We start from the raw sequence: 136,231 nt of genomic DNA, 5'->3' as shown, positions 1-136,231 counted from the left end.
CAGCATTAGCTGATCGTAAAACAACCGCACAGGTTTACTGTACTCAGACGTGTTGGAAGAGGTTTTTTTTTTACTTTATTTTTTTGAACATCTTTGCCTCTCCTCCCTCTGCCCCTTCCTGCTGTCCTCCCTCCCTCCCTCCGTCCTGTCTCACTCCAGAGTAAATGTAGGAATGTAGGAGAATCTTCTCCTTTTAACAAAAAAGAACTATGCATATCCGTCTCAAAAATGGGTGCTGGACTACCAAATGTGGAGTTGCTTAGGTACAACAAATGGTGCTGAACAAAAATGTAACGTTTGTAGAAAAAAAGTTCTCACACTCCTTTGGATTTTTTCTTCTTCTTTTCTCGCTTTTATTCATTCACTGGCTTGATATGACGTTTCGACCCCTCGGTCTTAATCAGCCGGACTAGCAGAGTCACATGACAACACACAAAAAAAAAAAGTCAGCAACACTAAGCCCCTTCTTCTATTGCAATGTGACATTTCGGGCGGCATGCCCTTTATCAGACAGATCTGCCTGATGAACTGCATGCTGCCCGAAACGTCACCTTAAAATAGGAGAAGCAGGAGCTCGGTGTTGTGGTTAATCTTCTCCCTCCACTCCAACCTCCACTTCACTACACTCTTGGACCACTCCAGCATAAAGGGGGCAGGTACTAGGGCTGGGCGGTTCTGGAGAAAATGTGCATCACGGTTTTCTTAATGAAAATTAATATCACGGTTTTCTGCACGGTTTTTTTGATAAGCAGCGATTTTCCCCCACATCTCATTGTTCCTGAAGAAAAGACTGAAATTAAATTTAAAAATGAAATCAAATCCTGAATTTTAATTAATCTCCATTTCTATTTTAATCACTTTTTGGGAATAAAAACTAAAAAAAAACCTTCTCTCATCAAAAAGTGAACCTTGTGTGGAGAAAACCGTTATCACGTTATTTTAACGGTATACCGCCCAGCCCTAGCAGGTACTGTGGGTAGCTGGATATCCTCCTCCCTCCACCCCTGTTGTTGCTATCCTCTCCCTGCAACCCCACAACTCTACTCAGAACACTTCAGCGTAAAGGCAGGTAAAGGTACATACCTTACTCCTTCCTCTCCTGCTTTTCCTAATCATCCCTCCCTCCCTCCCATTCGCAGACTCCCCACTCCTGGTCCACTTTAGTGTGAAGCCAGGAAGGTAGGTATTCTCTTCTCCGCTGCTCCTTCCTCCCTTCCTCCCTTCCTCCAGGACCCCTCCAGTTCCGGACACTTGCGGCCCACTTAGTATCGAGGCAGGTGGGGTAGGTGAATCTCCTCTCCTTCTCTCCTCCGGGCCCCACTCCTCTCCACTCCACTCCAAGCCCACTCCAACACAATTACGGAGCACTTAACATGCTCAAGAGCACACTCCTAACCTAACCTGCCGCCACCCTTCTCTGCCCTGCCCTGCCTGAGTGTGTCTCACTGTGTGCCTCCCTGTGTGTGGCGCCTCCTACCTTGTACATCTTTTTCCAAAACTTTGTCCTGTCACGCCGGAGTGGAGTGCTTTAGACCTCCCCACATAGGGGAAGACAAAACATCCCCCTTTGGAGTTGATTATCTTGTCATACTTGTCTTGTCATTTCACACTGAGCCTGACTAAGGCACTGGGGTGCCTTTTTATGGTCCACTTCACCAGATGAATAAGCTCTGACATTTTTTTTTATTCGTTTCTGTTCTGTATAATACTATGAAAAGGAAAAGTGGAAAGTGTATGAAAAGTGAATACTGTAAAATAAAGTGTTACCAAACTTTTGTATCTATTGTTTGTGTATTATATACCAGTTCATGATCTCTGTCTGTCTTGATTTAAAAAAAAATACCTACAGACATTCTTAAAACAAAATAATAGCAGACAGAAATTTCTCTTTGACCTAAAATACAGCCTAAGTCAAATTACACATAATGGTATTAGTAAATGCAGCTAATTTTCAGGTGTAAGAATTTGAGGAACATACGAAACAGACAATTAAAAATATAAATGTGCAATAAATAAATAAAAAGACATAACGTGAATGAGTAATGAAGAACAAAATTACCTATTATAATTTCAGGTGTGAAGTAATGTCTCTCTGTTCATACGGCATGCTTCCATTTCCTTCCATGTCTGTGTGTGTGTCTTCTCACCTTACCTGAGATGCACAACAGAACTAACACGATACAGCTTTTGAGACAATTAAGGAAGTCTGTCTTTCTTCCGCTAATTTGCTTTTAGTCCCTCGTGCTAATGCAATGTAGGCCTTTACTCAACACAGGCAAAGGTATAGACTTGCAAAAGTGTGTATGTGTATGTCTGCATGCATGTCTTTGTCTCTGTGTGTGTATGTCTGTGCGCATGTCATGGTGTGTGTGCTTGTGCATGTCTGTGAGCATGTCCTCATTGTGTGTGTGTGTGTGTGTGTGTGTGTGTGTGTGTCTGTGTGTGTGTGTGTGTGTGTGTGTGTGTGTGTGTGCGTGTGTGTGTGTGTGTGTGTGTGTGTGTGTGTGTGTGTGTGTGTGTGTGTTTGTGTATCTGCGTAAATGTCTTTGTGTGTATGAGTGTATGTGTGTGCGCTCACGCTCGCTCGAGTGTGTGTCTGTGGCAATGTGTTAGTGGCTTTCCATTACGTCTGAAGACAAGATATCTTTACATGCTGCAAGGCAGCCGCCTGGAACGGAACCTCATGGCCTCAGGGCCTAGGGCCCTTGTCTAAGCCTTTGTGTCTGCCTCTCCCTCTAAGTGGACAAGTGCTCTCCACAAACGCCCGCCCGCCCGCCTGCTCGCCGGGGCCCGGGCCCGGGCCCCCACCTCGCTCCCCCTTTAGTGGTGACATATGCCTAATCTGTACCACCGGAGAGGACCATCTGTGCCCATGTTTCAGGTCTCCCCTCTCAGGTAGAGGTGGAGGTGGAGGTGGAGGCTCAGATGACACCATGAATCAACACCACAACACAGCATCAACTTCATTTAATCAGAATTAACTTTGATTTACGTCTGTTTTGCTGGACTTTTGGCAGAAGCATCTGAAGCAAATGAAACACACATCCCCATCCAAGCATCTATTTTGGCAATGTCAGCCATTTTAAATGAACACTAAGCAAATTTAAAAAAGCCCAAGTTGTTTCAGTTTATTAATGTCTAAACAGGGAAGAGACGCTAGAGAATATGCCTAATCTATACCCCCCAAAGAGGAACATCTGTGCCCATATTTCATGTCCCATTTCAGGTGGAAGTGGAGGTAAGGCTCAGATGACACCATGGCATGGCAGTGGCGATGCATGAACACAGCATCAACTTGGGGAAGAAAAAAAATTACTCCATTGATTCAGAATTAAGTTTGATGAATAAATTGAGTTTCAACTCGTCTCCTCCGAATCTTAGCAAAAGCACAAGAGGTGGCACATAACATGAGCTTCATTGAAATAAACATCCCTCCTTTGAAGAGCCAGCCCCATGCAAACATATATTTTGTTGCTATTATGTTGCGTTTTGTTAATGACAGTGATTGCACCAAACATATATTTTGTTAGATGCTATTATGTTGCGTTTTGTTAATGACAGTGATTTTTAAGGGACACTTTTATTTCAGAATTCGTGTAGTGGTTTTTGAAGTCTAAGACAATGAGAGGTACTTCAGCATTTGCTTAATCTAATAGCTGACAGGACCATCTGGGCCCATCACAGGTCTCTCCCTGTGGGGTGGAAGTGGAGGTAAGGCTCAGGTGACTGGACAGATGATGATGCACATCATTCATTGACACTGACTTTAATTGAACCAATACATTAAAATTCACCTCACCTCACCTTACTTTTCTTATTAGCCTATTTTATAGAAAATAGATGGAAAATACCACATGCTTCTTGCAACGAACGTGTATCCATTCAAGCATCTATTTTGTTCTACCCAATCAACTTTTGTAATTGAGCACTATATAATGTTATTACGTCCGCAAAGGAGGTTATGCTTTTTACCTCCGCCAAGGAGGTTAGGGTTAGGGTCACGCTGCATTGTCCGTCTGTTTGTTTGTCTGTCTGTCTGTTTGTCTGTCTGTCAACAGGATAACTCAAAAGGTTATGCACAGATTTTGATAACATTTTCTGGAGTTGTTCGAAATGACAGAAGGAACAAGTGATTAAATTTTGGTGGTGATTCAGATCCTGATACGAATCCAGGAATTTTTCAAAAGATTGTTCACCATTGCGGCATAGGACGAATATTCACATTCCAGTTTCTAACTCCACAAAAACATGACAGAAAGACTTGAAAAACAATTAGGGTGTAACATAGTCAAATGTTCTATTAAACAGTGTCCTTGGCCGAGGTCTGCACTCTCTGAGTGCATTTCTAGTTTAACCCCTTAGCACAGAGCCTACCTTACTGTCACCAAAATTGGAATCGTTATGTCTTATTCTGTTACTTAAGGCTCTCTGTAATGTCATAGCAATATTGTTATGATGTAGTGGCGTATTTTCAGCAAATAGTGAATAGGCCCGCCGGCAACTCCATCTGCAGTAAGAGGCTACGATTTAAAGTCGTTTGAGTGGTTCTCTGTCTGCACTTCAACATGTGGCTAATCTGTACCAGAGAGGACCATCTGTGCCATGTCCTCTGCAGTCTCAGGTCTCTCTGTCTGCCTCTCAGGTGCAGGTGGAGGTGAGGCTCAGATGACTGGACAGATGACGCAGTGACAGTAGCGATGGATCACCACACTGCCAACTTGGGGGGAAGTGATTCAAAGCCATTTATTTGGCATTAACACATTTATTCAAATTCAATTAAATTAATTTCAATTATGCTTTATTGGCATGCCTATTGGTAATAGTGTTGCCACAGCTTACAGATAAAAATAGGTGCACATGAAAGCGGGTAACAGAATATTACTGTCAATTAAAAACATTAAGCATACATGGTAAGAATATTAAACACACACACACACACACACACACACACACACACACACACACACACACACACACACACACACACACACACACACACACACACACACACACACACACACACACACACACACACACAAACACAAACCCAAAACAATTTCACTTCAACTCTATTCTTTTATTCATAACATTCGCTTGAAAGTCCCGCCCCTTAGTTCCGCATTTCACGGGAACTAAGCTGACCATCTATCAACATGGTAGTGAGTAAATACCTTCTGATTTCAGTCATTATATGCGCTGGGCTACAAATATGCTGTTTAAGAGGCTAGATAAAGATTATTCATGCAGAAGTATCACTATTTTGTTCCGAGGCCGTCTGCATGAAAAATGTGAAGAAACACACCCTTCTAAAACGTTTGGTGTTTAGTACGAAAAATGAAATAAAAATATCAGAAACAACATATGCGGAGCTCATGGCACAATTCGAAGGGGATCGAAATATGATTTTAATACCGCCATTGAATTAGGCCTACATGCTAAAATTTTCTGCTAAAACGCCATAGAGGTCCCATGAAATCTGGGGAAGTGACATCACTTTCAAGCTCTATTGTCCAGTCAAGGGTAACATGAGCAGTAAAACTGCATGTTGAAATTGGCAGGAGTTTTGCAAATGACATTCGTTTTAACATTTAGCCCAACAGTATACATGGGTGGGTGTCTTTAGGTGTGATCTAAGGTCAGTTTAGCTCCACATAAGTTTTCATTTGAAAGGGGGGCTCTGGGTGGTTGTTTAGTTGTTTTCAAAGCATTTGCAAATCAAAGTTACAGGGTTCCCATCATTACCATCCAAAATGACTCTTGTTGATTTGGGCAATTGACGTTCCCTGCTTTTGTGGCCTAAAGATGCTCCATCAAACAACTCTATTCCATTCCATCAGCTCTTTTCAACCTACTAACCCACAATCCAACAATGATCAAAATGGAACAATGATGAAATTGAACGTCAATCTGGAATAACAATCATGTTTGTCTGACAAAACCTCTGACAACTTTGTCCCAGGTTTTCTGTTAATTCCTACTAAATAATAAACCCTACATTTGATACTAGAGGTCACGGAGTCTCTAGAAAGGATGAATGCACACTGCAATATATTTTTATTTTCCACACCTTGAAAGGGTAATGTATGTATATAGAATCTTAGTGTGATGAAGCGGTCTGCACACTGTGTATTAACTCCAAAAATACTTTATTTCATTTAAACATATGGCAACGTTTCGATCCATCAGAGGGATCTTCCTCAGGCAATCTATACCGAATCTATATGAGGCAAGTATACAGAATCTTGTCAGAAGAACATGATTATAAGTTTACTTTCTAACTGGCCCTTGGGCCAAGGATGAGATGATGCCCTTATTTCCTACCAATAAACAGGACCGAATCCACAAACAGGCCAACTGGGCCTGGGCCCAGAGGGCAAAGGGGGACCCCTTGCAGAGGCCCTAAAAACAAACCAGGTAGGCCTACAACTTAGTATTACATGAAATGATGGCAGAACAAATTCAGAGGTGCTTTGCACTGTATTACAAGTTCACCACTAAATGTTGGAAACAGTATTTGAAGATTGAACACAATACAAAGCACTTCATTCTGCTTTAGAAGCTGTTCACATGTATGGATATTTTTGAAAACGCATGGGTTTAGGCCAGTTTACAGGTAAACTGAGTTTCACAAACCACATTTAAAAACTCTGGATTAAAAATATCCCTTTTATGCAGCTATTTTATTTGTATCCACATATTGTGTTGATAAGTTAACGGCTAAAAAAATCCATACTTTAAACTGTGCATACGTATAACAAGCACCTTAAACTGGAAGCAGGCCCAAAGAGCGGTCAGCAGACTGTCTTCTGACAGACTACATCTAAGGGTAGTCCTCAACGCACATTCTTTGACGGCCAGAGGCTTAGCTCGAATTAATAACCCGTCCCAGCTCATAAACACTGCATGGGTTAAGCAAAGACAGTAGTAGTTATTACTAGTGGGCTACTATGGACCACTATCTCGCATGAATACAGCGACGAATACAGGGCACGGGGGGCTTAGGGACGGTTTCCAGGCATGACACAGGTGGGCCAGGGAAGGAAGTCACTTTGGATGCCACAGCAGGGGGAAAGGAGAAAAGGGCAAAAAAAGATCCTCATTGACCCCAGAGACATTCCTGCCTCACGGTGGGTGCTCTCTTCTCCAGCGGGCCTGGACAAAAAGCTAAAGGGCCCAGGCGGCGTCATAAAAGTTCTCCCTGCTTGCAGGAGGGCTCTGGCTGGAGAAAGGCTCTGTGATGTATGGAGAGCCTTTATCTCCACTAACAAAACACATACAGTAGGTTTTACAAATTGAGGACAATGTTGAGGAATTTACAATGGGGATCGCTCCTAGATATATTGTAATGACTAAACTGGGAGTAATGATTAATCCCTGAGGCATTGAGGAGAGCGGCTACTTTTGTGGATGTGTGTTGGGTGTTAGATTTTGGCTACTATTTGAGGTTAATAGGTTAGATGGATATTATTATATATTATGATATGATATGATATGATATGATATGATATGATATGATATGATATGATATGATATGATTATATTATATTATATTATATTATATTATATTATATTATATTACATTATATTGTTCAGGTCCAGTCAAACAACTTAGTAACTAATTTGACTCTTCACAATTATTGCAAAGGTTGTGTAGAACCCATTGACACAATAACACTGAATATATTCAAGTCAATGGTGGAACCGTAATCACTCTGAAAATACAACAAAACATAAAAAAAATTCACATCAAAATTCCATTCCAAGTCATTAGGAGATGTTTTCCTCTTACTTGCTTGATTAATCAATTAAGAGGAAAAGCATCTACTACATTTTTTAAATATATTATATTTTCCTCTCTTGTCCAAAGTGTTGATTGTCATGTCAAGCCTTTGTGTGCCCCGCTATCCCAATTAGAGTGAAAATAAGCCTCTGTTTTACCAACAAACCATTAGCCCCTCTTAATCGCCCCTGCATTGCCGTGAGGTACTCTCCTCACCTCTCCTCTCCTCCAGCACGTCCCCATCAAGGTGTGAAGACGCCTGCCTTCTGTGCCAAGTGCTGAAGGGGAGGAGAGGATTGGGCCAGGGCTGATCTTAAGTAGCGTTGCTCCAGTCCACACAGTTGTCAGCACTCACTCCCTAATCTCTTGCCAGAGGTTGGAAGGAGTCTGCCTGCTAAACACGGATTTAGTCCCCCACAGCTATGTGGTTCAAGGCGAAACATCCGACAACCCAAAACAAGAAATCAGGCCAACGGCTCCTCACTTACTCACTCACTCACTCTCAGCTGCCAGGAGCGGGGGGGGAGAGAGAGAGAGAGAGAGAGAGAGAGAGAGAGAGAGAGAGAGAGAGAGAGAGAGAGAGAGAGAGAGAGAGAGAGAGAGAGAGAGAGAGAGAGAGAGAGAGAGAGAATCCACACAACATGCGCACTACAAGCTGCTGTTTCAAATTGGATGTGTCACTGGTTGGCCTATAACCTAAGAGTATATCATCCTATTATAAATAATTGCAGTCATTTCCTACTTTCCCTTGAGTAAAATTAAATTAAGCTTTACCTTTATCTTCTGTTTGTCCAGCCGTAGCACAACTTGTAGGCTACCTCCCAGCTAGCATGTGTCATTGCACCGAATGGGTCCAGCAGCAGTTCAATAGCTGGAGAGCCCTATCTCTGTCATTTCGTGAAGTATTCACGAAAAAAATAACTTAAATGTTCGTGGTGCATTCACGTTATTGGCAGCGTTTCGTTGCTCAACCACGAAAAACGGGCAATAACGTGAATGCACCACGAAAATTAAAGTTATTTTTTTCGTGAATACTTCACGAAATGAAAGAGATACGGTTGAGCTGGAACCATTTGGAACAGTGATAACACTCTCGCTCAGAACTAAGAGCAATAGAACCGGACTCTGAGAACGACTGGAAGAGCTGTAGAAAGGTAAAACTGGATTTAACTCGAGGGGGAAGTGGAAAATTAGCACAATGGTGGACTGTTGCTTTACCGTAATTAGTGTCATAGAGGTGCTGGTCACAAAAGCAAAGGCTCATTGAAATCAGTCTCTTTTCCTTCTCATTTCTCCTGCTATTATGAACATTTTGAAAAAATCCTAGGCCTACATGTAGTATGCCAACATGACATGTTTACAAGCGTGCTGAATTGAAGTTAAAGTCATCAGGTGATGTAGACATATCATATATGGACAATCTCATGAAATAAAAAGCACCACTTCAAACACTGCACAGTTACCTAACTACATCAGGGATTCTTAACCTTTTTGACATTGGGGTTAATTTTATTTGGTGCAGAGTGGTCCGGGGCCCATCTAATATTGCCCTTGCCCACATATACAGTATACAGGGGTTATACAAAATAATGGAAACACCTGTGATTTTAGAGTAGGAAGTTTCATGGCTCTAGACTCGAGGACCAGCCTGTTGGCCAACCCTCATTAATTGCATATTGCACCAGTAAGGTGAAGTATGAAGATTCTATTAGCAGGGTAAGAGCACAGTTTTGCTCAAAATTTTGTAATGCACACACCATTATAGGTGACATATCAGAGTTCAAAAAGGAGAAATTCTTGTTGCACCTGTAACTGTTGCATCTTTGACCGAGACAGCAAGTCTTTGGGATGTATCAAGAGCCACGGTATCCAAAGTAATGTCTGCATATGAAGGATGAACCGCATCCAACATGATTAACTGTGTAGTTAACTAACCCTGATACAATATCTGAAGGGGTTGGGGGGTGCTGAGGAGGAGGTCTGGGTAGTGGGTACATCCCTCCAAATAAGAACTATATTCACTGAAGAGGCCCTCTTTCATCTGCAGCCCCCTCCCTCTCTCTCCCTCCCTCCCAACCCACCTTCTTTTGTCATCACAGAGCTTCATGGTGATATTAGACGTTAAGGGGATACATTATTTTATGTAACATTTAGACCCAGTTCAATCAAATACTTCACTAACCCTGATACAGGATCTGTGGGAGATGCAGGAGGGGGGTCTTCATCGGGGGCGTACAGTACCCCCCCTGCAACCCTCCAAATCAGAACTACGCCACAGAAGAGGCCCCTCTCTCTTCTTCTAACCCCCCTACTCCCTCCCTCCCTCCCTGTCAACCCACCTTCTGTTTGTCATTAACTTGCAGTTATTGTTTAATTGGGCCTCTTATTGTCCTCCCCAGTCACGCCTGAGGACTCTCTAGGTGTCCACTGGAAGCCTCTGTGGAACAGACTCATTCATCTTGCCTGCATCTTGTGCTCGCAGTGCACAATGTGTGTGTGTGTGTGTGTGTGTGTGTGTGTGTGTGTGTGTGTGTGTGTGTGTGTGTGTGTGTGTGTGTGTGTGTGTGTGTGTGTGTGTGTGTGTGTGTTTTTCTGTGTTGGTGTGTGTGTGTGTGTATATGTGTCCGCGTGCATGTGTTGGTGTGTGTGGGTGAATGTGTGTGTGTGCATGTGTGTGTGTGTGGTTGGGGGGGGCGGTGTCTTCCATCACCTCCTCCACAGCTGAGTCCTGTGTGTATCGAGTACCCTAATTTCAGCATCCTCACAGCTGCCAGTGTTGTCAGTGTACACGGTAAAAATGCAGTGTTAATTCAACACTTAGAGAGTACTCTGGGACTAAACACTACATTTTACATAATTTAAGATCTTTTCAAATCTCACTTATGTCAGCTATATATAGTATATATATAGTAATAGTAGCATTTGAAGAAATAAATAATTAAAAAAGGTTTTTTTTTTTAATAAAAACCTTTTTTAATTATTTATTTCTTCAAATGCTACTATTACTATGTCAGAACGCTATAAAGGACTTTTAGAAAAAGAACAACAAAATACCTCCTCTTAATGTATGTTCTCTACAAGTCTTCTGTTGTCCAGTCTTGCACTTTAAATGTCTGTATGAGCAATGTCTACGTCCATACTGTCTATGTCCATGTATGAGTACTGTCTATGTCTATACTGTCTATGTCCTTACCTAGATTAGTCTATGTCTGCATGGGAGAGCAAGAAACGCAATTTCAAATTCTTTGTATGACCAGTGCATGTAAAGAAATTGACAATAAACTTGACTTGACTTGACTTGACTTGACTTGACTTGACTATATTGTGTTGTCCCTGAGGAATTAAAAGTATTGCATATGAAAGATTTTAAAAAACTGTCTAGAGATTTTTTTTATACAATTAGAAGTGCAATCTTTTGAAATCGTATTGATAGGTTAGCATGTTTTGTTCTCATTTAGGATTTTGCCTTTAGTGCAGAGCATCTGTAATAACCTTATTCCAATGTTGTGATGATGTAGTTGACGGTTTTCGCAAGGAGTGAATAGGCCCATCGACGATCCCATCTGCAGTAAGAAGAGGCTACAAGTTGAAGTCTGCTGCCTCCACCGCCGAACAGCAATCAATATTTAATGCCCCTCGCCCTCCCCGGACTCCAACAAATCTGTGGGGAAGTTCTAAAGTACACAGACAAATGGGCTCTGTCCGTCTGTCTGGCTTTTTATGAGGTCTAGCCCCTCAACACACAAGTGCACCACCGTTGGAGAATAATACATCTCATTGTTTTGTTCACACTGTTGTGCACCCATATTGTTTCATTTCAGACATACATTTGTCGGCATAGGCAAGACTTAATTATAGATCACAATCTAAAAAAAAAACTATAATGAAAGAATATGAGAAAAAAAGTAATCATTTTAATTCTAAAAAGTATTTCGCTATGCACAATAAGAGTTCATTACACGACTGGTGACTGCTTTGGTCAGGGGGCAATATGTGTGATTTGCTTTGCCGAAGGTTTGGACCAGAGAATATCCATGTCTCCTTTAGTTCTTTCATAAAACATATTTATACACATAAAAATAAGTGTTCCATTATGCATGAGGGCTTGTACCACCGCGTAATAATGTCTTAAAATAGTCATAGGAGTTGTAAAACACAACATGAGGACAGTCGGCAGTCACAGTCACAACATGAACTTTCATGAGCATGAACGTGAGAATTTGTAAGAACCAGTAATATAAAAAAAAATAATAATTATACATTCTAAGGGTTAGTCAAAATGCGCATCATGGGTGGTTGGTTGAGAGTGGGAAGCAATATGTTTGATTTGTGGCTGGTGTTTTGCCAAGGGCTTGCCTTGCCTTGGAGTCGGACCACAGCGTGTGCGGCGTAACCATGTCTGCAAATCAATATGGCCGTCTATGGAGTATTGAGCATGACTCATCTGAGAGCGGCGAGATCAGAGGAGAGGTCAAGGATGCGACATCTCCTGAGGCCCAATGGGTCCTCTGTTGTTGCATGTGTTACATCCGAGCAGAGCGGAGCGGTGTGTGTGTGTGTGTGTGTGTGTGTGTGTGTGTGTGTGTGTGTGTGTGTGTGTGTGTGTGTGTGTGTGTGTTTGTGTGTGTCTGTGTGTGTCTGTGTGTGTGTGTGTAAGAGAGAGGCGCACAAGAGAGAGAAGCGAGAGAGAGAGAGAGAGAGAGAGAGAGAGAGAGAGAGAGAGAGACCATCGTGGTGTGTGTTACTGTGGTTGCACTGTGTGATTGTGTGTGTGTGTGTGTGTGTGTGTGTGTGTGTGTGTGTGTGTGTGTGTGTGTGTGTGTGTGTGTGTGTGTGTGTGTGTGTGTGTGTGTGTGTGTGTGTGTGTGTGTGGGTGTGTGTATGTGTGCGCGCGAGGGGGGCGGGCAGTGCTAATGGCACACATACTCAAGCGTGCACATGGCTATACACACACACACACACACACACACACACACACACACACACACACACACACACACACACACACACACACACACACACACACGCATGCACACACACAGACAGGGCGAGTGTTTTGATGTGTTTGTGCCCAGTGACGGGGGGTGGGTGGCCATCTCCCTGGGAGGTGAGGGGTCCGCTACAGCCCTCCCCTGACCCCTGACCCCTCTGGACAGGCCCTGCAGTGGCTATAGCTTTCAGGACCCCACGGCCGTGGCCAAGAGGGGGAGGGATGGGCATCGACATGCACCACGCCACTGTTGTCTTATTTTTACGTGTTTTTTTCCCCCTTCTTTCTTCTTTTTTTTCCGTCGAGGATTTCTATATCTTGTCCTGTCAAGTGAAGTTGTGGTGTGCACATCCAAGACGCAGATGCAGGATAAAAAAGTCAAAACTATGAGCTAACATAAAGATGAATGTCCGCACATTGCTCCCGTGTTGCTGCTTTTTATTTCAGATAAAAAGCAACACGGGAGCAATGTGCAGCCATTCATCCTTATATGTCCTGTCTTCTCTCACAGACAGCAATCTTCAATTTAGTTGTAGGCTATATAGCATATTTCCCAAGTTCATGTGTCTCTGCATAAGAGCGCATAAAACTGTTAGTAGGCCTAGATAAATATGCAAAATGCCATCCTTGTTTGAAGGAATGTAAACTGATGGTTGTCATCGCTAAACGTTCAGTGCTAACTCAGTTCAAGACAAGATATGATTATTTTCTTTTAACTTTATTTCTGAACACTGAAATAGCCTACATTTTCAAACAGTGGTAGCCTAGTGGCTTAAATAAGGGGAATGTGATATCATGACAAAAGCCTCTGAGCCACAGTAAGGCGAGGGGGTACCAACACCAACACCAACACCCAAACATTGCACAACGGCTGATGGATCCCCCTCCTCTAACCGAAAGTATTGGAGTGGACATAATTGGTTTGCAGGTGCGGGCGCAACACGTAGCCCGGCCTGGGCGTTCATCATGTGGGGAATTGCTTATGCTCCCGTGCCCTCGAACAAAGGCATAGATTCATACAGCATACTCATATTGTGTTCCCCTGCAATTAATCAGCATCCATTATCTCCGGAGACACAGCCAAAACAGGTGGTTATTAACGCGGATAACGTAACGTGCCAGGCTATGGAGTTTTGTCGTTTGTCGTGGTTACGTCATGCTAACTTCGAGGGCATCACTTAAATGACTCGTATCAAATAGTATCGTATGGCTAAGGCTAATTCATAACTGTTCGTTCCTGCAGATATACTTACTTTGTGAAACTCTTTACGCGCAGCAGATGTGGTGTCCGCTTTTTTTTCTTCCCTGTGGACTATTGGTTGGCATGCGCTCTCTCCCCAGGGTTGGCACCCCCGTTATGTCTGGTATAGCCTCGACACGTGCAGATACAAGAGGCTTGGCTTGGGCCCCGTGCCCACTTCAATGGAGGATTTAACCTGGGCTTCTATAGAAATGAAATGACCATGGCGCACAAAGGCTCAGGATGGAATTGGGATGGGGAATAAATTACGATAGCCTACTGCGTAATAACGCATGACTGGTCACTCCAGGCATTGTTCTGTTTTTGAACACCATGAAGAAATACTAGAGTTAAGTCTGTGTACAATCTGTGTTGTATTAGCCAACAGGTTATTCTATGCGACAGTTTTTTTTTGTATTATTATTATTGAAGATTCAATAAATCCTCCCGAGATAAACACGTTTTCGTGGGGTCTATTTATTCACAACGTGCCCAGCGTGAATAGGGAGTGCGTTTTCGGGTCGAATAGGCCAATATATTGACATAGACGCTGAGCAGAGTCTCTGAATTAATTCATCTTCCACCTGCCCCCATAACCGTTAGGCTATACTCCCAGAGAGCGTCATGTCTGCTTTGTTTTCGTCATGCATGGATGAATGACGCCTCTAATGGGCGACTGCATTTTAAGTCAACCTCCCTGAAAGAAACCAGTGTGCAGAGAGAATATGGATGATAGTGAAATTCTTGTTCATTAATGTGACAGACACCACATGTTCTTATAAACATTATAGTTTTATTTTTACAAAAAGTGTTTGCACCAAATGTATACTTTGTAGGTAAATACATAATAGAATAGATCTCTTTATATACAATAAAAAACATATCATATGAAAGCCACATGTTGAATAAATAAAAAAGATTAAAAAAAGGGGAAAAGCGTTTGAAAAAAGGGAAAAAGTAAAGAAAAACATCTCTATAGGACTGTCTAAAAGGTTAAGCAGGACGCTACAGCGTTCTTGGGGTCAACATACATAATGCATCAGGCCAGATCCTTGTCTATTGATAGCCTTTCAGTCCTTTGTCATGGCGTTGAAACCGAATTTCCACGCTAGTTTCTCAGCATTATCAGTCTACAAATTGTAAAATTGACTTTTCACCTCCGTCTGCCAACCGAAAAATCCGTCGTCCTCTTTTAAATTATAATAATTAACATTTAATAGTTGGCGGAGACAAAGATCTATGGAGGGGACCTTGTTTACGCGCGGCAAAAAAGTGCAAAGGTACTGAAGTCAACAGCACCCAAAACATAACATTGAATCACATGGAATGGTTGAGGAAAATAATAATAAAATAATGAAAAGACAGTTAAGGCCAGCTGTGAGCACATTTCTCGTCTGAAAAATCTGGGCACTTTGCGCTAAACTGCATCTCAGACCTTCTTCCTCCCCACGCTACATAGACACCAGATATTCTGCTACCGAACTTTAAGAATACAGTTGAAGAGTTTTTAGTAGATGCTGGGCATGAAGTTGTGGTAGCTGTAAGCCACATCAGTCTGCAAGTATCCGCAATCATCCGGGGATGCCGGACTGCCGGGGTTGGAAGTGCAATAAGACGGAGAGGACGAGGAGGAGGCACCGGACGACCAGGAGCAAGCATCGCTCCCTGGGCTGGGCGCATCGGCCATGCAAGAAGCCAGAGACGACAGCAGGAGCGCGGAAGGATCCATGGACTTGTTGGGTCGCTGGTCTGCAATCCTTATGGTCTCGGACAGAGCCCAGATGTAGTTGTGGGCAAAGCGCAGAGTCTCGATCTTCGTGAGCTTGGTGTCGTCGGGGAAGGCGGGCAGCACGCCGCGGAGAGTGTCCAGGGCGTCGTTCAGGTTGTGCATTCTGTTCCTCTCGCGGTCGTTCGCCTTCACGCGCCGGTTCTTCTTGACCACATGCACTGTGGCTTCGTTCCTCGCACGCCCCCTTCGCCTCTTCTTCTGCTGCTGCTGGGGCTCCGGACACGCCTCCTGCACGCAGCCGGATGGCGAGCCCACGGAGCAGGCGGGGGATGCGGCTTGGATGCTGCTGCGGGAGTCCTCATCATCCGTGTGCGAGTAGGAGTAGTCGCAGCTAGAGCTGTCGATGTCAGAGTAGATGCTCTCCATTGCTGTTGTTGGTTCTTAGGAAGAATCTGGAAAAAAAAGAGAGAAACAAGGTTGCCGTTAGATGGGTATCCAAAAGGCACTGGGAAGACACTACAAGTCACTGCAAGTTGCGTAAGATGCGGAGATGAGATCTCCAAACGTGGAAGCGAGCTGATACATACCTCAAAGATGTTTGAGGAGAGAGAGGAGTTGGGTTGAGGAGTCAAAGTCCGCAAAGAAGTTGTCGAGAAGTGTGAGGCACGCGTCAGACTTGCTTTTGCGCTTCAGTCAGCTCGTGTGAGCTCGTGAGCTTGGCACACGACTGGCCTCACTCACCTTATATACCCTGGCGGAACAATACTCGTGCCCCCCTCGCTCGGGCATTTTTTTTGGAAGGATGAATGAATAGGCTGCATCAGGTCTGCCCCGTGCCGCACGGCCATGCCATTTGCATAATTTATGCTCGTTGTTTGTCCTCCCTTCGAAGCGTGCCTGTAATCACGGCCGACCAATCAGAGCGCGCGGCTGCTGACCAGCCACGCGAGCAACTTTTGCTGTTGCTATCTTCTGCCGCGAAAGACCATGCCCACTTAAAAGTTAAACCTCTGGAGCGAAATGAAAAGGGAGGGTGGCCACATGACTTGCGCGTTTAGCCCCAAGGCTCAGGCACACTCCAAAAGTTCGGCAGGACTTACTTTCTTTCACAGCCAGGGTCTGGAAAATCCACATTGGCAAAAGACTACCTTAGCTGCAGCCAGACTGTCTCGAAGAAACACACTGTGGCTGCGGCGTAACACCCTAAATCCAAATGCACCTGTCCTCGCGCTGGAAGAAACAACTATTACGCATGGTGTAGTTGCAGCCTAAATATGTAGAATGATAATAAAAACATAGGTCCTAAAATTTACAAATATATATTTATCAATTCCTTACTCTGCAGGTAAACAAATATGATGCCATTACATTTTGTGTGTTTTTTTTACAAGGACACCGCGTAGACTTTCCAAAAATACGCACGGTATAGAAATGGCATTTCTTAAGAACTATTTTATTGGACTTTACAAAACACCTCTAGTTCATTGAGATTCATATCACGGGGTGCTGTGTTTAAATTTATACAGCGCCGCTAGACGCATTTCTTTAGGTTTATTTAAAAGCAACTTTATTAGACAACCATACAATTGTCCATTAATTATTCCATTTATTCTATTTCTAGCATCTCGCCTCTCCTTTCAGGGCTCTGGACGGGGGCACTATTTAGAAATAGTTTGGAGAGAAACCTGCAGTGCTTTTCTCGTGGCTGAATTATGTGTGCAGGGGGACAGTCATTTATAAATAATTACACAATGTTTAGAGTCTTGAGGCATGTATAATATATCAAAGCGATTATAAGGTGAATTGTTCCATTGTACGCGTCTCCCCTCACTTCTTTTCAGCCCTATAAGCCTTGTCCCCCTTCCAAATTCTGCACCTCGGAGCTTTTGTCACTCATTTTTTTCGGCCTGCGACACTCCAATGGCATTATTCTTATTCAAATAACCACAGCGTGAACAAAAACACGCCTGGACGGCTCACTGGGTGTTTATATTTTGTTCAGGCCACTAAAGTTAAATTAAAAACTCACTTGCTCCTTGGGCTGTTGTATTTAAACGCAAGCAAGTTTCACCACTTTCTTGTTTCGTTTATTTTTAATGTTTTATTCGATTTTGTAAATCTGTTGTGTTTTGTACAGATAAAAATATGAAAATAACAATGGAAAAGAATGTACATAGAGTAGGCCTAGCCAATTTAGAGAGCTGCATACCCGGAAATGTCCTTAGGGAAAATGAATTTTGTGGCCCTTTTAGCAAGTGTGTTTTCGGAAACACGGACCTGACGGATAGGAGGAGATCAATTTTATTATTACAACACCAACCTGTCAGTAATAACATCAAAGACACGAAGCAGCTTGGCTGCCCATTTTGTTTTTTACTGGCGGCATTAGTATCCCGTCTCCCGGGCACACTTATTGCTCTTATAAAGTGATAAAACTTAACGGTTTTACAAGTTACAGCGTATTTCCTTATTTCTGGAAGAAACATGCAAATAGTTGGACTTGATTTTTTTTGTGGCGAAAGTGTGAAAAGGGGGGGGGGGTCTGAAGAAAGGGGGTGGGATGAAGCTTTTCCTGCGCACACTCCATGGAGGTTTCCAAGGAGATTCTCTGACAGGATTAGAGACAAGTGCAGGCGATGGGATTGCATTTCAATAGCACAAACACGTGAGAAAACACAACAACACAATCGGCTCTTGAGGATCCAGGCTCATCCACGAGACCAAATTCAAAATGAGTTGACCGGCGGCTGCATAATATTATTTCAGAATGAAAGCGTGCGTATTTGGGACTTGTTGAACAGCGTCGCTTGGATGCTGCGTTGTGCGCAACGCAGTTCATGCAGTTTAACATATTTGATTTGTAGGCTATTTTCGCTACGCACATTTGCATGTCAGGTGGTTGCACAGTTGTTCAAAAAGTCTTAGACTGTATTTAATAAGTCTCTTAAAAGAGCTGCGCCCTATGTCTTTGAGACGAAACGGAGAGGGGTGTGGGCGTGCAGTGCATGAGAAGCTCCATTCTATTGGTGGTGGCACATGCACGCTGCACCACATTTATTTCATATCTGTTTATACAATTTGAATTAAATTCAATTTTAGCGAGTTTGCGCAGCATTAATCCTCGGGTATTAACGCGATTACTGTGCGCAAAAGATCTTTGAGTCAGAAAGTCTGATAGGAGTTTTCAGATGGTAATCTCCGGGTAATCCCTTCCCCTGGCGCAGAGGCAGCACCCGGAGCCGGTGGACCTTTTCTGCCCGGTCAAAAAGAGCAGAATAGGGCCCATTACTTTTGAATGATAATTAATTCCCTGCTCCAGTGCCCCAATTGTGCCCGGTTTACTTCTCTCCATATCCCCCCGCCCGCCCCCAAGCTCCCGTTATTCTTCTTCACGCAAGCTTTTAAAAACCTATAGAAAATGGACTATAAAAACTTGAACTAAAACTATAATTTCTCTTTGTTTGCAATTGCCTAAATGAAATATTTGGATGTATCATAATAGTATGGTCCACTCATAATAGTACCATACCATGCTCTTCAATAAGTAACTCTCTCTCTCTCTCTCTCTCTCTCTCTCTCTCTCTCTCTCTCTCTCTCTCTCTCTCTCTCTCTCTCTCTCTCTCTGTGTGTGTGTGTGTGTGTGTGTGTGTGTGTGTGTGTGTGTGTGTGTGTGTGTGTGTGTGTGTGTGTGTGTGTGTGTGTGAAGGACTCCTCTGGTGTGGTAAATGCTGTGTGGTCTATGTGCTTGTGTGTTGGTATATTCACTCTGCCTCTGTGCACTGTGCACACATGCGTAAGGGACTCTTCTATTTTGTGTGTGTGAGAGCATGTGTGCGTGCACGCGTGTGTGTGCGTGTGTGTTTGTGTGTCAGTCAATTTGTGCATGTGTGAATTGGTAAGAAACTCCCCTGTGTGCATTTCTCTCTCTCTCTCTCTCTCTCTCTCTCTCTCTCTCTCTCTCTCTCTCTCTCTCTCTCTCTCTGTCTTTCACTCACTCACTCACTCACTCACTCACTCACTCACTGACACACTCAATCTCTCTCTCTCTCTCTCTCTCTCTCTCTCTCTCTCTCTCTCGCTCTCTCTCTCTCTCTCTCTCTCTCTCTCTCTCTCACACACACACACACACACACACACACACACACACACACACACACACACACACACACACACACACACACACACACAAAAACACGTCACACCGCACCACACACACACACACACACACACACACACACACACACACACACACACACACATACACACACATACACACACACACACACACACACACACACACAGACACACACAAACACACACGCACGCGCGCACGCGCACACACACACACACACACACACACACACACACACACACACACACACACACACAAAGAAAGACAGAAAGACAGAGAGGCAGAGAGGCATGAGACAAAGCCATGAAGGAATGTTCAACCCTAAACTATATGAATGCATACAGTAGTACTCTAATTCATCTTGAGATAAAAAAACGCAATATATATACTGTATATATATTTACATTTCTATGCCCCTCCTATCTCAGTGTCACCTGATTTATGTTTTCAAATTCATCCTTGGTCTGTGTTTGTGCCTGCGGTGTCAAGGAATCCCATTAAATCCTTGCAGAATGCTAATTTTATGTCCTCATTGTTGGTCGTGCTCACAGAAATCTACCAGTTCGTGAACCTGGCCCTATCAATCAATTGTCCGGGGGCCTTAAAGCGAAGCGCCCAGCGTCGGCCATTCACTTGTCTTCATGTATTTGAACAAAGTGCATAATTTACCTCTCGTTTACCCTGCATTACTGCTCACAATGAAACTTGTGTCTCTAAAAGACACTTTATAATTCAAAGTAACCCGGGCAACTATTGGGTAAAAAAAAAAAAAAAAAAAAAGAACGTGGTGAAAAAAGGAAGCCTCACCAAAGTTATCGTTAAAAGAAAAAGAGAGAGAAAAAAACCAAATGCTCGACGATCCCTCCAGGCTGACGGATGGTTACTACACACATTGACCTCACCAGTGTCTTTCAGGGAAACATCCGGACTGTGCACTGCAAATCTCCCCTGCACTAGAACTTCTTTTATTATCACTGACTGTAGTTTTGTTCTATTGCCCAATTAGATGTCCTTGGTCAACACCATTTATTCTCCAGTTTTTCGCCTCTTTTAGTGTGTCTTCCTTAGTGTCCTTTAGTGTCTTTTTTAAAATCCAGACCTTCATTCATCCTCTTCCTCTTTTTTTTTCTTGTCCTGACTATCACTGTGGCTCTTGATACTGATACTTCGAACTAACTGTTCTAACACTTATGACTTCGACTTCTAACTAACTTTTAGCTGAACTTCTAAACACTTGCAACACAACTGAATTGACTCTCCTCACTGAATGGCATTGGGTAGATCTAGTTAGTTGTCATTCTTCAGTAACACCATCATGTTTTGGGGGTTGGAGAATCTGAAATATCAGTTGCCATTCTGCTGTCTTTTTTTGTCCCTACGATGGACACCTGAAGAAAGAATAAGGAGAGGACAACCTAAAAACAACTTGAGGCGCACAGTAAAATAAGAAATTAAATCTATGAGCCTCACATGGAGGGACAATGTCCAGAAGGGAAAAAAAGCACAGAACAGACCAGAGTGGAGAACCTTTTTGTTACTGCTCTACTTGCCAGGAGGCAAAATGGGCAGTAAGTAAGTAAGTAAGTAATAATTCTGATCTCAGCTCCTATGCCACTCCATCCATCCATCCCTCCATCCATCCGTGCCCATCACGTCTTATCTGAGATAGGCTGGGCACAGGCAGGGCACAGGCAGGGCTGGGCATCAGCACCGGCTGGCCGGCTGTGGTGGTGGTGGCCAGTGGCACCTCTCTTGGTGCTGGAGCTCGCCAGCGAATGAGCCATATGGTTTGGAGTGCAATAACTTGAAGCCGGTGCCAACAATGGAGTAATTGAGAAAAGGAAAGAGAAGGGAAGGGAGGAGAAGGGAGGAGAAGGGAGGAGAAGGGAAGGGGGGGGGGGGGGGTGTACCCGGCTCGGCTTGACTCGACAAAGCTGCCGAAGCAACTCCCCTCTTTCACCCTAATGAAGCTGTTGTCTGAGAGGGGCTGGCAGTGTGTGTGTGTGTGTGTGTGTGTGTGTGTGTGTGTGTGTGTGTGTGTGTGTGTGTGTGTGTGTGTGTGTGTGTGTGTGTGTGTGTGTGTGTGTGTGTGTGTGTGTGTGTGTGTGTTGGGGGTGCTGCTGGCGGAGAACGTGATTTGTCATACAATCTGAATCTTTAGGAGGGCAGGGGAAAGACCACCTCCCCATATGTCTGCTTGTTTTGCATCTGAAAGCTGTGAAGAGAGGACTGGGCAGGGCTGCACTGAGCTAGGCTGAGCTGGGCTGGGATGTGTGTGTGTGTGTGTCTGTGTGTGTGTGTGTGTGTGTGTGTGTGTGTGTGTGTGTGTGTGTGTGTGTGTGTGTGTGTGTGTGTGTGTGTGTGTGTGTGTGTGTGTGTGTGTGTTGGGGACGGTGTCAGAGAAGGAGGTAGGTAGCAACCAAGAGACTATACACACGCACACCCACACCAACACACACACACACACACACACACACACACACACACACACACACACACACACACACACACACACACACACACACACACACACACACACACACACACACACACACACACACACACACACACACACACACACACACACCAGTGCAAAGCCTTGTCTTTTTGTCTTGAATTCTTCTGGAACTGACTGTGTTCTAGAAGGAAGTCCAGATGTTTAGAAGTAGAACTTTTTAGGGTCATGTAGTTAATTGAATTTGTGAATATTCAAACCAGGTAAGAATCTCTCCCTACCTGTCGAATGTGCTGACACAAAGGCAGTAAAACATGAAGAAAAGTCTAAGGAAGGGCTGTGGTGGCCCGAAACATCACAAGAATAAAAATGGAGTTAATGGGAGCTCACCGGTGTGCGATTCTTCAATTGCCTTACAAGAAAATGTGAAGAAAAAATGTGTCTTTTGCTGTGACTTCAATTTAAAGGACGCGCTAGAACACCTCACTTGTTTGTTGTTCCAATTATGCAAAAATTGCACACGAGTGCCTTTACAAATTGTCTCTGTCATACTATCTCCCCCTCTTCCTCAAGTGCTTATTATTCTGTAAACAAAAGCCAAGACCCCCATGTTAGTCTGGAACAATCCAGCATCTCAAAGCAAGTCCCGTTTGACGGAATGCCGTGAAACAAAGGGAAGTAGAGAAGTCGGACAAAAGCCCTTACTTCACTCCTTCTTTTGCATCCTTTGGTTTCTTCAGAGGTTAGAGAGAGAGAGAGAGAGAGAGAGAGAGAAAGAGAGAGTACAAGGACTTCTGACTATTATAGCCAGGCAAATGCAATTACGGCCCGACAATGGCTGCAATAGTTTCAGAAGTGAAGAGCCCACTCCACTGCAGTGTGGCTCCAATAACATCCAGCACAGGGAGCAGGGAGCAGGTGTGAAAGAGGCCGGTCGAGAGGCCTCTCCGTCCTGGAGAGGGGCTGTGGGATCTGGCCTCCTCAGTAAGTTGATCCGCATTGAGCCGAGATACACTATTCTTTCTCATAGGGACTTCTGATGGATGAACTCACGTACAAGTGAGGTCTTTTTCATGATAGGCTTACGTACGTAGGCTACTTCAGGCAGTATAGTTAAGTTCTTCTCATGGTGTTAATATGGCGTCGAATTAGATTAGGTTATGTTAGGCCAGAGTGGCTTAGTGGGGGGCAGCCGTGGCGAGGTGGTCTAAAGATCAGAGGGTTGCCGGTTCGAATCCCACTCTCTCCATACATGACTGATGGGGCCTTGAGCAACGGCACCTGAACTCATATTGTTCCAGGGACTGTAACCAATACCCTGTAAATAAATGTAGGTAATTTTGGATAAAGCGTCAGGCTAACTGTAGATCACATTGTTGTTGTTCTGTGTGCTGTCCAACTTGCTGCTATGCCTTCTAACATGTATTGCTGACCTGCCACTGTGCCTTTTAGTGTCCATTGCTTTTATTCGATGCTTTGCTTTTTTACATGTATTGCTAAGCTTTGATTTATGATTTCTGCCTTATATAATATATAATATAATATAATATAACATAATATAATATAATATAATATAATATAATATAATATAATATATATATATATGAAGAGTTCAGATGCAAAACCCCCTAAAGTGCCTTTTCAGAAAATAATCTTAATTCATTTTTATTTAATACAAAGCTATCAAAATGTCAGATTGTTTTATTTTATTTATGTAATATAACTATTTATATGTATTATCAAGTATATGAATGTAAACCAAACCAACAACGGTGTTCTCTAAACATATAGAAGTGCAGGTCTTCAGAAATGGAGTTAGGGGGTTTTGCATCTGAACTCTTCATATATATACTGTTTCAACACACTATGCTACATTCTGCCCTCTAAAGTGTCCTTGGGTATATTGAAAGGGGCTCCAAATGGAATGCATTATTATATTATCATTATTATTACTTCTGGCACTATAGCTGAGATTTTAAGTCTTAATATGGAATAGCATCGAATTACATCGACTGCATTGTGTATAGAATGATGCACACCATGCAATTTAAACATCTGAAAGCGCATGTCCTTAGATTAAGTTTCCTCGTATATTCAGCATATATCTACTGTATGGGTGTTCTGAGCAATTTCAGCTGTCTACACACTAATTTCCATTTACGTTTATTAATGCATTCATTATGAGTTGCATAATTAGCATCTTTTAGCACACATTTATTTCTATTTCATTTCTCACCATAAACATTTCAGGTAAAGAGCAACACTGTCAGAGTTGTATAAAGTAGAGGTACTCTAACAGATTCAATTACGACACCAGTAGTATGATATCACAAAGTTGAATACATATCATACCACTAATGTTATAATTAAATCTGTAAGAGTACTTCTACTTTCACTTTATACAACTCTGTATATTTGTAATTTCAGCGTGATGTTGCAAACCCAGTATCCTGCAAATGAATGGTGACGTCATGCCGTGACAACAAGTGCTTACAGACCCCTGAGGTCATGCGGAGACATGCTAGACTCCTGTTGCCATAATGTATGAGCATTCCGATGAGCACATATACCCCATCCTTATAATGCTAAGTGTGTGTGTATGTGTGCGTGAGTGTGTGTGTGTGTCTCGGATTGAAGACGCGGGGGTTACCGGGGGCCAGGGTTACATCTAGGCCCTCTTGTCTGCAACAACACAAGGGGCCATGAACTTGCGGTGCTGCGGGGACATCTGCATGCATTCTCCCATTGTTCCCTTCCTCTTTTTGATATCAAGGTTAATGGTATGAGCGAGAGCGAACGAGGGATCGAGCGAGGGATAGAGTGAGGGAGTGAGCGAACAGCCCCTGCAGAAGAATGTGATGACACGCACACGCACACGCACACGCACACACACACACACACACACACACACACACACACACACACACACACACACACACACACACACACACACACACAGAGCAAAGCACAGGGGAGCAAAGCTAAATGAGTGTAGTCCCCAGAGGATGACTCCCCTCTTGGTGGATTCTCTCTGTGTTTTTTGTTGTGTGTGTGTGTGTGTTGGGAACACCCCTCCTTGGCCAACACCACCGAGATATTTCGTGGACATCTGCCCCTGGGCTCATCAATATGCATAGACTCAGTCTGGGGGTATCTGACCTGCCTTGGGGCAACAATGGTGCGTGGCAGTCTGATCTATGGCGGACCACTGCTCCTGCCTTTATATCTCTCCCCCTATAGTCAAAGAACGGCCCCAGAAAAACTGTCCTTCTTTTCAGCACGGGCGTGTACGAGCTTCTTTTCACAAGCAAACGTGTTTGGACCCACAGACCGTTCACTCTTGTGCCCCCTCTCCGCAACACCACACCACACCACACCACACAACACCATAACGTCCAGTCCAGTCATTTGCCATTGTGCTTTTGCCTTTCACAAGTCGTGGATTTAGTGCAGAGGAACCCTACGGGGGTGAAAGCCATGACATGCAACAAATGATAGATAGATGGGATGCAAATTGACTGCATCTGTCAATAATGGATATGCAGAATTACACAGAATTACATCGTATTTTTGGGGTGGACGTAGAGTGAAGGATTTTTGTTAAATTTTATAAAATTTCTTTGTAATTCTTTATTATTATTATTTTGACACAAAAGTGATAGTAAGTTAAGGAAATACTGGTGGTGTCCTGTCTGAACTCAATGGAAGGAGCAGAGCTGAAAGGAGCAGAAAGATCAGAGCCGTTTATAGAGAGAAAGATGAGTCAATATCGCCATCTAGTGGGAAAAGGGAATAAAACCACCCCAGGTTGCAAGAATGGTCTTCATGCCATACATGTGAGTGCATGGGCCTATTCCAAGGTGGAGGTTGGGTTTCTAGGATATTCCAAAAAGCTGGTTCAGTTGTAAACCAGGATAAGTTAACATTGAGGAAGGGAAATGCTCTAATGGAAGAGCCTGGAGTGATATTACATAGCTGTTACATGATATTACATAGCTGTTACACCAGTTAGTTCATAGAACCCAATGGGTACCGCAAATTTGATCCAACCGTCAGAATTAGCTGATCGTAAGACAGGTACACAGGTCTACTGGTTATTCAGATAAGTTACCTGTGTTGGAAGGAAACCGTTTCTTTCTTTTCTTTTTATTTTTTTATTTTTTAACTTTTGACATCTCTGACCTTAATACCTCCCCTGCTGAGTTAACCCATTGTGTCCTGGAGACATATATACATGTTTTTTAGGATTTTGAGATTTTAGCTGCTTTATTAACTATATGGGTATGTTAGAGCTGAACACATTGCAATGCAAGGGGAGGGTCTTGGCTTTTAAATGTAACTCATTTCATGTTTGTATGTGCTTCGGAGGCTGAGATATTTAGGATTTAATAGGAACACCCCAGTAGGTGCGACTTAGATAAACTCAGTTACCCAAAATGCCACCGCAGGTGTCTCCACCTTCTTTATTCAATCACTTTTTAGATTCACTATGTTCCCAGTAAACAAAAAAAGAGACACAGCAGCAAGTAGCTCAAAAGAACTTCAGATATTTATTTGTAGATGTATTAAAAATATACATATTTTACATAATTTTACGTTTTTTTTGTAGCATTTTAAACATCTCCTAAATGGCAGTGTCAAACACTCAAGTTGTTACATAAAGAACAGAAACAAACGTAACAAACATAAAATGTCATAAAACCACAGAAGAAATATGTAAACTATGAAGTAATAACCAAAGAAGAAAATATTAGATTACCCAACGGGAAACAGTGTCGCCTACAAGGCAAAAAAAATGCTTAACAGTAGCCTTGCTTGCCAATTCTATCTTATCTTGCCGCCATGTTATAAACATCCCAGTCATGTCCAAGGTTATTATGATCAGCAGTAGTCTCGTGCTTCCACATCTCACTTAAAGAAAACGTAAGGGTTTAAAAAAAAAAAGACAAAAAAAACGAAACATGGGGTTCGTCTTATCATCTCACCTCCCGTCCTTGCCTTGTGCTTGTTACCACGTGATGCAAGGCAAGACTTCATTGACGATAGAAGTTTCATTCAATAATACAAGTTCGCTAAAACTTGTTGCGACTAGGCTGACAGTGGGGAAACTTCACGGTCATCTCCACAGAAGCATGGGCGTCAACGAAGCACGAGACATCAAGCACAAGGTGAGGACAGGAGGTTAGATTAAGCGATGGACCCATGGAGTGCAAGGCATGATGGGAGTCAGACTAGTTAATTAAAAGGGATAGAAACAATAATAATAATAAAAAACGGTCATGTGACGAAATTCAAAACTAAATGTACCTCCTATTCACACACAGACAATCTTTCACAGATACGGTATATCAGCAAATTCAGGAATACACAAATGCCAACCTTCAGGATTGCTTTTTTTTGTTTTGGGTTATTATTGTTCGGAATATCTGTTTTATAACGGAAGAAAAAAAAACAACTAAAATTATCTGGCCTTGACCTGGTAGGACATCAACAGCTGATTCCTTTAAGAAAAATAAAATAAAATGAAATAGCATGCAGACAATTTAGAAACTTTGGCAAAGCTATAAGTGCAAAAAGTGACAGACACAAACATGTGTTCTCTTCGTCTAAGCACTGATTCTGAGTGTTAAGACAGGTTACATTCATCACTACAGATTTCAGATCAGTATTTTACTCCCGGTATGAATTCTTTTGCGTTGGGGTTCAAATTGCTGTTGACCTGAAAGAGACAAATTAAAAAAACAGTATAAATCAGTGTTTTTCGGCATTTCAATAGCAATAGGCAGCAAGACTCCGCATGTAATTTTGCCACTGACTCACGGTCTGAATAGAACCTGAACCTAGATCTTTGGCCTCATCTTCACTGTGAGAAAGATGCAACAACATTGAAATGTCTCACTGCTCCAAAAAAAGCAGAAAAATACTTTCCAAATGTGACGATGCTCTGGTGACTTTCTTCCCAACTTGAACTTAGCCCTCTTCTGTGATGCAGTCAAAGAATCGTCTAGTAGTTAAAGCTAATTCAAACTCTGCACACCCACGGCAAAGGAGTGTGCTCAAGTTTGGTCTTCTAAGGGGGGCGTTGCCCCCTCCTCCTTCTTCACTTTCTGGGTTTGGTGGCGCCTTGCATGAGATGTGCACTACCGCCATCTACAGCGCTAAGGGAACTCCATTCATTCTCAACCGTAGACTCCAAAAGGTCTCCTAACCGAAGGTCTCCTAAAGGGGCATTCACCTGACATCACATGGAGTGCGTTTTAATATGCAACCTTGCCTCCTCCACTTGCCTCCTCCACTTGCTTCTCGTCATGATGACATCACTGACAACAGCATTATATTTCAATATCTTGCAAAAGCTCAATTGTAAAGTCTTTTTCTCATTTGCAATTGGGATGGTGAATGAAAAACAGTCCCTCAAAAGTTGTTGTGGCGAGGCTGACAGCTGGGAAACTTTATCGTTTTCTCCACGGAGGAGGGGCCAGGAGGCGGGATGAGGAGACAAGCACAAGTGGAGGAGGCAAGGTCACATATTGGGATGCACCCATGGATCCCAGAAAAGTCAGAGCCTGAAGTATCTTACTCTAGTAGACAATTCTTTGACGCAGTGGTGCAGGAACGTGGAGGACACCTTTCCCTCCTAGATGTTTGGCCTTTACCAACAGGGCCTTCATCAATTAAGTTACTCAACTCTATTCTACGGCCTTCATCAGGGTAAAAGTAGTGCATTAAACTGTGACTTACCACAGCATTGTTGAACCTGAGCCCGTCCACGACGACAGTGGAGCTGAGCTGGTTCTGCATCGGCAGCAGGTTGCTGTGGTGGGTCTGACCCTGGGGGAGGTCCCGCGCCGGAATGAACCACTCGTGCTCCTCCTCCTCTTCTAGCATCTCCTGGAAGCACCTCTCGATGAACTCCTCCTCCCACAGCTCCTCTTCGATCTGCCAGAGAGACCAACAACGCACATGGGTCAATAACGCTTTAGTCGAGGGCGGCACACGTCAGGGATGGTGCAACCACAGCTATTGCCACTTGTGTATGGATTCAATTATTTTTGCTTTCGGTGGTGTTGTGAGTGAAAGATACTTGAATACCGGGTCCAGGATTCTGTATATAACATTAACACTTTACTTAAGATATAAATCAGGAGCATACATACAGGCAGTATCACTGTAGCATCACTGTTGCTAACTGACAACTAGTGAAACCGTCATGAAATATAGAATATAACTTCTTATGTGCGTGCGCACTCTAGATACGTCACTCACAAGTGTTGTACAGGTGGATTAACTTATCTGAGAGGCATATTCAATGCCGTAGAGATTCATTGCCAATTACTAATGAAAGTACGGTCATTCGCTGTGGTTGTACTACCTGATGTCAGAGCCCCCCCAAAATCGCCATTGACCCACATACATGTGCCACTTAGAAAAGTTATGGTATGCTACCCCTCTCTGAGGACGTACTACTAACGCTGAAATGTTAGTGTTACTGGCACTTGTGTAAATAAAAGTATATATTCTATTCATCTTTCACATCGGAGATGCTCTGCCGCCTTTTCCTTCTCACTTTTAGTAGAAAAGCCGCACCTGTAAGACGCTGTATAAGGCTTAGGCCGAAACGTCTGTCTGTCATGCTAACCCACTAGAATAAAATACAAGAATTACACCCAAGAGTGCGGCTTTTTGCTATTTGTTCGCACCCGAAGACCTTGTAAAAACAGTTGGGAATTGAGCACACTTTTGAAAAAAAGACTTTCTTTCTCACAACACACATGATGTGCCATCTCAGAGTGGCAACATCTCATGAAAACACCTCTACATCAATTCTTCCACACACAGCAGCCACTTCAATCGTGTAGAGAGCTCACAACAGCACATGTGCAGCTTGGTTAGGAGTGATGGGCCAAATGGATTGATAAGTTACAATCTAGTGCCACATATTTCAAATGAATATGCCGTGGCCTAATGGTTAAGGAGATGGGCTTTAGATAAGAGGGCTGCTGGTTCAAATCCCACCCTTCCACTCCCTGCTGTACTCCACGGCTGAGGTGCCCTGAGTCACCTATCCCCACACTTCTACAGGGACTGTAATCGGTACCCTGTAAATTACTAAGTTGCTTTGGACAATTGTGTCAGCTAAGTGTATTGTAAATGTAATAATGCAATTACCTTGTTTTACCTTTTCAATTTAACCTAATAATCATTCAAAAAGCCAATCACCTGGCTGAATGGGACAGTCAAAAAGAAAGTAATTTGGAATTTGCGGCACTGGAATTGAGAGGTGGACAGGAAGTGAATTGGGAGAGACACGGGGAGGGGTCGACAAAGGACCCGAGCCAGGAATTGAACCCGGGTCAGCCACATTGCAGGCGAGTGCCTTGCGGGTTGGCCACGGCAGCGCCTACAACACTGGATTTTAACTAACACGAAGGGACTGACTATACACATCCTCCAGCCAACAGGTGCCCCACAGAAGGGCAGTGTTTGTCATATGGAGGATTGAGCACACTACAGCTTTAACATTCTCTTTTTTATTTGGTGAAAAACATTTGGTGACTGACATTTCAATGTTGCCACATCTTCTATAGAGTCCAATACATTCATGCCATCAGGGAGAGGGAGACAGTTAAAGAAAAATTTACATCATAAGTCATGAGTCATAAGCTCTTCCTGTTTTTGTTTCCCTTCAGCATTTAAGTTCCTATTTAGGTGATTTTGTGGCATGTTAAAGATATTTTTGGGGCTTTTTATGCCTTCAATGTGACAGGACAGTTACAGAAGGACAGGAAATGAGCGAGGAGAGGGAGACGGGGAAGGTTCGGCAAATGACCCGGTCCGGAATTAAACCCGGATCGCCGACGTAGTAACCCAATGCCCTACCGTTAGGCCACGGCAGGGCCATTCTGTAGCATTTTAAACGAAACAAATGTATTTTTGGAGTTTTAATGTGGTGTGCCTCACTTTGGATAAATGTTTTTGATAAATGCAATAACTATGTAACTGTAGCATGAATAGTCAAAACTTGAAACTGATTGAACTTTGATGTAGAGTTTTTAGCGTTGCATATCACTTTGGAGAGAAGCCTCCACTAAATATGATAATATGAGCAGTGGAAGAGTAATCCACCTGTCTGTTGAATTCCTCTTCGTTCTCCATCCACATGTACTCTGCAAAGGGATTCTCCTCGCTGTTCATCTGGTTGTTGAGGATCACGTCACTGCCCTTGAAGCCTGAACTGCTGCTGCTGCGGCCGGGGTCTTTCATGATTGATCACTCTGTGAAGAAAGAAGTCAGGGCATTAAATGGATGAGAGTGTTTAAATTACAAGTTGTTAAAAAACAGGGTTCTTGGTTTTAGAAGCCAACATTGGAAACTTAAGTAGCATAAAGACTCGCTTGTTCTATAATCAAACATTGAACACGGAGTAGGCCTACTGGCCACAATACTGGCTCCAGCGATAATGGAATAAACAAAGGGGAATAACCATTACCCAACAACAAACGTCATAACAAAGTCTACTATTATCTAAGCCTACTGTAGATGGCGCTCCATGTCTATAAATTCTTTGTTGACATTTTATGCTCGCAGGCGTTATGTGACCTAGCTGTCACTCTACCCATGTTATGCAAGTGCACAACTAGTTTGTATGCAACTGCAAGAGTGGGTGTACATTACTTTGAATGGCTTGCATCTATTAAAGTAACAACTCATCATCTGCCAGTCAGTGCTATTTTAAGCCATTCTGTGTAGGACCACAAATGGAGTCAAGGGGTGAATGGTCTACCAGTCAGGCTATAAGCTGGATGAAATGAATTAAAATAAACGCGTACTGTTAAATCAACCAATACATTACAGAGTTGTCGTAAGAAGCTGTTCGATGACATTTGAGTGGCGGTATTTTCACACAAGTAACACAACTTAGCCTACTTTGTCTACCTTTGTTAACAAGATGAGGTGACCACCGAACTAACTTACTCATACAAAACTGCAATGAAAAAATGCAGAATATTCACTGAATAGATAGCGTAGACTTGGACTGTACAGCCAAACGAAGGCATTTGACTAATTGCATGTTTGTTAACGACAGATAGGATGAACGGTTATCATGCAAGCTGGGAAATATGCTATGCAAACATGCTAACTCCTACGCCAAGAATCTTTGACACGTTTGGTTAAAAGTTATTCCGCATGGTTAACCATGAATGCTATCTCACTTAAACTAGCGATTACTTACTGTATTATTTGCAGATGTACGGTTTAATTATAAGCACCACGGCGGTGATCTCTTCTTCAAATACAGTCGAAGGAGCAAAGTGTCTCGGTGGATAGAACTATTCAACAATGGCGGCGGTAGGAGTCTGTTTACAATTTCGGGCAGCACCAAAGAGGCGGTCGGTACTCGACCCACTTGCAATTGATTGGTTACATATTATGCCACTCAATCACACCCCGCTCCCGAGGAAAATTGTTTGCAAAAGATGTCATCATGTCAGAAGCCTAGACAGTCAAGCGGCTTGGCCAGTCTCAGGAGGAGCATTGAAGCTACATCTAGCCTATTAGAACTTCCTAGAACTATAACTAGGCTCAGACCCAGAGATGTGGACTTGTGACTTGTGACTCGGACTGACTTGTGACTTGAGTCACAAATGACTCGACTTGAGACTTGACTTGCCAATATTAGGAGTGACTTGTGACTTGACTCGACTTGTATGCTATTGACTTGAGACTTGACTTGACTTGACAGTTTTAGCTTGCAATGACTTGCAATTGTGCTCCAAGTCAATGAATATATATATTTTTTTGCATTTTGTGTGTGAAAAAAATGCATAAAAGAAAGAAAAAAATAAATGATTTACCTTCAACCATAGTCAAAAACCATGCTAAAAAATATATATGATCAATTGTGGGTTGCATGGTCACCCAAACAAACATGAAAGCTTGTCTGCAGCCGTGCTGTAATGGTTAGGGAGTTGGGCTGGAGATCACAGAGTTGCAGGTTTGAATCCCACCCTTAAGCCCACCTCTTCCTACATCTCCATCCATGACTGAAGTGCCCTTGAGCAAGGCACCTAACCCCATATTGCTCAAAGGACTGTCACCAATATATGCGTTGGATAAAAGATAAAAGTAACTTAATGAATAATTATAAACCGTGGTAAAACCATGGTTAGTTTTCAGAGTAAAACCATGGTTCAATTTATAGTTAAACCTAGTAAAACCAAAAACCAATGCCGAACCATGCTCAAAAAACTGAAATCATAGTATACCATGGTCGATTTTCGGGACATGACTGGTGAAGGGGGACATGCAAAGCAGTGTGGAGAGGTAACAGGGCCGGTTCTGGCTTATTTGGTGCCCTAGGCGAGTTTGAGTTCTGCATCATGCTATGACTGGTTTAATGAGAACATAACAATTCTCCACCCAGCAGAGCAGCACTTCTCTGTCAGCGCTTCCCTCTGTCTCTCGAGTGTGAGTCTCCAAATTCAAAATACATTGCACGCTGTCACTCATCCCGCCCCCTTTCTCAGGACTGTCTGTTTATTGGTTCACAGACTTCCCAGAGACAGTTGAAAGCGATATTACTATTGGCTGAGGGGCGTTTTGCCGTGAGGAGCGCTTTCGCTGCGCTTTGTTGATTGCGACTTCATAAAAAAAACCTCCATATCGCAAAATTACGCATCGGAGAGCGCCATTTCGGCGCTCCTTCTTCACATGGCGCTCTAGGCGACCGCCTAGCCGGCCTATGCTTAAAACCGTCCCTGAGAGGTAATGAATTTATGACCAAAGGTAATTGTCAATATTGCACATAGAATACAAGGTGACTTGTTAATGACTTGGAAAAAATAAGACTTGGACTTGGACTTGACTTGGCTTTGGCACGACTTGGACTTGGACTTGACTTGACTTGGCTTTGGCACGACTTGGACTTGGACTTGACTTGGTCAAATGTGTCGTAACTTGTGACTTGACTCGGACTTGATTGGAAGGACTTGAGACTTACTTGCGACTTGCAAATTAGTGACTTGGTCCCATCTCTGCTCAGACCAGAACGGCTGTGGCCCAGACCAGGAGTGTTCAATTAATCAACCAATCAGAACAATCAACCTACCAATCAATCAATCAACAATCAGTCAATCTATCAATCAATCAATCTATCTATATATCTAGGCTAGCCTATCCACAGAGAGAGAGAGAGAGAGAGAGAGAGAGAGAGAGAGAGAGAGAGAGAGAGAGAGAGAGAGAGAGAGAGAGAGAGAGAGAGAGAGAGAGAGAGAGAGAGAGAGAGAGAGAGAGAGAGAGAGAGAGAGAGAGAGAGAGAGAGAGAGAGAGAGAGAACTCTCTTTAGCTGTAAAGTAGGCCTAGGTATTCCCTGTAACCTTATTATTAAGCAGCATTTCTCAGGCTTTCAAATATGTGGTCTTCAAACAGAAATGCCCCCACTTAAGCCTACTTTTACTGGAATTTTAATTTTACTTCCACTTTTACTTCTCTTCATATTTTATTGCAATACATTTGATATGTAGCCTACTGAAGTAGGCCTAGTTATGAAAGGTAAAGCCGGAGTGGGTTAAGACAGTGGTTAACCTGTTTATGTCAGAGCCCTATGCCTTTATGAGAATGATGCTGTTCTATTATAAAGTTTATCATTAGGCTTAACTTACACAGCAAGGGCTGTACTCATACTTTTATTTTCAGAAATGTTTAAGTCGCCTACTACTTTCAGTACTTGAGTAGCAGTTTCTTAATCACGTCATGTGGGCTTACTTGTACTTTTACTCTCAGGACTAGAGAAGTAATTTTACAGTAAGACACGTCTATGTGACGGAGGACTTGCAGTGTCCCGTTGCACTGCTCCCTAGGGGCACCATTGAGGGCTGCCCCCTTGCATGGGTGAGGCATAAATGCAATTCTGTTGTGTGCAGTGTGTTGTGTGGAGTGCTGTGTCACAATGACAATGGGAGCTGGAGTTTCCTAGCCTGACAAGCCAGTCTAAATGTGAGATTAAATGTGAATACTTGCTGTGTTGTGATTGGCCAGCCAGTTTCAGGGCCTGGGACATTGTCCGAGGCTAGACTCTACACTCGCAGGCAAAAATAATTTTGGCCGATGATGGGTGGGGCTAGTTTACTAGGCTAGGAGTTTCCCAATGGTCTTTTACTTTCAGGCTTTCACTTACATTACTGCCTGTACTAGGTTACCTGTGTATCGTCTTGCTGCACTGCTCCCTTCGGAGCACCTGTATGACTGCCTGGCCCCTTGCACAGGTGAGGCACAAATGCAAAATGTTTGTTTTGTGCAGTAGGCCTATGTGGTTTTTGCTCTGCCTCACACTGACAATGATGCTTTCCTAGAGCGACTTTCTTTCACTTTCTATGCCCTTTCTTTATTTGAAATTAAAACAAGTCTTTACAAAAAGTTTTTCTTTCGGCTCAAAGCATCTATGTATACGGTAGTAAGTTTTGTGTTTATTATTTTTTTTTGTATGTATAAAATATGAATAGAGACCTTCACAACAAAGTGCTGCCTAAATTGGGTCAAGAGTAACATGATCTGTTAGTATTAATGACCTTTGCAGTGTAGAGCTGTAGATAGATCCACCCTGGTCTTGTCGACCCAGCAGAGATTCTCACATTATGGGCCAGGGCCAAGTGTATTGAAAGTGGGTTCTGTGTGTGTTGCTGTTAAGTATCTATTTGAGTTGTATTGTTTATTGGGTAGGAAGTGGGCTTGTGAAAATTCTAACTGGGCCCCACGTTGAAAAAGGTTGGGAACCCTTGCACCACTAAAGAAATTCACTCCAATACGACAGGGGGTGCAATTCCATTCAAAAGTTAGTTCTCGTTCAAGGGGGTGTGCGTGTGTGGTTTGGGACGCCAGGCTAACGCTAGCACCGAAGGGGACAACACGGCGCTAACGCTGTCTACAATTTATTCCCACTTCATTTTGATACAACTTCAGTAAGTTTTCATTTGCATGCATGTGACGTCAACTTCAATGCACGACTTTTGTGATGTTGTGTTTAACTTTTAATAAGACTCGTGTGCCCTCAGTTGATATGATTTCATAATCCTGAAGCCGAAGGTTCTTGGCCTTCCCCCATGTAATGGCCTTTTATCGGCCTTTGGCTTTCCTCATCTCATAAGGTATCTTGCTGCACACGAAGTATATAACTACATTATCAACAGTCTGGTAAATAATGTGCATTGTATGGCCATACACACGTTTTCTTATCGTTAGCTGTTCTTTTATAGTGCATTAGAGCTAGCGTATTACCATGATACCCCGTAACAACAGTGTGGAGCTCGTTGTTAGCCCGACGTTAGCTAGTATGCGTTGACAAGGCTGGCAATATGTGAGTGGTAAAATTAATGTTTTGCACTTTTTAGCAAGTATTTCAGTGGCTTTACTTGGTTCTGTCTTGGTCTAACTCTTTCGGACATACCATTTAGAAATGATGTCCTTGAAGATAACTTGTGGCCTTCGTTTTATCAGGCAACGCTATGGCTAATGTCAACAGTAACGTTCAGGCCAATGTTGGCGAACCAAGTATTTCTTTTGGTTCTTACCTTTGAACCCATTTGATCAAGTTCGCCATTAGAGTACTATTATCGCTGCAAATGGACGTCTGGCCTTTTGAATCGTCTTGCCATTTAGGTCTAACATATATGCACTAACCAGTCATAAACAGACAAACAATTCATTGAGTAATAGGCATTTAGGTAATTGTTCGCTACTCTTTTTGACAATTTAGTTGGCTGTATTTGCTGAGTGATTCGTGTTGACTTTTTAGAGGGCCCTGCCTGTTCCTGTTCGCATGCACATTTGATGGTTGGAAGATTGCCTAGCAGTAGATCTTTATCTCAATATATCCCAAAAAAGGTTTTCCTTGTTTCAATTTCGTATCTGTGTAGGACTTCCATGAAATGTCAAACGTTCATTCTCAGTGGCTTAATAATTTGTTGATATCGATTTCTAGTGACTGTGTTCACGATTTGCCCCGATTGGTCTTCAAGCCCTTCTTTTGACCGTATATACTGTACGAAGCAAATATTTTACCAATCATTTGGCTTGTCCTGTCTTTCACCCCACCAAAGCACGGGGGAAATAAGGTGGAGGAAACCTGTAAATATCGTTTGAAGTTGTGCATTTCCCCCCATAATGGGCCTATTCTTTACAGAGCCTTTCATGTTGTTCTTTCAAATCTGATCTGATGATGGCAGAGCTGTCAATTTCAGGTTCAGAAAGTTAAAACCTTGCCGCACTTTCCTGTCAATACTTTACTTCCCTGGTCTACCGGTCTTGAGAATTTATTAAAATCAGTTGATCCAGAGCTGGTTTGGAATGTATTTGTGGCAGGGTTATGTTCTCTCTGAACCTGGGATGGACACCACTGTCTTAACAGTTCCATGTCATTTTCTGTACTCTGGCTTTGAGAGTGATTTTTCTTCAAGCTGCATTTTCTGCCGGAAAATTCTTGAGGGAAACCTCTTAATTGTTGTTGTTTTTTTTTCCCCGATTGCCCTCTCATATCTGCTTATTATTCTCATATCTGCTGAATTGTTAATTGCTGACTTGTGCCTCTGTTGTCTAAAGTGAAGGCATGCTAGAGTTTTATTGCCTCATTGTGTTTCTGCAGAGTAAATTCATTTCGCCCTTTGAAGAGGATTCATCCTTTGCCACCATCGGTTTGGTCTTTCTGGTCTTTGAGCTGAGTCTTACATCCTTGGACTCTCCCTTTTCTCTTGGAGGCCGGGCGGACTTTTTTCATTAGCAGCAGTCTTACACTGCACTGTCTGTCTCTCACTGTCTTTGGAGCGCCACCATATACACACCCATCCACACACACACATACACAAACGCAAGCACGCACACAACACTCTTGCACCTGTTTCCTTGGCGATGTCCCAGAAGATTCCGGGCGACAGCGGTCAAAAGGGCTTTGCGGTGGGGCGCGGGCTGCTTGCCGCGGCTGAAACCCTGAACTTCAGCATGGGCGATCCCGGCTCTGGAGGTATGTACGGCTCCGCTTCCCGGCCCGTGGGCGGCATGCCCAGAGGTGGTCCTGGCGGCGGCGGCCTCGGTGCCGGTGGTGGTGGCGGCATTGGACAAGGCCCCAAAGATCCGCAGCACGACCCCCAGCTGTCTCGACGAGTGGGTAGCCACCTTGGCAGCACCATGAAGCTGTTCGCCAGCCTGGGCCTGTCGCCCGCAGACCTGGACGAGCTGGCTCAGATCCCTGAGGACAGCATCAGCGTGGAAACGTTGCCCACTCTTATCATGCAGCTTAAGAACCGCAAGATGGACACTGGCGCCGGCCGCCGCATGTCCGACCCCCACCGGGACATGTCCTCCGCCCTCTCCCAGGAAACGTCCTACCGGCCCGGCCGGGACAACTGGGCCGACATGCAAGACTCCCACCACCACCACCACCACCACCACCTGGAGTCTTCTCCCATGGGCCATGGCTCGGGCCGCGGCAACGTGGCCCAGAGCGACTTCGGTTACGGTTCCATGCAAGACATGCCGCCTCCTCTAGGGGGCGTCGGTGGTGGTGGCGGCGTCGGCGGCGGCTACGACAGCATCGATTACGGTCACAGCTCAGGCGGCGGCGCCAGCATTGGCGGCCGGGAGCGTCAGTATTCCGAGCTTTCCCACGACTCTTACCGTGGGCTGGGCATGGGCACGTCCATGTCCATGTCCACCCCCGACAGCATGCTTATGCAGCGCCGGATGGGCTCCCCATCCCATGGTAAAGTGCAGGACTTCATGGGAGCCATGCCCCACATGTTCCCACATGTCTGTTCCCTTTGTGACTTTGACGTGCATTCCACCATGGTGAGTAGTACCACACCACTTTTTTCCATGTGTTCCCCATGTATACTACATCAAGTACACGTGTTAAAAAACAAAACAAAACAATGGTCCTTTTGCATTGCATTGGCAAATAAGTGTGGGACTTCCGTTTCCTTTGTATTGCCATTGGCCTTTTAACTGTTCCAACAACACTGTTTCAACAAAGTTCAAAAATTTGTTCCTTCTCTTCATTCAACTTGACTCTTTTTGAGCAATCATGCCTCAGAAATGTAATCTTATTAATCACATGTCTGTTACGATCGTCTAGGTTGTCGTTGATGACCTCAAGTGATTTGAATTAATATTGTGATTTGGTTCAATCACAATCCTCAAAGTGTCACAAGTTTTGGGTTTGAGCAGATATTTTTGCTCGATGGATCTCAGAGCCATTTTCACGGGCTATATTTTGTAATGCTCAGAGCTAAGCCATAAAGTACAAACCCTGCGGGCAGACACACAGACATACACACAAACTGGGTCATTTCAGGTAGCAAGAGCCAGCAGAAATGGTCATTGCTAGACACAAGTTGTTCTGTGTTTTGCGCCACAAAGAGGCAACCAAAAACCCAGCTGGTGGGCACACAAACAAACGCACACACGGTCATTATAATATGTAGCCCAACTCCCTCATAGATGTACAGAGGTACAGAGATGCCCTTGATCAAAATGAGCCATTTGTTTCAATAGACAGGGTTAGGATTTTATTGTTTTTGTTTATTAAGTATTTGACCTTTATTTTTGACTAGTAAGGTCCCTTTCAGATATAATCTTTCAGATTTTTCCACTCTGTATGAATAAGATGCAACTGGATATGAATGCGGCCAACTATTACTGACATGTCATTATCAGAGGATAGAAGTGAAATTTGATGTTAGTTTCAGTACACCACCCCCCTAAAAGTCTTAATGCTGTGTACAGACCAAGAGGGAATGGCGCGACTGAAGCCATTATTTCTCTATGGAGGGCACGTGACCAGCGCTACCAAAGCGAATTCGCCAGGGTCCTGAGCGACCAGAGCGAATTTTAAAGATTAAACTAAATCTAATCGTAGTCGAATTCGCTATGACGTGGTTCGGCGAAAACCTATTGGAATGTTCATATGAACGAATGTCCCAGCCTGTCAAGCCAGAGCCGTTATGTGATTAGCTGAATCAAACATGTCAATGCTGCGTCTGGAGAAAATATAGCGAATTCAAGGCGAAACTTCTTCTGCTACCCACGCTACCATGCAGCGCAGTTCGCTCTTGGTCTGGACACGGCATTAACCGGCAAAAACAGGCTGTGTAATAATGGAAAAAAGGCTCGGCCTTTATTTTAGAAATCTATTGAAATTGTTTAAATGACCACCAATGACCATTGTTAGTTGATTTGATTGACCGTTAGAATTATTTTAGAATTCTTTTGATTGACAGCGAAACACAACCGTTGTCCTATTAGCACTTGATCTCAGCGTTGCTAAGGTGTGATTTCGGACATTTAGGACCCTTTAGGCAGAAGAATCCTTGCGGATGCTTCAAACCCGTTGAATGGAATACCATAGAAGCGCGCTGTCCATTTGGGCTTTGACTTGTGCCCCAAAATCATAGTCGAAGTTAGTTTCTAAATTAAAAACGATATTCGAATATATTCGAATATTTATCCATAGTTTTTACCATTAAAATTGCCCCAGTTAGACCTGATGTCAAGCTGAAGTTGTTCTTTCCCCCAGTCAGTGACTAGTAAAAGGCTATTCCAACCAGAGATATAGCCTAATGGCCCATTAACAACATGCATTCAACCAGCCATTATTGTTTAGCGATCGTTCAGCACTTATAAGAAGACGGTACTTAGAGGTGTGAATGCAGATTAAAACATGGCAAAGCTAGCAGCCATGTCAAACTTGTAGCCCAAGTTAAAATTTGAATTGGATCATATGGGAATCATGAGAATTGAGCACACAGCACCAATATCAACAAATATGTATTTCATTTCTATCACTAATGACGGACATTTAGGTAGTGTGTTTGTAGGTCCAGGTAAGATGACTGCTCTCGTCTAAAAACGAACATTACACAAACATACCAGTGCGCTAAAAACATGCTAAAAGCATGCTAACAAAATCATCACCTGGAGTCTGCCTGATCTGACACCCAGACCAACGAAGCTAATTTGGTCAAAATCCAAAAAACAAGAAGTTATTATCTTACTCTTGGCGTAATCAGGTACTTGTGGGTTGAATCACATAATTCCAGAAACTCGTCAACAACTCCAGAAAGTAATGTGATGATGCTTTGTTTATTAACTGTAGCCATTCACTTGAATGGAACTCTGCAGCACTCATCTGCTTGTTATGCGGACTCTGGGGGAGACTGCCTGCCGCAAGTGTCCTGCTACGGAACACAGAGAGAAGAGCCACGCACGCGACTCTCCTCAACACAGCTGTAGGCCTAGTGATTAACCAGCCATGGAAAAAATAAATTGAGACTGTGAATTGCGACGTTTACAAGGAAATGATTTTAATCAATAACAATGAAATACCCAAAAAAGCAATACCCATGTCAGATTCGAATATTAATGGTCAATTAATATTTGTTCGAATGTCTCGAATTTTCTTAACATTCGACTTATATTCGAATATCGAATATCGAAGTCAAAGGCTTACTGTCCATGTAGTATATGTCAGTGGACTTATGTATCCACCTTATTATCCACAGTTACAAGGGCGGCGCCATTCCTGTTCTGACAGCAGTTATCAGTACTAAATGATTCAGAAGGGCTATGGGCAGCCTAAAAGGAACTAGCAGACCAGAAATGCTGTGGGAGCACGAAATATGTTAAAGTCGGCGGGGTAATATAAATTTGATTGTGCGGCCGTGTATTGATGTTCAAATAGCTGGTCAGACCCAAAACCTTTGAGGCCTTGATTCCTTTTTTTTTTTTTTTTAATTTCATATTCATATTATTTTCCTAGAGTCCTTCTTGCCTCCAGTCATCTACTGGGGCCTATAATCCAAGAATTTGGCTAGTAATCCAGGTTAAATTAACCTTGATGTAGGGGTAAATCATCTAACAGAAGAGCCTGGAAGCCTTACTTTCTGAACTAAAATAACACCTGTGGGCTATCTTAGCAGGTTTACCACTTCCTCTAGGTTAACTAAGCCAGGTTCATTACTTAACCACGTTCTTGAAATAAGCTTACCCCCTCTGGCCAGTTCATAGGTTTTTTTGTTTTTTTTTGTAAAGTCGATTGCCACCGTGCCTGTCCCACACGGCTCACTAACCTCCTGTCATTGTTTTGTCTGTCAGGAGTGGAACCAGCACACCAATGGCTTACGGCACTCGGAGAACTGCAGACTCCTCCTGCAGATGTAAGCACTCCTCAGTCCTCTCTCATGAAATGCTGAAAATGTGTTTCTTTGAAAAGCCGTTTTTTTGTTGTCGTCTTTGTTATAAATGTACGTGTAACTGCAGCTAACTGACTACTGACTAATCTTTGCAGGTATCCGGAATGGGATCCTCATATGCCCTCCAACAGAGGGTATGTACTCCTAAGCTTCCTATTCATCAGTGATTAATTATTATAGTTGGAATAGATCATATATATCTATCTATGTAGCTGGTTTGGTAGTTTGTAGTAAGTGTCACTTATAGATACTATATACCGCGACTCAATTGGTCCATTTCCTATTGTGATGTGTTCTGTGGAATGTGAACAATTTTTTTGACATGACTAGTTGCACTACCACCTCGACCAAGCGTTATTTTTCTTGTATACAAATATGATATTGTGAATGATCCCTGACATGGTTTATGTATGCTAATAACGCACTTTAATGCTGAAAATGTCCACTTGTGATTTGCAGCGCTGGTCTGCATTCGATGGACCCGTCCGGCCGCTCCGATGGTCTACTGGGAGCGGCACCACAAGGAGGGGGAATGGGCTCCAACTGGGGTGAGTGTGTGTGTGCGTGCGATGGATATTTTTTGAGTTCTACTCTCTTAGTCCGTTTCTTCACTGTATTAGGGCGAGATTCCTGCAAATGCAGTTCTTGGGTTCTACCTTGCCACTTGAAAGGCACGCTAAGTTTTTTTTATTGAAGTTAGTCTGTGAGTGACAGTGAGTGTGTGTGTGTCGGCAAACTATACGGAATGTCAAGGGATCATCAGTTGACATCTTCACTGATAAAACTATGTTCCAGGTTCTGACACAGGAGGTTATGGAGGCTATTCCAACAAACAACAGGCACTTGCTCCACATGGAAAGGTAGGTCATCGTGAGGGATCATTTACATGCAAAAATAAGAAACCAAAGACGGCTCATAGATGGTACATGTGTTTCTCTGTTCTTTTCTGTGTAAATGCATATATGAACTGAAATAACTGTAACAAGGCGAGGGAATGATTTCTCAGTTCCTGAAACCAGACAGCTCATAGATAGTACATGTGTACATGTTTGTCTCTGTTTTTTCTGTGTAAATGAATATATGAACTGAAATAACTGTAAGGCGGCTAGGTAATGCTTTCTCAGTTCCTCAGGATTAAATAAAGCATATTATTTTACTGATATTTCTGTAAATATTAGTGCCATCATGTGACTGTTTTTTCTTCTGTTCTTTCCTCGTCCTCCTATAGGTCCGAAGAGGGCGCGTGATTGTGGTAAAATATGACAGAAAGCCACAGCCCACAAACAGCCTGTTCGCCCTGGCAAAGCCCTTTGGTACAGTCCGGGAGAATCTTGTGCTCAAAAAGAAGGTACATTCTTTCTTTCTTTTTCTTTTTTTTTGTTGGGGTGTCATCTTAATTGTTACAGGATGGTGTGAGAGGAGACAGGAAATGACCAGGAGAGAGACAGAAAGTAGGTTTGGGACCCTTGTCGGATGCTAAGTTTTGATAGAAAGTAGAGATGCTCCGATCACCATTTTTTGGCCCGATCACCGATACGGATCACCAAAAATCTTTATCTGCCGATCACTGATCATTGCCGATGACAGAAATTTCCTTTTTTTAATAGCCAATTAATTATCCTTATTGAATACCATTTCTGCCCATAAACCAATCAATCTATTTGCACATGTCGCTGTCAAGTAGGCCTATAGGCTATTATTATTATTATTATTAATAATAATAATAATAATAATAATAATAAAAATAACATTAATATTATTATTATTATTATTATTATTATTATTATTATTATTATTATCTTTCAGACTAGTGTTGGTAATATAGCCTAAGTCTACAGTATTAATCAATTTATAAGTCATTGCATGTAATTACTGAACTATATAAGATTTGAATTGAAACTGAAACATTACATCAAATAGTATTCTACATACGAGAAAAAAACCTTGTCGCTTTAAATGAGCAGCCTCGTGAGGAGAGCCCCTCCCCTCTCTGTCACCGTCCACAGCTGCAGTGCTCAGCTACCGCTCTGAGTCTCTCTCTCAAGCTTTAACCTCATCTGTCATCTGTTTCAGCGACTATCACATTAATCGACTGACTGTCAATTACAACTTTGGAAACAATGACGTTGACATGTTTGTGTTTACAACGTGAAGTTGTCGCGTGCTGACCGAGGCAACTACACAGGTTATAACGTAAAATGGATAACTGGCGAGGAGTAGTCAATCGCAAATTACATTGAAACTGAAACACTTGATAAGGAGGTTCTACATACACAAAACAAGAAAAACTTATCTTGAAAGAACATGCAACACGCACAACACAGCGTGTCTGTGAGGAAAGCCCCTCTTTCTCTGTAACACTGTCATAGATTGTAGAATTCCCTGCACACAGACTCATTGAGTTTCACCGTCCACTCTCCCTCTCCCCCTCTTGATGTTGCAGCGAACTGGCTGTCAACTTTAAAAACAATAGGGCCTACCGTTGATATGTTTAGTTGTTGCGTGCTGACTGGCAACTTCCATACAGACTGTAGCCTAACTCAAAATGGCGAACATGGCAAATTACAAGCGTCAGATTAAACGGCGCATGGATTAAATCAGATCATTGTTGATGCAGATATGATTATGAATGGTGAAAATGAAGGGGGGAGTGCCGAAAAGTTATAGACAAGCAAAGATGCCTTATTTTGGTGCAGTTGCAGCTGTGTAGAGCCAGCGCCTACAAGCAGCACCAGGTGTAGGCTAAAGGCAAAATGGTTGCGTGGGGAATTTAATATCTCTCGATCGTTTTTTTGATCGGCATGTTTTTCCGATCACCGATCAGGCTATTTTTGGCCATTATCGGCCGATCATGATCGGCAGCCGAGCAATCGGAGCACCTCTAATAGAAAGATTTAGACCTGCAAGTCTCTTGTACAAGGTTTGCAACTCACTTGAGTTAGAAGGGGCTGGGTTAGTTTCTAGCCTATCCACATATTTGGGAGTATGCAGAAAAGGAAAACAAAAACACAGCAGATTGCTATTCATACTGGGTTCTTTCTAATATCCTAACTCCCGTCCTCCCTTCCTCCCTTGCTGCCGTGGTGACAGCACTGATGACAAAAATGTATTTATCTCCCAAAAGAGAAAATGTAATGTCATTTTCTCATTTGCAATTGGGATGGTGAATGGAGAATAAGCTAGCCCCAAAAGCTGTCGTGGCTAGGCTGACAGCCGGGAAACTTAAAGGGGACACTGTGCAGGAAATGGTCAAAAAAGGTACTGCAACTATGCTGCTCATTGAAACTGGGATGCCTATTGCCAAATTTGATCTTTTCATGAAAGTTTACTAAGTAATAAACTAATATTTTCTAGCATGGCCCAAGTACAGTCATTTTTGAAGCTAAAATGGCTATTTCTGGAAATTCAAAATGGCGGACCATGGAGAAGATCCCCCTTTTCATGTAAGAAAAATGAAAAAAATAAGACTTTTTTTTTTTCAGTCATAATGAATACTTACAATGTTATGGTGGTGGTAAGTATTCATGAAAAAGGTAACATTAGTGTAAGGGTAGCATGAATTCTGGAAATAAACAACTAAAAATCTCACACAGTGTCCCTTTAATTGTTTTCTCCACGAAGGCGGGATGTTAACTAAACACGAGGCCACAAGCACAGGTCGGGGATGGGAGTCCGCAAGCTAGGAAGAATAGCAAGTGTGAATAGCAATGTTCTGTTTTCTGTTTATTGTTGTTTTATCTGCTTGTTTGTTTCTCATGTCTGGTACCAGCGATTGTGCTGCAAATACAATTGCCCCATGGGAACAGTAAAGTTCTAACTAAAGGTCTATATCTACCATATGCACCAGGCGTTTCTTGAGCTGGCGACCCACGAGGAGGCTAAGGCCATGGCTGATTTCTACCAGAGGAAGCCCGCCATGGTGAACGGGAAGGAAGTCCAGCTCTATCTATCCAGAGAAATCGCCGTCATCGATGTAAGTTCTTCCACTTCTTATTCCTCCTCTACTTTCTCTTCTTCTTCTTCCTCACCTTCCCTCTTCTCCTCCTCCTCTGGTTTTGATGTTTATTATCCTGGGGGTGTGGCTTATATTGGAAAGGTACTGTAAGTCTTTTTATTAATTTTATTTTTTATATTTTTGTCTGTCTTGTGCTACAGAAAACTCTGCAGTCGGACCCGCTGGAGCAGAAGGGGGACCGGCGGAGTCAGGTGGTGTTCTTCTCCAACCTCCGCAGAGACATGAACAAGTCACAGCTGTTGTCCGTTTGCCAGCAGTTTGGCACCGTGGAGAAGCACCTGTTCTTGGCCGGCGAGGTACAGTAACGCCACGCTGCCACACTTGGTGGGGCACACATGATGACAGTCATGACAAAGTAGCATTGTGTAGCAAAGTAACACCTGTTTTTGAACAGAGAGGTACAGTAGACTGCCATCGGAGTGCACGTGACGCCAGGGGCGGTCCTAGCGCAGACCGACCAATTGCCTGGGTTGGCACCACCGCTAATACCCTGGCAATTAGCACTATTGACATGTTATTATTAGGGCTGGGCAACGTTAACGCGTTAACGGTGCGTTAACTATTGAGGTCAATATCGCCCGACAATTTTGTTAACGTTATAACGCAGCAGGGTTTTTTTCGTGTTTTTTTTTTTTTTGCCTTTTATGACCGTCGTTCGTGGCTTTTATTTTGAAAGCGTCAGCACGCTTGTTGCTGCTTCCAGTGACTGCTGACAGAGAAGAAGAATGTCTAGAAAAGTAGTCAAAACAAAACAAACAAACAAAACAAAATAGCTTACAGAAGGACGTCAACTTCTGAATGAACATGTTCGGTACACAGTTCTGGTCCTCCTTGCACAACTCTCGAGCAGCATGTGGCTCGCCTTTGCAGCTCGCAAGGTTAGTCTATTCAATAGACTCTATTGTACGGTCGGTCAGCATGAAAAGGGTAGCCTACTGTTGTGCTGGCTGTCTATCAGCTGTCAATAACGCCACGCGGACTTACTAAAGCCCTGATCAAAAAGCGAACCGCGAGATATTACATTCCTCACGCAACGTTTTGGTATATATGGCGCTGCGCGTGCATAGTAGGCTGCATCAACATGGTAGGCTATGATTTCGCGACATCGGCAACTTCGTCAGCATTTAAGATAGTGTTAGTCATGTCAACGTTATTGTTTTGAAAGATGTAATTGCTGTCAATGCCAACAGACAGTCAATTAGTTTCTAGTCGCTGAGACACCTTAAAAATAGCGACAGATAAGAGAGAAGGTGGGAGTCTTTGACAGTGAGAGAAGGCGGGACATATCTCACAGACGCACGCCTATGGCAAGCCGTTTTAACATATAGTTTTTTTAAGTGACAAGTTTTTTTTCTTTTTTTTCTTGTAGGCCCATGTAGACCATCCTCATTTGAATTTATAATTTCTAATATGTCAGTTTCAGTAGCATACAATCTTAAATAGCCCTAGTGTAAACTTGTATGCAATAATGTGTTTCATTAGTAGGCCTACATTGGATAGGCATATAGCCTACTACATTTAGACTGATAGGTTGGCATATAGCCTACATTTCCATTGTGGAATATTATATTAGACCTACATAGGTTATCTACACAGTACATATGCAAATTATTATTAATTATTTTATTTTATTAATTTAAAAAATATTTTTATTTTATTTATTATTTATTTTATTTATTATTTATTATTATTATTTTTGGGTTTCGCGCGCTATGCGATTAATCGCGATTAATCACAGAAAGTCATTGAGTTAATGCGATTAAAGATTTTCATGTTTGCCCACCCCTAGTTATTTTACATTACTACACTATTGCTATAATAGCATATGAGTGTTTTTGTATTGGCAGTTAAACACGATTTTTCACAGATTTTGCAGGATTTTTTTTTCAACGGTGGGGGTAGAGCAGTGGTGGAGTTTCGTATTTAGAATTGATAGATTACGTATTTATATTTGCCCATGTGTTCTCACTCTCCACTGTCTCCTTTTGCCGTATTCAGATTAGAGACTCCTAACATTTTTATTTTGGTTAGGGTGCGCACATCCAAAGCCACTTGTTGCAGGTGCCAGACAAAAGTGTCAATTTAATGCTGTGCGATTCCCTCGTACAGTTTGAGCTGGAGCTGATTACCCACAAAAATATTGCCGTGTATGCCCGCCTAAAGAAGGTAGCTCTGCACACTGCGAAAAATTGAACTTTATTAAATTAAAACGACAACGTGTCCATCACCCTGGATCTTTATCAGGCACACATTGCTGTTTTAATTTCATTAAGTTTTTTTTTTTTTTATTTCATTAAGTTTTATATTTCACTGTCTGCAGACCTACCACCTTCAACTGACTCCTAACATGTTGCCAACATTTAGCATTCTAACACCTTTTTCCTCTTTCTTTATTGCTCCACAGGCCTTTGTTCAGATGAAGACTCCCAACGATGCGGAGATGCTAGTGAAATACTACACCCTGAACCCTCTCAGCATCAAGGGCAAAAACATCCGCTTGAACATCTGCACCAAATACAAGACTCTCACGTAAGCTAGCAGGACCTGAAACAGTGGTCCTCAACCTTTTTTATTTTATTTTTTTATTTTTATTTTTTATCATTAGCCTCTGACCTCATCATTAGCACAACATCTCTCTTGTCCCATATTAATCTAATAACAGCCTGGTGAATGATGAAACCTGTACACTGTAACCAGAGCCCTAAATTAACTTTTTTCATCCCCTGCCAAAATGACTTGTAGATGTTAATCTCACTGGCCAAACACACTCTCTAATGGGTCAAAGTGGCTAGGAAGTTACTGTTTTCTACCAGCCAAACTGAAATTTCACCAGCATTCGACCTGTTGCCTGGTGTTTATTTAGAGGCCTGATTGTAACCAATAAAGCCCTGTAAATGACTGTCAGTCGCTTTGGATAAAAACATCAGCGAAGTGTAATGTAAAATGTCATGTAAACTAGTAGCCGTTATTATTTTTTTTACATGCGTTCTGTTTGTTTGTTCTACCAGGGTACACCAGGGCCGGGCTGGCCAGGGCAAGCAGGACGGAAAGGGCAACAACTCGGGCTCTAAGGCCTCCTCCACCAAAGGCCAGAGGTCCTCCTCCTCCAGGGCCAAAGACGCCTCCTCCGACAAGGCAGACACGTCCCAAGACAAGAACAAGGAGATGGAGGAGGACGAGGAGGAGGGAGCCCAGGGCGAGGAGGGCTCAGGAGATGAGGTGGCCGGGGTGATGGAGGGAGACGAGCAGGAGGAGGAGGAAGGAGGAGACGAGGAGCAGGGTGATGATGATGAGGAGGACATGGAGCAGGATGGGGCTGAGGAGTCGGCAGAGCAGCAGGAGGCCAACAAGGCAGATCCGGAGGAAAACGCTGAGGTGGGGGGAGACGCCAACACCTGCTCTGCAGAGGTCCAGGGCGATGGAGATGAAAAGGGGCAGGTTAGTTAATTCATTAATTACTAGCTAATTACCAGAGCCATCTAATAACAGAGTTACGTCACTCCCATAGACCTTAATGGACCAATCTTTCCACAGCAATGGCGGCTCTCATGGAGCCTCACGGAGCGTTAACATGGAAATCCCCATTGACTTTAGTTCTATTAGAAGTAGTTACTTAGTTCTAGGAGGTGGTCGTAGAACACAGAAAATGTGGTAAAGGTAATGTAATTGGTTTGTACTTTATCTTTGTTTGGTATGTGATGGTTCTGTGTTAGTTTCCAACGAACAGAAGTTTACTGTTAAGAAACATTTTAATCTACGCGAATCTCATCACCAACCGACTTCCTGGTCCCCGGTTTGCGCAACTCTTATTAGACGGCTCTGCTAATTACTACTTAGTTACTTAATGAATTACCATAAGTTAGTTAAGTTCATTGAATGCCTCCTTTGCGGAGGTCCAGGGCGATTGAGATGCCCATGACATGGGGAGACTAGTTAGTTGGTTAACTACTAGTTAATTAGTAATTATTCATTAAATTACCATTAGTTAGTTAAGTTTGTTTTTTTTGTTAGCAATCCAGGCACACAAGGATAGGCAGGCAACACATGTTGTTGTCTGCCTATAACGTGACCAAGAAAGTATTCCTGGAATATCGACAACCCTCAAGTGGTAAAGCTGCTCCCTAATCATTAGGCCACGGTTGCCCTCCTTGTAAATCGCTTTGGAAAAAAACATCTGCTAAATGTTATGGAATGTAAGGGCTCTTAACGTTTTCATCACTAGCCAAAATGGCTACTACCATCACACTTATGGGTCACTCACTTGTGTGTCAAAGTGGCTACTAAAGTATTCTTTTCTACAGGCCAAACTGAATTTTCAGCTGCATTTGGCCGGTTGGCAGGTGTTAATTCAGAACCCTGAATGTGATGTAATTCCTCAGGAGCAGAGTCAAGAAGAGGAAAAGGGTGACGGTGAGGAGGATCAGAAGGAGAAGGAGGCTGCTTCTTCTCAGGATGAGGCTGCCATGGAGGAGACTGCTGGTGCTGATCAGGAGGCGTCCACAGAGGCAGCCAAAGACCCAGAGGCAGAGGAGGGGCCCCAGGATGACAGTCTGGCTGACGATCCTTCTGAAGATCAGGCAAGTGTTTACACATGAACGTATCGCATACTTGCTGCATATGAAGAATTATGTCGCAAAGTGGTGCATCCACCATTTTTGATTTTTGCATTTTATTGTTGGAAATGACTGTTCAGACGTCCTATCTAGAATGTGTGAATTCTTGCCATTCAAATATGATGAGAACATACTTTTTGAACCAATATGAAATGCATTTCGCAATGCATTGCAGTGGAATGTTCGGTGGTGTGATGGTGTTGTACTGTTGCAGTGTGGTGAACCTGATTTCCCTGAGAACATGGACGACTTTGTTACTCTGGACGAGCTGGCTGAGGAGGAGGATGGCGACAGGCACGACTCCAAGTCGAGGGGGAGGGACTCGTCAGGTGAGGGACCATCTGGTATATTCTTAATTTGTTGTTAATCAACTTTTTTTTTCTAGGTGGGCATTACAAGAACATGGTAAAGTGATAAACCTAAGTTAACCTATGTGAAATGGTAAGCCTGCTAATTTAGTTGTCACAGTTGTCATTTAGTTTAGATAATGAGCACTCCAGGCTCTTGATACTTGAAATTTTACCTGAAGGTTAACTGAACCTGGTTTACTCCTGAGACGGGTTCTTGGGATACTCTCCAGATTCAGATGGTCCAAATTCTAAAAACAAACACTCATACCTATGACTTTTAAATAAATAAACAAATAAATAAAACATCACAACACCCCACTGGGATTGTCAGTCATCGTTCGATGGCTAATGTCTTTTTTCCTCTTTTCTTTAACAGGAAGCTCAAGGAAAAGTGGGGTATGTAACACTTTAAACACTTCCTAACGGGGCGAATACACCGGCCGCGTCGAGATTCAAGCGACAGTCGCTGCTGTGTAGCGAGAGCGATACAAGCGATTGAAGCAACTAGAGTATGTCCGTTAAAAGCAGAATGCAAGTATTCCAACATTCCCATTGGCTGTCGCTGAACCGCGTCATAGCTAATTTGCATAAAATTCCCAGGAGTTCAACTACAAACTGTCGCTCTCGACGTGCAATCGCCTCTAGTTGCCCGAATCATTCTTTGTCGCGCGACTCAATACAAAGTCAATTACTTCCGTTGCTTGCCTCGCTCAGGTCGCGGCAGGTGTATTCGTGCGGTTACTATTTCAGTAGAAATTCTCTCTTATTCAGTGCATTACATCCCCTTTCCTTTGTTTATAGCTTTACTTTTTTGCTTCAATTAATATGACTGCATTATCTGGTAGGGACTTCGTGTGGTCAATGTGGTGGGATTCAGAAGAGGCATCAACTACCTGGATGAGATCCTGTCCTTGGCCAAGCCATTTGGGAAGGTGGTTCGACACCTGGTTCTGAACGTGCGGCCTGAGGTAAGCTCAATGACATTTGGAATCCAAAATTTTTTATTAGTTATGTTGAACTTGTTAGTTAACTTACCATCATGTGGAATAACATTAATGTACTACTTGTGCTGTGCCTTGGGGATTGCATTAAGTAGGGTAATTGCATAATATAACTTGTTGATGCATGCAAAAACACTTGAAAATAAAAAATAAAATTAAGTCTCTCTCTCGCGCTCTCTCTCTCTCTCTCTCTCTCTCTCTCTCTCTCTCTCTCTCTCTCTCTCTCTCTCTCTCTCTCTCTCCCTACCTCTCCCTCTACCAAAATGGTAGGCTTTCCTCGAGCTTTCAACTGAACAGGAAGCAAGGTCAATGGTCAGCTTCTACAACAGCAACGTCACTCCATCAGTGTGTGGGAAAGCAGTGAAGATTTATCACTCGCAGACATACGCGACTATTCAGGTAAGACTTTTGGCTCCAACCAATGGGACCACGTTTCTCGAAAGCATCGTTGCTAACCAGTTAGCAACTTAGTCAGTCGCCAATGGGAAACTGTGTTGCAAACCAGTCAGTTGGCAACATAACGTAGTTGCGTAGTTAGCAACTATAGCTTCGAGAAACGTTCCAGACTCAGCACTGCTAGCTGGCATCCTTTACACATTTAAAGTAGTTGTCCAAGAAGTTAAGTGTAAAATTCTCTCTCCGTCACAGAGTGGCAAAGTCATCTACGTCGGGCAGATTCCTTACTTCAAGACGTCTGATGCTACCCTGCTGAAAATTGCAGAGCCATTTGGAAAGATCCGACGCTACTACATGAACCGATCTCGGAATGAGGTAAATGTTGTCAGGCTGCCAGAAATCTCTTTTGATTTCTTTCTTTCCAGTGAAAAGGGATAGAAGTGGGGGTTGCTGTGGCGCAACGTGCTGAGCCCCCCACATTTGGGCTTGCATGTTCAATGGGACGCAGGTTCAAATCCGGCCTCGGTCGTTTTCCAACCCTGCCCCGTCTATCTCTCTCCAATCTCTCGCCTATCTCTCACCTCCTGTCGCTCTTCACTGTCTCGGTCAGAAACATAGGTTCAAAACCCCAATAAAAATGTCTTTTAAAAAAGAAAAGAGATGGAAGTTGTGTTAAGTGACTGTGTTTTTGTTTGTTGTTGGTGCCGGTTTTTTTTAGTGTTTCATTGAAATGGAAAACGGGGAAGATGCAGAGAGCATGGCAGACGCCTACAAGACGAATCCTCCTAAATTCCAAGGAAAACGTCTCACGGTGTACATGAGCAGGAAATACAAACAGCTCAAACATGGGTGAGTTTTGTCAAATTATTGATCCAACTCAATGTCTAACCTCCCATCCTCTCCTTTTGCTTGTGGACTCTCGCCTCTGTGGAGAAAACAATATAACATTTTCCCAATATAACCTTTTCCTCAACTTTCCCTGCTGTCAACATAGGCAAAAAAACTTTTGAAGGACTTTTCAACATTCAACATCCCGATTGCAAGAGAATCACCAGGCAACAAGTCAAAAGAGGGGAAAGGAGGTTAAATTCCCAAAGTGTTGTTGTTGAACAGTGCTTCCTCACAAGATGAGGCTGAGGTGCTTTGTTATGTATGGAATAATGGCCGACGAGGTGTCCCGATATCAAAGGAAATAATGGACGAGGCACAGCGTTCTAATAGCCCGACGACGCAGCCGAAGGGCTGTTCGCTTCGCCAAGTCCATTTTCCCTTGATATCGGGACACCTCGAAGGCCGTTATTCCGCTTTTCACCCGGTTACCAGCATTCAAGTATTAATTTATTAATATGGTGATCTAAGGCAGTGTTTCCCAACCAGGGATACGTGTACCACTAGGGGTACGCGAGCACACCTCAGGGGGTACGCGGAAAATAATCATATAAATAATAATAACAAATATGTTGAGTGTAGTCACATTGGGATAGAGGAGAAGAGCATGAATGAGGGTGAGGGGATACTCATCATATGACAAAATTGCTTAGGGGGTACGCAGGACCAAAAAGGTTGGGAAACACTGATCTAAGGCTTCGTGAGAAAGTAGATTCACCACTGCGCTTGGTACGTTGCTATGGGCACCACTTCCTATCTAGTGAGACACGCCTCTATCGGAGGCATGTAAGGACGCGCACAGAGCGTTGGGGTGACTTGACAACCAAATGCGATAGAATTGATGACTGGGTTTTTGACTTGACAACCAAATGCGATAGAATTAACGACGGGGTCTTGGCCATAGCAACCTGCAGTTTAGAATTAGTAACGGCACTTGGTTAGAAAGTTAGAAAAGAAACAACTTAGACGCCCGCATGACATGATAGGTGTCCTGGTCTCTGGGAATAAAGGACACCTGCTCAGCCAATCAGAAGACGTACTGTCTACTCACCGGGTGATAATATTGATTGATTGTCGATTTGGTGTCGTTTTCACGTGCAATGCTTCCTGTTTGGCCGTTTGCTGAATCGGTAACAAACAATCCAATGCAATCCCCAGGCATAGACCACCAAGCCCGGAGCCCGAGGAGAAGCGAGCGCCAAAGAGGGAGCGGACGACGGACGAGGGCAAGAGCTCCACCAGCGACTCTCCTTCCAAGCCCTCCTCCACCACCTCCTCCACCACCTCCTCCGCAGCCAAGAAGGACGAGCAGCAGCCGCCTCCTGCCAAGAAGGCCAAGGAGGACAAGAAGGAGGCTGAGCAGCCGCAGCAGCAGACGCCCGATGAGACCCCCACATCGGAAACCACACAACCACCAGCAACCGGCGAAGCGATGACCAACGGGGCTGATCTGAAAAAAGAAACTGCAGAGAGCGATGTGACGCCACTCGACAGCACCGCCGACCAGAAAACAAAAATTGAAGAGGTATTTTGTTGTGGTTGTGGTGGTTGTTGTTGAGCCTCACTGAGTCTCTATAGGTATGTTGTGCCGGTCATGAAGCAGAGAAGCTGCGTTTCCGTATGGGTTTTTCCTGTATGTCCTGCACATTTAATAAAATGTCTTCCATGTTGTTTGTTTGTTGGTAAAGGACGTCAAGCAGGAGGAGCTGGAACCCCCAGTGAAGTCTGCCAGTGTGGACGCCCCGAAGCCAGAGGAGGCGACGCCCAGCGAGGCAGCCGAAAAGAGGCCAGAGGTCACCCAGCTCCCTCTAGATCCGCACGACCCAAGCACACCCATCGGTAAGACGCAGATGTTGAGTGTGTTTTAATATGAGACCTTGCCTCCTCCACTTGCCTCCTCCACTTGCTTCTCGTCATGATGACATCACTGACAACAGCATTATATTTCAATATCTTGCAAAAGCTCAATTGTTAAGTCTTTTCCTCATTTGCAATTGGGATGGTGAATGAAAAACAGTCCCTCAAAAGTTGTTGTGGCGAGGCTGACAGCTGGGAAACTTTATCGTTTTCTCCACGGAGGAGGGGCCAGGAGGCGGGACGAGGAGACGAGCACAAGTGGAGGAGGCAAGGTCACATATTGGGATGCACCCCTGGTTTGCCATGTTGATATTGATATAGATATAGTAGATGTAGCAAAGGGGAGTAGAGTTGCCCCGCTGGGACAGTTTGAGGTACCAAACTTGGGGCTCTAACCGCTACAACAAAGAGCCACAATGGACCTTTTTTTTACAGTATTTTTTTTTTTCATTTACCGGGAATTAAAGAAAACGAATCACTTGGTTTAACTAGTGAGTTAACAGTGATTTAACATAATGAATTCAATACCCGTATGTTGCTTTGACCATCACACAGAATGTATATATTGATTGCTGATGATTCGAATATGATGTGCTTTGTGAAGTAAGGTAGTGGTGCGCCGCACATCCAAAAAGCAGGTGCAGAACAAAAGGGTTAGACAGCTATGACAAGATGAATGTCTGCACACTTGCTCCCGTTTTGCTTTTTTATTTGTTCTTTTCTCCAGCGAATGTTTTCAAGCTGCACACTTTTCTTCATCAATGTGTGGACATTCAAACTTTATTTACATGTGCTTTGGCCATTGCTTAGTGAGGATGGACTACTTCTACAGAGTAGTAACAAGTGATTTAACTTAATGAACGCAATGCATATATTTTGCTTTGACGATCCTACAGAATTTTTGGATTGATAACTGGTTATTTGAATACATGTGCTGTGAAAGTGAAGTTGAATGTCCACACACTTGCTCCCATTTGCTTTTTTTTTATTGTATTCACCAAGTGAACGTTTTTGAGCTACACGCTCTACATCAAACATACAGTAGATGTTATACATGTGCTCTGACCGTTCCAGGTGTGGAGTTTGTGAAGATGGGCTACTACTGCAGGGTCTGCTTCCTGTTCTACTCCAACGAGGAGACCGCCAAGAAGGTCCACTGCAGCAGCAAGGGCCACTATGAAAAACTCAAGGTACTATGGTGGCACATAATAGGCTTCGTTGTTGTTGTTATAGTTATACCAATAAGACAAATAAAGGAAGTGTGCTTCAATCCTGATTTAAGCAGACTTTTATCAGAGAATCATACAGTATATGAAAGAGAGATAAAATCAGGGTGGTTCTTTTCCAGTATCCATGTGATGTCGGGTGAATGCCCCTTTAGGAGACCTTCGGTTAGGAGACCTTTTAGAGTCTTGAGGTTGAGAATAAATGGAGTTCCCTTAGTGCTGTAGACAGCGGTAGCAAAGAGGTTGGATATGTAATAAGAGGAATCGAAATATGCCCACTCAATGCAAAAGCGTGTGCTCAAAATTCGGTCTCCTAAGGGGGCGTTGTCCCTCCTTCTTCTTCTCTTTTTGTGGTGTTTGCACAAGACGTGCGCTACCGCCATCTACAGCGCTAAGGGGACTCCATTTATTCTCAACCTCGAGACTCCGAAGGTCTCCTAATCGAAGGTCTCCTAAAGGGGCGTTCACCCCACGAAAAGTGGATACCGGAAAAGAACCCGCTGGCTTTATCTCCTTCTCATATACGATTCACTGGCGGTAGCGCACGTCTTGTGCAAACACCCCAAAAAGAGAAGGAGAGGCAACGCCCCCTTGTGAGATGGGCGGGGTTTGACATATCTTTCTCTCTTATACGATTTTTGCTTTTATCTTGTTATTTGGTTGTCAGACATTTTAGATGTGCAGGCTTTAACCTACTCCATAAACTAATAATAACTTGCATGTTGGTTAGCTACAGAAGTGGCACAGGTTGCCCAAGCATGCCTTTCAGATGGCATCATGTTGCATCATACTGTGCAGTACACTTTGTCAATGGGCCTGCGAGTCATCATAGTCAGCCTGCCATCAGCAGCTAAGATGCTTAAATAAACTTTTAATGGCATTTTTTGTTAAAAGTTGGCAACCATGCCAGAAGTTATCAGCATGGGCTAAGGTTTCAGAATCACCTGGTTGCCAAAACGGAACTTGACCTTTAAGGTCAAATTTGAAGGTCAAAAGGTCAACCACGGTCAAATAACTTTTTTTGTGATGTGCTTTCATAAAATACAAGTTGTTTGCATGGTACTGTATACTGAATAATTAGTAGGCCTATAATATAATGTTTGATTTGGCTTATCATGATGGGGCTCTAGCCTGTCATCCTTAGACATTCATCATAGCTCATTAGCATAAAATTAACTTAAACTTGTATTTTTTACGTTTTCATTCTGGTCATCTCGATTACTTAGTTCTTCTTTGTGAAGCACATTAAGCTGCCGGTATGAAATGGGATATCACTGATTCTTGAGAAAGTGGCTAAAACAGGTTGTAATCTTGAAAGAAAAAAACCAAGTGAATTACAAAATAATATGGTATATCCTCGTAGACAAAGGTCTTGGCTTTTCAGAAATGCACAAGGCCAATCTCCCCATTTTGATTTTTTTTCAGAAATCAGGTTTTCCTCCGATCATACCTTGTTTTTTGTCAACACCGTCAGACACAATTAAAAGCAATAAAAAGTGTATTGATTTGGTTGCATATGTATCTGGAGTTCTTAAGTGATTGTGTGTGTTTTTTGGTTCACACATACGCCTTTAAATGTTGAAAATTCACTTTCATTCTATTTTAATACTGCTTCATGTGTTCTAATTTAAAAATATGTGCTGTCAGACAATGCTTACTTAATGCCTAAATAGATCAAACATTTTTTTGTAATTTCACAAATATTCGTGTAGGCTTAAAGTTGCTATTACTTTGATAATTCAACAACTCCAAAGGAAAATTTTGTAAGCACATTCATTTAAAATGTCTAAAACTCCTTCTTACGGTGGTAATTTAAGAACTGACGGTGGTGACAGTAATCTGAAGGTGGTGAAAGTGACCTAATTATTACCTACATTTAGCAAAATAAATACCCCTCTCAAGTCAATGACATCTAGTATAAACACTTTATTTTTGTGTGTGCACAGTATGTTTGTGCATGTGTTTTTTCTTCATTTATTAGATACTCTAGGAAGTAGACCTAGATTATTGAAAATGTGGCATAAACAGGTTTTAAGTTGTTCAAATCCAAAATATAGAGGTGTATTATCATAGATGAAGGTCTTGGCTGTGCAGTGAATGTATTGGCCAAGCTCCCCATGTTTTACATTTTTCATAAAATGGGCTCGCTCTTGGTTTTGTCACCAGTGTCAGACAGAATTAGAAGTAAAAAAATATATTTACTGTATTTAAGTGAATTACTTTTACAATTCAACATAATTGTAGATACTTATTGGAAGCATATTCTTAAAACTTGTTAAAAACATGTAAAACACATGCTTTTTTGTGAACTACATAAGATGTCACCACCGTCAGGCACCGCAGTGGAGGCTGGAGTGTAAGTTTGGGTCACAATTATTACTAACATGTCTGGTAATGTTTCATTAACCAGCACAATTTAGTAAAATATGGAACAAGATGATGAGCGGAACAAAATCTGACGGTGGTGACATCTGACGGTGTGAGACAAAAAAACACTCTTTTACATATTATGCATTTTTTGCTCACATTAGCCACTTCCTTTTCGCTCTGTTTCTTAGGGGCTTCATGCCGCTTCTGAAATATGTAATATAATTAACATTAATGCAACATAATAGTATTAAAACCCCCGACGGTGTTGACAGTTTATGGTTGGGACAGTACCAGTGTCCAAACAAATTAACAAATTGAGGAGAAATTAGTAAACTTACAGGAGCTTCAGCAATGGTGAAGTATTCAGTAGAGCTAAAGGTTTGAAAAGGGGTCCTAAGTAATGACAATGACCTTGTGCATACCTGATTTTATTGTCTTTTTTAAAAAATCTGACGGTGGTGACTAATATGCTGGACAGACTTTGAGCAATCAGAAAATAGTAGTAAATATTGCTTTACACACACTATGTGCATATCTGCAGAACCACTTCAATATGGCCTTTCACATCATGGTGATATTATTCAATAATATCAGTGATTTTTACATTTTAAGTCAATTGAAATGATGATGTCTTTCCTTGGGACAGCTGTTTTTACAGGGTGTGGGCAGGTTTATAGCCATGAAAAGTAATAAAATTACACTTAAATATTTCAAACGACTGTACATTTGTGTAACAGACCCCTGGGTCTTTACCTGGATTCATTTTGTTCATGACAATATAATTTATTTTCATCAGAATTGGCAGTTTATTGCAGAGACATGTTTTAGCCGCTTTCTCAAGAATCAGTGATATGCCTTGGCTCACCAGTGAATTTGCTTTGCCCCATCAATTCACAGGCTTTCCATAGAAAAAATAATGACTTCAGTTATTTCTGATGCGTTTCAAATGGTTATGGCAATGAAGAATACTTGCTGATTTACTATGTCATATCATGGTTAGGAAATAAAACCTACAGTAAGAGTAGAGCTTCTCATGTTAAGTTCTCATGACAACTGTAGAATGTTCTGTTGCAATTTCCCAGACTTGCGTTTTTGTGTCACCTGTACAAAGCACCATGCTTATCTTTGGGTATTGATCAACTTTTTGCAGACGACAAAAAGGCAATTGATATGTTACCACCAAGTGATGCATATGGATTGCATCCTGCATAAGCAAATCAGCAGGCAAATGTATGGCTGCAGTCTGACAAAGTACATATTAACAATGACACTGAGGAGACAGGTGGTTGGAGAGTTGTAGACCAATTGATGGCTGTGTGGCAAAGGAAACCTCCAGTTCCACATAGTAACTTACGGTCGGACTGATAAGATGTGGTTGTAGAACCAAGTGGGCAATACATGCCTGCAGTTGCCTGAGGAATGGACAGCCCTGTATACCTGCATGTGATTTAAAATGTAGAATGTTTAAACGCCGTAGGGATAGAACATGATCTGGATGACACAACCTTTTTGTAATAACAGCAACAATAGCTCCTTTAAATACATAAATGTCCAGTATGCACTGACATCACATTTGAATTTTAATTATTGTTTTAATTATTATTGAAGTAAAGAAACAATATGATGAATTACATTCTTGTTATTGACGATTTGAAATAATCACTTTCACTCATACCGTAATAATAAAGCTTATATCTAAATATACAGTCCCCTAAAGTATTGGAACAGAAAGGCACATTTCCTTGTTTTTTTGGGGTCTTGGGTTTAAAGTGGCTCTAGGATTTAGATCACTGTTCAGAGTCATCTGATACTTACAATAGGTCAAGTGTGACTCTCGCGACCACTTTACCCCAAATGCAACTTTTGACAGCGCTGTCCGCTTCGGGAGAAACCTCATCAAAACAGTGTTTTATTTTCTTTACGATTATTTGTTCCAATACTTTCACTCACCTAAAATGATTTAAATAATACGAAATATCTCCTCCAGGTACTAATTATTCAATTCATCATGCAAACAACTTGTATTGTATGAAATCACAAAAAAAACCCAAAAAATGTTTTACCCCGGTTGACCTTTTGACCTTCAAATTTGACCTTAAAGGTCAGGTTCCATGCTGGCAACCATGGACCATGAAACCTTAGTCCACGCTGACAACTTCTAGCATGATTGTCAACTTTTGAAAAAGAATTCCATGGATATGAAGCCCCCCTCCAAAAAGGCAACCCAGAAAATGCATTGTTTTTGACATTCATATTTGACCTTAAAGATCAAGTTTCATGTTGGCAAGCGGGTGATTCTGAAACCTTAGTCCATGCTCATACCATCTAGCATGGTTGCTTACATTTGAAAAAGAATTCCATGAATATGCAGTTCCCAAAAGAGACCAACCAGAAAATACATTGTTTTTGACCTTTTGACCTTTAAATTTGACCCTAAAGCTCAAGTTCTGTGTTGGCAACAAGTTGATTCTGAATCCTTAGTCCATGCTGATGACTTCTGGCATGGTTGCCCACATTTAACATCTTTTTAACAATTTTTAACTAAATAACACTGTTATTTGACCGTGTTTGACCTTTTGACCTTCATATTTGACCTTAACCCTCTTTACCCCATAGCGGCCGCGAACGGCCGTGCTGTAACTCCCCATAGCGGCCGTGGACGGCCGCTCTTACATCATTGATAAATACAAGCCGACCGTCAACTTTAAAAGCTAAAATACAATATACAACAAATATAGACCCTTTTCGGTCCTTTTTCATGAACAAAAGCATATGTTTGTATTTGATTATTTTTAGATATTTTTGAATTATTACGAGATGTAGGACGAGACGCTGCATTGCTGCGAACAGCTGTTCAGTTTAAAATAGATGTGGACCGATGGCGTTTTCCTTCAATGAACACAAGCAATCATACAATCGCTACAACTTAAATACAACTAATAACATCTCAGACCCCATTTGGTGTTTTCCCCATTATCGATTTGTCCGTATTTGATTACTTTTAGAAATAATTTTATCACGAGATGTAAGCTACGAGTCTGCGCTCGGCAGCTGGTTCAGCTGATATGAATACAGCCGCATTTCAATAGCCTACAGTTTATAATAGTTGGACTTGTGATAGGCCTACTTAAATCCTTCATACAACTATAGCCCAGCATACGAATAAATTGACTGTTCAAGCTTTGAAACGCACGGCGCAAATATTTGTGTTCATGATGTGTGACCGCGCAAAGCTACAAGTAGTTCTAGCCTACTACGTTGAGGTAACCTACCGCAACTTCGGCAGAAGTTTCTGTTCATCTGCTGAACAACACTCACGTCAGTCTATTCACTACAACATCAAACCACTTTATAGTTAATTGATGCCTTTTCCACGCTGCACATAAGATTCAAAACATTATTACAGGCTCCGAGTCCGAAATTACCCCAGGGAAACCGTGACGCAAGCTACAGTGAAAGGTGGCAACAGCGCAGAGTAGGGATTTCCATTTGACATGCACCAAGTCATCGCAAGTGCTGGAAGATGATCTTCCCATGTTGGGCTGTGATGACAGCGATTTGAGTGATACATGCCACGTTCAGAATAAAATAATACCACTGTGAATCTTTGCCACAGATGTCAAGTTGATAACTTAGTTTGGCGCTAACTTCCACTGACACCTCAGACACTGACGTTTCCAGCTTCAACAAATCGCTATGGCCTACAGAGATAGGATGTCTTACCTTTCGTGCAGATAGTTTGGAGAAGTTTACATCAGTCAGTATTTCTTGTCCTGTCTTATATCCATACAATACTTTGGTGTAGAGTCAGTGTTTAGTCCAAGCAAGGGTTATTAGCTAGCTCAGTGCAGTTATCATCCCTGGCTAATCCATAGCTCACCAACTACAAATGTAAACAAAACGTGAATGAATGCACGTCATCTGTTTCATCAGGGGGTGTTCCCATTTGTTTGACCTCTGACCTTTTGTGATTAGATAGATAGATAGATAGATAGATAGATAGATAGATAGATAGATAGATAGATAGATAGATAGATAGATAGATAGATAGATAGATAGATCTTGTAGACTCATTTTTTGTGTTGGCTAATGTAGCCTATTCACAAACTCTGTTTACCAGGCCTATTTGAACATATTAGGCCTAAGTACATCATAGGGCCTATATTATTATTAGGCCCATTATTATTATTAATATTACTATTATTATTATTATTATTTTCTCTCTATTTTTTCTAATGTTTTATAACTCCTTTTTGGCCTTTTAGAGTGCTACAAGTCATAGGCCTAAATGAAATCGAGAAAATTCCATATATCTGCTACCTTTTGGGAACTATTTTCAAATGAATTTAGACTCACTTCTCAAATGTGTGACAGTTTTTTTTTCAATGTCATAGTTTAAGTCTAATTCACAACCTGGCCAAATTAAAACACATTTGACAGTCATATGCAGTATAATTACAACCTTTTTAATGGGGCTAAATTTCTATTTAAGTCAAAAGGAGTGGAGGATATTAAGTCACTTACCACATTTTTTACCATTTCATCCGCATGAATGGCAGTCTATGGAAATTCTGAAAGCTTAGTTGTCAATGAATTATATATCACCATAAAGAGTGTTTTCTAACCTTTAATATGAATGTAACTTGCAATTGTCACTTTTCAGTACTTTTTAAGTTATTATTCATTATTTAAAACATCACTGAAATTGCCCTTTTTTCCCCGGAACTCTCAGGAAACAGGGGCATTGTTGTAAAATTCTATTGGGGTATAGAGGGTTAAAGGTCAAGTTCCGTGTTGGCAACCAGGTGATTCTGAAACCTTAGCCCATGCTGATAACTTCTGGCATGGTTGCCAACTTTTAACAGAAAATGCCATCAAACATATATTTTTGCGGCTTGGCAGGCTGACTATCAGGGTGGTCATACATTAACACCTTGATTTACATCTTCGAGCTTTTGCCGGAGATAATGTAGCTAACTTTCCCCCACAATGCAAAATTTAGCAAAATGTATTGTGTCAAATGTTTCCCTAACCTGTATTTAACAAACTGTTTTTCTCTCCTCTCCTTTAGAAACACCTGGAGAAGGAAAAGGCAAAATCTCAGAGCTCAAACTCAAAGAATTGAATATCATCTTTTTAGTTTTTCTGTTTCTTTTGTAAAGTTTTAGAATTTTGTTCATTGTTTTCATTGAAATGTTAGAAAAAACGGCTCTTCTGTGTTTTATACTTGTGCTTACTGAGGGAAAATGAAACGGTTTGCATAATAAAACGATGCTCTAAGCTTGTTCTAAAAACTGCTTCCTTTGTTGAATGTAAGGTTTGTTTTAGTGTACTGTAACATTTACTACTTTTGGTTGTTTTTGTGGCTTTTAGTGTCACATTACTTACATTTATTGATGAATGTACCAAAAGAAAAATTTGATGTGAGAGGAACTTTTCATAGTTTTCCGTTTTCCCCCCTTTCAAATGGACAGTGTTCTTTTTAAACTCAAGTGTGAAACTACTAGACTTGAGGTCATCACTTACCACTTGTTTAAACGGATGATTGCACCATCGTGATGCAACTATGGATCAAAGATGAGATGTATTGACCAAATTATGCCAATGTATTTCTATTTTCTATGGAAAGAATAAAAATAAAATAAAATCTTTCCATTGGTTTGTGTTCTTGCATAGGTAATAAACCAACACAGGCCAGCTAAACACCTTTTAAAATGTAGGCCTAGTAGACAATGATGCATACAGGGTACAATTAGTAGGAGGGGATGAGGGTGATTGTGTATCCCCATCTGGTTTTGATATTGCCACTTGTACATATCTTTTCTTGGTGTAAAATGAAATGCATTGGTATTGCTTGAAATCTGACTACTTGGGCTTTTCGATAAATCACACCTTGCATATCAAAGATACAAACACATGTACAACTCAATGTGCTTCGCAAAAATAAAAGCATGAAAAAGCAGATGGAACAAAGAAAAAAATGGAGAATAAGAATACAACTATAGTAAAATCATGACTTTATAAATAATCCCAAAAAATAACTCGATACTCACTAAGTAACTCTTACACACTCACATAGGCCTATAATAATAAAGTGACCAGCACAAACAATGAGATTGATTGCACCGTTTTCAAATTTCACCACCATGACTACTCATGGTTTATTTTGAAAACACTTTCCTGTACATATATTTGTCATAATATATCTTTCTCTGTATGATGCCAGTTTTTTGTCGGCGTATATACAGCAATGCCAAGATTCCTTGTTCCTCACCTCACCTACATTTAGAACCACTAGTGTGTGACGTCATCTCATGCTCCAGGGTGACACATAGTGGTAAAGGGTGGCATTGACTGGAATGTTCAGGAGCTTCCTGGAACTTCAGGAGGCTGTACGTATATAAAGCTGAGAGCTCACTGTGCTGAAGCAGAACACAGCAGCCAAGGCTACACTAAGAGAAGTAACCACAGCAACAACTACCAACTCTCCCTGAAGATGTTGAGCCTGCATGGATTCCAGCCCTCCCTCACTCCTTTTGGGGACTTCTGCTGGCCCGTGCGCAGTCTCTGGCCACAGGTCCGACCCCTGGACATCCACAGACATCTCATGCTGAGGAACATGGAGGAGATGAGGAGCAGTTTGGAACTCCTTCAGACTCACATATTCCAAGAAACCGACCAAATCTCTACCTCAGAGGAAAATGTCCTTACCTAGATTAGTCTATGTCTGCATGGGAGAGCAAGAAACGCAATTTCAAATTCTTTGTATGACCAGTGCATGTAAAGAAATTGACAATAAACTTGACTTGACTTGACTTGACTTGAAAAAATAATTTAGTTCAGTGTGAACTGGAGAAGAAAGGAGATGGTTTCGCTCTGACGCTGGACACCAAAGACTTTTCTCCTGAAGAGCTGTCAGTCAAGCAGGTGGGCAACAAGCTACAAGTGAGCGGCAAGTCTGAGAAGAGACAGGAAGATGGAAAAGGCTCCTACTCGTACAGGGTCAAGGCCTTCAGGAGGGAGATTGATCTGCCAGAGGGGGTGAATCCTGAGGCTGTCACCTGCTCTTTAGCTGAGGGGAAGCTTCACATTCAAGCACCTGGACATCAGACACCTGCCATCTCTGAGAGGGTTGTGCCCATCAACTGCAAGACAGCAGAATCCACAGAACAGTCTGAGGAGATGACAAAAGGGGACAATGCCACAGATGCAGATGGGAAGCAAGAACAATGCTGAAAAAGACCCGGCAGTTCCCCTTAACTCACAAAGCTGGACTTTGGAAAAAATATTATGTTTCTGAAATTCTTCAAGGCCAAATATGATTCTTTTGTATAACATTGTTTTGTATTGTAACTTTGAGATGACAATTAAATATGTGACTAAAATTCATTGACATGATTTGCAATTTTTTTGATATTCCTTGTCAAACATTTAGAATGTTAACTTCAACCATCATTTATTCTAAAATGACGAGAAAGATATGCAATAAAAATGAGATCCATCACACGGCATGCCTGGAGAGGGAAGTCAGAAATTATTATTATTGTTTTTTTAAAAGCTTCAAACAATCCATAGGTCAAGACAGGATTAGAGTCTTGTCAAGATTTTAAAAGAATATTTAAGCATGTTCTACTGAAGAAAATTAGTGTTAAAGAATCAACAGTCTTGAGTTAAATGTAAGTGGCTGAAACATATAGCCATGGTTAGGAAAGTATTAGAATAACACACATTTTATTGTATACTGTTAAGATGACATCTGATTTGATCTATAGCCTACAATGTAGCCTATTTGTTTCCTGATTATGATTACAATAGAGCACAAATTAAGTTTGAAATTCTTACTGAGAGGATCTTAATGTTTTCTTAGATGATAAATTAATGAAATAACTGTATTCATATCAAAGGACCATGACCACTTTGTAACAAGAAGAACCATATGAGAGTTTATGAAATGAGGAGAGTTTTCAAATTTCACCACGGCTCTAGTCAAAGTTTATTTTGAAATCCTTTTCCTGTGTGTCTGTTTATTAATATCTCATGCTCAGCATGACACCAGTTTCTAGCAGGGCATCTTGTCAGTATATGCAGCTAATGTCAAACATCTTCATGCCTCCCTTAACTATTTTTAACCACTAGGACGTGATGTCATCCCATACTTCAGGTTGTAAATATGAAGAGTTCAGATGCAAAACCCCCTAAGTGCCATTTCAGAAAATAATCTTAATTCATTTTAATTTAATATAAAGCTATCAAAATTGCATATATTTTTATTTTATTTATGTAATATAACTATTTATTTGTATTATCAAGTACATAAATGTAAACCAACCCAACAACAGTGTTGTCTAAAAATGTAGAAGTGCAGGTCTTCAGAAATGGAGTTAGGGGGTTTTGCATCTGAACTCTTCATATATAGGCTTCCCTATTGATGAACGTATTCATTCAGACGTCATTTTGATATAGTGTAAATAGTTATTAATAACTCAGCATGATATTATTTACTTGCCAGAGTATGTGTGAAGCAATGTAAAGAAGTTTTGCTGCTCACCTCACCTACATTTAGAACCATTACGACTTGACGTCATCACATGCTCCAGGGTGACACATAGTGGTAAAGGGTGGCATTGACTGGAATGTTCAGGAGCTTCCTGGAACTTCAGGAGGCTGTACGTATATAAAGCTGAGAGCTCACTGTGCTGAAGCAGAACACAGCAGCCAAGGCTACACTAAGAGAAGTAATCACAGCAAGAACTACCAACTCTCCCTGAAGATGTTGAGCCTGCATGGATTCCAGCCCTCCCTCACTCCTTTTGGGGACTTCTGCTGGCCCGTGCGCAGTCTCTGGCCACAGGTCCGATCCCTGGACATCCACAGACATCTCATGCTGAGGAACATGGAGGAGATGAGGAACAGTTTGGAACTCCTTCAGAATCATATATTCCAAGAGAGCGACCAAATCTCTACCTCAGAGGACAATCATTTAATTCAGTGTCAACTAGAGAAGAAAGGAGATGGTTTCGCTTTGACACTGGACACCAAAGACTTTTCTCCTGAAGAGCTGTCAGTCAAGCAGGTGGGCAACAAGCTACAAGTGAGCGGCAAGTCTGAGAAGAGACAGGAAGATGGAAAAGGCTCCTACTCGTACAGGGTCAAGGCCTTCAGGAGGGAGATTGATCTGCCAGAGGGGGTGAATCCTGAGGCTGTCACCTGCTCTTTAGCTGAGGGGAAGCTTCACATTCAAGCACCTGGACATCAGACACCTGCCATCTCTGAGAGGGTTGTGCCCATCAACTGCCAGACAGCAGAATCCACAGAACAGTCTGAGGAGATGACAAAAGGGGACCATGCCTCAGATGCAGATGGGAAGCAAGAACAATGCTGAAAAAGAGCCATCAGTTCCCCTTAACTCACAAAGCTGGACTTTGGGAAAATATGAATATGTTGATGCAATTCCTCATAGCCAAATATGATTCTTTTGTATGAAATTATTTTTTATTGTAACTTTGTGATGGCGATTAAAGACTATTGTTGATTGAAACTTATTGACATGATTCAAGCTACTTTTGTTATTTCTTTATCAGACACTTACGGTATAACGTTAACATCAACCATCTTTTACTCTGAAATGAAGAGAAATATACATATATGCCATAAAAATGAGATCCTTCACACTACATGTCTGGAGATGGAAGTCAGCAAGTCTTTTTTTAAGATTCATAAATCAAGACAAGATAGAGTCATGTCATAATTTTAAAGAATGTTCTAGAATGTTCTACCGAATAAAATTAGTGGGTAACACTTTAGAATGACTAGGCCTACCTATTCACAGCTTTCTTTACACTTTATAAATAATGAAGTAATTATCATTAAAATGCTTACAAATGTTTATAAATGGGCAAGAAATGCAATGTTAACTCAGCAGACACAGCGCCGTCACATCAGTCATGGAAGTTTCTCCTCCAAAGACCAGAAGGCATGAGCACATAAAACTCATACCGTAGAAGTTGATTCCCACTCCACTGTGTTGTCATAGTTTGGTTATTACTCATTTACAAACATTTATAAATGCTTTGTTAAATGTTAATTATTATTAAATGTTTATAAAGTATAAAGGTTTTTTGGGTAGTTACTATAAAGTGTTACCAATTAGGGTAAAAGTAACAACACCTCGAGTTAAATGTTAGACTACTGGCTGAAGCATAAAGCCACAATATAAAAATGGTTAGAATAGCCCAATGTTTAATGTTTGGTGTTAAGACGATGTCTGACTCGATCTGCAGGCCTACAATGTATTTGTTTCATGATTATGAATACAATATAACACAAATAAAGTCTGATATTTTCTTACACAGAGAATCTTTTGGTTTCCTCAGATAACAAATAAGTGAAATAGCTGTATTCATATCAAAAGACCATGGACACTTTTGTAACAAGACGAACCAGATGAGAGTTTCAGAACTGAGAGGAGAGTTTCCAAATTTCACCATGGCTATAATCATTGTTTATTTTGAAATCCTTTTCTGTGTGCCTTGCTTATTAGTAAGACCTCTTGCTCAGCATGACACCAGCTTCTTGTCAGGTCATCCTGTCAGTAGGCCTATCTGCAGCAATGCCAAACATCTTCATGCCTCACTTAACTATTTTTAATCACTAGGATGTTATGTCATCCCGTTACTTATAGTTTACTTGCCGGTGTATCCTCTGTGTGAATCAATTCAAAAAAGTTGTTTTAACTTTTGCTCACCTCACCTACATTTAGAACTACTAGGGTGTGACATCATCACATGCTCAAGGGTGACACATAGTGGTAAAGTGGGGCATTGACTGGAATGTTCAGGAGCTTCCTGGAACTTCAGGAGGCTGTACGTATATAAAGCTGAGAGCTCACTGTGCTGAAGCAGAACACAGCAGCCAAGGCTACACTAAGAGAAGTAACCACAGCAACAACTACCAACTCTCCCTGAAGATGTTGAGCCTGCATGGATTCCAGCCCTCCCTCACTCCTTTTGGGGACTTCTGCTGGCCCGTGCGCAGTCTCTGGCCACAGGTCCGACCTCTGGACATCCACAGACATCTCATGCTGAGGAACATGGAGGAGATGAGGAGCAGTTTGGAACTCCTTCAGAATCTTCAGACTCAGATATTCCAAGAAGCCGACCAAATCTCTACCTCAGAGGACAATAATTTAATTCAGTGTCAACTAGAGAAGAAAGGAGATGGTTTCGCTCTGACATTGGACACCAAAGACTTTTCTCCTGAAGAGCTGTCAGTCAAGCAGGTGGCCAACAAGCTGCAAGTGAGCGGCAAGTCTGAGAAGAGACAAGAAGATGGAAAAGGCTCCTACTCGTACAGGGTCAAGGCCTTCAGGAGGGAGATTGATCTGCCAGAGGGGGTGAATCCTGAGGCTGTCACCTGCTCTTTAGCTGAGGGGAAGCTTCACATTCAAGCACCTGGACATCAGACACCTGCCATCTCTGAGAGGGTTGTGCCCATCAACTGCAAGACAGCAGAATCCACAGAACAGTCTGAGGAGATGACAAAAGGGGACAATGCCACAGATGCAGATGGGAGGCTAGAACAATGCTGAAAAAGAGCCATCAGTTCCTCTTAACTCACAAAGCTGGACTTTGAGAAAAAATATTATGTTTCTGAAATTCTTCAAGGCCAAATATGATTCTTTTGTATAACATTGTTTCGTATTGTTACTTTGAGATGACAATTAAATATGTGATTGAAACTCACTGACATGATTTGCACAATTTTTGTTATTCCTTTTCAAACATTTAGAATGTTAACTTCAACCATAATTTATTCTAAAATGACAAGAAAGATATGCAATAAAAATGAGATCCATCACACGGCATGCCTGGAGAGGGAAGACAGAAATTATTATTGTTTTTTTTTTAAAGGCTTCAAACAATCCAAGTCAGGATTAGTCATGTCATGATTTTAAAAGACTATTCTACGCTTGCATGTCAAACTCTGGCCCGGGGGCCAAATTTGGCCTGCAGAGCCATTTTATTTGGTCCGCGAGATCTTTCAAATGTGTATTACAGTTGGCCCACATGCACCATAACTGTATAGCGTATTAAGATTTGAACATGAAAATTCGTATACCACAGGAATATGAGTGGGGCCAGGCCATTGAAACAGCTCACACTCAAATGCAACAGAATGGGTGCAGGCAAATTTGAACTATGGGAATCTGTTTAAACATTATTTGAGCAATTTTAATCAATTTTTGTAAAAAGAGTTTCGCCCGTGACTTCGCTCCAGATTTTGATTTTCTCCCTCTGTGTATTTGAGTTTGACACCCCTGCATGTTCTACTGAAGAAAATTACTGTTAAAGAAACAACAGTCTTGAGTTAAATGTAAGTGGCGGAAACATAAAGCTATGGCTAGGAAAGTATTAGAATAACACACCTTTTAATGTATGCCGTTAAGATTACATCTGATTCGATCTATAGCCTACACTGTCAATTTGTTTCCAGATTATGATTACACTAGCGCACAAATTAAGTCTGAAATTCATACTCAGAGGACTATTGGGTTTCTGAGATGAAAAAATTATGACATAACTATTCATATTGAAGGACCATGGCGTCTTTGTAACAAGAAGAACCAATTCAGTTTCTGAAATGAGAAGAGAGTTTTCGAATTTCATCACGGATCTACTCATTGTTTATTTTGAAATCCTTTTTCCGGTGTGTCTGTTTATTAATAATATCTCATGCTCAGCATGACACCAGTTTCTTGTCAGGTCATCCTGTCAGTATCTGCAGCAATGTCAAAAATCTTCATACCTCACTAATTATTTTTATCAATAGGATGTGATGTCATTCCATACTTCAGGTTGTAAATATATAGGCTTACCAACTGACAAAGTTAATTAATTCAGAAGTCATTTTGATATAGTGTAAATGGTTATAAATAACTCAGCCTGATATAGTTTACTTGCCGGTGTATCCTCTGTGTGAAGCAATGCAAAGAATTTGTTTTGCTCACCTCACCTACATTTAGAACTACTAGGGTGTGACGTCATCACATGCTCCAGGGTGACACATAGTGGTAAATGGTGGCATTGACTGGAACATTCAGGAGCTTCCTGGAACTTCAGGAGGCTGTACGTATATAAAGCTGAGAGCTCACTGTGCTGAAGCAGAACACAGCAGCCAAGGCTACACTAAGAGAAGTAACCACAGCAACAACTACCAACTCTCCCTGAAGATGTTGAGCCTGCATGGATTCCAGCCCTCCCTCACTCCTTTTGGGGACTTCTGCTGGCCCGTGCGCAGTCTCTGGCCACAGGTCCGACCCCTGGACATCCACAGACATCTCATGCTGAGGAACATGGAGGAGATGAGGAGCAGTTTGGAACTCCTTCAGAATCTTCAGACTCAGATATTCCAAGAAGCCGACCAAATCTCTACCTCAGAGGACAATAATTTAATTCAGTGTCAACTAGAGAAGAAAGGAGATGGTTTCGCTCTGACGCTGGACACCAAAGACTTTTCTCCTGAAGAGCTGTCAGTCAAGCAGGTGGGCAACAAGCTGCAAGTGAGCGGCAAGTCTGAGAAGAGACAGGAAGATGGAAAAGGCTCCTACTCGTACAGGGTCAAGGCCTTCAGGAGGGAGATTGATCTGCCAGAGGGGGTGAATCCTGAGGCTGTCACCTGCTCTTTAGCTGAGGGGAAGCTTCACATTCAAGCACCTGGACATCAGACACCTGCCATCTCTGAGAGGGTTGTGCCCGTCAACTGCCAGACAGCAGAATCCACAGAACAGTCTGAGGAGATGACAAAAGGGGACAATGCCACAGATGCAGATGGGATTCAGCAGTGAGGGCGTTGCTGAAAAAGACCTGTCACTTCCCTTTACGTCACAAAGCTGGACTTTGAAAAAATAGCCTATGTATTTGTTCTTATGGTTCTTCAAGGCCAACTATGATTCTTTTTATATGAAATGATTTTGATATGATAACTTTGTAATGAGAAATAAAGATGTGATTGAAACTTATTGACATGTTTTATTCTTATTCATTTAATCAACATTTAAAAGTGAGCTTCAATCAACTTTTCTTCTGACACAAATGGAATTTAAAATTGAGCAATAAAAATCAGCTCCCTCACATTAGGCTACATGCCCCAAGAGGAAAAAAAGAAATATGTTGTTTGAAATAATTTTACAAACTCTTCGAAACAATTGACCTACATAAGACCAGAGTGAAGTCATGCAATGATTTTGAAGGAATATTCCACCATGTCCTGCTGAATAAAATTAGTGTTCAAAGTAAAAATGTTCTACGGTTAAATGCCACTGTCTTGAGCATGAAGTCATGGTTAGGAAACAGTTGGAATATAGCCCAATAATTAATGTTTGGTGTTAAATGTGCTCTGTGTAATATTTTTAGTAGTTTATTTCCAGAATTCATGCTGCCGATTGACAAATGTCACCTTTTTCATGAAAACTTAGCATCACCATCAAATTCTAAGTAGGCCTATTCATTATGACTAGGAAAATTGCACTTTTCACACATGAAAAGGGGGGTCTTTTCATCTCATCTCATCTCTTCTCCATTGTCCGCCACTTGAATTTCCAGGAAAATACATTTTTGGCTGCAAAAACTACTCTACTTTGGTCATATTAAATGTTAGTTCGTTACTTAGTAAATATTCATGAAAAGATCAAATTTGACAGTAGACAGCACAGTTTGAATTAGCAGCATATTTACTCTGGCCACCATCCTACACAGATCACCTTCAAGGCAGTGTATGATTCATTCCCTACTAAATTTGTTTCCTGACTTTGATTCCAATGTAATGCATGCATGTCATATCTTTATTCATATAGAAGTGCCATGGAAACTTTTGTATAAGGCACAACTAGATTAAACTACAACTCACAGCTTGTTTTCTATTTCAAATTTCATCATAGCTATGCTCACGTTTTATTTTGAAACCCTTTTCCTGTCCTTTTGTCTATTTATATCATATCTTGCTCAGCATGAAGCTAGTTTCGTGTCAGGGAATACCGTCATGTCCAGCAAAGACGCCTTGTCACCTCACCTACTGTATATTTTTAAACCATGACAACTTTACGTCATCACATGCTCCAGGGTGACACACAGTGGTAAAGGGTGGCATTGACTGGAACATTCAGGAGCTTCCTGGAACTTCAGGAGGCTGTACGTATATAAAGCTGAGAGCTCACTGTGCTGAAGCAGAACACAGCAGCCAAGGCTACACTAAGAGAAGTAACCACAGCAACAACTACCAACTCTCCCTGAAGATGTTGAGCCTGCATGGATTCCAGCCCTCCCTCACTCCTTTTGGGGACTTCTACTGGCCCGTGCGCAGTCTCTGGCCACTGGTCCGACCCCTGGACATCCACAGACATCTCATGCTGAGGAACATGGAGGAAATGAGGAGCAGTTTGGAACTCCTTCACAATCTTCAGACTCAGATATTCCAAGAAGCCGACCAAATCTCAGAGGATAATAATTTAATTCAGTGTCAACTGGAGAAGAAAGGAGATGGTTTCGCTCTGACGCTGGACACCAAAGACTTTTCTCCTGAAGAGCTGTCAGTCAAGCAGGTGGGCAACAAGCTACAAGTGAGCGGCAAGTCTGAGAAGAGACAAGAAGATGGAAAAGGCTCCTACTCGTACAGGGTCAAGGCCTTCAGGAGGGAGATTGATCTGCCAGAGGGGGTGAATCCTGAGGCTGTGACCTGCTCTTTAGCTGAGGGGAAGCTTCACATTCAAGCACCTGGACATCAGACACCTGCCATCTCTGAGAGGGTTGTGCCCATCAACTGCAAGACAGCAGAATCCACAGAACAGTCTGAGGAGATGACAAAAGGGGACAATGCCACAGATGCAGATGGGAAGCAAGAACAATGCTGAAAAAGAACCATCAGTTCCTCTTAACTCACAAAGCTGGACTTTGGGAAAAAATATTGTGTTTCTGAAATTCTTCAAGGCCAAATATGATTCTTTTGTATAACATTGTTTTGTATTGTAACTTTGAGATGACAATTAAATATGTGATTGAAACTCACTGACATGATTTGTATTTTTTTGTTATTCCTTTTCAAACATTTGGAATGTTAACTTCAACCATCATTTATTCTGAGATGAAGATATGCAATAAAAATGAGATCCATCACACAACATGGAAGTCAGAAATTATTATTATTGATTTTTTAAAAGGCTTCAAACAATCCATAGGTCAAGACAGGATTAGTCATGTCATGATTTTAAAAGAATATTCTAGCATGATCGACTGAATACAATGGTGTTAAAGAAATAGCAGTCTTGAGTTAAATGTAAGTGGCTGAAACACAAAGCCATGGTTAGGAAAGGGTTAGAATAACACACATTTTAATGCATGCTGTTATGATTACATCTGATTCTATCTATAGCCATCTGCAATGTAGAGTAGAGAGTAGAGTATCATTTATTGATCCTAGGGGGATCAATAAATGTTTCCTGATTTTGTTTCCTGATTATGATTACAATAGAAAACGAATATAGGCCTTCACCTGAAATTCTTCCTCAGAGGATCTTATTGTTTTTTTTAGATTAAATATTAATGAAATTAATCGAGCAACCTGCGATAGTTCTGGCAGACCACGTAGTCAACCCGCTCTCTCGCCTACTGGCTGACGCCGACCCAACCCATTCAACTCTCCACTAATCAGCTGCGCTTTAGTTAATCAGCTGCTGCTCGCAATTGGTTGCTGACCTTTGGCGCGCTTTATTTAAACTACCAAATTTGTTTTGCTGCCATTGCTTTTTACTGCTTGTTTTGCTCCCACCACCTCCCCTGCTCCACCAGACTAATCATTGCCAAACAATGTCATACTGTTGTCGTTGTTGCTTGCTCTGTTCTAGGGGGTATGTCGCCTTTCCAGCTAAATGGAAGGCACTCCACCTGAGGATGCTGCTGTTCCCTGTATTGGCTTCCATGGAGTTCATGGAGAAGCCAGGGAACTTCCTCCGAACAGAGCCATACCGCCAAACACAAATGTATGCATTCAGAATATAAAGCTTCTGAAATATATCTCTGTTTCCCATCTCATTTTTGACTATAGAGTGGATCTGACAGAACTGTATTCATATCAAAGTACCATAATTCTTTGTTACAAGAAGAACCGGATGAGAGTTTCTGAAATGAGGAGAGTTTTCAAATTTCACCACGGCTCTACTCATTGTTTATTTTGAAATCCTTTCCCTGTGTGTCTGTTTATTAATATCTCATGCTCAGCATGACACCAGTTTCTTGTCAGGTCATCCTGTCAGTATCTGCAGCAATTTCAAAAATCTTCATGCCTCACTAATTATTTTTATCAATAAGATGTGATGTCATTCCCACTTCAGGTTGTAAATATAGGCTTACCAACTGACAAACTTAATTAATTCAGAAGTCATTTTGATATAGTGTAAATGGTTATAAATAACTCAGCCTGATATAATATACTTGCCGGTGTATCCTCTATGTGAAGCAATTCAAAGAATTTGTTTTGCTCACCTCACCTACATTTAGAACTACTAGGGTGTGACGTCATCACATGCTCCAGGGTGACACACAGTGGTAAATGGTGGCATTGACTGGAACATTCAGGAGCTTCCTGGAACTTCAGGAGGCTGTACGTATATAAAGCTAAGAGCTCACTGTGCTGAAGCAGAACACAGCAGCAAAGCCTACACTAAGAGAAGTAATCACAGCAAGAACTACCAACTCTCCCTGAAGATGTTGAGCCTGCATGGATTCCAGCCCTCCCTCACTCCTTTTGGGGACTTCTGCTGGCCCGTGCGCAGTCTCTGGCCACAGGTCCGACCTCTGGACATCCACAGACATCTCATGCTGAGGAACATGGAGGAGATGAGGAGCAGTTTGGAACTCCTTCACAATCTTCAGACTCAGATATTCCATGAAGCCGACCAAATCTCTACCTCAGAGGACAATCATTTAATTCAATGTCAACTGGAGAAGAAAGGAGATGGTTTCGCTCTGACACTGGACACCAAAGACTTTTCTCCTGAAGAGCTGTCAGTCAAGCAGGTGGGCAACAAGCTACAAGTGAGTGGCAAGTCTGAGAAGAGACAAGAAGATGGAAAAGGCTCCTACTCGTACAGGGTCAAGGCCTTCAGGAGGGAGATTGATCTGCCAGAGGGGGTGAATCCTGAGGCTGTCACCTGCTCTTTAGCTGAGGGGAAGCTTCACATTCAAGCACCTGGACATCAGACACCTGCCATCTCTGAGAGGGTTGTGCCCATCAACTGCAAGACAGCAGAATCCACAGAACAGTCTGAGGAGATGACAAAAGGGGACAATGCCACAGATGCAGATGGGAAGCAAGAACAATGCTGAAAAAGAGCCATCAGTTCCTCTTAACTCACAAAGCTGGACTTTGGGAAAAATATTATGTTTCTGAAATTCTTCAAGGCCAAATATGATTCTTTTGTATAACATTGTTTTGTATTGTTACTTTGAGATGACAATTAAATATGTGATTGAAACTCACTGACATGATTTGCACAATTTTTGTTATTCCTCTTCAACCATTTAGAATGTTAACTTCAACCATCATTTATTCTGAGAGGAAGAGAAATATATGCAATGAAAATGAGATCCATCACACGTTATGCCTGGAGAGGGAAGACAGGAATTATCATTGTTTTTTTTTTTTAAAAGGCTTCAAACAATCCAAGTAAGGATTAGTCATGTCATGATTTTAAAAGACTATTCTACGCTGGCATGTCAAACTCAGGCCCGGGGGCCAAATTTGGCCCGCAGAGCCATTTTATTTGGTCCGCGAGATCATTTCTAATGTGTATTACAGTTGGCCCACATGCACCATAACTGTATAGCATATTAAGATTTGAACATGAAAATTCGTATACCACAGGAATATGAGTGGGGCCAGGCCATTGAAACAGCTCACACTCAAATGCAACAGAATGGGCGCAGGCATATTTGAACTATGGGAATCTGTTTAAACATTATTTGAGTAATTTTAATCCATTTTTGTAAAAAGAGTTTGGCCCGTGACTTCGCTCCACATTTTGATTTTGGCCCTCGGTGTATTTGAGTTTGACACCCTTGCATGTTCTACTGAAGAAAATTACTGTTAAAGAAACAACAGTCTTGAGTTAAATGTAAGTGGCGGAAACATAAAGCCATGGCTAGGAAAGTATTAGAATAACACACCTTTTAATGTATGCCGTTAAGATTACATCTGATCCGATCTATAGCCTACACACTGTCAATTTGTTTCCAGATTATGATTACACTACAGCAGGGGCGCCACCAGAAATGTTGGGCCCTATGAAAGATTCGAATTAAGGGCCCCTGTTATTGCTTTTGGGCCCTCTTAAGGGCCCTTGTCAGTGCTTGGGCCCTTAGAATTTGTAACACCTTTTAGCCCCCTAGCGGCACCCATGCACTACAGCAAAAATTAAGTCTGAAATTCATACTCAGAGGATTATTGGGTTTCTGAGATGAAAAAATTATGACATAACTATTCATATTGAAGGACCATGGCGTCTTTGTAACAAGAAGAACCAATTCAGTTTCTGAAATGAGAAGAGAGTTTTCGAATTTCACCACGGCTCTACTCACTGTTTATTTTGAAATCCTTTTCCTGTGTGTCTGTTTATTAATAATATCTCATGCTCATCATGACACCAGTTTCTTGTCAGGTCATCCTGTCAGAATCTGCAGCTAATGTCAAAAATCTTCATGCCTCATTTAACTATTTTTAACCACTAGGACGTGATGTCATCCCATACTTCAGGTTGTAAATATAGGCTTCCCTATTGACGAACGTATTCATTCAGACGTCATTTTGATATAGGCCTAGTGTAAATGGTTATTAATAACTCAGCATGATATTATTTACTTGCCAGAGTATGTGTGAAGCAATGTAAAGAAGTTTTGCTGCTCACCTCACCTACATTTAGAACCACTAGTGTGTGACGTCATCTCATGCTCCAGGGTGACACACAGTGGTAAAGGGTGGCATTGACTGGAATGTTCAGGAGCTTCCTGGAACTTCAGGAGGCTGTACGTATATAAAGCTGAGAGCTCACTGTGCTGAAGCAGAACACAGCAGCCAAGGCTACACTAAGAGAAGTAACCACAGCAACAACTACCAACTCTCCCTGAAGATGTTGAGCCTGCATGGATTCCAGCCCTCCCTCACTCCTTTTGGGGACTTCTGCTGGCCCGTGCGCAGTCTCTGGCCACAGGTCCGACCCCTGGACATCCACAGACATCTCATGCTGAGGAACATGGAGGAGATGAGGAGCAGTTTGGAACTCCTTCAGAATCTTCAGACTCAGATATTCCAAGAAGCCGACCAAATCTCTACCTCAGAGGACAATAATTTAATTCAGTGTCAACTAGAGAAGAAAGGAGATGGTTTCGCTCTGACACTGGACACCAAAGACTTTTCTCCTGAAGAGCTGTCAGTCAAGCAGGTGGGCAACAAGCTGCAAGTGAGCGGCAAGTCTGAGAAGAGACAAGAAGATGGAAAAGGCTCCTACTCGTACAGGGTCAAGGCCTTCAGGAGGGAGATTGATCTGCCAGAGGGGGTGAATCCTGAGGCTGTCACCTGCTCTTTAGCTGAGGGGAAGCTTCACATTCAAGCACCTGGACATCAGACACCTGCCATCTCTGAGAGGGTTGTGCCCGTCAACTGCCAGACAGCAGAATCCACAAAACAGTCTGAGGAGATGACAAAGAGGGAAAATGCCACAGATGCAGATGGGAAGCAAGAACAATGCTGAAAAAGAGCCATCAGTTCCTCTTAACTCACAAAGCTGGACTTTGGGAAAATATTAATGTTCCTGCAATTGATTGCCAAATATTTTTTTTTGTATGAAATTTTGTATTGCAACTTTCTGATGATGATTAAAGATATGATTGAAACTTATTGCCATGATTTAAGCTATTTTTGTTATTCCTTATCCAACACTTAAACCATAAACATCAACCATCTTTTATTCTGAAATGAAGAGAAAGATTACACAATAAAAATAACATCCATCGCACGAGGGAAGTCAGAAAGTCTGTTTTAAAAGATTGAAAATAATCCATAAGACAAGACAAGATAAGTGTAGTGTTATGATTTTAACACTTGCAGGGTCGATTTGATCCGGGCATATAGAAAAATAATGAAAAAGGTAGAAATAGCTCATATTCACCCTCATGTTCTTCTCACCTTACCTGTGAATTTCTATTTATTTATGTTTTTGAGAGTGGGGGATACACATAGAGAAAAATAAGGAGACAGTGAAGATAGTAAGTAAACTCAATCCAAGCTCTCGGATTGAACCAAGGTTGCAAGGTTGAAACGCAAGGTTGCAACATTGATGCACAACTGAAGGACCGAACACTATCTGCACTCCTTTTCCAACATACTTCACCCTCTGCCTTGTCTACTCAACATGTGATCACTGTTGTATCAGAGAGTTTTGAAAATATTGATGTATAAGCCCCCTCAAAGTGATAGGCCTACGGATCAAAATGAACCGGGAACACCTCCTGTGTAATAGAAATATGCGAGGGGAGTCACTATTTTTTTCCCAGATTCATGTTCCTCACTGAAAATGAGCCAAAGCCAGTGAATCTCAGTGTGAAAGAATAATACCTGATAGTATTTTTCTCAATCTAAAAACAGAAAACGGGTCAAAATGACCCGAACACCTTACAAGGGTTAAAATAATATTCTAGCATGTTCTAGAGCAGTGATTCTCAAAGTGTGGTCCGAGGACCACTAGTGGTCCGTGACAGAGCTCAGGTGATCTGCGAGGGGATTTCTACTTTTCCAAGACAAGCTAGCAGTAGACAACATTTGTAAAATTATTACAAAGCTAAACATAGCTGAAGTCTCATTTTCACCACAATAAGTCAGGCTTGTACTTTGTACATGTGAATACGAAGTAAGTGATCTGCATCGAAATTAGCACCCGCCAACTGTCAATTCAGCTGACACGTGGTCCCTGAACATTTTTTGGGGGGACAAAGTGTCCCTCAATCTGAAAATGTTTGAGAAACACTGTTCTAGAGAATAAAATTACGTAGTGTTTAAGTAACAACAGTCATGAGTTAAATGTTACTGCTGGCTGCAACATAGAGCCACGGAAAGGTTAGTGTTGAAATAGCCCAAATTGTAGGCTAACGTAGCCTGCCTATGGCTTAACTTAGGATGAGGTCCGATTCGATCTGTTGGCCTACAATGTGTACAGTTTCTTGGTTGATTATAATACAACACAAATAAAGTCTGAAATTCTTACACAGAGGATATTATTGGTTTCCTTAGATGAAAAATAAATGAAAAGTGTATTCATAACAAAGAACCTTGGACAACAGTTTCAGAAATGAGAGGAGAGTTTTCAAATTTCACCATATGGCTAATTGATTTTTTTTTAATCCTTTTCCAGTGTCTGTTTATTAATAATATCTCATGCTCAGCACGACACCAGTTTCTTGTCAGGTCATCTGGTCAGTATCTGCAGCAATATCAAAAATCTTCATGCCTCACTTCATTATTTTTATCCACATAAGACGTGATGTCATCCCTACTTCAGGTTGTAAATATACGCTTACCTACTGACGAACTAATTCATTCAGAAGTTATTTTGATATAGTGTAAATGGTTATAAATAACTCAGCATGATATTATTTACTTGCCAGAGTATGTGTGAAGCAATGCAAAGAAGTTTTGCTACTCACCTCACCTATATTTAGAACCACTAGAACGTGACGTCATCAAATGCTCCAGGGTGACACATAGTGGTAAAGGGTGGCATTGACTGGAACTTCAGGAGGCTGTACGTATATAAAGCTGAGAGCTCACTGTGCTGAAGCAGAACACAGCAGCCAAGGCTACACTAAGAGAAGTAACCACAGCAACAACTACCAACTCTCCCTGAAGATGTTGAGCCTGCATGGATTCCAGCCCTCCCTCACTCCTTTTGGGGACTTCTGCTGGCCCGTGCGCAGTCTCTGGCCACAGGTCCGACCCCTGGACATCCACAGACATCTCATGCTGAGGAACATGGAGGAGATGAGGAGCAGTTTGGAACTCCTTCACAATCTTCAGACTCAGATATTCCAAGAAGCCGACCAAATCTCTACCTCAGAGGACAATAGTTTAATTCAGTGTCAACTAGAGAAGAAAGGCGATGGTTTCGCTCTGACATTGGACACCAAAGACTTTTCTCCTGAAGAGCTGTCAGTCAAGCAGGTGGGCAACAAGCTACAAGTGAGTGGCAAGTCTGAGAAGAGACAAGAAGATGGAAAAGGCTCCTACTCGTACAGGGTCAAGGCCTTCAGGAGGGAGATTGATCTGCCAGAGGGGGTGAATCCTGAGGCTGTGACCTGCTCTTTAGCTGAGGGGAAGCTTCACATTCAAGCACCTGGACATCAGACACCTGCCATCTCTGAGAGGGTTGTGCCCATCAACTGCAAGACAGCAGAATCCACAGAACAGTCTGAGGAGATGACAAAAGGGGACAATGCCACAGATGCAGATGGGAAGCAAGAACAATGCTGAAAAAGACCCGGCAGTTCCCCTTAACTCACAAAGCTGGACTTTGGAAAAAATATTATGTTTCTGAAATTCTTCAAGGCCAAATATGATTCTTTTGTATAACATTGTTTTGTATTGTTACTTTGAGATGACAATTAAATATGTGACTGAAACTCACTGACATGATTTGCACATGTTTTGTTATTCCTTTTCAAACATTTAGAATGTTAACTTCAACCATCATTTATTCTGAGAGGAAGAGAAAGATATGCAATAAAAATGAGATCCATCACACGTTATGCCTGGAGAGGGAAGACAGAAATTATCATTGTTTTTTTTTTAAAGGCTTCAAACAATCCAAGTCAGGATTAGTCATGTCATGATTTTAAAAGACTATTCTACGCTGGCATGTCAAACTCTGGCCCGGGGGCCAAATTTGGCCCGCAGAGCCATTTTATTTGGTCCGCGAGATCTTTTCAAATGTGTATTACAGTTGGCCCACATGCACCATAACTGTATAGCGTATTAAGATTTGAACATGAAAATTCGTATACCACAGGAATACGAGTGGGGCCAGGCCATTGAAACAGCTCACACTCAAATGCAACAGAATGGGTGCAGGCAAATTTGAACTATGGGAATCTGCTTAAACATTATTTGAGCATTTTTAATCCATTTTTGTAAAAAGAGTTTGGCCCGTGACTTCACTCCAGATTTTGATTTTCTCCCTCTGTGTATTTGAGTTTGACACCCCTGCATGTTCTGAAGAAAATTACTGTTAAAGAAACAACAGTCTTGAGTTAAATGTAAGTGGCGGAAACATACAGCTATGGCTAGGAAAGTATTAGAATAACACACCTTTTAATGTATGCCGTTAAGATTACATCTGATTCGATCTATAGCCTACACCAGTGTTTCCCAACCAGGGGTACACAGCAGCCAAGGCTACACTAAGAGAAGTAACCACAGCAACAACTACCAACTCTCCCTGAAGATGTTGAGCCTGCATGGATTCCAGCCCTCCCTCACTCCTTTTGGGGACTTCTGCTGGCCCGTGCGCAGTCTCTGGCCACAGGTCCGACCCCTGGACATCCACAGACATCTCATGCTGAGGAACATGGAGGAGATGAGGAGCAGTTTGGAGCTCCTTCAGAATATTCAGAATCATATATTCCAAGAAACCGACCAAATCTCTGCCTCAGAGGAAAATCATTTACTTCAATGTCAACTGGAGAAGAAAGGAGATGGTTTCGCTCTGACGCTGGACACCAAAGACTTTTCTCCTGAAGAGCTGTCAGTCAAGCAGGTGGGCAACAAGCTACAAGTGAGCGGCAAGTCTGAGAAGAAACAGGAAGATGGAAAAGGCTCCTACTCGTACAGGGTCAAGGCCTTCAGGAGGGAGATTGATCTGCCAGAGGGGGTGAATCATTTATTCTGAGATGAAGATATGCAATAAAAATGAGATCCATCACACAACATGAAAGTGAGAAATTATTATTATTGATTTTTTAAAAGGCTTCAAACAATCCATAGGTCAAGACAGGATTAGTCATGTCATGATTTTAAAAGAATATTCTAGCATGTTCTACTGAATACAATGGTCTTAAAGAAATATCAGTCTTGAGTTAAATGTAAATGGCTGAAACACAAAGCCATGGTTAGGAAAGTGTTAGAATAACACACATTTTCATGTATGCTGTTATGATTACATCTGATTCTATCTATAGCCTACAATGTAAAGTAGAGAGTAGAGTATCATTTATTGATCCTGGGTGGATCAATAAATGTTTCCTGATTTTGTTTCCTGATTATGATTACAATAGAGGACGAATATAGACCTTCGCCTGAAATTCTTCCTCAGAGGATCTTATTGTTTTTTTTAGATGAAATATTAATGAAATAAATCGAGCAACCTGCGATAGTTCTGGCAGACCACGTAGTCAACCCGCTCTTTTGCCTACTGGCTGACGCCAACCCAAACCATACAACTCTCCACTAATCAGCTGCGCTTTAGTTAATCAGCTGCTGCTCGCAATTGGTTGCTGACCTTTGGCGCGCTTTATTTATACTACCGAATTTGTTTTGCTGCCATTGCTTTTTACTGCTTGTTTTGCTCCCACCACCTCCCCTGCTCCACCAGACTAATCATTGCCAAACAATTTCATACTGTTGTCGTTGTTGCTTGCTCTGTTCTAGGGGGTATGTCGCCTTTCCAGCTAAATGGAAGGCACTCCACCTGAGGATGCTGCTGTTCCCTGTATTGGCTTCCATGGAGTTCATGGAGAAGCCAGGGAACTTCCTCCGAACAGAGCCATACCGCCAAACACAAATGTATGCATTCAGAATATAAAGCTTCTGAAATATATCTCTGTTTCCCTTCTCATTTTTGACTATAGAGTGGATCTGACAGAACTGTATTCATATCAAAGGACCATAATTTTTTGTTTCAAGAAGAACCGGATGAGAGTTTCTGAAATGAGAGTTTTCAAATTTCACCACGGCTCTACTCATTGTTTATTTTGAAATGCTTTTCTTGTGTGTCTGTTTATTAATATCTCATGCTCAGCATGACACCAGTTTCTTGTCAGGTCATCCTGTCAATATCTGCAGCAATGTCAAAAATCTTCATGCCTCACTAATTATTTTTATCAATAGGATGTGATGTCATTCCCACTTAAGGTTGTAAATATAGGCTTACCAACTGACAAACTTAATTAATTCAGAAGTCATTTTGATATAGTGTAAATGGTTATAAATAACTCAGCCTGATATAATATACTTGCCGGTGTATCCTCTATGTGAAGCAATTCAAAGAATTTGTTTTGCTCACCTCACCTACATTTAGAACTACTAGGGTGTGACGTCATCACATGCTCCAGGGTGACACACAGTGGTAAAGGGTGGCATTGACTGGAACATTCAGGAGCTTCCTGGAACTTCAGGAGGCTGTACGTATATAAAGCTGAGAGCTCACTGTGCTGAAGCAGAACACAGCAGCAAAGCCTACACTAAGAGAAGTAATCACAGCAACAACTACCAACTCTCCCTGAAGATGTTGAGCCTGCATGGATTCCAGCCCTCCCTCACTCCTTTTGGGGACTTCTGCTGGCCCGTGCGCAGTCTCTGGCCACAGGTCCGACCCCTGGACATCCACAGACATCTCATGCTGAGGAACGTGGAGGAGATGAGGAGCAGTTTGGAACTCCTTCAGAATCTTCATCCTCAGATATTCCAAGAAAGCGACCACATCTCTGCCTCAGAGGAAAATCATTTACTTCAATGTCAACTGGAGAAGAAAGGAGATGGTTTCGCTCTGATGCTGGACACCAAAGACTTTTCTCCTGAAGAGCTGTCAGTCAAGCAGGTGGATAAGAAGCTACAAGTGAGCGGCAAGTCTGAGAAGAGACAGGAAGATGGAAAAGGCTCCTACTCGTACAGGGTCAAGGCCTTCAGGAGGGAGATTGATCTGCCAGAGGGGGTGAATCCTGAGGCTGTCACCTGCTCTTTAGCTGAGGGGAAGCTTCACATTCAAGCACCTGGACATCAGACACCTGCCATCTCTGAGAGGGTTGTGCCCGTCAACTGCAAGACAGCAGAATCCACAGAACAGTCTGAGGAGATGACAAAAGGGGACAATGCCACAGATGCAGATGGGAAGCAAGAACAATGCTGAAAAAGAACCATCAGTTCCTCTTAACTCACAAAGCTGGACTTTGGGAAAAAATATTGTGTTTCTGAAATTCTTCAAGAAATTCTTCAAGGCCAAATATGATTCTTTTGTATAACATTGTTTTGTATTGTAACTTTGAGATGACAATTAAATATGTGACTAAAATTCATTGACATGATTTGCAATTTTTTTTGATATTCCTTGTCAAACATTTACAACTTCAACTATCATTTATTCTGAGAGGAAGAGAAAGATATGCAATGAAAATGGGATCCATCACACGTTATGCCTGGAGAGGGAAGACAGAAATTATTGTTTTTTTTTTTAAAGCTTCAAAAAATCCAAGTCAGGAGTAGTCATGTCATGATTTTAAAAGACTATTCTACGCTGGCATGTCAAACTCAGGCCCGGGGGCCAAATTTGGCCCGCAGAGCCATTTTATTTGGTCCGCGAGATCTTTTCAAATGTGTATTACAGTTGGCCCACATGCACCATAACTGTATAGCGTATTAAGATTTGAACATGAAAATTAGTATACCACAGGAATATGAGTGGAGCCAGGCCATTGAAACAGCTCACACTCAAATGCAACAGAATGGGCGCAGGCATATTTGAACTATGGGAATCTGTTTAAACATTATTTGAGCAATTTTAATCCATTTTTGTAAAAAGAGTTTGGGCCGTGACTTCGCTCCAGATTTTGATTTTGGCCCTCGGTGTATTTGAGTTTGACACACCTGCATGTTCTACTTTAGAAAATTACTGTTGAAAAAACAACAGTCTTGAGTTAAATGTAAGTGGCGGAAACATAAAGCCATGGCTAGGAAAGTATTAGAATAACACACCTTTTAATGTATGCCGTTAAGATTACATCTGATCCGATCTATAGCCTACACACTGTCAATTTGTTTCCAGATTATGATTACACTACAGCATAAATTAAGTCTGAAATTCATACTCAGAGGATTATTGGGTTTCTGAGTTGAAAAAAATATGACATAACTATTCATATTGAAGGACCATGGCGTCTTTGTAACAAGAAGAACCAATTCAGTGTCTGAAATGAGAAGAGAGTTTCCGAATTTCACCACGGCTCTACTCACTGTTTATTCTGAAATCCTTTTCCTGTGTGTCTGTTTATTAATAATATCTCATGCTCATCATGACACCAGTTTCTTGTCAGGTCATCCTGTCAGAATCTGCAGCTAATGTCAAAAATCTTCATGCCTCATTTAACTATTTTTTCCTGGAACTTCCTGGAACTTCAGGAGGCTGTACGTATATAAAGCTGAGAGCTCACTGTGCTGAAGCAGAACACAGCAGCCAAGGCTACACTAAGAGAAGTAACCACAGCAACAACTACCAACTCTCCCTGAAGATGTTGAGCCTGCATGGATTCCAGCCCTCCCTCACTCCTTTTGGGGACTTCTGCTGGCCCGTGCGCAGTCTCTGGCCACAGGTCCGATCCCTGGACCCCAGAATCTCCAGAATCATATAGGCCTATTCCAAGAGAGCGAACAAATCTCTACCTCAGAGGACAATAATTTAATTCAGTGTCAACTAGAGAAGAAAGGCGATGGTTTCGCTCTGACATTGGACACCAAAGACTTTTCTCCTGAAGAGCTGTCAGTCAAGCAGGTGGCCAACAAGCTGCAAGTCACCGGCAAGTCTGAGAAGAAACAGGAAGATGGAAAAGGCTCCTACTCGTACAGGGTCAAGGCCTTCAGGAGTAGGGTGGCCATCGGTCCGTTTTTACGACCTGTTTACGACGTTCGTGTGTCCCCCTCTTTGTCTTTCCTCTCCTCCTCGCCTTGTGCTTATGGCCTTGATACGACGCAACGTCATTGACACAAACTAGATTGACAGACGGTCGTGTTTCCGATAGGCTATCTGGGGCCGCCATGTTACTCCAGATATTACTTCAGACTGCGCACAACAAATTAACTGTATTGCTGTACTGGCAACGCATACTGCAAGCAAGTTTGTCCGCTAAATGCATTTACAACGAGGGCTCTCGTAACTTTTCAACCAGGGCAAAGAAAGCGTCTGCATCTCGTCTTAAAACACCGCTGATAAACACACTCCCGACCTTTACTTTCAGCAAAGTACATCAAATAGGCTACTATACACCAGTGACGTGCGCTGGGATTTATGGCTAGTGAGGCAACTTTTTCAATATCAGATTTTCAAATAAATAATTGCCAAATAGGCCTACCGACAAGTTCCATATGTCATAGCAGCTTTCTTAACATAAGGTAAGCTTAGGCCTATATTATTTTGACATAAGCTTACTGCATTTCCGCAGAGAAAATGCTATTAGATCTCTCTCTCTCTCTCTCACACACACACACACACACACACACACACACACACACACACACACACACACACACACACACACAGGATTCAAACAGTGGTCTCACATAAACTACACAGCACCAATGTGGACAGCAGAGCAGAGGAGAGGAGAGTAGTGGAGAGGAGAGGAGAGAAGAGGAGAGGAGAGGAGAGAAGGGGAGGGGAGAGGAGAGGAGGAGAGAGGAGATGAGAGAGGAGGAGAGGGGAGGAGAAGAGAGAGGAGAGGAGATGAGAGGAGAAAGGAGGAGGAGTGGAGAGGAGCTCAAGGAGAGGAGAGGAGAGGGAGAGGAGAAGAGAGAAGAGGAGAGTAGATGGGAAAAGAGAGGACAGGAGAGGAGATGGGAAAAGAGAGGAGAGGGGGAGAGGAAAGGAGAGGAGAGGAGAGGAGAGGAGAGGAGAAGAGGAGGGGAGGTGAGGTGAGGGGAGAGTAGTGGAGAGTGTAAGCTCCTTCACAGCCCACTGCTCTCTCACACACACACACACACAGGATTCAAACAGTGATCTCACATAAACTACACAGCAGCAGCAATGTGGACTGAGCATCACGGCGGATGCTCAAGACACACAGGATTCAAAACATGGTGTCATATAGACCGCTGAGCACCACGGCGAACAAACCGGTGTGATGGCTTTTGTGATACGAACTGGATTCTCGTGCAAATGTAGGCCTACATCTACTTGTACGAGGCTACGGCAAGCGATGTGGGACAAAGGTTTGGCAGGAAGCGAATGTCAACGTAAACAGATATTACACACGCTTCGATATGGTCACCAAATATTTTGGGACTGTCATTTCTGTTATGCCTACACCTTGGAATTAAATCAGAGTCTTGTAGTTACACGGGTATATTTGATTTACCTCAACGGTACCCTGTACTCAACTTTACAAACAGTTACCGGGCACATGAGAATCCGGTGCCCATCACAAAAGCTACCACGGATTCTCTATCTCCCCACGGGTCTCACAAACACAGGCTTCACACACATAGGAAATTGGTCTTACCTGAACCCGTGCATCAGGTCCATGCACCGCTCTTTTCCTCCACTTTGGCGTTGTAATTCTACATGCTAACGTTACTTTAGCCGGTGCTGTTCATCCAAAGCCCCAAACGTCGCCCCAAACGTTCAAAGCAATTTGGCATTGAATATGAGTAGCCGCGAGGATTTGTGTTTCGTGAGGCTCCTTAGTCCTTAGTAAATTGTTAAATCGTAAAATCCCATGCGGTCTTCCACACATTCTCGCCGGTTGCAAACAAGACACAGGGGAAACAAATATTTTCTGCAGTGTTGTACCACTCACTTTGAAATGATCGGGAAGTTATTCTGACCGGTCACCTGAGTAGCAAACCCTTCAGCTCTGTCGGTCCTCCATTCTTTATCACATATTTTCCCCTTGGAAATCCAACTTTGAGAATGCTCTTAGTTTCGTTATGAAATCCACTTGTAGCAGTCAAAGTGAACAAGCTAGCCAACAACACCAACTGACTGTATTGTGAACTTCAGATTCGCTATGACGTAACTGTCCAGCAAGACTCAACACCAGAAGGAGTCTGCGGCCAGGCTACTCCTCGCCTCACCATTGTATCTTTCAGTGGGCGTTATGCCAAAGCGTCCAGAGTAAAGAAATGATAATCACACGTAGAAAATATTTAAAAAATATCAGGAAATGAGGGCACACCATACATACTTCTATTAAGTGTATAAAAACGTTTAATACAATATTACCAGGTTGCATTCACAGAACGAGCAACATGGCGCATGCGCGCAAACTTGTTAACGAGGGATTGCGCAATCCGGGGTGAGGCCAGTTCAGAGTTGGCCCAAATTCAGCGTATTCGGAGCAATTTGACATGAAATGGGCAAATATTACGATTTTGGCCACGGAAATGATTGAAAATGAGTGAAACTGTTTAAATACTGCTCAAATGGTAGTTATGGTGCAGATCAGGGCTTCAAACCGGTTCAAGGAACGAAAACCGAAAACGGGAACGAACGGAATTGTACGCTATTTTACGAGGAGCAGAAACAGAAACGAAAACGAAATTGTCTTCAACTGTTCCTGAACAGAAACGTTATTCTGAAATCCACAAAACCGGTTCATAACGGTTTATTTCGTTCTCTATATATTTTATAAAATTTCACAAAAGCATACCCTGAAGCATACATTGAAGTGTTTGCGCTGTAGAGTTAACCCTATCGCGCCGGATGCATCATCTATGATGCATCAAATTCAAAGCCCTCTCCACGCTGACACAAAAAAAAATCCATCTCAAAAACATCCTGCGTGTCATTTCCAAACGTCCTGCAGTACGCGGAAACCGCCACAAGAGAGCAGCGGTCAACAACAAGTTGATCACAGCTCGGCGAAAAATGCAAAAATGGAGTAGAAGCGGTTTCCCTGACCGACGCTGAGATATCGACAAATTGCAAAAGGTTTGTGTACAAATTTCCGAAATATCACTCTACATCCTTTAATTTGAACACTTGCTTTGTGCAATTAATCAAGGAAGAGTTTATATTTTTACACCGTGTTGCAGAGAGATCGTGCTAAAACTGATGAGACATATAAGCACCATCCGGCGGTGGCAGGAAGTCAGCCATCAATGCATTTGCTCCATAGGGAAACTTACAAAGCATACCACGACGATCGTTTAACAAAACACACAAGTTGTTTTACTTCAAGACTAAGATATTGCCTTAAGAAACACGTTTTACTTGCGATTTTGAAAATGTAATGCAAAATGTTGAAATTATGATCTCGTAAAAAATGCATTGAAGTGAATGGAGAAATGGTCCAATTGTAGTAATGGACCCATATATTCAAATTACACATCAAAAATGAATAATGATCTATATTACACTCATAAATAGGTTGTTAAGCATTCGATCAGCTATGTTTTTACATAGATTTTAAAAAATTACCCAACCAGGCTGTGGGAAATGTAAAGGGTACAAGGATAGGCTTAAAAAAATGGCAGGATCTCACTAAATATTTAAAGATAATCCTCAAATTAAATTGTCTGACAACTTTTTTAAATTAAAAAAAAGATGCAAATGCATTAAAAGTCATTTTTCAATGGTCATGAAATTGGAATTTGCATTCCCTTTAAAGCCTGATGCATCATATATGATGCATCAAATATCTCAGTGACCTTAACAAAATTTTGAATTTTTTTTTTACATTTCTTATAAGGGACCAATATTGAAGCAAATTCCAAAAAAAATATAATTTTCTCTCATTGCTTTCATGGTTCAGGTTTCACAGGGTTAAACAGGAAATTGGAGTTATTTGTCAGCAACAGACCAGCTACACTATATCTACACCATGCAGGGTTAGGAACTATAGCGCAAGATCTCCATATGGATAAAACTTACAGCCAGGTAAGGAGTTTAGCACATGTCCAGAATGTGAGATCTGAATGTTTTTGGATGCCGCCTATGATTTAGCCTATTATTTTTGGGGATAGAGTAGCTACTGTGTAAATCAAGGGCAAATACTAATGGGTACGTCTATTCTAGGTATAAGATACAGTCCATAAAAATAAACGTGATAGGCCCGCAAAACACTTCCGGGAACAATAAGAACGAATGATATTTTGCGTTCCGAACCGGTTCTGGAACGAAATTTTGGTGGCGGAACGAATTCAGGAACGAAAACGTTAAATAAAGGCCTACCTGAACCGTTCGGAACGGAACGATTGAAAAATAATTTCGTTTTCAAGCCCTGGTGCAGATGCTCGAAAACAATAGCTGTTATTGTTACTATTATTCACATTAACTGCATCTCATCATTCTCATCTGGAGCTGGTGAGGCCGTGCCTCCCCTGCCGTATTGGAGTGCACGTGCCTGCTATACACATCATGCATGATGCTTGAAAAAAAGATGAAATAAAAACACAACGACAACGGAGGGATTGCCTATCGTATAGCCTACTCTACCGTCTCTGATACAACGTTAAATTAGTGGTTCTGATGACTCCTTTATCGGAGTGGAGAGGTAGGTGTAATGAAATGCGAAAATCCTTCCCAAAACATCTTGTTTTACAACTAAAACTGTTTTTGGCGGCTGAGTTAGTCGAGGTAAGATGGCAGCGCAGCTTCTTGATTTCAGCCTGCTGTTTAGAATGACACAAAGTCGGGGAGTGACACGAAGGCGGGGAGTCAGCCAGTTGAAGCCACGGGTACTGCGCAAGGACGCTAGGTTAGATAGTTAAGGGGCGGGGTTGTCCGGCCGAAGTCCGGACAGGTGGTCACCCTAGGTACGCATGGCATTTCTATAACCGGTGAAGCAGGTACCAGGAAGTAGAGGTGATTTTCCCTCACGGTGTGGTGTTGCCTTACAGAGTTAGTGTATTGGATGGGCGATCAGAAGTGCAACATGTCGGGACCCAGACACAGTAAGTCTTTTCCAAACTCTCTCAACATTGTTGATCTAATGTCAATATCACAATTTTTTAGCCTAAATCTTTCTATTAGATTGTCTGTCCTTTCTGATACATAGGCTGTCTCAAATCACTCAAAGCACTTCGGGCACTGTTTTTCAGTGCCTAGGGTGCGCTTTAAAGTTAACCACTAAAACATAATTGCTATTATACTTTTCCTAAGTGCACTATGATTGCACTTTACCCAAATATCTTCAAAGTGTGCTTACACAAAGTGCATTTCCCCATCATGCATCATCATACATGCCCTATCATGCAATTCACTTCTTGGAACTAAATTTCTCAAATAGAAAGTCATTTATCTTGAATGAATATCCCTTTTTGAATAACATTATTAGTTCTTGTTATATTCTGAGTTTAATGCAGGGGTTTTTAAGATTAAAATGGTACACAAAAAATGACCATGTTCCCACTGTCACTACGATGGTCATGTCATGTATAGGCTCACACCTCATAGTCTGTTGATGTAGGGGGTTAGAAAGAAGTACGTGAAAAATCAAAGGATAGTGGAAGAAGTTAAGTGTATCAGTATAGGAAAGTGATGCCACATTGAGTAGGTATGATATATGTATCTGAAATCCCTGTGACACTATAATGACTGTAAATGTCAGTTACCGGTATACTATGCATGCACACCTGTAATGTGACGTGTGACTGTGTGATATGTACAGATACTAAGAACCATTGTAGATTATAATATTATATTTATGTTATTTCATGTACTTGGGAGTATACTTTAAAGGTACACTGTGCAAGAAATGGTCAGAAAAGGTACTGCAGTTATGCTGCTCATTGAAACTAGACTCCCTATTGCCAAATTTAATCTTTACATGAAAGTGTACTAGGTCATAAACAAATAATTCATAGTATGGTCCAAGTAGAGCCATTTTTGCAGCTAAAAATGGCTATTTTTGGAAATTCAAAATGGCGGACCATGGAGAATATCCCCCTTTTCATGCATGTCCAGTCATAATGAAATATTAGAATTTGATGTTGGTGGTAAGTATTCATGAAAAAGGTAACATTAGTGAATCGGCAGCATTAATTCTGGAAATAAATAACTAAAAATCTCACACAGTGTCCCTTTAAACANACTTCAAGCATACCTGTATTTACAATACTTCATATGATATACTTTTTACAGACTTAAAATTTTCCAATGTAGTCCAGATAAGCATTAAGTTAATATAGGCCTACTTTTATTGAGCTTCAAGTAACAATAAAATGTCATAAAAGTGTACTCCAGCACACTCTTAAGGCCATACGAATGCATGAAAAGCATGTTTGGAGCCTAATTTCAAAAATAGGCTTGTAGTGCACTTAAAGTTGTCCAAAAGCGGTGCCAATTTAGCAGCCTCAGTGTGTTGCAAGTGTGCTGAAGTACTCCTTTAATAGTGCTCCAGCGCACTAATAGTGCAATGAAGCGCACTTTAAATCGCCGAAAATAGTACACTTTGTACTAAGTACGGTCAAAAAAAAGTACACTTATATGGGTTTTTCACCTGGCAATCCCCTAACAATGGCGGGAAAATGCAGTCAGAGTATATGAGAGAGAGATAAATCAGGCGGGTTATTTTCCGGTATCCACTTTACGTCGGCTGAACGCCCCTTTAGCAGACCTTCGGTTAGGAGACCTTCGGAGAATAGACTCCATTAGAGTTTGTAAACAGGTATGACGTAATTTGGCTGTGTACGTACCGCTGCCTCAAAATAGTCCATGCTCCGTTCACTTGTACAGACTCGACAGGTGCAGTACCACCCAGAAAAGTGGAGTCTCTCGTAATATCCTTACAATATAGTAGGGTCATAAATGGAGGTTCCGTGACCATCCTCTGGCAACAATGTTTTGATGATTGATTTGACCTCTATGGACCCTTTAGAAAAGATTTAGCCCCCATGTCCCTCGCAAAAATCCCGGCATTTTTTGCTAGAGAGCCAAATTCAAAATGGCGTCCGGCGGCATCTCTAAAAAATAACTTTTGATCTGAATGACCTAGAATCATGTATGAAGGCACTTTTTCATATAAGTCAACCATGAGGATTCCAAATCTGACATCATTTTGGTTATAAAACTTTGTTTTGACAGCACAATTCAAGATGGCCGCCATCTAGAACCATTATTTTCGACCTTTTTAGGCCGTCACCGGCCAAAATGATCATATTTGGACTGGGAACCTCCCAATTTGTGTGACTCCATTTCTCATGTAAAGATATTGAGAGAATAGCTGATCTACAAGCCCACAATTCCTCACATTGGGAGGCGTAGTGGGCTTGTAGATGGGCTATTTTAACAATGTGTCTTTTTTAGTAGGCTATTATTTGACAATTTGGCAGATATTTTAGCATTGTTTGATGATTACTTTGGATGCAGTGATGGTCTTTTACTTTGAGAGTCCTTACATTATGACCCCACCCCCCAAAACAGGGGGTCTTGACCCACATGTTGAGAACCACTTACTGTATCTTGTTAAAAAAAACCTTCACGTTTCACATTTTCCAAGCATTCTTGCATAGAGAAGCCCGCTGAGGAACTCAAGGCAAGAGCTGCTGAAATGGAAGAAGTGCGCTCACAGCAGTGATCAACTTGGTTGAAGACAGTCAGTTTGTGAAGCTCCCCGAGCTGCTAGAACACTGTGTTGTTGAGGAATTTGTGTTCTTATTCAACCCCAATGGCACACAGCGGTAGACGCAGAAGAGCAAGCTCATCTCGAAGATCTCCCTCCACCCTGTTTTGATTTAAACGCTTTACGGCAGTGAAAAGTTGACATTGTTCAGCCTGTCTCTGTCATAACCGAATTTCACTTAAAGACAAAGTCATACAATATTTATGACACATTCATGACTGCATTATGACAATGTTATGACACCATTATGTCATACGTATGAGGTCGGCGTCAAGTAAAGTGTTACCATTAAATCAAATGAGATGAACGAGTCATCTCTAGGGGAGTCACTCATTAGCTGACGACCTAGACGAAGATTTAGTAAAATCATTCCTGAAAGATGGAAATTTTGCGCTGAGGGCAGGGCCCGCCCACTGCCTTTCAGAGTTTAGATCGGGCCTAAGAAAACAAACCCGACCCTATACGAGCCCGTGCTCATTCCAGCCCTGTCCGGCCCGGCAGGGCCGGATTAACACTTTCTGAGGCCCGGGGCTAATTACCCGGATGGGGCCCTTCATATCATTGTAGGGGTAATCCCACATTTATTGGACGTGAGGAATATTCTTCCTCACGCAAGGGCACCAAAATATGTAGGTTCTACTACATTTATGGGTACGGGGACTATTCTTCCTCACACACGGGCACCAAAATATGTAGGGTCAACTACAATTAATGGGTACGACGTTAAATGTAAGGGAAGTACAGTAATGTAATTATAATTACATTAATAAGTATACAATTCTTATACAGTTCCAAATATGTAATGTGTTATTACTATATGTGAGGAATAAGAGTATAAGAAATGATGCATGAAGAGTGTGTTAAACTCTTCACGCTGGGTATCAATAATGTGTAGGTGTGTACTTATGGAATCGTCAATTGTCTAATTAATGATTGCATAAAACACGGTTCATGACCGTCTCATAAAATCATGACCATTATTGACAAATAATCTGAAGGTTTTGTGTGAATTCTTTTCTGGTTGACTTCGTAGAAATTGTTCAAATAAGACAAACACGGTTCACCACAATGCACATTTATTGTAAAAGCATCATCCGGTCATAACACTGATACAGTCAATGTGACTTGCAGGGCATAAGAACTTAGGTAAAATATACAATATATACACGGGGTATGAGAGGATGCGCTATGCGTGTGTGTGTGTGTGTACGCTATGCGAGAGAGAGAAAGAGAGAGAGAGAAGGAGGAGGCGCGCGCTCGATGAAGCCGCGCACCTCTGTCACCGCTTGTGCAGAGCGGTGGGAGGAGAGAGAGAGTGAGAGATGTGTGTTCTATGAACTATGGTTCAAATGATTCTGCGCAGCGCTTACGCGCAGGACCGAAATATGAGATACGAGGAGGGGCGTTAAGCTTTCGGCTGATGAAGCGGGAACCTATCTTCAAGATGAGAATTCAAGCTAATCAGAGAATACTGTCCTTTGTCTAAAGGCTTTACAGTATGCGTGGGGGGAGGGAAAAGGGAGCTCTTGGCGCTCTTTTCCGACAATAGCTTACGTCCTCGACTCGGTGACTCTATGGGTTAAAACACTGGTACGTGTATCTCTGTGAGCGGATAATTTACATGTGGGTGCAAGTATGGCCTATGGCAATATTGCAACTAATGTAAACTAAGAATAGCGTGTGGCTATCTGTGGTGATGAGAGGGGAGAAAGAGAGAAAGAAAAGAAAGAACAGATAAAACAAAATAACCCAAAATAAAATATATCGCACTCTACAAGTGTGGATATTTAAACACAACTCCTCAAAGCTATGTAACAGTCCTAACTGCATATATGCCCAATTTCAGTGCTTACTGCGTTATCCTTGGTAGGAGGAGAAAGAAATCCTTTGATCTCTCGGGCGAGGTGGGTGTGTGCGTCTTGGTGCACACGAGTTCCTTTTGTTCTCCAAGCTCGGGTCCTGTCTGAGGGTCCAAGCGATACCACGCGGTTCCGGCGCGAGGCTGCAATATGTCCAAAAAGTCTTGCTTCATTGAACAGGGAAAGGAAAAGGGTATTTCGTTGTGTAATCCGATTGTCTTTGCGGTGCCGTCATGCGAAGGTCCAGTGAGAAAGGCGGGTGCACGCAGGTCCGTTCCACGCGTAATAACTATACCGGCTGTCCACTCTCTTGGGGGACAGACCATCAGGCTCAGCCGAGTCTCCGTAGACTCTAGGCGAGGTCCTTGATTTTGATACTAGTAAAAGATTAACAATTGTCCGTACAAAAGTTATCCTGTAGCGCGTGAGTTCCTCGTGTGTCCTGACTCACTGCTCTCCTAGCAGTGTTGGCAAAAGTCAAATGCAATACAAACGAAAACCGATTGAAGGAAGAAATATATCGACCGTAGTGTTAACCTGGCCTAGATAACTTACAGTTTCAATAATTTCTAAAATAGACGTCTCCCAAGGAGACGTGTCCCGGCACGTCTCACATCTCGATGGAGGAAGTCGGGCGTCCGGCCTAGGGCGTCGGTCTTAGGGGAATAGAGGGATAGAGGGGTGATTCATACCTTGACCTGGGGTTTTATAGGTACAGGGGCGGGGCTGAGCCACGTATGTAATTCGAACCAGGTACAGTAGAAAAGAAAATGGTGTCTGTATTTTACAAAATGGCGGGCATTTGTAAAATGAGGGGAAATGAATTAAACTTAAGGTGTAATAATCCCTACATCATGTTCTGACGCATGACGTCACACAAACCCACTGACACATCAGCGTACACAGTAGGCCTACCAATCTATGACAGATACCGTTTAAAGTTAACTGGTGATATTATTTCTAGGGGTGGGCAAACATGAAAATCTTTAATCGCATTAACTCAATGACTTTCTGTGATTAATCGCGATTAATCGCATAGCGCGTGAAACCCAAAAATAATAATAAATCATAAATAAAATAAATAATAAATAAAATAAAAATATTTTTTAAATTAATAAAATAAAATAATTAATAATAATTTGCATATGTACTGTGTAGATAACCTATGTAGGTCTAATATAATATTCCACAATGGAAATGTAGGCTATTTGCCAACCTATCAGTCTAAATGTAGTAGGCTATATGCCTATCCAATGTAGGCCTACTAATGAAACAAATTATTGCATACAATATTACACTAGGGCTATTTAAGATTGTAGGCTACTGAAACTGATATATTAGAAATTATAAACTAAAATTAGGATGGTCTACATGGGCCTACAAGAAAAAAAAAAAAACTTGTCACTTAAAAAAACTATATGTTAAAACGGCTTGCCATAGGCGTGCGTCTGTGAGATATGTCCCGCCTTCTCTCACTGTCAAAGACTCCCACCTTCTCTCTTATCTGTCGCTATTTTTAAGGTGTTTCAGCGACTAGAAACTAATTGACTGTCTGTTGGCATTGACAGCAATTACATCTTTCAAAACAATAACGTTGACATGACTAACACTATCTTAAATGCTGACGAAGTTGCCGATGTCGCGAAATCATAGCCTACCATGTTGATGCAGCCTACTATGCACGCGCAGCGCCATGTAGATACCAAAACGTTGCGTGAGGAATGTAATATCTCGCGGTTCGCTTTTTGATCAGGGCTTTAGTAAGTCCGCGTGGCGTTATTGACAGCTGATAGACAGCCAGCACAACAGTACCCTTTTCATGCTGACCGTACAATAGACTAACCTTGCGAGCTGCAAAGGCGAGCCACATGCTGCTCGAGAGTTGCGCAAGGAGGACCAGAACTGTGTAGGCCTACCGAAAAAATCTTTGCTGGTGGTAGCCGCTACAGCAGGCTGACTACTCCACAGGTTGGTTAATTTGGGTGTTTTCTGTAATAATTCTTTGGCTCTTTCCTTTTTTATTTCTACTAATTTTCGTTTTTTTTTGCTCCGCTCTCCTGTTTCCTATGGCTCGACATTTTCGCTCGTTTTCTTTTTTTTTTCTTCTATTATTTTTTGTCATTTGACATTCCGCGACCGGAGGCCCCCCCTAGCGGTGATGCCCGGGGCTGCAGCCCGTTCAGCCCATTCTTTGAGTAGTGTCTCGCTGCGGCCCGCGGGAAGGCGTGGCTATGACATCAGTCCCCGCCCATCAGGCACAGGTGCATTCTGGGATTGCTTAGCCCGATTGATGCCAGAACACAGACCTGTATTAAACGGTCATAGAAATAATCCCGTGGGTGAAATTCCGCCAAAATCGGATGATGGGGAGAGAAAGTGAAGAGAAAACATGCCACTCCGAGGATACCAATCTTCACGTTTTGTTTCATGAGGAAAATGACTAAAGGTGAGCGTTACGTTACAGTTATTTTCAGGGACAACAATGATTAATATCAATGATGGCTCCTACCTTGCTACATGCACATTGCTAAATTTAGCCAGATGCAGGCCACGTTCAATATCGGTATTTCTGATTAATAATGATGTACTTCGTGTCATTTGTGTTGTATTTCTCTCATTTGGCAATATCAAACTAATAGCTATATATTACAAATTTGTCAAATATATGGGAAGTTAGTTACTTCGCTGGCGCTAAGGATACGAGTGGCAGTAATTTAGCTACTTAGCAACCATGTGGTGCAGATCCACTCGTAAACAAGGGATGCAGCAAGGTGAATACGACGTGACCATTGCTGGTTCTCAAATGGTGCACTTCTGCACTTCATTGTTTATGGTTCAGTGCATATGGCGTATTAATTGCGCACTGAAAGATAGTGCCAAAAGAGAACAGGCGCACCATCTGAGACACATAGCTCACATGAGCTCAGAGGGCGCTACTAGTAGCCAACGCAGTCAAATAGAATTAGTAACCGTGCCAGAACTTCCACTGAGCTCTATCCTCCTTATTAAAAACATGTTTGGCTGTTGTTATAGAGTTGGGAAGGGCTATGTTGACTTGCACAGTAGACCTCCTGACTAGAATAGCCATGCGTTTGGTGTAGTAGCTTGCACAGACTAGCAGATGGCAAGGAAGAGAGGCAAGAATGCCCTCCCATTTGTTTTTGTTTCAGATAAACTGATATCATAAAATAACTGAACAATTCAAAGAACATGACTGGCTATAGTTAGTTGTGTGCCTAGTGTCAAAGTGGATATGGATTGTTTTGTATGCTTCTTTCTTAAAAGGTAGAAAAGATGAAAGTGGACGAGTACTGTATAATAGACAAATTCTGTGCACATTTTTTAAATGGATTTGTTTTTCGTTTTTTTCCCCTCTACATCCTACCAGGTTTCTTACAACAGATGGACCCAAGGGCCTGGATGACGGAAAACTCCAGAGAAGGGACCTTGAATTTCTCTCCATTAACCTAATCACACAAGGTTAACATTGCTTTCTCGCAATATTAGTATTTAGGTTTAATGTGTAGTTGCGTTGCTCATCAGTTACAATATGAACAATATTAGTCTGACTGGTAGCTTGCAGTGTAGAAATGTCATGATTTGACTGTCATTACGTTTGCATTGATGCAAAGTAGACAATAACTTGACATATTAATATGAATGCATCAGGGAAGAGATGTGTGTGGGAAATACTTTATTCTGATCGCCCAAATCATGAAAACACAACATGTCACAGAAGTGAGTGTACCCCTCACATTTCTGCAGATTTGTAAGAATATCTTTTCAGTGGACAATGTTTCACTTTGAAATTTCACTTTGACACAATGAATAGCAACCTGTATACAACTTGTACAACTGCTTTAATTTGTTGCTCACTCAAAAGAAAAATCAAAATACAGCCATTAATGTTTTAAACATTTACCCACAACACCAAGATAAACAAATCTGCTACCGGAGTTATCGGACTGTTGCAAGACTGTTAAATCAAGCATGCTATGGGATTTTAACATGGGATGTGCTAATTTTGGTGAGGTACATTTTGTGACATTAATGGCTGTATTTCAAATGATTTTCAGTGAAGCAATGTGGGGTTAGGTGTCCTTACTTAAGGGCACTGCAGTTATGGATAGAGGTGTAAGGAGAGGTAAGGGGGGTATTTGAACAACCCTCTGATCTTAAGACCACCTCCCTAACCACTAAGGCATAGGAGAATGTTCAATACATGGTTGTGCAGGCTACTCCCCATGTTCTATTTTTGTTGCTCTCATTTTTATTGTCTGTCTTTTATGCCCTGCAGGATATTGTGCCTGTTTGGGTAAGACAGCTACATGGTTTAACCAACAGGTGGCAGTATGAGACCAGATATACAGTAAAGACAACTGTGACTATTTTCAAGACTTCTGTATGTACTAGTCTAGGGGGAAATTATATGGCACTTAAGAAACAGAAGTGTCATTGGAGTTGTGATGGGCCGGAAAACAAAACATACCCTCTGTTAATGTGATGTAGCAAACGATTGTATGAGAGTTAGTATGAGATATTGGCTTCAATTTCCCTTTTAATTTCATTACAAAATACTCTTGCACAGTTGACACCCATATCAACGAAAAGAAAAGACTGGAAAAGCATAAAGCTCACCACAGTCCAAAAACGTATTTTGTTCGGCTGCTATTCATTTTTTGTGTGTGTGATTTTGTTTGGCTGCTATTAATTCTTTGCTTTTTTGTACAGGTGGTACATGTGTATAATATATTATGATACGTATTTGTAGTAAATTTCTCTTGTCCTTTGACTGTCTATTTATTACAACAGATGAAGAGCCTCACTTCAGGATCTGTATAGCAGAGGAGGACGTGTAAGCTGTAAGGCGTTAAGTTCTGCCAGGAGGATGAGACGGTATTCAGCTCAATTATTCTCTTGCATTAACCAACCAATCACTGTTCTTGTTCTTAGGCACACCCTCTCCCTTGCATTCTCATTCATTTGCCTAGAGCCAATAGGATGCCTGCCCGCTCATTTATAAACCCTCTGTCTATCTCTGCTCTTCTGCTGACTAGAGTACGCAGGTGTCGACGCCTCCACTTCAGCCTCCATCGCTGGCCGGTCCTCGTCCCATGAGGAGGCTCTGCGAGGTGTCCCTGCTTTTGACGCCTTGCCACCACAAGGATTGTGAGAACCACCACCTCCAGCCACCGTCACCATTTGGTCCCCGTCCTTGCCCCCCCCAACGGCAGGATATGCGCCCTCTTCATCTGAATTATTCAAAGCAGGCGGGGGCCTACGCCAAAGAGAATCACTACTGCATACTTCAGTGTCTCAATAAATATCTTAAACTTTAATTTGGTCTATCGAGTCTTTCATGGTAGAAGTGGAGCTTCTCCCTATTCCCCCTCCCACAAATCCATGAAAAATGCACTTTTATTGACTGTGGAATTGGACTGTGTAACTATTTTGTACACAAATGTTATATGACCCACTCTTGCACCTTTATTGCTAATCACAGCTCCTTGTCTACCTTTACTGCACTGCCACTTATATGACTGAATACTTAAAGCCCGGCCTCTGGACTGTACAACAAAGCTTTAGTAGTCTATGCGGATTGAACTGTGAATTACTATTGGTCTGGACTCTGTGCCACATGGCTCTGTCTGTAATTCATCTTCTTATTCCTGTACATACGTGTAACCCATCCTAGTTTTGTATTGATGACACAGCCTATTGTAAATACTAACCTGATTTGCCGTAGATTGTGTAGTGTTGTACTAGCAGTAGCACTTGTACTATATTATTACTTGATATATATTGCTTTTTTGCATATGGGGGCTGTTTCAAAACTACATCTCACTGGACTTGTATAGTGGCAGTGTTAATTTTGCTGCAAATCTATGCTGCTATGAGTGAAATGGTCACAAAGAACATTTTGTCTCAGGACTGTTTTAGTGTGCTTCCATTCCATGTTCCATTATTTTGCAAACTTAACGTATTCCTTTTGGACAATTAAACGAAATATCAAACCTAGTTTATAGTTACAACAGATATGTAGTTTGATATAGTTACATCGCGGCTCATTGAAATTGTGCTGCCTATTGCCAAATTTCATCTTGAATATTTATTTGATCTTGAACACTGCTATGTAATAGACTAATATAACTAATAAATTAATAGTATGGCCTACAGTAAGATTTGCAGATAAAGATAGGCATCTTTGCATCATAAATGTAGCCTACATACATTATGTAAATTTACATCACTAGTCTCTGGAAAGTCGAATTGGCAGACGTGGGGAAGATCTATCAAGTGCATTTTTTCCCAGTCATAATGAACTGAAGAATTTGATGGTGGTGGTAAGTGAAAAAGGGAACCTTTGTAAAAGGAAAGCATAAATTATTGAAATGAATTACTAAGAATATAACACACTGCGCCTTTACATTTTTGTAACAATTGGGTAGGCCTAATGGTGTAAAATATGTTTGTGATGGGGAAGAAAACATTGGTAGCTAACCATAATTTTAATCTGGATTAAGTTTCCTTTTATTAAAACTAGTCATACGTTAAATGCGTGCAAAGTTGTGTGATGCTTTAACAAGTGCTTAATAAAAGCACAAAAACATGATATGAGCTGTGATTTCAGTGTGGTACCTACGATACTAGTGCCCTCGTCTTGGATGTGCAGGGCTTGATAACGAATGAGTGTAGTCAGAGAAAGAAGTTTAGCCACAGACCTCTATGTGTTGCACGATCAAAATGCATACAATCCCAGAATGCACCTGTGACTGATGGGCGGGGACTGATGTCATGGCCACGCCTTCCCGCGGGTCGCAGCGAGAGGTACTTGCATCATAGAGGTAGAAAATAACACTAGAGAGGACCCCGCCCCCCTTTTTACGGCAATCTGTAGCGGCCATTATCTGTAGGTAGATCAGAGAAATGGAAATTAACGGAGAATGAGGCTCACCTCTGTCAAAAATGGCTTAATCATGTGAAAATGTCCATCAACACACTATACAAGGACAATAGTTGAAGTGTGTTGCTAACTATGTTCATAAAATATATTATTTGATTTTTAAATGTATTTTATCGACTCATATTATTTAAGTAGATATTTAGCCTGACATTTCATATCTGGCCTTTGATTAAAGTGTTATTTCATATTTCCACAGTTTTAGTTAATTTCTTGACAGGGGCGGGCGCGTTCTACATTGACTTGCATTGCCTGAAAGTACCTACACTACCTACGGAAGTTGGGAAGCTCCAGCTGCCATTTCCCAGTGCTGTCGCAAATTGCTGTGTCCTCTCTAGTGTTATTTTCTACCTCTATGACTTGAACATTCTTTAGAGACGGCCCTGCGGCCCGACACATTAACTGTAATTATGAGCCCGAGACCGCTTTAAACCTGACCATTTCTTAATATGTGGGCTGTTATAGCTGACGTTGTCAACTACAATTTTTAGTTATTTGAAGTGAACCACAGAAATGTATTAACAATTATCTTGATGAACAATGCAACAAGGACAACACGTATAGCCTAAATGTGTGTTTATTCGTAATTGGATCGCATAGCCTATCCGAAAGAAAAGGCTTAAAATAACCATGATGATAAACACAGAAAATAACCATGATTAACACAAAAAATACACCATTTTGGGAGACCTAAGTTGGCCAATTACTAGGCTAATACAGTAGAACTACAGAAAGTTTCAGAATATTTGTGAGTAAAATAAATAACCTATTTAAATATTTAACGCTGTGGGTTATTATAAAACAAAGTCACAGTGCAAACACGATTAATGTCCATATTTTCAATACGGTAGGCTACAACATAGCCAAGATACAAAATTCACACTAAATAACAATAAATTAGCAAAGTATAAAATCGAACAAGTTGAAAAAACAGCATACTCATATTTAAAACAGGCGTAGCCTTGCGCAAAAACTCGAGTATGCCTATCGAAGAATCAAGATTGGGGCAGCATCAGTGATTAAGCCTACACACTCCACACACACACAAAAATGACATGGAGAATTAACAAAGTAGTAACTATTGGATTAAATAAAAACTGAGTTTATTAAACTGAGCAGGTCCACCCCAGGTTTATGTCCTGTCTGTTGATTGTAGCCTCCTGCCTGTACAAGGATATGAAGGGAATATCCTGAATAGCTGAAATGAACATTAAAGAAATAAACATAGTTTTTTAATGATTTATTTATGATTTATGATATATAATATATTAATTGTGTGTTAATTTCAGTCATTTAATCTCACTCATCAAATCCACTCACAATTTAGCAAACTTGAGTCATTCACACATGTGAATGCCTCTGTGACAGCTTTAAGTTTGCGTGACCCTTAACCATGTGTTGTGTTCATAAGCTGCATACACCTGTGGTGTTCGGGTCATTTTTGACCCGTGATAACAAAACTCAGCCATAAAATACCTAAAAACACTAGTTCTCATCAAATATTGTTTTTCATCTCATAGCTAACTAGGTATGTATTCATATCCATGGAAATACTACTTTATTTATTGATCTTTTTGACTTTACAGGTCTTTTATCTTAGATTATGCAAATCGTTGTTGATGACCAAAACTATCAAAACCTGCATAAATTCACTATTAATACGTCCTAAAGTGACACAATTATTGATTATGTTGTCCATATATTACAGCTGAAATGAGAGTACAACAACCCCCAAATTTATTTTATTAGTTTTTCTATAATATTGAAAAATATCATCAATAGTGACATTTGTGGTGTTCGGGTCCAAACCAACCCAAAGAGATTTATAGCAGGATAAAGACCAAATGTCAACTAAATTAGTTTTTCAGTACATAAAATCAATGTTTAAATATGTTGACTTGGTGTTTTTCAATATTTATATGATTTTAGTGTGGTAAATATACAAAATAACAATTCTGTCAGAGTCACAGCTATTTCGCCAATCTAATGCAAAGATATAGGAAATGAACACCTCAATGAACATGAAAAAAGTCACACTATTCATCTGAATCCACTATGCTATGAACATGGACCATTATCTCATTGCCACATCAACTTTATGGAAAGTATAAGACCAGTTCTACATGTTTGGGTGCCATTATGAATTTTTTATACGTTTTTTGGACAACATAATGTGCAAAAAATTATTTTGAAAACAAATGTGCAAAAAATATCATTATATAATAAGTCAGGGTCAATTTTCCCAAAAGATGAACCCTGAAGGCAAATTGTGTTAATTTTTGGTATACAACTGATTTAGGGGTATTCAAGGGTGCTGAATCCAAATCTGTTGTATACCGGGCTCAAAAATGTACGGAAATGCCTCAAACGGGCAAAATCCAATATGGCCGCCGACACCAGGTTAAAATCTCGCAATCCCTTTTCTTTTTGACTAAACAAGGTATGAATGTGAAAATAAGACTTATTTTTATGTTTTCATATATGGGGAACCCCATTCTGTCATCAGATTTAAGGTCAGATTTGAAGAAAATGCTTATATAATTGGCTGGCAGCTTTTTTAAAACAGGGAGCCTCATATTGTCAACGATTTTTAGCATTATGATCAAATTTTCAAGATCCACAGAAAATAATGTCTGATGTCTTTGTGAAAACCAATACTACCACAAACTGCACTGAACTGTCTACTTTCACCTGAAAAAAGAAGTTTGTGTCTACCTATTTCCATTCTTTAGTTACTGGCAGTAGAACATGGGATGACGCCTCTAAAAAAGCACTGATTTCTGACCCAAAAATAGTACACTTCTGTGTCCATATTTTTTCTTTCAGGACAAAGTGCCTTTTTATAGTGTTCATGTTTGGTATTTCCATGGGTTTTGAAATATGCTCAATTCAAATCTGTCGTATACCAGGCTCAAAAAATTCCTATAATGCCTCAAAATGAAGGAATCCAATATGGCCGCCGTCACCAGAGATATACATATCTTTGATTAAACAAGGTGAACTCTTAAAAACATTATGTAGCTATATGTTTTCTTTTCATACATGGGGAAATAATGTATGTAATCAAATTTAAAATTATAATCAAAGGTAGTCAGTGTAGTCAGGCAGTTCAGTGTTGTCTGAATTAATGTTTACAACCATTGGTTTTCATGCCAATTAACTGACAGGCTAATTTCTATTGAAATGTTTTGTCTTATTTCAATTGCTTATGTACAATGAAATGTGTTCACCTCAGCCCACCTCTTCCATTATGACAAAACTATACACAGATAAGTCTGTATGCCTGAATGTACCTTCATCTAATATGAATATCTAGTTTTGGGAAGTTATTGTCTGCTGATTTTATTGCCTTGTTTAGATTAAATCCTTGAAAGGTGAAAGGTGGAACAAAAGACAGGTTGATGTCATTGTGAAATATTTACTTTCTTGATAGTTAGGCTATCTCCAATCATTATCAAGCTCCTCCTACTCAGTGATTTGGCCACTACATGTTTAGACACAACACCAGGCACTACATTGTACTTTTGCTGCAGATGTAGCGAAAGCAATGGAGTTGTTTTGCAGTGATTAGCCCTAGTCATAGTCTTTGCTATCTACATCAGAAGCCACACAATGGCATATTGTGCCCCCACATTATCAAGCCAATGTACTGAGGCAGGATCACATACTACTCCACCCTGTCCTCCTGTCAGTCACTGAAACGGGATGGATGAAATTGAATGGGGCATTAGTCCCACTACTCCTGTATCTGCCATTCACGAAGCATGAAAAGACATCACAACTTGTGCTCGCCCCAAGGAGTGCCTCATCCCCCTCTGGATCTGCAAGAAGAGGCATGGAGTACATGGAGTCATTCAGTTGCTGCAAATAAGATACATTTGTCTTGGGCATACATAGCTGTCGCATTTAAGCGAACAACTCCTTCAAAATCACTGGAGAGGAGGAGAGGTAATTGAGAATAAGTTAACCTAGGGCTCTGACTTCTACTCCAAAGGGCTTGGATCATAAGTGGGACAGTCAGAACACACCCACAACCCTAGTGATGGTCAATATCACGCTGCCTTCCCCTTACTTGCACTTCACCCCCATGGTGTCCCTCACACAACTGTGCTTCTCTCATCCAGTGTGCTCCATCATCTAAGCTTCACCTATCACTTGGATCCCTCACATGGGATTACAACTCCATCACGTACAGTAGATAACCTATAATCCTTCGGATTCGCCCTGATCGCAAACCATAATACCGTAGAACCAATCAGGATCACTGATTTTTCAGAGATGTGACAGTCAAAATGTATGGTGGTGAGAAGTTAAATAAGTGAAAAAAGTAGTTCTTTCAGCAACAATGACTGCTCCAATGAGTCACTTTTCGAATCTGTGAATAGTTAAAGCGCAGCTCAGACAAATGTGACACAAAATGTGTCATAAGTGCAAGGATTTCTTTAAATAACTCCACTCTTTTGGACCTCTATGCCTATGGTGTAACTCCAGATGGAAGTTGCTGTGGCCAGCAAAAGGTGGTAGTCTGGTATACAGAGAATAATTTCTGTATCTTTGAATGCAAAGAAAACCAAAGAGATAATTGCGGCCTTCAGGAGGCACACCTACAAGAGGAAAAAAGTTAGCCCCTCTCTAATCCTCCTGCTGCATCAACAGAGCTAAAACATTATCTAGGACAGCCTCCAACCGGGTCCTCAGCTCTTTGCCTTGCTGTCCTCTTGGTACAGGTGTGTCAAAGCAAGGACCAAACAACTCAACAAAGGGCCATAACCACATTTCACACGCACATGCACAGAATGACCATTCATTGGTATCCCTCAATCCAATGATCTCTTTCCATCCATCTGGTGTTCTGCAATAGACTAATTGATACAGCACAATGTAAAATAGTTGTGTTTGCAGAGTGGGCCACCGCTACTGTAATATCTACATTGAGCAAGACAATCGATGCAATAACTCTTGGATACCAATGAGTATGACATGAGTACCACACTGTAAACCCAGACATCAAATGTACTTACCAAGACTAATTAAAATGCACTAAAAAATAGAAGTTTGATGGCATTTCTGAAGAATACTGAGTATTGACAACTTATTTGAGGAAATAGTTGTTCAGATGAATATGTTTTAGTTGAATGGATTAAATTCATAAGTTTTGGTTATGACTCCGCCTCTTTTCCTTCAGGCTGCACCAACTGGCCTCTACCCAGATGTGGTGGGCAGTTGAATGCATCCGCAGTGTGTTTCATGTTAACAGATCGTTTCAAATTTCAACTGACAATATGGCCACGCTGCAGCATCCAATTTTAAATCAGAATATTGCCACCTAGTAAAATTAGGCTATCTTGTGAAGTGCCATTGCACAATTGAAAGTCAAATGCTGCATGACATAATTGACATTGCCTACCATCAACCAGGAACAATGGTAGTGCCCAATCAACCTGTCAATTAGTACCTGCCCTCACTTGAGTACATAGGACTGTTACAAGTTCATTGAATTACTACCTGCAGCTGCCACATGCCTGATTACTCTGGTCACATGGTTAACTTTCACCTCTATAAAAACTCAGACTGTCACAATGCTTGAGTTGCTTGCCTAAATGACTGGTTCGCTGGCTCTCTGTCCGGCTTGTTGGTTAGTGAGCTAACTGACCGACCAACTGACTGTTTGTTGGCCAGCTGGTTGGCTGGCTAACTGACTCTTTTGGTTGACTGTATGGCTGGTTTGTTAGCTGGCTAGCCATACAACTGACTTGTTTGTTGGTTAGTTGGCTGACTAACTGAGAGTTAGTTGGTTAGCCGGCTCTTTGGCTGGCTAGCTGACAACTGACTCTTTTGGTTGGCTGGTGGACTGGTTTGTTGGCTGGCTAGGTATTTAGTTGGTAGTGAGTATTGTGGTAGCAGGTATCCTTTTTGGTGTGTGTTGCTTACTTGACATTTCAGGATTGTCTAATTATGCTCAACTAGAGTATTCTATGCACACTGGTTAATGTACTATCATCCAGGAGATTACAATAATTAAATGGTAATAATATTGCACATACTGCAGAAACTTGAATTTCTCAGTGGTTATGGATAGTTTGGTTTATTAATACAAGAGAGCAGTGTGATGGACTGGTTCCATGCCACAGTTGTCTCAGTCATGGTGAGGAATGGGAGGTGCCACAATAACATGGTAGCTACCTCTACCTCAGTACAGAAGGGTGGAGTCCCAGGTGTTCCAGGATGCCTAGAGCACACCGGTGTGGTCTCGCAGCTCATCCGGGAGGCAAAGGCAAGCAGAGGAGATTTGGCAACACTCTGGCTGGACTTAACCAACGCCTATGGATCCATCCCCCACAAACTCGTGGAAACAGCGCTGACAAGACATCATGTGCCACTAGCCATCACCAACCTCATCCTGGACTACTATAACAACTTCCAGTTGAGGGTAACATCGGGATCGTCAACATCTGCCTGGCAACGCCTGGAGAAGGGTATTATTACAGGCTGCACCATATCGGTGCCACTCTTCTCCTTGGCGATGAACATGATCGTGAAGTCGGCTGAGGTGGAATGCAGAGGCCCTCTGTCAAAATCCGGAACGCGGCAACCCCCAATAAGAGCATTTATGGACGACCTCACAGTCACCACAACATCTGTGCCTGGTTGTAGATGGCTACTGCAGGGACTTGAGAGGCTCATCTCTTGGGCAAGGATGAGCTTCAAGCCTGCCAAGTCCAGGTCGCTGGTCTTGAAGAAAGGCAAGGTGGCCGACAGGTTTCGCTTTGCAATAGGAGAAACCTCAATTCCATCAGTGACGGACAAACCCGTGAAGAGCCTGGGCAAGGTCTTTAACAGCTCCTTGAGGGACTCCGATGCACTCAAGCAAACCAAGGCTGACCTGACTGTGTGGCTCACAGCCATAGACAAGTCGGGGTTGCCAGGAAAATACAAGACCTGGATTTACCAACACGGAGTCCTGCCAAGACTCCTTTGGCCCTTGCTTGTCTATGAGGTGCCCATGTCAATGGTGGAGACGCTGGAAAGAACCATCAGCCAGTTTCTGCGCAGGTGGCTGGGGCTCCCTAGATCCCTCAGCAGCATTGCGTTGTATGGCCATTCCACCATGCTGCAGCTTCCCATCAGCGGCTTGTCGGAGGAGTTTATGGTCACACGCTCCAGGGAGCTGATGATGTACAGGGACTCCTCTGACAAGAAAGTTGCCACCGCAGGAATCCAAGTAAAAACTGGGAGGAAGTGGAAGGCCCAGGAAGCCATTGACAGAGCAGAGGCACGGCTGCAGCACAACATCCTAGTGGGCAACACAGCAGTGGGTCGGGCCGGGCTTGGTAGCTTCCCCAAACCTCGCTATGACAAAGCTGGAAGAAAGGAGAAACGGCAAATGGTGCAGGATGAGATCCGAGCAGAAGTGGAGGAAGATCGGCGGATCAAGATGGTGGCCATGTACCAACAAGGTGCCTGGACGAGGTGGGAGCACGCTGAAAAGCGTAAAATCACCTGGACAGAGCTCTGGAGACTAGAACCCCAGCACCTCAAGTTCCTCATCCAATCCGTTTATGACGTTCTTCCAAGCCCAACCAATCTACAGCGCTGGGGCATAGCAGACACGGCGGCTTGCCAGCTGTGCGCGAGGAGAGCCACACTGGAGCACATCCTCAGCTGCTGCCCGAAGGCCTTGGGGGAAGGGCGGTATCGCTGGCGTCATGACCAGGTCCTCAGGGCTCTGGCAGATACGCTCAGCACTGCAATAACCAACTGCAGATACCAGCCTCCCTCCAAGAAGTCCATCACCTTTGTCAGAGCTGGCGAGCAGGCACAACATCAGCCAGGTTCCTCTGGAGGACTTCTCACCACAGCACCGGACTGGGAACTCAAAGTCGACTTGGGGAGACAGCTTAAGTTCCCAGAGCACATCTTTTCCACTTCACTCCGCCCTGACGTGGTATTAACATCGGAGTCAACGAAGCAAGTGGTCCTGGTGGAACTTACTGTCCCCTGGGAAGACAGAGTTGAGGAGGCCAATGAACGCAAGAGGGCGAAATACGCAGAGTTGGTAACTGAGTGTCGGAGCAGGGGCTGGAAAGCCCGCTGTGAACCAGTCGAGGTGGGGTGCAGGGGTTTTGCTGGCCAGTCACTACCCCGCACCTTGAAGCTCCTTGGAGTGAAGGGTCAGCTGTGCAGAAAAGCCATCAGGAGTAGCACAGAGGCAGCGGAGAAAGCCTCTAGATGGCTATGGATCAGGAGGGGGGATCCTTGGAGTAGCGGGCCACTTGGACACAAGTCGGGGGCTGATCACCCCCGGCTGGGTCGCCTGGTGAGGGTGTTTGATGATTAAAGACCCGAAACACCCAATGATCGCAGGTTCATCACTGACGATGTGTCCAAGTAGCACCTAGTGGTGTATTCAAGAACTGACATATCTGGCCTTGCCAGTGACCATCGGGAAAGACCGGATGACGACCATGAACAGAATGGTGACGACTGGAGAGACAGTTGGCAGCTCGGAAAGACGGCAACCGGGGCAGCAAGGGTTAGCACCCCGAACTGCAGCTTCTGTGAAGGAGCACCCAATCAAGCTACGATGAACCCTACTGAACCATACCCCCAGGGATTCCCGAGAGGGGGGGAGGATGAGAATCCCAATCGGACGGATTTACCGGCACTGACCCTGGCAAACGGACAATCGACAATGAGCACAGTCTGCATCTGCGGCAAGGTTTGCAAAAACCCGACAGGTCTGAAAATCCATCAGACCAAGATGGGCTGCCTGAAGGGAGGAAGAGTGAAGCAACGCACAGGAGCAGTGGCTAGCACTACAGACAAAGTGCTTGTCACAAACCCTGGTCAGACGGAGGAGGAGCCAGGCCCGGAGTCACCCCACAGTGTCCGGAACCTCCAAGCTGCACCAGTCCTCCCGCAGGGTGGAACACCAGAACACCGCCGGGTCAAGTGGCCTGCCGCAAACAACAAGGAGTGGCTTCACCTGGACATGGACCTAGACAACATCATGGAGACTGTGAAGGGCGATGTGGACCACAAGCTCCAGGCTATGTGCACCTTGATAACATCGATGGGCGCTGAGCGCTTTGGTGTGTCTGAGAAGCCTGCGAGAAGGGAAGCGTTGAGACCCAACCGGCGGGAATTCAAGATCAGCCAACTGAGGCAGGAGCTGAAGACCTTGAAGCGCCAGTTCAGGGCAGCAAACGAGGAGGAGAGAGGCGCCTTGTCCGAACTCAGGCAGATCTTGAGGAGCAAGCTAATCACACTCAGGCGAGCTGAATGGCACAGGAGGAAGGGGAAGGAGAGGGCCAAGAAGCGGAAGGCATTTATCACCAATCCCTTCAGCTTCACTAAGCGTCTATTGGGGCAAAAGAAGAGTGGCAACCTGACGTGTCCTGTAGAGGATATTAACCACCACCTCAGAACCACCTTCAGCGATCCTTTAAGGGAGCAAGACCTAGGCCCCTGCGAGGTCCTGGTAAAGCCGCCAGAACCTGTGGTGCAGTTCAACACCGCAGAGCCTACCCTGAAAGAGGTCAAAGATGCAGTGAAGGCCGCAAGATCAAGCTCCTCCCCTGGCCCCAGCAAGGTCCCATACAGAGTGTACAAGCAGTGTCCCAGGCTGCTTGTGAGACTCTGGAGGATCTTAAAAGTGATCTGGCGCAGGAAGAAGGTTGCCGCCCAATGGCGTGCTGCAGAGGGAGTCTGGATCCCAAAAGAGGAGGATGCTAGCAACATCGACCAATTCCGCATCATCTCGTTGCTCTGCGTCGAAGGGAAGATCTTCTTCAAGATTGTGTCCCTCCGGCTAACAGACTTCCTCTTGAAGAACGGTTACATAGACACCTCAGTACAGAAGGGTGGAGTCCCAGGTGTTCCAGGATGCCTAGAGCACACCGGTGTGGTCTCGCAGCTCATCCGGGAGGCAAAGGCAAGCAGAGGAGATTTGGCAACACTCTGGCTGGACTTAACCAACGCCTATGGATCCATCCCCCACAAACTCGTGGAAACAGCGCTGACAAGACATCATGTGCCACTAGCCATCACCAACCTCATCCTGGACTACTATAACAACTTCCAGTTGAGGGTAACATCGGGATCGTCAACATCTGCCTGGCAACGCCTGGAGAAGGGTATTATTACAGGCTGCACCATATCGGTGCCACTCTTCTCCTTGGCGATGAACATGATCGTGAAGTCGGCTGAGGTGGAATGCAGAGGCCCTCTGTCAAAATCCGGAACGCGGCAACCCCCAATAAGAGCATTTATGGACGACCTCACAGTCACCACAACATCTGTGCCTGGTTGTAGATGGCTACTGCAGGGACTTGAGAGGCTCATCTCTTGGGCAAGGATGAGCTTCAAGCCTGCCAAGTCCAGGTCGCTGGTCTTGAAGAAAGGCAAGGTGGCCGACAGGTTTCGCTTTGCAATAGGAGAAACCTCAATTCCATCAGTGACGGACAAACCCGTGAAGAGCCTGGGCAAGGTCTTTAACAGCTCCTTGAGGGACTCCGATGCACTCAAGCAAACCAAGGCTGACCTGACTGTGTGGCTCACAGCCATAGACAAGTCGGGGTTGCCAGGAAAATACAAGACCTGGATTTACCAACACGGAGTCCTGCCAAGACTCCTTTGGCCCTTGCTTGTCTATGAGGTGCCCATGTCAATGGTGGAGACGCTGGAAAGAACCATCAGCCAGTTTCTGCGCAGGTGGCTGGGGCTCCCTAGATCCCTCAGCAGCATTGCGTTGTATGGCCATTCCACCATGCTGCAGCTTCCCATCAGCGGCTTGTCGGAGGAGTTTATGGTCACACGCTCCAGGGAGCTGATGATGTACAGGGACTCCTCTGACAAGAAAGTTGCCACCGCAGGAATCCAAGTAAAAACTGGGAGGAAGTGGAAGGCCCAGGAAGCCATTGACAGAGCAGAGGCACGGCTGCAGCACAACATCCTAGTGGGCAACACAGCAGTGGGTCGGGCCGGGCTTGGTAGCTTCCCCAAACCTCGCTATGACAAAGCTGGAAGAAAGGAGAAACGGCAAATGGTGCAGGATGAGATCCGAGCAGAAGTGGAGGAAGATCGGCGGATCAAGATGGTGGCCATGTACCAACAAGGTGCCTGGACGAGGTGGGAGCACGCTGAAAAGCGTAAAATCACCTGGACAGAGCTCTGGAGACTAGAACCCCAGCACCTCAAGTTCCTCATCCAATCCGTTTATGACGTTCTTCCAAGCCCAACCAATCTACAGCGCTGGGGCATAGCAGACACGGCGGCTTGCCAGCTGTGCGCGAGGAGAGCCACACTGGAGCACATCCTCAGCTGCTGCCCGAAGGCCTTGGGGGAAGGGCGGTATCGCTGGCGTCATGACCAGGTCCTCAGGGCTCTGGCAGATACGCTCAGCACTGCAATAACCAACTGCAGATACCAGCCTCCCTCCAAGAAGTCCATCACCTTTGTCAGAGCTGGCGAGCAGGCACAACATCAGCCAGGTTCCTCTGGAGGACTTCTCACCACAGCACCGGACTGGGAACTCAAAGTCGACTTGGGGAGACAGCTTAAGTTCCCAGAGCACATCTTTTCCACTTCACTCCGCCCTGACGTGGTATTAACATCGGAGTCAACGAAGCAAGTGGTCCTGGTGGAACTTACTGTCCCCTGGGAAGACAGAGTTGAGGAGGCCAATGAACGCAAGAGGGCGAAATACGCAGAGTTGGTAACTGAGTGTCGGAGCAGGGGCTGGAAAGCCCGCTGTGAACCAGTCGAGGTGGGGTGCAGGGGTTTTGCTGGCCAGTCACTACCCCGCACCTTGAAGCTCCTTGGAGTGAAGGGTCAGCTGTGCAGAAAAGCCATCAGGAGTAGCACAGAGGCAGCGGAGAAAGCCTCTAGATGGCTATGGATCAGGAGGGGGGATCCTTGGAGTAGCGGGCCACTTGGACACAAGTCGGGGGCTGATCACCCCCGGCTGGGTCGCCTGGTGAGGGTGTTTGATGATTAAAGACCCGAAACACCCAATGATCGCAGGTTCATCACTGACGATGTGTCCAAGTAGCACCTAGTGGTGTATTCAAGAACGTGGTGATGAATGGAGGGGCGGGATCATGGTAGTGTGGGTAGGGTGACAGTAACTAACTGTGGTGTGGCCACAGTAAACTACTGTGAGAAGATCACAGTAAACTGTGAGGATGGCCACAGTAAACTACTGTGAAATGAATGCAATTAGTAGCCAGTAATTCCCTGTGACATCACTGGAATATTTTTTACTGTGTACTTATCTAGCTAATTGGTTACAATTTTGTGAATGTAACTTCATATTTTATGTGAAATAACTATACGAAACATTTGATATTACAGAAGACTTTCAGTTTGATCAACTTAAAATTTAATACATTTAACTGCAAATTTTAAATAAAATAATTCATTACAGTTAATCTTACGAATGATGGTAAGTTTAATCGACTGGGAATTTAGTACATTAAACTGGGAATTTTGCATACAATAACTATAGATAACAGTTACTACTGTGGAAGATGGTAGGTTTAATCAATTTGGACTTAAGTACATTTAACTTAAACTTTTACATATAATGATTATATACAACAGTTGAGGTCACAAAAGATTGTAAGTTTAATCATTCATAATTACTTAGTTTTTCTAGGGCAACCACTTTTCTGGGTTTTTGTAAGTAAACTCAACTTATAAGGTTTTACAGTGCAATACATGAGTATGTCCTCTGTGTATATATTCACACACACACACACACACACACACACACACACACACACACACACACACACACACACACACACACACACACACACACACACACACACACACACACCGTATGCACTCCCTGCTCTGTTCATGGTTTTTTTTGGCACTACTAATTGTATATTCTGCTCACCAAAACTGTTTTGTGAATTAAATGTGTGCTCTGAAGTGTGTTGCTTTGAACATGTGCATAGTAACAAACACCATTCTATTCTATTCTATTCCATTTTATTCCATTCTATTCCATTCTATTCTATTCTATTCTATTCTATTCTATTCTACACATCAGCTCACCACTCAATCCTCCTTTATTCATAGATTGAATGAGCACATCAATAAAATTGGCAAACAGTGATTTCCATTGTAAAGTTGTATACTTTTATGGTTGAAAAGATGGGAGCATGGGACGTGGTTTGAGATGGAAACATTTCATCATGGTATAATGCCTCAATTATTGAATTGAAATCTGCCTGAGTGTATTTTAAAGCGCCTGTATACGTACGTATGTGTACGTTGGTGTTCCAATAAGAGTGTCTTCTCTGCCACACTTGTGTGTGTACTCTCTCAATGTGTGGTCCGTCCGAACAATGCAATGTTATGCTTGATTGTTATTTACATTAAGAGTGGCGACAGGGTGGGGATGAGGGAGTGAATGTAGTGTATGTGGGTAGTAAGTGTTGTCTTTTCAGTGACAGTGTTCGTATTGTAATGGACTCTACCGGGGGCCTATTCGAAAACAAGATATGTTATCTAAGACCAATACATTTAATTAATGCCGGATTAAATTGAAATAGGGGAAATATTCCAATATAAATGATCAATTTATTAACAGTCTTAAACATGTATGCAGGTCTAAATCATGTCTTTTCATCCAAATCTTAAACCCGAGCACAGCAATGAATTCCCCATGTATGAAAAACTATAGCTGGCATAATATATTTAAGAGATTACCTTGTTTAATCACAGACATGTACTGTATATCTCTGGTGATGGCGGCCATATTGGATTCCTTCATTTTGAGGTACTATGGGATTTTTTGAGCCTGGTATACAGCAGATTTAAGTTAAGCATCTTTCAAAACTCATGGAAATGCTGTAAACCAAACATGAACACTAAAAAGACACTTTATCCTGCAAGCAAAAATATGGACACAGAAGTGTAGCATTTTTGGGTAAAAAAACAGTGCTTTTTTGGTGGTGTCATCCCATGTTCTACTGCCAGTAACTAAAGAATGGAAATAGGTAGACACAAACTTCTTTTTTCAGGTGAAAGTAGACAGTTCAGTGCAGTTTTTGGCAGTATTGGTGTTCACAAAGACATCAGACATTATTTTCTGTGTATCTTGAAAGTTTGATCATAATGCTAAAAATCGTTGACAATATGAGACTCCCTGTTTTAAAAAAGCTGCCAGTCAATTATATAAGCATTTTCTTCAAATCTGACCTTAAATCTGATGACAGAATGGGGTTCCCCATATATAGAAACATAAAAATAAGTCTTATTTTCATATTCATACCTTGTTTAGTCAAAAAGAAAAGGGATTGCGAGATTTTAACCTGGTGTCGGCGGCCATATTGGATTTTGCCCGTTTGAGGCATTTCCGTACATTTTTGCGAGTAGACACCAGAAATACATCTGTACTCCTTTCACAACAGGAGATATGACGTATTGTAGTGTATGGGACTGTCCGGCGGCCATATTGGATTTGTAATATGAAAAAGCTGGCAATTTTTTTTTAGGCAAGAAATATATTTTCCTCACCATGAATCACCAAACTGAAGAAAAAGGTCAACCAACAGCTTTTCAGAAATGCATACAACAACCAAAAAGCTATGCCCGGGTCAGTTTTGACCCGAACACCACAGATGTAACTTTTTTTTGTTTGGAACATTAAAATTTACTAAAATGCTAAAACATATTTTTTTGTGTTTTCAAATGATTGTGACTGAGGATTAGATGAACCCTCATTTCAAGAAAATAAAGGAAAGTGTGTTTTTTTCACACTAAAACTTGAAAACGGGTCAAAAATGACCCGAACACAACAGAAGGGTTAAGTTTGGGGTTTGTAATGAATCTGCTGACCGTAAATTCAAGACGCTTTTTACTGATCTGCAAACGCGATGAGAGAAGACATTCCACACCGGCAGTGTTGCAAACACAAAAACTTTCCAGAATTAAGCAAAAATCATGAAAGGAGTGTAATGTTGGTTACACACAAAGTGTAAGGGATAATTATTTTGAATAACCCTTGAATCCCTCATTTCTAACAACTAAAAATGTGAGGATATAAGGAGAGAGAAAACGTCGGAAAATCAGCAGGGCAGGGTTGGTAATTTCTGTTTCTAAATACTGCAAAATGTGTTACCGTCTTGTTCTTGATGCGTCTCCACCTGATTAAAAAAAAACAACAATGGGTGTGGTCATTACTCATTAGGCCTATGTTAAGGCAGAGTTGTGTTTTAGGGAAAAGATGCACACTATTCTGAGTATCTTTATTTGATAACTTGTACAGTCCCACGGCCCTCGCGGCCTAGTGCAAAGTTGAAAATGTTCTGCGGCCCTGGAGGTTGTGAGCATGGCCCATCGTTGGTCTGCGGCCGAATGGTTAAGAATCCCTGCTCTAGAAGACTTACCTGACCTTCACACTCACAATATGAACAAAAACAGAACTGAGGTTTTTGTTGGTTAACTTTTTAGTCCACTTGAAGAGGACTGAGTTATTTTCACTTAAAAGGGACTAGGTGTGAAAATACCCTTAGAGCCCGTCTTGATTTCTGTTTCCAGCAGGCGTTCCACAAATCTACCCCATGAGGATTGTGCTGCTGGGAGGCAGCGCTGCAGGGAAGAGTTCATGTGGAAACACCATCCTGGGCAGACAGGAGTTCCAGACTGCAGGAAGAACAGCTGAGTGTGTGAAGAGAGAAGGAGAAACAGCAGGCAGACACATCACTGTAGTGGAGGCACCAGGATGGTGGAATAACTGCACTATAGAGGAAACCCCTGAATGTGAAAAACAAGATATTGTCCTCAGTGTTTCTCTGTGTCCTCCCGGACCCCATGCTCTACTCCTGGTCATTAGGCTGGATAGGCCATTCAGACAGTTCCACAGAAAAGCACTGCAGGAACACTTGGAGCTTCTGGGTGAAAGTGTCTGGAGTCACACCATGGTGCTGTTCACTGGGGGAGACCGCATGGAAGACAAAAGCATTGAGCAGCACATTGAGAGTGGAGGAGATGCTCTGCAATGGGTTGTAGAGAAATGTGGGAACAGGTACCATGTTCTAGATAATAAGAGGAGAAATGTTGGTCAGGTGACAGAGCTGCTGGAGAAGATAGAGGAGATGGTGGCAGGAAACAATGGTCATCACTTTGCCTTTGAAAACAACATGATGATTACACTGATAGATAAGAAGAAGGATGAAAAGACAAGAGCAGAGCAAAGGAAGATGAAGGTGCAGAAACTCAGGTCATCAGCAGGTGAGACATGTACTGACGATTAATCTTTTAGGGACATGCTCATTTCCATTTCCATTTCCATTCTATTCAACAACAAGAACAACACCATGTATTTACTATATAACACAACATCACAACTATATAGTTGACTCAAAGTGTTTTCAAATGCACATACACATACACATTCTCACATTCGCACACCAGTGCTGAAGGTTGCCAAGAAGACGCCAATTGGGTTCATGTGAGAAAGTGCATAACAGGGTGCACATCGGGGATGTGGACACAAAAATTACATTAAATTACATTACATTACATTTAGCTGACACTTTTATCCAAAGCAGCTTACAAAGAGGACATTCAAGCAAGTACAGAGTGTGGGGTCAATACAGAGGACAGCAGTATACAAGTAATGAAGAACAGATAGAGCAGTGATATATAAATAGTGGAGGACCTATTGCCCTAATATCACTGAAATGATGTGTCAAGGGGTTATATATTTAGGGTCAAAGACGTCCAACATGAAATTGTCCTTCAGTGCTAACGGATACTTCTGTAATTGCGTGAGCTCCGCGAAGTATCCAATCACTGGGCGCTTCACGCCCTTGCAAGGGTAGAACATAGGGAAACAGGTGTAGTTGTAGCCTAGAATGAAAGTGTGTGGGGATTCTACCTCGATTGACAAACGTAACGCAAAAGTAACGAGTAACGCAAAAAGTTACTTTCCACAAGGGGTAACTAAGTAAAGTAAGGCACTACTTTTTTGAATAGGTAACGAGTAACGAGCACACACTACTTTTAAAAAGTAACTTCCCCATCACTGTTCATATATAATTGCTCCATGTATATTGCATTTCAATATTTAAAAGTAACAAACATTTTTTTCCATAAAACTCATAGGATAGGCTAGTCTAACTAATTTATCATTAATTAGCTTCTGAAAATAAGATACATGATTCACTTATTCCCTTAACTTAATTACTAGGTAACACTTTATAATAAGTACCCCTTTTTAGGCATTACTTAAGGGTTAGTTAAGCCTTATTTTACCATTAGTTAACCCTTAGTGAATCACGAGTTAATCATTATGTAAGTATTATTTCTCATTTCCTAACTATTATCTACTACCGTTAGTAAATGGTTAGTGTGTGCTGATATAACGGTTCGCTAAGCAAAGTTAAGCATGGAAAGGTTTTCACTTTAAAAGTTCCCCAGATATGCGGAAGTAGTGAGTTGTAACTTCTTGTTAATGCATAAGCAATGCCTAACAAATCACTTGTTAACGTTTTGTAAAGCATGGAAAGGTTTTCACTTTAGATCAGTTCCCCAGATATACTTAAGTAATGAGTTGTAACTCCTTGATAATGCATAAGCAATGCTTAACAAGTCATTTGTTAACGTTTTGGAAAGCATGGAAAGGTTTTCACTTCAAAAGTTCCCCAGATATGTGCAAGTAGTGAGTTGTAACTTCTTGTTAATGCATAAGCAATGCCTAACAAATCATTTGTTAACGTTTTGTAAAGCATGGAAAGGTTTTCACTTTAGATCAGTTCCCCAGATATACTTAAGTAATGAGTTGTAACTCCTTGATAATGCATAAGCAATGCTTATCAAGTCATTAGTTAATGTTTTGGAAAGCATGGAAAGGTTTTCACTTCAGAGAAGTTCCCCAGATATAGGCCTACTTAAGTAGGCCTAATGGGTTTTAAATCCTTGATAAAAGCATAAGCAATGCTTATGAAGTCATTTGTTAATGTTTTGGACAGCATGGAAAGATTTTCACTGAAAAAGTTCCCCAGATATGCGTTAGTAATGTGTTGAAACTTCAAGTCATTTGTTAACGTTTTGGAAAGCATGGAAATGTGTTCACTTTAGATCAGTTCCCCAGATATACTTAAGTAATGGGTTATAATTCCTTGATAATGCATAAGCAACGTTTATCAAGTCATTTGTTAATGTTTTGGAAAGCATGGAAAGATTTTCACAGAAAAAGTTCCCCAGATATGCGTTATTAATGCGTTGAAACTTCTTGATAATGCTTACGCAATGCTTATCAAGTCATTTGTTAACGTTTCGGAAAGCATGGAAAGGTTTTCACTTTAGAACAGTTCCCCAGATATAGCTAAGTGATGGGTTATAAATCCTTGATAATGCATAAGCAATGCTTACCAAGTCCTTTGTTAGTGTTTCGGAAAGCATGGAAATGTTTTCACTTAAAAGGTTCCCCAGATATGCGTTAGTAATGCGTTGAAACTTCTTGGTAATGCATAAGCAATGCTTATCAAGTCATTCGTTAATGTGTTGTAAAGCCATAACAGGTTTTCACTTTAGATCAGTTCCCCAGATATACTTACTTAATGAGTTTTAACTCCTTGATAATGCATAAGCAATGCTTAAGAAGTCATTTGTTAACGTTTTTGGAAAGCATGGAAAGGTTTTCACTTTAGATCAGTTCCCCAGATATACTTAAGTAATGGTTCGTAATTCCTTGATAATGCATAAGCAACGCTTAACAAGTCATTTGTTAACGTGCAGAAACATCCATGAGGGGCAGTCACATGAGCCTCAACTTAGGCCTAGGCCTACTGTTTGCCATGCTACCAGTCATCACACACTAACCATTACAAAAGGGTTAAATAAGACTTCACTGATGCTAAAGCAAGAGTTTACAAACCGTTACCATACATGCCTAATAGTACTTGTTAATGGTTAGGTGGTAGGAGACAACAAAGAGATAATGTTTTTTTCATAAATAAAGGTGGGTTATCAGACATTTTAATGATGGCTTACTAATGCTTATCAGAAAGTTAAATCACCATAGACGAATGATTAATTAACAACAGTACTTAATAATTTCACAGAAATACATAATGACTGACTCGTGATTCACTAAGGGTTAACTAATGCTTAATTTTGTTTAGCGAGTAGTTACATCAGCACACACTAACCATTTACTAACGGTATTAGTTAATGGTTAAGAAATGAGAAATAACACATACATAACGACTTACTCGTGATTCACTAAGGGTTAATTAATGTTAAAAATAAGGATTAACTAAGGTTTAACTTTGCTTAGCGAACCGTTATATCAGCACACACTAACCATTTACTAATGGTAGTAGATAACAGTTAGGAAATGAGAAATAATACTTACATAATGATTAACTTGTGATTCACTAAGGGTTAACTAATGGTAAAATAAGGCTTAACTAACCCTTAAGTAATGCCTAAAAAGGGGTACTTATTATAAAGTGTTACCAATTCTTACAGTATTTACACTGAACCTATGATAGTTTAAAGGTGTTTAACACATGTCTTAGAGAATGGCTTGATTTCTGTTTCCAGGAAGTGCTCCCCACATCTCAGATATGAGGATTGTGCTGCTTGGATACAGAGATGCAGGCAAGAGTTCATCTGGAAACTCCATCCTGGGCAGACAGGAGTTCCAGACTGCAGGAAGAACAGCTGATTGTGCAAAGAGAGAGGGGGAAACAGCAGGCAGACAGCTCACAGTAGTCGAGGCTCCAGGATGGTGGAGGAACTATCCTGTAGAGGAAACTCCTGAATGTGATAAACAAGAGATTGTCCTCAGTGTGTCTCTGTGTCCTCCAGGACCACATGCTCTACTCCTTGTCATTAGGGTGGATAAGTCATTCATAGAGACATTCAGAAGAGCAGTGCAGGAACACCTGGAGCTTCTAGGTGAGAGAGTGTGGAGTCAAACTTTAGTGCTTTTCACCAGAGGGGACTGGCTGGGGGACACAAACATTGAGCAGCACATTGAGAGTGGAGGACAGGCTCTGCAGTGGGTTGTAGAGAAATGTGGAAACAGGTACCATGTTTTAGACCATGAGAAGAGTGATGATGGCCAGGTGACAGAGCTGCTGGAGAAGATAGAGGAGATGGGGATGGTGAGCAGTGGTCATCACTTTGGCTTTGATAACAACATGCTGATTACACTGATGGAGAAAAAGAAGGAAGAAGAAAGAGGAGCAGAGGAGAGGAAGATGATGGTGCATAAACAGAGAGAGGCTCACAGATCATCAGCAGGTGAGAGATGTGCTGCTAATGATGAACATTTATTATTTATGGGACAAGTTCATTTGCATTTCACAGCTATTCTCTATCATACAAATCTCCTAACATTCCTATTAGCACATTGAATACCGGTGGTGTTTATGGAATTATGTCGTAGAATTCCAGCTTTTTAAACCATTTTTTAAAGAGCATATCACAGCATATTGTGTGATAGGGCCACCGAAACATTAGGACATGTATATGTCCCCGGTTCTCTGAAGGAGATTGAGACAGACATCTCTCTCCATGGGAGGTCCTCATCATGTGAGACATCCACCGAAGTTACCTTTGTAATCAGCGCAGTAGGCGAACAGCTGCTAGGACCCGCAAACGGCAGTTTCTTGGAGGGAATAAAACCGGGTCGCGCATGCGTCAGGTCATCACACACAACCAATCCTCTGAGCTCATGAAGGGATCAGAAGAGAGATGTCTCTCTCAATCTCCTTCAAAGAATCGGGGACATATACATGTCCTAATGTTGTCTTCTCTGAGTCAATTTTCGTTCGACATCTCTCTCTATGGGAGTTTTATCACCTGATGAGCAGACGGAACGTCTTCTGATTGGCTGAGCAGGTGTCATTTATTCCCCGGTAGGAGGACACCTATGATGTCATGTGGGCGTGCGGGCGTCTAAGTTGCTTCTTTTCTAATGGCTCGTTCAAAAAATCGAGAATCCCCAGAAAGCCGACCTAAAACCTCGGGAAAGTGGGAGTGAACATTTGGTGACGCAATGTCAGATCGATAATTATCGAGGTTGATCTCTGGCGGAAGTATAGAAGAACGAGTTCCCGAGCTTGTGTTTTGTGTGACGACACACGCATCATCAACATGGCGCCCATGCATGCAACTGACATGTAAACAGTATCATAAATGCTAAAATATCATCTTGTAATCACTATCAACAACACCAGTCAATGGCATTCAATTGCAGATGCACATATGTCAGTAATGCTGGTCTCTGGCTGTTTAATTTAGCTTACTTCAGCTAAAATTATATGTTGTGGGTGTGGAGGCTCAAGGTGAGGTGAAAAAAAGAAAAGAGAACCAAAACAAAACACGCATGAATCCCGATTGTTCCGGGATCAGTGGCGTTCATGCGCCAAACTCCAGAACTCGATTGTCATGTGAGCAGTGTCGTCAGCTGTCTCGAGAGGTCCCGAGCTGGTGAAGGCAACATAACTCTCTGGCGAAGTGCCGTTACTAATTCTATCGCTTCTGGTTATCTAGTCAAGACCGCGTCGTTAGTTCTATCGCATCTGGTTGTCTAGTCAAGACCACGTTAGTAATTCTATCACATCTGGTTGTCAAGTCAAAAAAACAGTCGTCAATTCTATCGCATTTGTCAAATCACCCAAATGTTCTGCACGCCTCCTTACATGCCTCCGATAGAGGCGCGTCTCACTAGATTAGGAAGTGGTGCCCATAGCAACGTACCAAGCGCAGTGGTTAATCTACTCTCTCACGAAGCCTTAGATCAACATATTAATAAATTATTTTTTTTTATCTAGATTAAAATCACTGTAATTATGAAATTAATCTAAATTAATCTACGGTATATCAAAATGGCTCATTCAGAATAGGCACGCTAGCGAAATAGGCCTAGTGATGAAAAAAAAACCTTGGGGATTTCTTAAATCAGATGGCGCATTAGACCAGAGCTCATAGCTGTTTTGCAAAATGCATCTCAGCTTCAAAAAAATAGTCATGTTGATACTTGGTGATGAAAAAAAAATCACTGCAATATTTGTGAAGCGTGTCGAATATGTTAGGAAGCATTTACAGTCATAAGATACTGACATTTCAAAATGAACAGTGCTATAAATTGTAGAGACAAATACAGATAAATCTATGAAACATTTAGGCTTTATTTAAACAAAATGACCTCAACAATTCAGCATTTCTAATGGGCAGAGAGAGAGAGAGAGAGAGAGAGAGAGAGAGAGAGAGAGAGAGAGAGAGAGAGAGAGAGAGAGAGAGAGAGAATGCATCTGTCACTGACTGTTAAAAAGGGCGTCGGCTCCTTTAAGAGAGGGAGGATCTTTGCAGTAGGTTACAGAGCAGAACCAGGCTCCTAGAGATCCACCTGTAGACCGTACATGGGTAGATGGGCAGGCTCTTAAAATTAAGTAAATTCATGCTTTCAAAATTGTCAATGCTTTAAATAAATAATCAAAGCTCAGTCATTTGTCTAAACAACCCTGGCATGTTTTTCTTGCTATTTTAGCAAGTGGCAATGCTTAATTTTTTTCCTGTTTTTCTGAGACCGTATGGACTTATGAAACTTTGTCGCAGAAAACAATGTCCTGTGGTGTGACATCATATTTTTGGTTAATTCTGTGGATAATTATCTATTGTTGAAGCTCCAGCGGTACATAAATTGTGACTTTAGACCCTTAAGAAGCCAATGGCAAGGGTGGATTTTAGATTTTTCTCTCAGAGCTCTTCAGTCAATCAATTATGCTTTGCTACCACAAGATGTATTAGTTTTGTAGTCCTTTGGTGTGACAGCCATAAAATACATTTTGACAATAGTGTATATTTTTCATATTTTTTTCTTATGTAGATGTATGAAAATGCATCTTACTAAAGGTGAAATTGTATTTCAGTTGGCAACGACATGGCTTTAAATTAACTCAAAAGCTCAAAAGTCCTATGGTGTGATGGTAAAAGTCCTATGGTGTGATGGTAAAAGTCCTATGGTGTGACACTTTGGAGTATCACACCAAAGGACAAACAGGTCACACCAATGGACTAGATATTTGAGAAATAGCTTTTAAAACAACTGGTAGTACATATATTTTTTTTGTTTTGTTGTTTGACTAGATAAATATTGTGTATTCAAATTACTTATTCCTTTATTGGCCTTTGGAATTTATACTTTGATGCATTGTTGATGAATATTTACTGTTGATTTTAGATACTGTCAAATGATATAAAATGTCATTAATGGTGCTTTGAAACCATAAAATATAACGGTAATAGTGAAGGAAAGGTCAGTGAGAGAGTATATAGAGGAGTATAGATGAATAAAGTATGCTGTGGAGAGCTCAATATACAGCATAAATGTGCTGTCCAGCTTGAGATACCAAACAGGCACTGGCCACTACACACTACAGGTTCAATGGTGTGACAGTCATAGCATACCTACAAAAGTGTGATGGTCATGCCAAGGTCACACTTCAGTATGAGTCTTATGAGCTCTGCAGGTTACCGCATGGCTGTCATTAAGAGTTACAATAGGCTGATAATCGCCGATTCAAAGACTTATAATTTTAAAGTGTAGGTCCATATTGACTACAACATTATATTATGATCAAAAGACAAAATAATTTTTTATGCAGTTTTGCATTTCAGTCCTTTAGCGTGACATGAATGTCCTACGGTGTGACATGTTTTAAACGCTCAAATATTTGTTTGAGCTAAACAATATGTTTGATAAACACTGAATATTGCATTAGGGAAGAACAAATTATCGTCCCTGAAAAGTTAGTATAAATTCGGACAATTTTGAACATTTAAAAGAAAGATATCCCTGTTTTTCCTCGAAGGTTTCTAATAATCTCACATCTAATGGGAAAAAAAATACTTAAATGGTAATTTCTCATTAAATTAAGACTTTAAAAAATTTCAATAAATATGAAGAGTGTAACAATGTTCATAAAACTCCATCAAGCCATTTCAACATTACTTAATATATTTATTTCTTAACGTCAAACCAAAGGACATGTTTTCAGCAAATTGCTTTATCAACGTAAATAAATAATCAATGAATAGACCAACATTGTGACCACTTGGATTTTTTGAAAGATTAATTGCTGCACTACGTAGACATATACTTTTTCCCCTCATAAACAATGTTTTGTGAAAAAAATGTTTTTTGCTGCCTATCCGTCATCTACCCACATACAGACCTAGCCCACAGCGATTTGGTCTAAACCTGACAGTTGTTCTTAGAATGCCTGAGGAGTCACAACTCGAAATGAATTCAGTTTGCAAAAAAAAAAAAGAAATATCAAGCCTGACAACCGCGCTACACGTTTACCGTCTGACATGAAAATATAGGCTATCACTGAGTTGCAAATGCACGATCGCAACATAATTTATCGAGAGTAGACATTGACAGTTTCAGTTTGACATCTTGTAGGCGGCTGTCGGGCTGGTACTCACACAACAATGTCTCTCGTTTCACCTCAAACAATAACGTCTCTCTAGTCTACCACTCATGAAAAAAACACTCAAACATACCACGGTAGAGAGATTAATGTTTGTAATGTTTACATCATGCAAACACTGTTCATATTTAACGGTAACGGCCGATAACGGCCTACCACTAAAATTAATACAAAAGCTGGTAACCGGGTGATAAGCGGAATAGCGGCCTTCAAGGTGTTCCGATAACAAGGGAAAATTGACTTGGCGAAGCTAACAGCCCTTCGGCTGCGCTGCCGGGCTGTTAGGGGTCTTACACACTAGGGTGGTAAAGCGTCGCGGAACGGCCGCGATTTTTACCGGCGTCGGTGAAAATACCTTGAAACATATCTGTCCTTACACACCAACCGGCGGTAGTCGGGCAGTCAGGTAGTCGGCGGGAGCTGGCTCCGCACCGCGCTGCATTTGGAAAATAGAACTCTAACGTATTTTTAACGCCGGCGACCGGCGGTGTCTCATTCAAATGAATGGCAAAGAAGGATGCTAGCTTTGGATGTGGGGAGGGTTTTTAACAGGACTGGCCGTGCACGCCAAGGCTGTCAGTGTGAAAGGCATAGAAAAACACACCGGCCGAAACAAAGCAGAAAGACCGCGTTCGTCCTGCGACCGTTCTGTTCGGCTTTGGTATGTTTTGCCCCTTAGAACGCTCCGCCTCGTCCATTATTTCCCTTGATATCGGGACACCTTGTCGGCCGCAACGTAGAACCGGACACCTGAGGGCGGCACTCCGCCACATCTGCCAGTGTAGACAGAAGCCCAGGAAGGAACAGTTGGACATAGGGGTGGGCGATATGGGGAAAAAAAAATCTGTATTTTTTTTTATTTTCACGATAACGATATTTTAATCATATTTCAAAAAATAAAAAAATACTTAAAGGTACACTGTGCTGGAAATGGCCAAAAAAGGTACTGCAACTATGCTCCCCATGAAACTGGGTTGCCTATTGCCAAATTTGATCCTTTTATGAAAGTTTACTAAGTAATAAACTAATATTTTTTAGTATGGCCCAAGTACAGTCATTTTTGCCGCTAAAAATGCCAATTTCTGGAAATTCCAAATGGCCGACCATGGAGAAAATCCCCCTTTTCATGTATGAAAAGTGCAATTTTCCTAGTCATAATGAATGCTTAGAATTTGATGGTGGTGGTTAGTATTCATAAAAAAGGTAACATTAGTGAATGGGCAGCATGAGTTCGGGAAATGAACAAATAAAAATCTCGCACAGTGTACCTTTAAAGCTACAAAAATGATTACAGTGAAAGTTATGAAATAGATGTGGGTGTCTCCATGGTGTGTCGGTGAAAACCGAACAAAAAGATAATGCAAACCAAGTTTGTAGGCTACTGGTGATTTCTGGCAATTCTTGGGTTTCAGGTACGTTATCATGGGAGCACGCAAACTTGAATTTGTGGGCTAGACGCTTCACAACAGCATAACAACAGCAGGAAGAACATGGAGATAAATGCATGTTTTAGTGATTTGGACCCGGTATATTGTGAAACATAGGCTACAAGGAATTAGTATGGAAATACTTCAGACGTGACCCGTAGCTCTACCTGATGCAAATGTCAATTTTCTCAAAAGTGGAAAGATTTGCAGAGAACCGAGGCTGTGTATATAACAAACTGGTCCTCCATACAAGTACTACACCAGGCAGAAATGAAGGCAAACAGTTTGCAGACATATCACAGCGGATTGATCAGCAACCTTGGAGCAAAACGTCTATGCGATTATTTTATTTTGGTCCTAGCCAGGCTATGTTTGTTTTCTTGTGTTTATGGCTGATGATCCCAATGGAAAATGGAGTGTGTAGTGCTACCGGGCATTAAAGCATTGAATGCCACGCTGTGAATTTTGGCAACCAAATAATAATCAAAATGTTTTGCTTTGATAAAATGCTGAGATTAAACATCCAAATCCTGACATTGTCTCTTTGTTTATACATTGGGCATTGAGACAGATTAGTTCTGATGTCTAGTTGCTTGCTAACTAGCAGACTAGCCTACTTTAGCAAATCCCAGATGCCCCGTATTACATTACTGTTAATACATTTATTCCCATATCACGTAACTAAAAACACATTATGTAAATCGCATAGCTTGTCCATTAGATTCGAAATTCATCCCAANAAAACCAGCAAAATTGAGTCAAATGGCATATACGTAACATAAACCGCTTTATCTCTGTAACTGTTAAACTGGCTCTGGCGCAGGCTGTAACCGACTGTGAGGCAGCCTGTAAGAATGGCCTTTTTTCTTAACAAGCTGTGCGCTACCAAAGTTGTCTTTGCCTCGTTTTACATGTCAAGAACCCTGCGACTCTACAGAATGAAGTTTTGAGCAACTATGAGCGTCGTAAATGGGTGGAAAATAAAGATCTATAACGATGGCTACTTTGGTGCTGACAGACTCGCTTCAAAAGAGATATGTTAGCATCGACTTGTGTATGGATGTACTATACTGTGCAATTGAACTTCACTTCCCATAATGCGATGCGTTTAGGCGGGGGCTCTATAATGCTGAGCTCCCCCATTCAACGCTCTTTTGAACCACAAGGACAATGAGGAAGCCTACTTGTATTATAATTATGCAGCCGTTAATAAAGACCAGTTAAATGTTCAGCACCTTCTTGTCCGCCTCCATCTATGTGTATGCGTGCCCTCTCTCGGACACAACAGTGTCAAACTATCGTGGGATGTATGCGACTGCAGACCGACCTTGCGACTCCTGCAATTGGTTATCCTCGTTGATGCTTGTCTGCAAGGCTCTGCATACCGCCTACGAGGTCATGCGCCCATGAACTGGTTGGCCAACAACTCACTTACGTGTGTATAGGCGCCTTGTCTCACTCATCCTGCACTCCCCACTTCAGCTTCTCCTCCCCCCGTCCCCCCACACCTCATATGTGGTGTGTTAGTAGATCAAACTGGTGCGAGCTCATCGTCTCGTTTTATATCAACGCAGTCTCACCCCAAGTAGTCAATTTCTGACTACCTTGGACCAGACGGCAATTTTTGACGTCTTGGGTATTCCTTCCACGTCACATTTTGACTATGTGGCCTAACCCTAAACCTATTCCTAAACCTAACCTCAATGACGTTATGCTGCCACAAGGGGGCGCCTTTGAGGACATAGTCAAAATGTGACGTGGAAGGAATACCCAAGACGTCAAAAATTGCAGTCTTGGGGTGTCAAAAATTGAGTAGTCAAAAATTGACTACTTGGGGTGAGACTATGTAGTTTATATTTGTGGCCAACTTTAAATGCGCTGTGTTTAATACCACCCGCATAGTGACAAGTTCTCGTTCACATGCTTTGTCTACATCGATCGACAGCATCAAAGTTGTATGTACCTAATATCTTGTTTTCTGTTTCCAGGAGATGTTGCCCACATCTCAGACATGAGGATTGTACTGTTGGGAAACATTGTTGCTGGAAAGAGTTCTTGCGGAAACACCATCCTGGGTAGACAGGATTTTCATACTTCAGGAACAACAGTTGAGTGTTTGAAGAAAGAAGGAGAAATAGCAGGCAGACACATTACTGTCGTGGATGCACCAGGATGGTGGAAGGACTATACTATAGAGGACACTCCTGAACGTGATAAACGAGAGATTATTTTCAGTGTGTCTCTGTGTCCTCCTGGACCACATGCACTACTGCTGGTCATTAGGTTGGATGCGTCACTCTCAGAGACACACAGAAAAGCAGTACAAGAACACCTGGAGCTTCTGGGTGTGGGAGTGTGGGGCCACACTATAGTTCTTTTCACCTGTGGGGACTGGCTTGGGAACACAAGCATTGAACAGCACATTGCAAGTGAAGGAGAGGATCTTCAGTGGGTTGTAGAAAAATGTGGGAACAGGTACCATGTTCTAGATAAGAAGAGGAGAGATAGTGGCCAGGTGACAGAGCTGCTGGAGAAGATAGAGGAGATGATGATAGTGAACAGTGGTCACCACTTTCGCTTTGAAAACAACATGCTGATTAAACTGGTGGAGAAGAAGAGGGAAGAAAAGAGAAAAGCAGAGAAGAGGAAGATGAAGGTGCAGAAACAGAAAGAGACTCTCAGATCATCAGCAGGTGAGGAATGTGCTTTCATTTGTGTTTCACAGCTATTGTCTGATATTCCTCTCTCTTTCTTTCTTTCTCTCTCACATACACAAACGCACGCACGCACACACACACACACACACACACACACACACACACACACACACACACACACACACACACACACTTTCAAAACACTGTGTCACCCTGCATGTCTCAATTTCTGTTTCCAGGAGGTGTTCCACACATCTCAGACATGAGGATTGTGCTGCTGGGAAACAGAAATGCAGGGAAGAGTTCATGTGGAAACACCATCCTGGGCAGACAGGAGTTTCAGACTCCAGGACGAACAGCTGCATGTGTGAAGAGAGAAAGAAATACAGCAGGCAGACACATCACTGTAGTGGAGGCTCCAGGATGGTCGATGAACAACACTGTAGAGGAAACTCCTGAACATGATAAACAAGAGATTGTGCTAAGTGTATATTTGTGTGCTCCACAACCCCATGCTCTACTTCTGGTCATAAGGGCAGATTTGCCTTTCATAGAGACACACAGAAAAGCAGTACAAGAACACCTGGAGCTTCTGGGTGAGAAAGTCTGGAGTCACACTATAGTGCTGTTCACCTGTGCGGACTGGTTGGGTGACACAAGCATCGAGCAGCATCTTGAGAGTGGAGGAGAGACCCTACAGTGGGTTGTAAATAGATGCGGGAACAGGTACCATGTTGTAGACAATAAGAAGAGAGATGGGGGCCAGGTGACAGAGCTGCTGGAGAAGATAGAAGAGATGGTGGTGGTGAACAGTGGAGAGAACAGTACTTGTAGCCATCCTAATTGTGAGTGTATATTTTTTCAGAAGTCAGAATGTTTAATTAGCATACTGTTGCATACGGTCCACAAATGTCTGTTACCTTGACAGAGTATAATGAAATAGATCCTTTGTATTCAATCTTGGAGAAACACTGAATTGCTCCTTCTCTGAAAAACGTTATATATTTCCACTGTTTTGTCCATACCTCTTCTAGTCAATGAGTGTACAAAGCAGGGACATCAAAACTAACTTGATCATACATGCCATGTACACAGACACACTCATACTCAGTGGAACAGTTCAAGAACGCTTCACTTATTCCTTTTACAAATTCTGAATACATTTTGTCCTCTCATGCAGTTAAGACAAAGGTTACAGGTAAGCAGCCTCTTATTGGGCAGCTGCTGTGCTGCGATGAATTTTACATCAGGCTGGTATGGCGCACTTCCCATGTCCAGGGCACTGCTCCCTTACTTGCTTGATGGTCACCGGCACTCACACTGTAGAGTAGACAAAACAAAAAACGTAACCTGGCTTGTACTCACAACTGACTTCATTAAAAAAAAACCTAACACTTCAAATAGCATATTTACTAAGATAATTTGTACTCACTACTCAATATACTCCATATGTCACATCAGAGAGCTAAAACCAAGTTTCTTTTTATCTGTCCTGCCCCTTCACTGAATGTCTGAAAAACTTCTGTGAAAACAAAGATAGCCTATTGTACAATTAAGACCTATTCTACATCCCATTCAGTGCTGACCTACTATGCCTGTTCTTAACTTAACACCTCACCTGACCACCTGTAAGTCCTGCTTCCTCTGCTGGAACCTCATGTTTTTTGTGTCCTATGTAATCAAACAAAATGCTCATGAAAAATATTCATGAACTCATATTTAATCAAACGTGAGGGCTAAAACATAGCTTACATGTTGCATGACGTATTTAGCTCAGGGTAAAAGAAATTATAAACTATAGTGACAAGCAGATTCTTAACCTTAAGGCTAATTTTTATTATATTTCATTACTGTAAACCTGCCCACCCCCTAACCTGCTGTCCTAATGACGGACATAGTCATTTCAGTTGAACTCACTGATGGAATTGAATAGTATTGTCACGGACAGAAGACGACCCAAGAGCGCAAGTTCAAATTCAGAGTTGTTTATTTAAGGGTTCAGGGGGGGAAGAGGAGTGAGTGGATCTTGAGGTCTTCGGAGGTGCCGGTTCCAGGGGTGCTAGGAGTGCCAGGGGTGTCAGGGGTTTCAGGGGTGCTTGGGGCTCAGGGGTCTTTCAGGGTCCTGTGGGTTACCTGGGCTCCGGGGGTCACCAAGTGTCCGGGGGTTTCCAGTCCAAAGTGCCTAGTGTGTGTGTGTCCCAGTGATCGAGCGGCGTATCGGGCTGAGGGTGGTGAAGCGTCTGGGCTCGCTCGTCTGGTGGTCGGAGACCTGGGGGAACACACACACAACAGCAATATGAATGGCAGGCAGTAGTACAGACCAGGGCTGGGCAATAATCGTGGTGAGAGACAGAAGGCAGAATCGAGTTACCGGAGGGGCTGAAGATTGGAGAGTAGTCGAGATCCAGAAGGCAGGTCGGGATAGCCGGGGCAGTAGAACAGGGAGGCAGTCAAGAACGGATCGGAATCACAGGTAGGAGTCAGAGGGTAGACAGACAGGCAGGTTACTGGTCCAGGTATGAAGACGATCTGACAGGGCTTGGCTGAAAAACAGGGCTATATATACTGGGAGAGGTTAGTGGAGAAATGCAGTGCAGCTGGCAGAGTAATTAGAGCAGAGTGGGGAAAGGTGAGGAAGGTGAGTGGGAAATGCAGCGCAGCTGGCCAGGTAGCAAGAGCAGAGCAGGGCGGAGCCAGGTGGAGCTCGTTAGGCAGAGTAGGGAGAGAGTGAGCAGAGTGGCAGAGAATTGAATGCAATTAAGGTTGTTACCCAGGGGAGAGAGTGCTCATGACAGGACCCCCCCCTAAGGGACGGCCCCAGAAGTCCCAAGAACAACACCATGCCGGGAGGGTGGAGGGGAGCAGGCGGCGGGTCAGAACTCCTCCGAGCGGTCAGAGTGAACATCCTCATCCTCAGAAGGAGCTGGAGGGTCACGGTCG

At 42.2% G+C, this 136,231-nt stretch overlaps 16 protein-coding genes and 1 long non-coding RNA gene across 18 annotated transcripts; 15 read left to right on the top strand and 2 right to left on the bottom strand.

Annotated features, from left to right (window-relative positions):
• Positions 1 to 15,517: 15,517 nt before the first annotated feature.
• On the bottom strand, positions 15,518 to 16,165 carry neurog1 (neurogenin 1). The gene is made up of 2 exons (XM_063190693.1): positions 16,034 to 16,165; positions 15,518 to 16,003 (listed from the first exon to the last, which is right to left on the bottom strand). Exons 1-2 carry the CDS (start codon positions 16,163 to 16,165, stop codon positions 15,518 to 15,520), a joined length of 618 nt encoding a protein of 205 aa, XP_063046763.1.
• Positions 16,166 to 26,857: 10,692 nt separating this feature from the next.
• On the bottom strand, positions 26,858 to 32,704 carry LOC134440620 (polyadenylate-binding protein-interacting protein 2-like). Its single transcript, XM_063190741.1, has 4 exons — positions 32,561 to 32,704; positions 31,453 to 31,601; positions 29,068 to 29,265; positions 26,858 to 28,045 (listed from the first exon to the last, which is right to left on the bottom strand). The coding sequence occupies exons 2-4, from the start codon at positions 31,588 to 31,590 to the stop codon at positions 27,989 to 27,991; spliced, it is 393 nt and encodes a 130-aa protein (XP_063046811.1). The 5' UTR covers positions 31,591 to 31,601; positions 32,561 to 32,704; the 3' UTR covers positions 26,858 to 27,988.
• Positions 32,705 to 36,172: 3,468 nt separating this feature from the next.
• matr3l1.2 (matrin 3-like 1.2) lies at positions 36,173 to 64,930 on the top strand. The gene is made up of 22 exons (XM_063190264.1): positions 36,173 to 36,284; positions 37,964 to 39,162; positions 42,466 to 42,527; positions 42,659 to 42,697; positions 43,023 to 43,111; positions 43,359 to 43,423; positions 43,792 to 43,911; positions 46,411 to 46,536; positions 46,719 to 46,874; positions 48,983 to 49,107; positions 49,587 to 50,016; positions 50,958 to 51,155; positions 51,406 to 51,520; positions 51,918 to 51,937; positions 52,387 to 52,509; positions 52,813 to 52,941; positions 53,191 to 53,313; positions 53,657 to 53,787; positions 54,985 to 55,351; positions 55,515 to 55,665; positions 56,758 to 56,873; positions 64,351 to 64,930. Exons 2-22 carry the CDS (start codon positions 38,227 to 38,229, stop codon positions 64,402 to 64,404), a joined length of 3,675 nt encoding a protein of 1,224 aa, XP_063046334.1. The 5' UTR covers positions 36,173 to 36,284; positions 37,964 to 38,226; the 3' UTR covers positions 64,405 to 64,930.
• A 686-nt stretch (positions 64,931 to 65,616) lies between these two features.
• LOC134440606 (heat shock protein 30-like) lies at positions 65,617 to 66,847 on the top strand. Its single transcript, XM_063190726.1, has 2 exons — positions 65,617 to 65,982; positions 66,123 to 66,847. Exons 1-2 carry the CDS (start codon positions 65,776 to 65,778, stop codon positions 66,513 to 66,515), a joined length of 600 nt encoding a protein of 199 aa, XP_063046796.1. The 5' UTR covers positions 65,617 to 65,775; the 3' UTR covers positions 66,516 to 66,847.
• Positions 66,848 to 67,954: 1,107 nt separating this feature from the next.
• LOC134439533 (heat shock protein 30-like) lies at positions 67,955 to 69,190 on the top strand. Its single transcript, XM_063189430.1, has one exon. The coding sequence runs from the start codon at positions 68,050 to 68,052 to the stop codon at positions 68,659 to 68,661; it is 612 nt and encodes a 203-aa protein (XP_063045500.1). The 5' UTR covers positions 67,955 to 68,049; the 3' UTR covers positions 68,662 to 69,190.
• Positions 69,191 to 70,109: 919 nt separating this feature from the next.
• On the top strand, positions 70,110 to 71,015 carry LOC134439525 (heat shock protein 30-like). Its single transcript, XM_063189422.1, has one exon. The coding sequence runs from the start codon at positions 70,246 to 70,248 to the stop codon at positions 70,864 to 70,866; it is 621 nt and encodes a 206-aa protein (XP_063045492.1). The 5' UTR covers positions 70,110 to 70,245; the 3' UTR covers positions 70,867 to 71,015.
• Positions 71,016 to 72,215: 1,200 nt separating this feature from the next.
• Positions 72,216 to 73,293, top strand: LOC134440589 (heat shock protein 30-like). Its single transcript, XM_063190707.1, has one exon. It carries the CDS (start codon positions 72,508 to 72,510, stop codon positions 73,120 to 73,122), a length of 615 nt encoding a protein of 204 aa, XP_063046777.1. The 5' UTR covers positions 72,216 to 72,507; the 3' UTR covers positions 73,123 to 73,293.
• Positions 73,294 to 74,408: 1,115 nt separating this feature from the next.
• On the top strand, positions 74,409 to 75,343 carry LOC134439557 (heat shock protein 30-like). The gene has a single exon (XM_063189457.1). The coding sequence runs from the start codon at positions 74,569 to 74,571 to the stop codon at positions 75,181 to 75,183; it is 615 nt and encodes a 204-aa protein (XP_063045527.1). The 5' UTR covers positions 74,409 to 74,568; the 3' UTR covers positions 75,184 to 75,343.
• Positions 75,344 to 77,002: 1,659 nt separating this feature from the next.
• Positions 77,003 to 77,848, top strand: LOC134439549 (heat shock protein 30-like). The gene has a single exon (XM_063189450.1). The coding sequence runs from the start codon at positions 77,033 to 77,035 to the stop codon at positions 77,651 to 77,653; it is 621 nt and encodes a 206-aa protein (XP_063045520.1). The 5' UTR covers positions 77,003 to 77,032; the 3' UTR covers positions 77,654 to 77,848.
• Positions 77,849 to 79,271: 1,423 nt separating this feature from the next.
• Positions 79,272 to 80,204, top strand: LOC134440602 (heat shock protein 30-like). Its single transcript, XM_063190723.1, has one exon. The coding sequence runs from the start codon at positions 79,453 to 79,455 to the stop codon at positions 80,071 to 80,073; it is 621 nt and encodes a 206-aa protein (XP_063046793.1). The 5' UTR covers positions 79,272 to 79,452; the 3' UTR covers positions 80,074 to 80,204.
• A 1,914-nt stretch (positions 80,205 to 82,118) lies between these two features.
• On the top strand, positions 82,119 to 83,293 carry LOC134440382 (heat shock protein 30-like). The gene has a single exon (XM_063190441.1). The coding sequence runs from the start codon at positions 82,224 to 82,226 to the stop codon at positions 82,842 to 82,844; it is 621 nt and encodes a 206-aa protein (XP_063046511.1). The 5' UTR covers positions 82,119 to 82,223; the 3' UTR covers positions 82,845 to 83,293.
• A 466-nt stretch (positions 83,294 to 83,759) lies between these two features.
• LOC134439993 (heat shock protein 30-like) lies at positions 83,760 to 84,258 on the top strand. Its single transcript, XM_063189921.1, has one exon. The coding sequence runs from the start codon at positions 83,815 to 83,817 to the stop codon at positions 84,256 to 84,258; it is 444 nt and encodes a 147-aa protein (XP_063045991.1). The 5' UTR covers positions 83,760 to 83,814.
• Positions 84,259 to 85,826: 1,568 nt separating this feature from the next.
• LOC134439529 (heat shock protein 30-like) lies at positions 85,827 to 86,629 on the top strand. Its single transcript, XM_063189426.1, has one exon. The coding sequence runs from the start codon at positions 85,873 to 85,875 to the stop codon at positions 86,491 to 86,493; it is 621 nt and encodes a 206-aa protein (XP_063045496.1). The 5' UTR covers positions 85,827 to 85,872; the 3' UTR covers positions 86,494 to 86,629.
• A 13,464-nt stretch (positions 86,630 to 100,093) lies between these two features.
• Positions 100,094 to 103,689, top strand: LOC134439620 (uncharacterized). 2 transcript variants are annotated; one of them, XR_010032796.1, is made up of 4 exons: positions 100,094 to 100,219; positions 101,162 to 101,253; positions 102,586 to 102,669; positions 102,831 to 103,689. It is a non-coding gene; the product is annotated as an uncharacterized LOC134439620 (long non-coding RNA). The 2 variants fall into 2 exon arrangements; XR_010032795.1 differs by lacking the exon at positions 102,831 to 103,689 and having other exon boundaries at positions 102,586 to 102,734.
• A 7,217-nt stretch (positions 103,690 to 110,906) lies between these two features.
• Positions 110,907 to 113,077, top strand: LOC134439992 (uncharacterized). The gene has a single exon (XM_063189920.1). It carries the CDS (start codon positions 110,907 to 110,909, stop codon positions 113,070 to 113,072), a length of 2,166 nt encoding a protein of 721 aa, XP_063045990.1. The 3' UTR covers positions 113,073 to 113,077.
• A 233-nt stretch (positions 113,078 to 113,310) lies between these two features.
• On the top strand, positions 113,311 to 116,792 carry LOC134439852 (uncharacterized). The gene has a single exon (XM_063189755.1). The coding sequence runs from the start codon at positions 113,319 to 113,321 to the stop codon at positions 116,730 to 116,732; it is 3,414 nt and encodes a 1,137-aa protein (XP_063045825.1). The 5' UTR covers positions 113,311 to 113,318; the 3' UTR covers positions 116,733 to 116,792.
• A 3,520-nt stretch (positions 116,793 to 120,312) lies between these two features.
• On the top strand, positions 120,313 to 134,593 carry LOC134439991 (GTPase IMAP family member 8-like). The gene is made up of 5 exons (XM_063189919.1): positions 120,313 to 120,982; positions 124,304 to 125,008; positions 132,623 to 133,327; positions 133,531 to 134,115; positions 134,472 to 134,593. The coding sequence occupies exons 1-5, from the start codon at positions 120,313 to 120,315 to the stop codon at positions 134,591 to 134,593; spliced, it is 2,787 nt and encodes a 928-aa protein (XP_063045989.1).
• The last annotated feature ends 1,638 nt before the right edge of the window (positions 134,594 to 136,231 follow it).

Source organism: Engraulis encrasicolus, chromosome 23, assembly GCF_034702125.1.
Source record: "Engraulis encrasicolus isolate BLACKSEA-1 chromosome 23, IST_EnEncr_1.0, whole genome shotgun sequence".
Taxonomy (NCBI): Eukaryota; Metazoa; Chordata; class Actinopteri; order Clupeiformes; family Engraulidae; genus Engraulis; species Engraulis encrasicolus.
This window is presented reverse-complemented; position numbering and strand designations above follow the sequence as displayed.

Coding starts and splice junctions, on each gene's coding strand:
- LOC134439533 (XM_063189430.1), top strand. CDS start 68,050: ATGTTGAGCCTGCATGGATTCCAGCCCTCCCTCACTCCTTTTGGGGAC.
- LOC134439992 (XM_063189920.1), top strand. CDS start 110,907: ATGGTAGCTACCTCTACCTCAGTACAGAAGGGTGGAGTCCCAGGTGTT.
- LOC134440602 (XM_063190723.1), top strand. CDS start 79,453: ATGTTGAGCCTGCATGGATTCCAGCCCTCCCTCACTCCTTTTGGGGAC.
- matr3l1.2 (XM_063190264.1), top strand. CDS start 38,227: ATGTCCCAGAAGATTCCGGGCGACAGCGGTCAAAAGGGCTTTGCGGTG. Junction 43,112..43,358: donor GGGAATGGGCTCCAACTGGG/GTGAGTGTGTGT, acceptor ACTATGTTCCAG/GTTCTGACACAGGAGGTTAT. Junction 51,156..51,405: donor ACGATCCTTCTGAAGATCAG/GCAAGTGTTTAC, acceptor GTACTGTTGCAG/TGTGGTGAACCTGATTTCCC.
- LOC134440620 (XM_063190741.1), bottom strand. CDS start 31,590: ATGAAAGACCCCGGCCGCAGCAGCAGCAGTTCAGGCTTCAAGGGCAGT. Junction 29,266..31,452: donor AAGAGGAATTCAACAGACAG/GTGGATTACTCT, acceptor TCTCTCTGGCAG/ATCGAAGAGGAGCTGTGGGA. Junction 28,046..29,067: donor TCAGGTTCAACAATGCTGTG/GTAAGTCACAGT, acceptor TGTCTCTTTCAG/GTCAACAGCAATTTGAACCC.
- LOC134439549 (XM_063189450.1), top strand. CDS start 77,033: ATGTTGAGCCTGCATGGATTCCAGCCCTCCCTCACTCCTTTTGGGGAC.
- LOC134439993 (XM_063189921.1), top strand. CDS start 83,815: ATGTTGAGCCTGCATGGATTCCAGCCCTCCCTCACTCCTTTTGGGGAC.
- LOC134440382 (XM_063190441.1), top strand. CDS start 82,224: ATGTTGAGCCTGCATGGATTCCAGCCCTCCCTCACTCCTTTTGGGGAC.
- LOC134439529 (XM_063189426.1), top strand. CDS start 85,873: ATGTTGAGCCTGCATGGATTCCAGCCCTCCCTCACTCCTTTTGGGGAC.
- LOC134440589 (XM_063190707.1), top strand. CDS start 72,508: ATGTTGAGCCTGCATGGATTCCAGCCCTCCCTCACTCCTTTTGGGGAC.
- neurog1 (XM_063190693.1), bottom strand. CDS start 16,165: ATGGAGAGCATCTACTCTGACATCGACAGCTCTAGCTGCGACTACTCC. Junction 16,004..16,033: donor TGGGCTCGCCATCCGGCTGC/GTGCAGGAGGCG, acceptor GAGCCCCAGCAG/CAGCAGAAGAAGAGGCGAAG.
- LOC134439525 (XM_063189422.1), top strand. CDS start 70,246: ATGTTGAGCCTGCATGGATTCCAGCCCTCCCTCACTCCTTTTGGGGAC.
- LOC134439991 (XM_063189919.1), top strand. CDS start 120,313: ATGAGGATTGTGCTGCTGGGAGGCAGCGCTGCAGGGAAGAGTTCATGT. Junction 125,009..132,622: donor GGCTCACAGATCATCAGCAG/GTGAGAGATGTG, acceptor TTCTGTTTCCAG/GAGATGTTGCCCACATCTCA. Junction 133,328..133,530: donor GACTCTCAGATCATCAGCAG/GTGAGGAATGTG, acceptor TTCTGTTTCCAG/GAGGTGTTCCACACATCTCA.
- LOC134440606 (XM_063190726.1), top strand. CDS start 65,776: ATGTTGAGCCTGCATGGATTCCAGCCCTCCCTCACTCCTTTTGGGGAC. Junction 65,983..66,122: donor TCTCTACCTCAGAGGAAAAT/GTCCTTACCTAG, acceptor AATTTAGTTCAG/TGTGAACTGGAGAAGAAAGG.
- LOC134439557 (XM_063189457.1), top strand. CDS start 74,569: ATGTTGAGCCTGCATGGATTCCAGCCCTCCCTCACTCCTTTTGGGGAC.
- LOC134439852 (XM_063189755.1), top strand. CDS start 113,319: ATGAACCCTACTGAACCATACCCCCAGGGATTCCCGAGAGGGGGGGAG.